A 119,357-nucleotide genomic window follows, 5' to 3' on the forward strand; every position below is an offset into this window, starting at 1 on the left:
CCTCTAACATTTTATATAAGGCACCACAACAAAAATACTGCAGAAGTATTAAAGTGGAGGTCCTTAGAGAAGAGAGCTGATGCTAAGCCATGTTTCTCTCTTGGAAGGTAAGGAGCAATTTTAAACACTTGCTTTAAAATGAGTGCACAGCAAACACAAACAAGCAGAACCAAACAGATAATCTGGAAATAATTATTCCATGAAACTTTTATGTGCTTTTTGCAGTGTACAATTCAAAAGACAAAATCTGTACTTAATAAGAAATATAGCTTCATCTCACAGCACTGCCATGTAAACCTTGCTTTTATGTCTGTGCACATTGCTATTTTATAATGTCATTGTTGTGAATGCTGCAGGTCTGTATTGTAATAACTGCATGACTACAACCTCCCTCTGTCAATGACAAAGCAGATAATGAAAGTGAAGGTTTTACCTTCTAGAGCCTGCATGTTTTTATTTCCCATGTAAAGCTTCTTCTGTATGTTACTACAGATGTTTATTCTTATACAAAAGTAATTTTATGAAGCAGATATATATGAATGGTAAGGCCTCCAAAGACTGGGATTTGAAGAATAAGCACTAAAATGTCTGTAACAACATTTTTAATTGCCTTTCCCACATGGCAGGACTGTTCTTTATAAATGAGAAATAACACCACTGTGAGATATTCTTACAATTATAGTTACTTAAGTAAAGGAGACAGAAGATACAGAGCTAAAATGCTAGAAGTAATGGTACTGGTTAATTTAAAAGAATAGCTAATTTTAGTTAAATTTACAAAGCAATTTTCAATGAAAAACAGTTTTCAATTGGTTCATTATGCAAAGGAGGAGGTGTCTCAATTTCCCATAATAACACAGGATATGTGTCCTAGGCACAAGAATTAACATATTTGGTATAATTATTTTTTGTCCACTGCCAAGCTGAAACTGCAGAATTATTCTGCAGTCCTAATTAAAATGAAATTCAATAAAAATTCATGGGATTGACTATATTGTTCCCAATACAAAACAACTGGATTACTAACAAATAAATGTTTAAAATATTTATTAAATGATAATATAATAGAGGCCAAATTCTAGGAGGTTTTTTTTTTTACAACAACCAGAAAAATAAATATTGCATGCCAGTTTATCATGCTTAGTTAGTGTAATGTTGATGGATGAATTTGTAGCAGCAGTGCCAGCACTACCCAACTGGTTTTGCAGGGGAGTGTTGCTGTTGCATCCTTCTGATGACACGCTATCCCTGCATTAATGTTGCATTAATGTTGCTCATTATCATAGCTTTTCTTGGAGGGAGAAAACAGGGATAATAATAGAATAAGAATAATGTAAAACGTCATTTCTTTGGCTAGTAGAAGTACCTAGGACAGAAAAAAGGGAGGCATCAGAGCTACTCATTCCCTTGGTGACCCCCAGCACAGTGAGAGGACCAGCAGGAGGCAGGTCCAGCCATCACTGCCCGGGCAGAGCAGCCTGGAAGCACCACTGCAAAGGCAACTTCTGCCTCCTCTGACCACCACAGGGGAAAGTGCAGCTCTGCCACACAGTCATGGCCATACATCTACTCACAGTCACCGGCTTTAGCCTGCAGGCCTAAGGACAGAAGGCATATGCCAGCCACTGCAATGAATTCAGGCATCTGCTCTACAAACATTTAAGCCAAGTGATGGATTTAGAACAGATCCGACAGATAGCAAAGATATTTCATAGTTGTTTCATAAGCAAAAAATCAGTAGCTGGAAGATACAGCAAGACCTAAATTGGAAAAGTCTCTACTGTGAGCTCAAGCACTGTATGTGTGGGGAGGGCTTTGCTGGCCAGACCCCAGGAACAGGCTGGCCAGCCTCTAGCTGGGGGCATAGAGGGAACTACGTATTTCTGGGGCCAGAGGGATTTTGGAATGACTGCATGTACTGGGAAGAGGAGGGGGCCATAAGAGAGGGAAGAATGGGTGACTGCAGTGACATAGACCCTCTGCAGGAAATGGCTCCTCATGACTGCTGAAGGGACAATCTGAAAAATCAGTTTTCATGATCAAGGACCTTTGGATAGAGTAACTAGTGCATCTTCCTTCTCACTCCTTCTGAGACAATTATGTGCTTGATGAGGCACTGAGAAACTTTAAAAGGAAGGCTTGACAGCAACTCCCCTTTGCCAAATCCAATGCCAATATCCCTGACTGGGGCATGGATTTATGCTCAGAAAAAAGGTTTGCTCAAGCAGGATGGAAAGAAGGTCACATAGAAGCTGTGAATGACAGATGAACTCTTTACACAACAACAGGATAATGAATTTAGGATAGTGATAACTCCTGGATAACTCCAATTAGGAATAAACATGCTACAATCCTTCGGTCCAGTATTAAATCCTTACATTCCTAAAAAGGGAAAAGTTGAAGTTGTGCCTCCTGAAGTTTTTTATGCGATGGCTTAGGCAAACACCCGTCGTCTTGGTTTCTGTGGATACCATTTTTAGGCTACTAAATAACACCATGGAGTACATATGCAAAATTCAGAGCTGTGCTTCTCAGCGGGAAGCCTGCCCTTAGGTAACTTAATAGATTTAGTCATTAATTGCTCTGAGCTTCCCTATCTGTTGAATGCAGTAAGCAGGAGCACTTTAACCCCTATGAAAGAGGTTACATGCATACGTACGTTCTGGGCAGTAAGGCTGTAACTCCAAGGCGTGTCGAGAACACTTACAAGTGCTCTGAACGTGCACCCAACCTTGTGACTGGTTTTGCTGTTAGAGCTGACTGGAAAACCCAGGAAGGCACCTGAAGAAATGGAAACCGCTGGTTAAATGCACCGGGGTGTTTTTTGGTGTGGGCTATTTTGGCGATAACGTGTTTTGTCTCCAGCAGCCTCCCCAAAGCCCGGAGCGTCCCGGGTGTCGGCCCCGCCCGGCCCTTCAGGGCCGCTCGCGCCCCCGCCGGTCAGTGCGGGCGGGGCTGCGTTGCGCCTGCGCGCGGGGGCGAGGCGGGGCGGCGCGCACGGGATCCGCCGGGGCCCGCCCGCCGTGTCCCGCCGCTTCCCGTCGTGTCCCGCCGCGTCCCGCCGCGTCCCGCCGCAGCCCCGCGCGGTGAGTGCCCTCGGGCAGGGCCGGGCCGAGCCGAGGCTGTCCGTCCGCCCGCCCGGGGCGGGAGTGCGGCCGGCATCCCGGGTAGTGCTCCGTTGGCATGGGCGGGCGCGGTGGACGGGGCGGGACGGGACGGGACTGGTTCCCCCGGCGGCGCTGGGCAGGGGTGTTCTCTGCTCTCGGACGCTTGGGACCGGGGCTGTCCCGGCTGGGGGAGATGCATGTCCCCTCGAAGGGTTTCCCCCGCCGCCCGGCTCACGGTGTCCGTTTCTGCCCCGCCTAGACCATGTCCAAATCCCTGAAGAAGATCGTGGAGGAGAGCAGGGAGAAGAACCAGCCCGAGGTGGACATGTGCGACCGCGGCATCTCCAGCATGCTGGATGTGCCCGGCCTGTGTAGGTACCGGCGGCGGCGGGCGGGCGCAGCGCGGAAACTTCCTTATTTGTCCCGGGCGAGCGGGGCCGGCCCTGGGCGTGGGGGGTCCGGGCCACCCCGCCCCGGCCCGGGCGCCGAGTCCGAGACTCTCCGGTGTGGGGGGGTGGCCTTTGGGCACGGGGGGCTTGGGGAGCGATCCGTGGGCCGAGCGGAACGCCCCGCACCAGGCTGCCGGCAGCACCGCCGGAGCCGTGCGTGTGTGTGTGTGTGTGCAGGGGAGTCCCGAAGCGGGGCTCAGCGTTCCCTGTCACACTGCTGGCATTCTGGCACTTGGGTGATGGGGAGACTTTCCTTCTTCTCCGTCCTGCTACCGAAACAAATCACCAGCCAAGCAGCATCTCCACTGGGTTTTGATAGGGATAGGGTGACATCAGCCTGCAACTACAGGCGACTGGTCTCTGAAGGAGAGGGCAGTAATACTGTATCACAGGTACAGCAACATCATGCTTTGGATATTACACGATTGCACATGCTTGCTGAACCATGGCAGGGTATGGTGCATTTGCTGTAGTTAAATTCACAGTAAATACAGCCTGCCAATAGCAACATGCTGTTATGGTTCTGGAGAACACATAGAGCAAGTTAGGTATCTGCCTTTTTAAAGTGCACATGATGATGTTATGACATAGCCAGTACTCAGGGAGTTAAAGTCGTGACTGTCTGTAGTATACCACAGCCTGAAATTTTTCTGAATGCAAAATCCAATGAAGGGGAAAAAAGCAAAATGTCAACCAACCAATGTACTTAAAACTCTTGATTGTATCCTGATTTAGCTCTTTACTGTGTTTGTTAAACTTGAGAGCAGCCGGGAGCAAATGTACATAACTCTTCTCACAAGATAGATATGAGCTCAGGAAAAGGTATAGCTCACTACCAACTTGCCATTAAATGCAGAGTTGGGAGCACATCAAGGTGTCTTCAATCACATCAGTAAAGGATGAAGTCTTGAGCACAGTTTTGCAGAACTAGGTTCTGTAGTTAAGTCTTCATTCTATACTAGTGCTTTCCTGCTTCTGGGTGGTGCATGGGACTTTGGGAAGATGGTGTTGTAAGGACCGTGAATGGGAACTCACATTATAGAGAAAGTTTCTCTGCATTTCTATAAGATGAGCAGTTGTTTAAGACAAAGTGGTGTTTAGCTCACATTAATTACAGATCAGTTTTGAGAACTATACTTAGATCTGTCAGGTATATGGAACAGCAGTAGAGTACTGTTGTTTTGTTAAGTAGACTTTGTGCCTGCTGTCAACACTAGACACATAATTAACTAACTAGCTTTGATCTTTCAAGCTTGGAAAAAGGATAATGTTGAAGCACATTGATAATACTAAAAAAAGGAGGCTTTTCTTGCACAGACACTCTTTGGAGTTTGTTGCTTAGGCAGGGCCAGGGACCAAGGTGGGGCACTGTGGTCCCCAGATGCTCCCTGATACCAGGTTGCTAATTAGGCATCTGAAATGTCTTTGGGGGAGCTCCCTACATGAAGTATAGACTTGTGGTACCCTCGTTAGACTGCATCAGAGGAGTCTGTGAAGATACTCTTGGTGCATGTTGTGTGACTTGATCTAACATGGGGATCTGGGGCCTTCTTCAGTTTGAGATGAAACTTAGGGAAGGGAGAAATGATGACTTTTTTCTGTTAAATTAATTGCTTTTTCAGCTATTATGTTCACTGACAGAACACATAAGTTGGTTTGTGCTTTTTATTTTTACCATGGAGGTATTTGCCTTCTGGAGAGGGAATACCACTCAGCAAGTAAAAAGTAATGAATAGGTATTACTTCTGAATTTTTAGTAAAGGGTTGAGGAAGTGTTAAAAACTTGTGTTCAAACCCCTGATGGTCTCTTCTAATGTAGATTGGATGTTTTGGTTTTCTTTGGCTCTCAGAACAGGCATGTAAGCTAAAGGAGACTGACCTGGTACCTTTCCTTCTCTGTGTGTTGCATGCCTCTCCAGGGCAGTGTTAAAGCTTGCCTTTTCAGCTCTTTTAACTTTTTCCTTCCATAAAGTAAAGATCTCTGTTTAAAGCAATCACCATTATTCATGCTCAGTGACTCTTCTTGACAGCATTTTGTCTTCAAGGAGGGCCACTAGTAGGTGTTAAGAGTTAAGGTAACTTTAGATTATGATTGAAAGGAACATTTTTGGCTATCTGGGTATTGTAGGTTGGAAGGTGTGCCTAAGTTACTGCGTTTGGTAGCTCCTGATCAGCATTTTGTCTCATGTAGTTATTTAGTGGTTGTGAATGCCCCTACCAGTACCCCTTAAAGGTAAACTGCTCCTTCTAGTCCTAAATCTTCAAGGAAAGGACCAAGCCTCGTCTCACTGCACGTTTGAGTGCTTGCTGCAGAGTGGTTGACAAGCTTGTATTTAACCTTTCTTAACTTAATTCACATAGGGTTAATAGAGGCACAAGGATTTGGAAGCAGCATGTAGCATCTCTTCAGTGTGCCAGTCCTTTACCTTAAGTGTCACTCTGTTCTTGTCATGTGTGCTTAGGAAAAAACAACCACAAAAAAGTAAGTGATAGAGAAAGCTGGTATTATGTGGGGGCAAAGAAGAGCAAAGGAAATATATGCCTTGTCTTGGATACAATTCTCTTCTTGCTTCTCTTTTCAGTATAGTGAATGGCTTCCTGCAGTACAGGGCAGTCACTCATACTCTCTTTTGCATTCCACCCTCTGCAGTAGCTATGGGAGAGACAAAGCAGACAAAACTTGTTTCTGTTAAATACCAGTGTCTCTTTCCAATTAAGAATGAAATACTTCTATCTGGAAGAAGCTTGGCAACCTTTACATCTCTTCCCACTTTCATGTTTAGTAAAGAAAAAGTATGGTTACCAGCTTATATACAACATGGCGTTCAGATTCATGAAAAAAGGTTAAGAGGTCCCTGAAGCACTTCTAACTCATTAATTAATGTCAGGAGTTCATTAATGTCATTAGAAGTAGAGTTCTATTTTTAGCATATTCTTCGAATCCGGGCACTTCCATGTTTTCTCCTAATGACTTAAAATACAAACTAGAATTATGTTACACACCTTCAGAGCATCTGAATTTTTGATGCTTTCAGAACTGTTATATGAGAACCCTTTTTCAGACATGTTCTGTAGAAAAGAGATTTCATTTGAGACAAAAAATACCCCTTGATCTAAGTATTCTGTGCTTTAGGTTGTCATGCAAATACCATGTGACACAGTTTCAAGTGTTAAAGGCTTTTGTTTTATCATTTTGCTGGAATAATAAAAAGAGTTACACTATTTGTGTACACATCTCTACTATAGTTGTGCATCCTCTATACATAAATAGTGTAAAAAAGGTCTTGTCCCATGGAAGTGTTCTATTGTGTTGGTTTGGGTGTTTTGCCTTCATATTGTGAAGTAAATAGATTATATTTGTTTATAAAGCACCCACTATGGACAGGTCATGGTAGAGAGAATTAATAGACATCCTGTAGGCTGAGCAAACAGGTTCAACCAACTCCAGTGAGAAGGGAGTAATGTTCCCTTTCCCCTAGCCTAGCAAAGGATAGGGGAAAGGGAACAAAGTCCTATTTATTGATAGGACTTTGAACAGCCATCAACAACTATGATTGTTCTTAGAGCATGGAGCAGTCTCATTTATGTGTCTTTTAAGCAGTTGATATGGAGGAGGAGGGACAAGTAAAGGAATTATTTTGCCCAAATAACTTGCGACATCTGCTCTGTTGTCAGGGAAGGAATATTGGATGCAATCCTATTTATGTGTTAATTTGTTCTCATTATCATTCCATCTGTAAGCTATTCATATTTTGCGTAAAGTACATAGTTGTGTGACTAGAATTCTTTATCAGAAAGTTTGTGTTGATAAAATTGTTCATTCCTAAAATAATGAAAGCACAGAAGATGGAGAGGCAGGCTGCTGGTAACAATACTGTAATGCTCATCCTGCATTAATTTCCTCCAGTGGGACAGGCAGTGTCTTATCTAGGCTCAGCAAAGTCACTGGGGTCTTCCTGTTTTGTGTGTGTGGGTTTTATTTTCCTATTTTTTTTTACTTTGGTTTGGTTAGGTTGGTCATTTAGGGGTTTTTTGGGTTGGGGTTTTTTTTGTGTGTTTTTTTGTTTTGGCTTTTTTTTTTCTGTTGATGGGCAGGACTTTTATTTGTTTTATATTTTCCTTAATAGTTAGGTTGAGTATTGTCATCCAGGTATTTTATGTGAAGCTAGCTTTCAGTGCAGGGTAGCAGTTTATGAAGAGATTTGATAATAGTGCCAAAATGGAAGAACCTAAGTATTCTTCCCTTAACTCACTCTTTTTTCAGTAATAGTGGAACTAGGACCATAATGAGAATTTGTGATTACTGTGCAAGTAAATAGCTCTGGCAATAGGTATTATCCCCCTAGAGAAAATAGGTATTATTCTGTGTGAATATCTGGTGCATTCATGAAACCCCAGTAACTAATTACCTGTATGCTAATGACTATAATGTTACAAGGTAGTGTCCAGAAGCTCCTGCAGTGGCATCATTGGAGCAATTTCCAGTGGGAATCTCAGTGCTCTTCCATTCTCAGGAGACTGGTACATGGGTTGAGTCATTTGGCCTGTTGTATGTTGTGCTTACCTGAACTGTGTGCATCCAAATCAAAACTGCCCCTCAGCCCCCCTTTAGCCTTCTAGATGTTACTTGGAGATGTTAATCAGTAAAGATAGATGTCTTCCTTGCCAAACTTGATAGTTTAGTTGTCCTACAGAATGACTTTATGTATAGGATGAGGTAAATCTCAGGTGTTCCCTCAACACAGTCCTTTTCACGGGAGTAGGCATGTGGCAGTGGAAGGAGAGCATGTTATTTCCAGGGGCTGGTTGTTTGACTCAGGTCTGTTTAATGTAAGTGAGCAAATTTTTCTCTGTGTAAGGAGTGAGCAAGTACTGCTCTCTTATCTTTGTTCTTTTTCTTAAAATGCTTCTATACTTGCCTCTGAACTGGTAGTAGCTTTGCACCTTTCAAGACTGAAGAATCTCTTTGTCTTGATATGTCTAAAATGCTGCTGGAAGTAGTCCAGAGTACAGACACCTGAACTTTTGCTCTTTTCAAAATAGTATTGGAGTGTAGCCTTTCTTGTTCCTGTGGGGATTGTCAACCTGCCATTGCCGGTCAAAGATGCCATGGGACTTTTTGTCATTCATCAGGATTGACTGAGATAGTGGAGTTTCAGACAAGGTGTCTAGGCTTCAGTCAAATTTGGACAGTAAAATACAGATTCAAATGTCTTTTGCCTAGGGATTTCGGCCTTGAAATTTTCAACATGGACTTTGTTCTGTTCTGTATAGATGTGAGAGAAGAAACCTTTCTGAAAATAGTATCAGTTGAAGAACACTATGATGGGACAAAAAAGGAGAGGGAGTAGTGAGAATAATGCTTCTAACCTTGTGTTGCTAAAGGCCAGTGGTGCACATGGCTTGATGGTGTAGTCAGAAGGCTTACCTTTAAATATGCACTTATTGTGGCATTTAAACATCAGGAGTTCAGTGTTCAGACCAAAATCTGCAGCCCCAAACCTTCATTGCCCTTTGGTAAGGATCCATGCTTCCTTTGCACAGACAAGATGACATTGTTTAATTTCTCTGCTTTAAAAGCAAAGTGAAATGGAAGCAACTTTGTACAGTATTAAAAACAGATCTTTTTCCCCCCTTTTTTTAAAAAATAGGCTTTTTTTTTGTTTTGTTTGTTTATGCTGTTGAGTCTAGGTAAAGCCTCAGAGCTCCAGAATTACTTATTTCTGAAGTAAAGTGCAGGAAAAAAAGGGTTTTTTCCGGGAATTGATGATGTCAGATTTTATCTGGCTCTGGTCTAGGTTCAGTTGCCTTGGAACTGAAGACATCAGACTAGAGGACTTTTCATCTCAGTGGCAGAGCTGCTCTTCTGGTGGTTGTGTTCTTATTAGTCAAGCTCGAATATCAAGGGCCCATTAAATGTTGACTTTTACTGATTGTCCCAGTTATTAAAATAGTTATACCAAGAGAAACAAATGTATAAAGCTTACTTGGGCATTTCATTTCACAAGCTTGTGACTATCTTTAGAATCTTCTCTCATTTTGCTGTGTAAATTGCAATCTTATATTTGTTTATATGGATAAGCACTCAGTAGTGTTAAACAGTTGCTTATGCTTCAGGTGCCTATTGTTTTAATGACAGAGCTCTTTGTGGAGGCTGCTGCTCTCTTCTGCCCTTTAGTGATGATTTTCCTACAATACTCTTACAGACTTTCCTTAGGCTTCTTTCCCTCTCCTCTTGTTCTGCATAGTGAGGTGGTGCAGACAGTACTTTGAGTGCTCAAATTTTGGGAGAAATTCAGGGTGGATGCACTGTTTATTCTTTTCTCCTTCCTGCCTTTCCTTCCCTTACAACCTGCAATTGCACCGTGAACTGTGGTGATGCTTTATTTTTTTTTTTTTTTCAAACACTGAATTGTCTTAATCTGATGGTGCCTTTGAGTGACTGCTTTTGTTCTGCTAACAGGCTGTATTTGCCTTTGTTAAGTCATGAGCTTTTTCAAGGATTAGCTGAAACAGGTTGCTGTGTCAGTGAGTAAAACTCTCCATGTTGTGTCTGATGCAGTAACAAATGCGAAGTAAAAGTGCAGAGGAGTAGGTGGACTCATCCTTTAGTCTTGAGCTTCTCTTGTATATTTGTGACAATGCACATGAATCAAGTTACTGGAGTGGAAAAAATAACTTTCCTGTTTTATTTTTCAGCTGAAATAGCTACAAGCTCTCAGGTGCTATGTCCATAAACTAACTTCTTTTTCTCTTCATTTGCAGTCACGCTGTCTCACATCACACAGCTGGTTCTGAGTCACAACAAGCTTACAAGTAAGTATGTTCTGGTTTTGGACCTCGTGGCAGGCAGTTGAGTAACACTGAAAAACTGACACTGCTAGTTTGATACAGAGTGCAATGACACTATTAGAGTGGTGCTTCTTGGTTAGTACTTCATTAAAAGGAAAGAGATTGAGGGTGTGACTTAGCAGCCATTTTCAACTTGCCTTTCCAACTTCAGTACAGACCTGAAATGTACAGAACGATCTGTAGTTCTGTCTTGTCACCAGTTCAGCTAGAAATCCATGTCCCATCATGGCTCTGAAATCCTTGTGTTAAGGTGAGTACTTCTGAAATCTTGAACTGTCTCAGAAACAACACAGTTTTCATTTCAGTGAATGGATAATGAATTTGACTGAAGCAAAGCAAATTACGACTCCAGTGCATTACATATATAACCAAACATATATGAGCAAGGCCAACTGAATGTAAGCTTCAGGCATGGAAAAAAAAGTAACCTCTTTCTGTCCAAAAATTGGTCATACTGCTCACAGCATCTTCAGGTTGTGGATCCTGCTTCCCACAGTAAAGAAGTTCCTAAGTGAGGTGTTGGTGAATAGCATGTGAAGAACAACATGAATATGAGACTTGGGAGAGGGAGATACCAGACTAACTTTTGCAAGACAAAAGTTTTTGTGAGTTTGGGGTTTTTTTTGTGGTTTATCTACCAGTGTCTTGTGCAAACATTCCTGCTTCTTGTTGTTGAAATTCAAGCAGTGAATTTTGTCTCACCCCTGTTTCTCTGCATCTTCTGGAAAGAAGTGTTGGTCTTGTTGATGTTCTTCTTTTTGTCTGCTCTCTGCATGTGCCAGTGGGTTTCTCTCTAGACCACTCCTCTTTTTGAAACAACTGAAGAGATGGAATGGTGAGGGGAATGGAACCTATAAAGTGTGTGTGTGTTGACAAGAGAGTGTTTGTGCTTTAGGGTGTATCCAAGAAAATCTTTACAAATTGAGACAGGTCTTAAGAAACACAAACAAATTAATAAAACTCAGCCTGTTGAACTCTACGCTACTTGCTGCATGAGCTGTAAGGTAGTAATATGTTATTTAAAACATGTGAATTAATGCAAAAGTGTCACTGCAGTCTCTGAGCATTTGCAGAGGATTAAGCATGAAGAGAATATAAATATCCCTGGATTTTAGTGCATAAGCACTTCTCTGGATGCAGTTTATTGGGTACTAATGTGTAGCTTAAAGGGTTAAAGAGATAAAATTATGGGCACTTAGTGACTGGCTGTGAGAACCATGAATTAGTTGTTCAGGACCCTTCTTTTGGTAGTGTTGTGCCCTCTAGACTGCCATCTTGCTATTTGTTTTTATCCCATTGTAGCTTTCAAAGAAATCTCAATTCAATTACAAATGTGACCTATGTTTCCACCCATCTGGCATATAAATGATGACTGATGGGTAAATTAATGGGCCAGTTAAGGGAGGAAAAATCCAGAGTACATCACTGTTAAACATGAGGCTCTGTTCATGGTTTAGAAGGCCATGAAGTTACAAATAGCTTGAAGCATGGAGAATGATCTTTTGAGAAAGATTATGATGAATTTTCTTTGGGCATATTGCTGTCTGCCATCTGTTGTCAGCCACTGGTGGAGCTGGGCTGTGGGGCCACCCAGCTAGTGACTTTTGTGTGCTCCCTCAGGTACTGCAGGGAGATGGTTGTCCCTGAACTTGAGCTTCTGAAAGCTAGGCAGTTAATTGTACTCAGCCACTGCAGCTTTCTCTGCAGCCTTTGGAAGGTTGCAGACGCCTTGAGATAGCAGTTCATTCTGCACACCTCTAATTCTTGTGATCAGACAGCTCACCCAAGGCTGGGTACCTTAGGGCTGACAGGCAAGGCTTTTCTGCTGCTGATTATTTACTCTGGTATCTGTCTGAATGGCTGCTTACCTGGCACAAGGATGAAATGAATTGGAAATGTTACTTTTTGTAAACCTCATTATTTTTTGTCTGAGATTTGTAAAATTCCTAGAACGTTTGAAATCTGACACTTTCAGATTGCCAGTGAATCAGCTCTTCCACCTGGTGCCTTACAAATTTTAACATAGCCAAAGGATGATCTCAGCTGAGCACACAACTGGCTGGGCAGGTAGCAGGTGTCTGCCTTTCTCTGAGGAAGTGGAGATAGGCTGAAGCTTCTGCATGGGGACTTGAATCATGGTAAACTTGGCTTTCTCACATCTGAGCCTGGGGAGGGCATGTGCTTCAGCATGCCACACTGACAAGCTGAGTAGCCAGCCTGTGTCCTGGCTGAGTCTTAGCTGCAGACCTGACTGGGGGAGGAAAGATACAGTAATAAGAAATGTCCAAGAAGGATGTGTCCAGGTTGCCTTTAACTATTCAAGAAAAATACAGAGTATACCATTTGCTTAAAGCAGTTTTAAGTTTTCAAAATACCAGTTTAAAGATTGCCATGACTGTAAGTTTGTGTTACATTACGTTAAATCTCGCCCTTCAATTAACTGCTTTCTCCTAAAGTAGCAGTCAGATCAGCAGGCTGCAAGTACATGCTTTCTCTCAGCCAAGGGATTCTGTCAGCCTTTCTAATTGCTCTGTTTGGGTTTCTTTCATGGCAAGGTAAGACCACTGCTTGTCCTGAGAAGTAAGTCTGAAACTTACTCTTCTTTCACAAATGGATGTAGACACTTAAATAGACAGCACACATTTTTAAAAGGCTAAATTTCAAGTTCATATTCTCATATTTGACACTGTTGACCTAATCTTTTAAGCTATGTAATTAATTGTCTAAGCAGATTGTTCTTAAAATGCCTAGGAAGCTGATGGCAGTGACACTTGACATGCTACACTAAGGTCATATTAGCATCTTCTACTAGTTTTCTGCCATTTAAATGAGTGTTCTGCTAGCTTTTTTTTTTTTTTTTTGGTGTTTAGAGTAAATATGTCTATCTGAAAGAATAAATAAATGTAAAATGTGGATGTGCATATTTTTATGTAAACATACTTTGTATTTTTGCCAGAAAACTATTAAAACTAAGTAAAGTTTCATCAGCAAGTATGAGGACTGCTGAATTAAATCCATCATACTGCTCAGAATACTTCTGTGGCATGGATTTTAGTAGTATTTCTAGTGTGCCATTTGTACTTCATTTACATGTCTAAAGCATTCATTATCAGAAGTACTCAAGTCCACATTGATTTTTCTGGAGGATATTAGGCTGAATTTTTCTTCCAGTTATCTGGTGCTGTGCTAATGGAGGAGTCTTCAACTGGCTTTTTCTGCTCTAGGTGACTTCTGAAACAGTTGAGTCTGTCCTTTGCTGCTTGATGAGAACTTCTTGTGCTTCAAAATGGGAAGCAAAACTTTCAGGGAAGCTAAATAGCTGTAATTCTGCAGTCTTGTTGAACCAGGTGCTGCATAAGTGACAAAGCTCTGTAGGGTCTCTGACAAGCCAGTAGAAAGCAGAAGGAGAAAGTGAATATTTGCTTTTTCTTAGCATAATGCAGACATAAGGGCCAGTGTCTCTATATGTTATACTGGGAGTTTTTTGTTCCATCATTTAATAATTTTAAAGCCTTCTATCCAGTATACAGCTGAGAAGCAAAATTCAAGATAGTCTTAGCCTGTATAGGTTGTCTGATCCTAACCCAGGTGTCTTTTGAAACCATTGGCTACCACCAGAGTAAATGCAATAGAAGTACTAACAAATGTTTTTTAAATTGGTGGAAATGAGTGGCTGAACCATAGGTATTTGCCCTTCAGTGTGGTGGATTAATTCAGGTAGATGTGACCAAGTTGTTTTTGTTCATGTCACTTGATGCTAGCTGAGGGACATACAGATTGACCTCCTGCTCTATAGGATCATTTATGAATAGTGGTAGGGAATTAGGGTGGCTGTGCTGGAGAGGCAGAGAGGGAGTTTGAGCCGCAGGACATACTGTTGTAGAAACCACATTTGATCAGTTTAGTCAGCCACAAATATTTTTTCTGCAACATCTGTGCAACAGTAGTAATTTTTGTGGGTATTTATGCTTCTGTTTTGGGTATTTCTAGGGCTGCTTCACTCAAGTTCAGGTGGAACGTCACTGAAAGTCTACAGCAATCTTTGCCACTTGCTCATCTGGTGCCTCTGTGCAGGAGGAAAGAGACCTTCAGGTGTTGCTGTAGATCTGCCTGTTCTGCAGGGGCAGCTGTCATGATTCCTGTGACATTGCTGCTCTGTGGTTTATGCTGGGATAGCAGCACCAAGTCATGTGTCAAGGAAATTGTCATAAAAGTTCTTGAAATCAAACTTAGAGCTATTTTGCTCAGAGCCCTTCAGCTAGAGTTCATGTTTTATAATGGCTCTGGGGAACAGGCTGGAATTGCAGAATACTGAGATTCTGGGGGCCCAGGTCAGGGAGAGGAAGGGGTATCCCCAGGCTTGTCTGTTTTTGATCTGGGTCTTGCCCCATATCGTTTCAAGCACAACAATGTGGAGCTCTGGGAGACAGTGTAAAATAGATCATCTGAGTCAGGATGAAGTTTTTTTCAGAGCCTGATGGTAGGGTTTGTCTATCGCATGTCTTGAGGGCTCATGGGGTTTTGGGGTTTTATTTATTCACTTTATTTGTAAATTGTTTGTGCTGGTACAACAAATTGCTGCCTTTGACTGCAATAAAGTACCTTTGCAGGCTGAAGTCAGCAGTTAGTTAGGTTTCACTTTTTGGTTCCCTTGTATCCGACTAGATTTGTAAGTGAGAATTGGAGTAGAACAAGCAACAGAAACAACTCACTTTCATAAAGAATACTAATAGAGCATTAAAATGTCTTATGCCTTGTCTGCTTTTTCCTAGCAGAGCAGGTTTTGTGTACTATTTTGCCATAAAGTATGAAGGGACACTGAACCTTCTGGAATTTTGATAGGTCAGCTAACTCAAGGTATTCTCCAGCCACTTAGAACATATACAGAATTTCACATCCTAGTATAGGATGGGAAATCCTTACTTAGTATGTTGATGAAGTTTTGACAATTGAAATTCATGTATTATGTTGTGAATAGGAGGGGTGTTTGAAGAGGTTTCAGATGCTCAGTTTATCTGTTATCCCAACCAGAAGGGCACAGAGGGGAAGATGTGACTGGAAAGCAGGCTGGAATATTAAAGGTTACTTCAGCATTGGCAGCAGGTGTCATCAGTATGTGTGCAGCTATTTTGCTACCAACCTGTTTTATTTTCATTTATTTTGGGATGTGCAGTAAGACTTTGACTTGTAACTACTATGACAGTTATTTGCGTTAGCTGCCACTGGTGTTTAATTAACGTTGCAATCATTTGGAGAAATCAATTCAGAGATTGTATCTTCTGTGCCGTTGTGTGCTGGTAGCGGGAGTGTTCCCGCTGCCGGTGGAGAACCCCTGCTCTGTGCCTTCTCCAGTAGAGGTCACTGTTTGAGTACATTTAGCACTTTTTTTCCCGGGATGCCGCTTGTGTTCCTGGTAGCTGGCAGCTATTCATCCCGCCTGCTAGATGATGGTGCACAGCAACTTCGTTTTGCTGTTCTCCTCAGTCTCCTTAACCTCAGGTGGTCCTGTGCTCACTGGCTTCACATATTCTTGTGCTGTCTGTAAATGATCTCAGAATTTTCCTGCTATTCATAGCTCGCTCCTGATGGTTTCAGTATCCTTTTGTTCTCGTGCTCTGATTCCTTATCCAGTACTATCAAATGATTAAATAATGAGAGATCGGGAACAACTATTTTTTACTCAAAACTCTTCTGTTACCTTATGTCATGTTCTCTGTCCTCCTCTACCATTCCTCTGATCTGCTGTCCTGTACTGTTCTGTGATCTTTCCACTGCTTCTCCCTTGATTCTCATGTAATCCTTTACTCATCTTTGGTCCCTTCCTTTTTGTGGGGTGATCCATTAGTTTTTTGCTGCTGGTTCCTATTTCCAGACCTGAATTTTGTTTGAGTTCACTTTGTGCTCGTGTCAGAATGGCTGTGTCTCATTGATCATTGTTCTTTTGACAGCCGTGTGGTCACCCTTTATCATCACTGTACATTTTGCCTTCTTTCAGCAGAGCAGTTCAAAACTTTTTTTCCTGTTCACACGACTTATTGCCTCTTTGCTCTGCCATCTCCTAAATTGTTTTTCTCTCTGTGTGTGACCAGCACAGAAGCTTGTCTTTTTGTTGCTGTTAACCCTCTTGACTGTGTCCTTGATCTTTTTTTTTTAACATGCTGCTAAAATCTCTCAGTTTAATTTTTATATTAGGATGTCTCCTTTCTGAGTCACCTCCCTGGCTGTAGTCTATACCTGGATGTATTGGAGGTAGTCCAGAGACAGCAACACTGCATCTGACTGTCCTGAATTCCTTCCCAGTCTAGCTGCTTTGTCTTCTCCAGTCTGCTGAAATGTGTGATGGTGTCTCCCACTGGTATTGTCTGACACTTTGCATCTTGCCTGGTATCAGGTTATTTATATAACAAATTTGCTGACTTCTGGAATGAACCAGATGACCGTGTACTCTTTACTCTTTGTTGCTTCTTGTATTCTCCTCTCCTATGCTTCTGCCTCTGCTTCCTTCTAGTAAGTCATTCCATGCTGTTGTGCTGACACAATACACCAGTGGGGCAGGTAATGTCAGCAAGGTGAGACCAGAGCTGTGTCCAAAGCACAGGACTCGTGCCTGACAGTGTCTATCAGCTGTGTGTGGGAGAGATGCTTTAAGCTAACTGTAAGCCTTTCATTTCTTTGGTCTGTTTTGATTTGGCCTTACTTCCTATTTCTGATGCAGGGATCTCTAATGGGAAATATCTTACTGAATGCAGTACACAGGAGGATGTGAAAAGGAGAAAGGAGATCCCTATACATATGCCTTACTAAATTTGTGACATCTGGATTCTACTCAAATGTGTTGATTAAATACCTTGTTAGCTTTTTCTTTTCTTCCTAAAAAAATCCCAAACCTTTGGTTCCGAGAAAATACAGATGGTAGAGCATTTTAATTTAAAATGTATATAATATCAACTTTTCTTCTTAGAAACTTCGAAGAAATGAAACAGAATAATGTGTGAAAGAGTTTTGTGCTGTAATGGTATAAGGATACATGCAGAAAGTGCCCAATTTATGCATAAATTAAATTGTCAAAATTTGTGCTGAATGGCACCAAAGTCAGTTCTGCACCATAAGTAAAGCAACACTAGACACAAATCACTTGTCTTGAACATAATTCTTCAGATACTTTTGTTGTTCTCTTACTAAAAGACACCTGCAAACATATTAACTCTTTTTTTTTTAATTCTCAATGTTTTCTGACATGTTACTACAAATTACCTGTGTCTTCATTTAAGCCCAGTGGCTTAAAATAGCTCTAATTTTTTTGTGGAAGCCCCATATCATTCTCCGTGTTTATATTCAGGTTGTAATGGGAATGTACTGTAAATCTTCTTCCCACATACAGACTATTTTGCAGCTGACATTTTCAAAGGAAGTGAACATTGCAAAAGTGAACTCACCTCATTAAAGACATTAATTTTATATTACAGAATTTACTGTCTAACAAGCCAAGTAGAATTTTTTGGCTTCTAACATGAAAGGACTTGGACAAGAAGGTAGATTTGGTGTAGCTTGAGGGGAAACTGGATTTAGTTTTGTGTACCTGGTTTTGTACTCTTATTTTTTATGGATTCTTTTTGTTCTTTTAGTAGTCAGGTGCATTGAAGCAAATAACACAGCATTTCCCTTCATGCTCCTCACTCTCTGGCCTTTTAATCTTTTCCATTCCTATGGCATAACCTTTAGGCTGAAATAATTCCCTGATCTTGATGTGATGGCCAATGTAGTAACTGGTTGCCACCAGTAATATCTCCTGTAGCTGGAAATGAAATGTACAGTCAGCTGAAGCCTGGAGTAAGCTAACGGAGAGGCACGGAGGGGACTCTGTGCCATACAGACCTAAGGAGGTGGCTTTAAGTGCTGGGTATGGGGATCTCAAACTAGGAGGGAGCTTAATTCATTCCCAGTTCTGAGAACTGGAGCAAGAAACACATGTGCTGACTCTGCTTTTGAGCAGTGAGCTTTTTTACTGCAGCCTCTTCTGTGAGTGTGTTTAGAGGACAGGCTGGTGTCCCCACTGTGTCAGCACAGCAGTGTGCAGTGCTGAATAGGGGAACAACTCAGTCCATCCAAGCTGCAGTGAGAAATAGTCCTGTGTGTGTTTCTGGAAACATTTCAGTGGTGTAAAAAGTTTGAACTCCAAATACTGGCTAACAAAGCAAACTGAAATAATGAAAAGTTTTTTAGACACACTGAAAGGAGAATTTGGTAAATAAGTACTGCTAGGCACACAGGTAGATGGACACTTCTGAGTAAGAGGCTGAAGTGATCTTCACCTTTGAGGGTAATCTGTAGTAATTGCTCAAGGCATTGTGTGCCGGGCATCTTTGGTTAGTCCCTTTTGTAAATTGCAGAAAACATGTTGAAGAGACTGAAGTAAAGAGAATATTGAAGAAGGGAAAGGTGAACTCCCTGAACGAACTTCGCATGGGTTGATTTGTCTGAAGCCAGCAGCTGCACAGTAGTGTGAAACTCTGAAGAGATCATGCTTAAGCAGTTCAAACACCTGAAAGAGACTCACTGGCATTTAGTGATACCGTTTGCATTTGGTGGAAGCCTAAATCTCAATACTATCAACTAAAGTTCTTTTGTCCTGCAGAAGTTAGTTCCCTTAACCATCTGCAATTGAAATATCAACACACACAGATAATCTGACCTGTAATAAGGGTACATAGCCTGTGTTCTTCTACTTTCTTCATGGTTTTTGTTTTTTTTTTTCTCCTGACTTAAGACACCAAGTATCTTGGCTGAACTGTGCACTTCTCACAAAGCAATTATTGAAGATGAAGATGCTGTGGTTGACCACAGTAATTTGAAAAGCTTGGCTAATACTTTGTTCTCTTGAAAATTCTTTGCAGAAATGAAGTGTGTGTTTATATCCACATTTTTATATATATCCTTATTCACACCATGTGTTACAATGCTAAAAAGCATTGGATTTTTATGAGCTATTTTGGTGTGTTTTCAGTTCTTTGCAGTTAGGTAATGTATTTTCAACATAGTAATCCCTTCCTAACCTCTGCCCCTGGCTTCTAGTATTCCTCTCCAAACTCTGACATCTTAAGCTCTCCTCTCAGAGAAGAGCAGATCTGTCCTTTCTCTTCACTAGATGTCACTTGATTCCCAGTGTTGTCTCTGTCTTTCTTGTGCTGACTGCTCTTCTCCTTCAACTCTGGCTTCTAAATGAATACTGTTTATTGACAAATTGAGCTATAGTATAATTTAAACATGTTCATAAGAACAGTTTAATATCTGAAGTTCTTCTGTGGATAATTGATATAAAAAATCCCTGCTGGTTTCTGGAAAGAGATGAAGATTAAGGAGACAAGTTTGTTTTTAATGTTTTCAGTGTGAGGAAGATTAATATCCATCTTTGGAAGACTGAAGGGAGGGCAAAAGGGGAAACTTGAACTACATAGTGTGTAAATTAAGTACTGTATGCTTCAGTTGGGATCAGGATTCTCTCCAGTTAGCTGCCAAATATGATATCAGCTTGCCTATGAATATTTAAAATAAAAACTGTGGTGTTCTCCCTCTGCTAATTCCTCTTTCATTTTGGTGAAGCTGATTGCTTCTCTTTCTGTATAACAGAACCCTTGTCAAATTAATCTAAACATGACTCTAGCTCTGTGAGCACAGTTATATTGGATGCACAGAATGCATTATATATTTAGTATTCTAAATTCTTCCTCCCCCATGAAATGTTAGTAAAATTTCATGTCTTTATGACCTTTACACTAAGGGATCCTTACTCATGAAAGCTTCCTGTTGATGCTAAGTGGATTAGCAAGTCCACAGAACTGGGTTTATTATATTGTAGAGCCCTCAGGTTTTACTTCAGTCTTAAAAAGTGGGTTCTTGCTCTTGGCAAGAAATCTCTGCTTGGGATCCACAATGGACTGATTGGACTCTGAAAGGTCTGTATTGAGTTCTCTTAACCCTGGATGACTCTTGTCCAGCTTTCCAGGGGAACAGTTTAATGAGAAACTGGCATAGTTGCATAAATCTCTCTTCTGTCAGGTACTGCTATTTTAATAGCTCTTTTGGATAAATATTCCCTTAGAATCTGTAAAAATTTGGAGTACTACTGAACATCATGTTCCTAGGTACTACAAAATTACTTCATTAAGTAAAGAAACATTCTGAAAAAGCTAGGGATTCTGCACCTAATCACATTCTAAGAAGGTGATTGCCAAAGGAATTAATCTTAAAAAAATAACGTTATTTCTCATGCTGTCTGATTAAAAAACATTGACTTCAGTTGGAGGTTTTGCCTCCAAAACTTTAGCCTTTGGATGATATTTATTGAGGAGATTGCAATCCTATTCATGCACAATTTTATGCATAATCAGGTATTACAGATAGCATTTTCTAAGCAGCACTGGGATAATGTTCATTTTGAATATTCAGTGTTAAGGGTTAAATGAACTGAAATGTTTAATGCAGTTTATGTACTGTGTGTTCTTCTCGTGGAGACTTACATTTTTACTAAATAATTTCACTTATTCAGTTGGGTAGTTTATCAACCCTTCTAGTTTTTTTCATGTGAAGTTCCTTATCTAAAATCTTCATTTTAGTTTTGAACTGTAAAGGAAATTTTGATACAGATCTTTTTTACCATGAGTGTCTTCAGAAATGTTTAATTTAGTGTCTTTACTAAACAAACAAAAAAAAGCAGATTTCATCTAGATTTCATCTTTTAGGTAAAAGGAAGTGGAGACTTAAGTTTGCAAGCACCTGAGTTTGTTTACTTTCAAAGTTTTGAGGATTGCTGTTGTTTCCCAGGGCTTCACAGATGTTTAAGAGAAATAATCTTGGTGACCATTTTCAGAAATAATGTCTTTTTGAAGGCTGTGCATTTTCAGGCTGTGTGAAGGGCCCTGCCACCACAGGAGTAATTGTATTGAGATCTGTGTGAATGGTGAAAGAGTTACTGAGTGGAACTAGAGGGAAACTAATGGACTTAGTTTTCTTCTTTTCTGTTTCCTGTGCTCTTCATCCTTTGTTAGAAGTTGGGTATAGAAAAGGAGCTGGATTTGCATGTCAGTTCTAGGTAATGGTGTGAGAACCTCTTGACTTCCTGCTTTATGGGAATGGATTGCATCTGAGCCATGTGATTCCAGGCTGCTGTCTCTGATCTGGATGTTTTTAGTGAGTTTCTCTGCAGGATCCAGATGTCCTGGATGAAAGGTCCTTCTAACCCAGTGCCTACTCTCCAAATGAGGGCAGCATCAGACCTCTAGTAAAGATCATGTCTGGTGTTGGCTTCTGGTTCTCAATGCTGAAAGAGAGTTAAGGCTCAGATCCAGGATACTCTAAGTGTGGAGTTACGTAGTCATTGAATAGTAGCATTTAATCCTTCTTACCTGTATTTTGGAAATAATTTTGTTAACTTTTAAACAGCTGCTGGTTGTATAGGAATAAAATGTAATAATTTGCCTCAAGTAAACTTGATGAGAACTCAATGTTTTAGTGCCTAAAGAATTGCCACTAACTTCAGGGCATAAATGCTTTGAAGTATAACAAGTTGTCAGTCCTTATTTCCAGCAACATGAACAAAGTCCTCTGAATCCTTGTGGGCAGCCTATAGACCCTGTCTTTCACTGTCAACCAACCCTTGAAATCAAGGTGAAGTCTACAGGTGTCATAGTGAATCACTGTATGCAATTTCCAGTATTGAACAAGGGGAAGCTGTTTTTGGTCTTGTGAAGTGAAACTTCAGATGAATGGGGCTTCATGATGTGACTGAAGCTTCGCAGGAGAACGCAAAGGCACTGGGCTGCCAAATTTTCCTAGTGTTTGCTGAGGGGGAGTTGTTAATGACACTGGGCAGCAGATGGTCTCAGGAGAGTTGTTAAGACACTGCAGATCGTACTGTAAACATGTGGGTGAATAGAACCAGGATGCTGACAGTTCACTCTCACAGCTCATCGTGAGAACGAGACTCGAGTGGAATTCAGCATTGCCAGAACATGAGTGTCTCGGGATTTGGCAGTCAGCAGGCTGCCAAATATATCTGGGAAGAGTTTTGCAACAGTGGAATGGTAGTCGGGTATGGTAGTGGAATGGTAGTGGAATGGTTTTAGTAGTGGAATGGTAGTCGGGTCATGTGAAGTTCAAAACAAAGAGCATGCTATGTCTATTCAGCCTTGCTTCACCATCAGTGGTCTTTGGACTTGAAGCTACTGATCCTGTGCAGTTTAGCTACAAGATCAGTACAGGAGTTAAATTCAGTCTTCTGATTTTTGTTGAATACAAGAGAGCATTTATTTATATTTAAATGAATTTGAATTGTTGAACCGGAAAATAAACTGGAATTAAATTACAGGAAAAAGTCCTCTCTTCCCTACCACAAGCCTGGTGTTGACCTACTCTTCTGTTCTTCCTTCTCACAAAATACCTCCAGGCATTCCATCCAAACCAAAAAGTACAGTTGTGGATTGGGGCTTTTCATTTTGATTTAACAGGGTAAGACACAAAAGCATTTCATTTAAATCCTTTGCTAAATATTTAGCCTTTTTTTCATCCTGCTTACCAATGCAGCTTTTAGTATATCTTGAAGAAAACAATGATGTAAAGTATCCTAAGTGTCATTCACAACATGAAATACAGTATGTGGGTATTAAACAGATATATCAGGAGACAGTGTTATGTCTGTATTGGTCTTTCTATTATTAAAGCTTTGACTAAACTAAAACCTGTATTTTCTAGTACTTCTGATACTTAGTCTTCATAAATGTGATATCTGAGAAGATCAGAAACATGATTTGCCTGTCTGTTGCATCTCATCAAAGTCAAATTATGAAGTCTAATTTCTGAAAGGAAAATATTTTAATGCTGGTAATTACTTTTCTGGTGAATTATTGAGGCTGGAAACAGCTGAATGATGCCAATTAAAATCCTCAGTTAACTTCTGTTAGGGAATAATTTAGAATAACAGTAGTAGTGAAATACCCTTTAGTTTGTGAAGGCACATAATTCTTGCTATCATTGAATGACAGATAAGTAAGGACCAGTTGGAAAATACCTCTAAGGGAAGTCTTCTAAATGTTCAGATTTGCCTTAATGACTTTATATAAAGTCTGCTAAAAACCTCCTGCAATGAATATGGCCCTCAACAGTAATATTTATGTAGTGTAATTAGAGTCTTTGTTAGGGATCCCATTATTGTTCACATTGTAATTAGACTTATAATCTAGTAAATGTGACATACTGCAATGTTCCGCTTTGTAAACATTATTGACTCCATTTTAAGACTGAGATTGCCTCATACCAACAAATAAAAAAAAAATCATGGCCTCATAAAAACCTTCTAATTATTTAGATGAGCAGTTTGTGGATTCCTGATGCAAAGTTGAGACTGAACCAAGGTGAATATTGAGCACAGGTGCAAACTTCAGTGCAGGTGACTTGCCAACCTCCTTTACACCTCAGCTGGCTGCTTAAATCTCACTCAGTTTAAGGGGAGAAGAGATGCAAGTCTAAATAGCTTTTAAACCTCATTAGCACAGTCGTTCATATCGTGTTTCTGCTTTATAGTTCATGTTTCTAGGTAGTAACAACCACCTATTGATCTGTTGGTAATCCACTGTAGCCATGTATGTGTATTGATCAGTTAGTTTATCACTCATGGGGGTAACTGAAAATGGGCTTGGCTAAGCAGTTCTTTTAGGGCTGAATTTAATGGGTTTTTTTTTGTAAATTTTTTTGTCTCTTAAATGACCAAGAATTTGGATACTAAATTGTTTAAGCACTATGCAAATTGGGCCATAGTTAAAAATGAGGTATTATTTTATGTTTGCTGTTAAGGACCTTTAGTACAACTGCTGTGTTGGTGTAACTACTTGTATCATTAATGTTTTCTCCACTCAAATCATGTCATGATCCAATTCTCTCAGGCTCTGCTCTTTTGAGACCTCTGTGTGCTGCATGAATTGAGAGGACAGACTGCTACTCTTAGTCTGTAAGAGCACTTGTCCTTCTCTCTCTCTCTCTCTCTCTCTGCAGTGGTCTTTGTTAGTCAAAATATCTTACGGTTCTGGTAGTAATTTTTGAAGAGTACAAAATGAGCGCTCTCAGCAATGAGAACAGGTTCCAGATAAGAAGCTTTTTGGATATAAACTTTGCTTTTATTGGAATAATGGGATGCTTTCTGTGCTGCACAAACAGTGCAAACACCAAGTGCTGGTAAAGCATCTGTAGTCTGGGTAGCTTGCCCTAATTGCAGTCTCTCACTGTGAAAACTTTCCACAGCTGTGCCAGCAAACATCGCAGACCTGAGAAACATTGAAGTGCTCAACTTTTTCAACAACCAGATTGAGGAGCTGCCTACACAGATAAGCAGCCTTCAGAAGCTCAAACACCTGAACCTTGGGTGCGTATCTTAATGCAAAACTTGGCTGTAATAGAGGTGCTATCAAATGTCATCGCAACTGAACCTTTTTATTTTTTGATAGTAAAGTTTGTTATTGAAGGTGGGTTTGAGGCTAACCTGGGAATTACAGCTTCAGAGTGTTCAGTTAATGTCCTGGATAAACAGAAACATAAATGATCAAGCACTTGTTCTGGTATACTCATAATCATTTAAGGCAACTCATATTCATCAAATGCTGTAGTTAAACTGAACAATTACTGACATTTACTTCCGTAGCAACTGCCTCTTAATTCTGTGGTTACTGCGTAAGAATCAAGCTTTATTTCCTGTTTTGATTAAAAAAAGCATCCATGTTAATTTAGGACTTCAATTCCAAATGTTTGAATCTGTGTTTATAGACACTTCAGTTTGTATTTAAACCTGTAAAAGAAGCAGCACGTATTAGGTGTGATGTGCATTTAGTTCTAAGAGCTGGTATTGACTGAATTTGTGCCTGGGGTGTTTATATTAAGTGTTCAGATTCTATATTGTGGTAGAGCTGGTGATACTTTATAATAACTGCAGTTGCAGAGGGCTTTCTTGAATTATTAAGAAAGTAAATGTGAAAGATAAGACCTTCTTAAAATTAAATGGGCATATTAAAGTGTAACTATGGAGGAAAGCAGTGGTAGGCCTAAGCTTTAGCATTATAGGCTTCTCATAGAACGACTGTTTGATTTTTATAAATTCAACTTCTGAACACCTTAAAGTGATCATTTTTTACTCTTCCAAAGACTAGATGATTTTGGTTAAGCTCTGTGTATTCTGCTTTAGATACTTTCATGAAGTGCTGATAATTGAATTGCATCTTGAACTGTTGGAATGCCAGTAGACATTTTAATGATGATCTGTCTTCCCTGGTCTTTTCTTGATCACAGAAGATCTCTAGCTGTCCTTATATCTGTTTCAACCTCTAAATTCGTTTTCAGAGCAAATATTAATTAAGAATCCTGATTCTTTGTATTTTGGGGGCTAGAGCCATATTTTTGGAATGGCAAATAGAAGTGTTGCAGTATATGAAGGAAGAAGTTGTGCACTTCCTATGGATTCAAGCACCAGCCATTTTTAATATAGGTCAAATGCTAGTCTGCATTAATGAAAAAAAATGTCATGCAAAAGACCACTTGGTGTTTGGAACAGCAGACCTTCAGGTCTGTAACCACATTTACCATCTTCATGTATCATGTGGCCTAAAATCTTAAACACTCTTCCATCTTATTCCCCTCCTTACACATGGTCTTCCAGGCACAGGATTTACCACCCAGTCTTAGCTTTGCAAAGTGCATTCTGCTTTGGACATCCTTGGAGTCAGTGACAAGGAAACTTTTTTGCTCTGGTAGGTTTTTCATGAGGCAGCCTAGAAACCCACTTGTCATCTGCAGTGTGTGTGTTAGAGGGCTTCAGAAGAGCCCCTTAGGGGAGAGGGGCTTGAATAAGAGCAGAGATTATTTTTGGGAGGGCTTTGGCATGGAAGGGTCAAGTGGTGTGGAAAGAGAAAAGGTGTACTGCTGCACAGAAAGCTTAAAATGTAACATTTGGAAGGTAGGTGAGGCACAAGCTCAGTGTTTGAACTTCTGCAGGGATGAATAGTGCTGGGCAGCAACTTTGAGCTGGTTCTCTGTCCCTGCCAAAGAATAGATACCATAATGCCTCTTGTCAGTAGGGAGAGCATTCTTTCCCTCTCTCTTCCTTCCTTGTAAAAGGCAAGGCCGTTAGGGCAGCTTGGTAAAAAAAATCCCTTTTCAGGACTGGAAAACAAGCTGCTTTCTTTAGTCCTGTTTTATAGAAAGAACAGTTTTTAAAACAGTGACAATTCTGCAGTAGCAATAGTGGAGAATGCTTTTCTGTGTTGTAATTGCTAATTCTACAGCAGTAATATGAGTTGTATGCCCATAATGGGGCTTCTTACTGGGGATGAGGAGGAAGAAGGATTTTGTCTAGATTTAGCCACAGAGAGCTGATCTGTACAGGTTCTTCTTTTGTTGGGGCTGGCTTATGCAAAAGGGGTAAGGAAAGGTGAGGTTATTTCCTGAGTTTTGGAAAGAAATTATGTATGTGCTTCTGCTGACCTTGTTCACATGCTTATATGGTCTTTCTTATTTTTGGTTGTGCAACTTTGTCAGTACTTTGACTAGATTTTTTATAGTTTCAAGTGTCAGATATTCATACATTCACATAACATCTGCTCTTGACTTCAGTGACTGTTGCTTATCACTTTTGCATCAAAAGAGAATCAAATTCAGAGTATGTTTAGGGACAGCATCTGAAAGGTCATGTTTGTTTCCAGTCTTCACAAAAGAAAAAAATCCTCTTCTTGACTGTAGCTACCTGTACAGGCTTTTTCTGAAGATGCCTCTCTTCTCTGTTCTGCTTTCAAACCTGGGTGACAACTGAAGCAAGATCCATACACACCAATTATACGTTTGCTGTACATGCAGTAGGGACAGTATGAATAAGAAGCTGGTAGGTACTTTTTTTTCTATGGCTGTGATAAACAGCCATACATGGGCAGCTCATACACAGTTAGATTCTGTGAAGATATCTCTGGCCATGTGCCTGCCTTCATTGTTGCTGTGATTGTATCTGGATCACCCTGTTCAAGCCCTTGGAGTCAGAGAAAAGTTACCTTTCTCTGCCTTGTCTGTTTTCAGAGAAATCTCTTCCTTCTGTTACATGTCCTCATGTTGTTCTGTCTGTTACCAGTGGGAATGTCTCTCCTAAACCCTCTGAAGACTGGCTGATTGAGCTGTATTTAGATTAAGCTTTATTAGTCACAGGACTGACATTTTATTTACTTCATGCTCCTTGTGCATCAGTAGTTCTGTAGTGACACAGATTTGCTGTTCTTAGGAAGAGGTTTGAGCAGCACTTATCAATGAACATAAATACTGTGCTCTTGAGGGATTCCCCTTTGTATTTGGTATCATGGTGAAGAACTACATGGCAGAGGGAAAAATGCTCAACATGATGTGCAAAAGGGTAATTTTTAGTTTAGCTAGAAGTCATCTGCCAAGGACCAGCTTTCTCCATGGAATGCTGTTAAAGCTGAGCATGGCGTTGTGACACCTCTCCCTTGTGCTTCATGTTTTGGGTGTGCCTGCTGATTGAGGTAACACACAGGATCCCTTGAGAGTGTATAAGTTTTTAATATATTTCTGGGAATGAGAGGTTATAAAAAGGTCTGCATTGCAAAAGATTTAATATCTTGGAGCATCAAAGCCTTTTCAAAACAGGAGGAAATCTTGGCATATATTAAGTTTTTTAAGAAAAAAAAAAAAGGAAAAAACCAAACAAAACCCTTGTGACCTGTATTATTCCTGTTAGGTGAAGTGAATTCTGATGTCATATTCTTTTTTTCCCTTTACTTACAGCATGAACAGGTTAAACACCTTGCCAAGGGGATTTGGCTCTCTACCAGCCCTAGAAGTTCTTGACTTGACTTACAACAACTTAAATGAAAATTCGCTACCAGGAAACTTCTTCTATCTGAGTAAGAAACTTTTCTAAAAACTCTACAGATCTCGAGGATATGGTGCTTTGCTCTTTGCAGTTGAAATTTATTTGATGCAGACCAAAATACAAATGCAATTTTTTTCCCAATATTTGTTTTTCTTTTAATAAATCTTGAATATTTCTGCATAGCATGGCAATATTTATTACTGATATATGCTGTCATCTGACACCTTTGGACACGAGCAGACTTGCTTAGTAATGGTATGTTAGTTTTCTTCTGAGTAATACTTCCTTGGGTCCCATACTCAATTAAAACGTCATGGAGGGTTGCAAGCCTCAGGGGAGAGTAAACCATTTTGCAATGCAACTGTTGTTTGTTGAGTCTGAAAAAGAATGTATTCTTGATAGTTCATAACTAAAATAGTTTTAACAGCATGTGGGTGTTGAGGTGTCCAGCACATTAAAGCATATGCCAAGTTTACAAAGGTTGGCAGAGGAATGGTAAAGCTAAGCTGACCTTTGCATATGTTAAAAATACATACCCAGAGGGTTGACAGAAAGGTATTGTAATGCATATGTGCAAAAGGGCTGCATTATGGTTGCCTAAGCAACTTGAATTCTGGCACTTTCTGGATTTCAGCGATTCTGCTTTTCCGTGTACTATGCTGAAGTGGCTTCAGGATCAGTGCATTCAGCATCAAAGTGACAGGCAAGGGGAGAGGAGGAGTGCTGCTCTCTGAGGGATGTTGTGATTGTAACCTGGCTCAGGGAAAGCTTTAAGTCAGCATTATTAAAAATGGTCACATTTAGTGAAACGAGAAGAGGAGGAGTGAACTACGTAAGACAAATGGGATCTCCTCTGGTGGGAAGGAGAGGTTTTGCTGATCTGACCACCTTCTCTCCTGCTGCACCTGACAGCTCTTTGTGAGTCTCCATTTTAATTCCTTTTTCCAACTGTCATGTATGCTTGTTTAGTAATAGCAAGCTGCATAGTTGTGTTGGGTCATCTTTTTTTGATTAATTTCATTGAGACTTGGCATGGAAATTACGAATTATACCATTGAAGTCTTCTGTATTTCATTTCAGATCTCTTTCCCAGTGTGGTTTTTATAGAGCTTAATATAGCTGTATATTTGTTGAAAAAATTCAGAAATTTTTTAATGTCTGTTTAGGATGCAAATTGATGTAATAAATAAGAATCAGGGGTAATAAAGAGTAATGACTGTATTCTCATATCTGAGCATTCAGGCTATTTGCCAGAATCTGCCAGAGTCTACTGTTGCAGAAATTGTTAATTGTGCTAGTCCTTTTGAATATAGATGTTTTCCTGAACTCACCAACAATATAATAAGCCAGTAAATCTAAGTTTGACCTGCTTGTTATTATTGTGAGCCCTGGGTATGTCAAAGGCTTTTCACCAAATCAGGGTTATTAATCAAACCTGACTCCTTTTTATTGATTAGACCTCAAATGGTTGGGTTATATGCCACCCTGTTTATATATTGCTATTTAATTTGCAGCCACCCTTCGTGCACTCTATCTAAGTGACAACGATTTTGAAATGCTGCCGCCAGATATTGGGAAGCTCACAAAGTTGCAGATAGTAAGTAATTTATCTAAATTCTTGGAAAATCAATTCACTTTTGTAACACTTGTAGGAATGGAATCCAGTCAGTTTGAGGAGTAGTAGGGTAGGTTTGCAGGAATAGACCACTACACCTGGAACTGTTTCTTGTTTACCAGAAGACACTTGTAAATAAATTGGAAGAATTGAGCATTCAGGAGAAAGTTGGGGGCAGAGGGAGTAGAGCTCTCTTTGGGCTGCTTTATGGTAACCAAAAATCGTTCTGACTGCATTTATATTTGCTCTTAGCTGAGTCTTAGAGACAATGACCTGGTATCACTGCCTAAAGAAATTGGTGAGCTCACCCAGCTTAAGGAACTGCATATCCAGGGAAATCGTCTTACTGTGCTGCCCCCAGAACTGGGTAAGATTATGAATGATCATTTATTTATTTGACTAATAGTGATGATGATGAACTGTATTTCCTCTGAAATGATTATGCTTAAGTCATCTTAAGCTAGTATTTACTTTCCCCTGAGAAAAACTCACTTTTACACTCCTTCACTGCACTCCTGGATATGCAGGAGGAGCCAGAAGATGACATATGTTTTGTTTTGTTATTTTATTACATGTTCCATTTCTCTTGTGTATTAGTACACCTGATTGTCAATTTGTATATAGCACTTTATTTTATATAATGTATCATAAATACTGGGTCAGCAAACCCATTCTTATATTTCACTGGGTTTTGATAACATTGTTTAGATGAGCCAAAATTATATTAAGCAAAAATGACAATAGCATAAGTGGCTTCTTAGTGACTGTGCCTATACAAAGTGGAAGTTTGATCAACTAGAGTGAAATATAGCTAAATGAGAGGATTTTTTTTGTTTTTCAATTTGATAGCTTTTCTTGGGGAGCTGACAGCTCTTTAACTTAAAGCAATGGAGCTGGTTGATGTAATTTGAATTTGTAATACTCTACATTTGAATACTATGAAGTAGGAGTTTTTCTTTGAAACTTAAGTATTAATTTTGCTGAATTTGCAAATAATTTGCATTTTATGTGAGGGGCATGGTTCCTGTTTTCCTCAAGCCAGAAATTTGTTTCTAATCTTAAAATTTAAAAAAATATTTTCATTTGGAATAATGTAGTTGTGTCACTTACCTGGTTTTGAAAGCTTTCGGGGAAGCTTCTTTGTTTCTACTGGTACCTTCCACATAATACTTCCCAAAACTCAGAAGGATAGGGACAGAAATTAGCATGATAAAGTAAAATTACTTGTTTTCATAAGAACTTGCTTTACCCATTGACCCTTTACTTTAATGTGCTTTAATGTACTTTAATGTGACAGTATGCAGTGAATGCTTTTTGTTTTATAGAGCAACGTGCTTTTTTTCTGTGAATTGGGGAAGGTATTTGTTTGACTCCTATTTGTTTGCCCAGTATGGGTTTTTTTGACTTTTTCCCATACCACTAGTGGACTAGTGGATGAAAGTTGCTCTCCTTTCTTCAATTTCAGATGTTGATGTCTTGACACAAGTATACTTTCCATAGGTTTTGGTCAAAGTCATATTTATTTATCAGTTCTTGCAACAGCAACATTCAGAAGCATGTAGTGTCTGTAAATGTACTTTTCTGTAGCTTCCTAAATCATAGCTTTTGGGTTTTTTTCAGAACGTGGAAGATGAATAGTGCACTGAGTCTAACCACCTTCTTTGGCTAATTAAATATTCTAAACATCCTGTTGCCTTACAAGCAAAGCAACAAATCCTCATTAAATGGTTTTACTATCAAAATCCATCTCAAATGGACATGTTTGAAATAAAATCCTCAGTATTTATTTCTGTATTAATCTGCAAAATTCAGGATGGCTAAGGGAAATTTTTTCCTCTAAGCATTTATTTGCATTTTAGAACAATATCACAGTCTGGTAAGAAAAGGACTTGTAATTTTGCCCCAGTTGAGGTTCACTGACACAGGTGAGGTTCACTGACACAGCTAAGTTCTTGTTACCTCTGTTCTTTATTACTCAAAAGGTATTATGTAAATTGTACTCTTCTTTTCATGTATTAATTGATCAATGTTTCATTTTGCAGTCTTACTCAAGATCCTCATTTGTGATCAGTTGCCATAATTTCTGTTGTGATCTATGCCATGGAACCATCTCAAATTTTTAAAATAGATTTTGGCATATATTTCCAGAGAACATTACACTGAAGTCTACATTTGTAATCTGTGCAACTTGCAGGCATATTTACTGTGGAAAACAATGTTCTGCTTGTTTATTAAACATCTGGACACATGTTAGGGTCTGGAACACCAGACTAGAGTTTGGAAGGCTTGTTTGAGATCAGGGAACAGGCCATAGGCAAGAGTGAATCTCTGCAGTCCTGGTTTCCCTTCTGTAAACCAGGACAGTTTAGAGAAGCACCCCTTTGGAGAGGATTTTAAAGTCTGCCAGTGAAACGTGGCATGAGAGGGTTACAACCTTCTGCATGGACTGCTAATGCCATAGTTACCATCTGAGGGAGAATGAACTTTGTCTGCTGTCCGAGTTCTCCCTCCTAAATTTTTAAAATTGAATTATAATGTACTCAGAATATCCAAATACTTCTTGGTGTGCATTTTGGACACAATAAATAGCTTTTCAGTGAGCTAGTCCTGTTTGCGTTAATTGGAGCTGTTCCTGTTCCATTCAAAGTAAACAATCTTTTCTCTCTCATTATCACTTTCATAATTAAAGGTGCTGAAGGCTTTTGACTGGCTTAGTTCAGGCTCTGGTGGACAGCAGTGAGTCACTGGATGTTCATTTACTATGGAGATGGGCACAACTGAATGATGAGAAGGATCTATGTGTTACATTAAACTGTAAAGGTAACGTAAATAAGTGCAGAAGAAGGAATGAAGAATAGGGTATGAAAAAGGCCACAGACAGGCCTCGGGGTCACAGCTTTGGAGTGGAGCTACCAATAAATAACCTCCTACAGTCAGCCTAATGTCACCCAATGTGATTGAGGTGGCACCAGTACAGGGCTGGGGGAGATCATTATTATCCTCCATTGTGTTTAGCAGAGAATTCCTACTGCTAATTTAAGAAAAATATTCCTGCTCAGGAGGAAATGAAAGGACTGAAGGACTGCATTGGTCCCTGGGTGAGGTGCTTTTCTGTAAATACAGTACATGTGAGTGATGAACACAGGAAATGGCCAGGAGTAGGTGGGTGGAATTTGCAGCTTGTTTTTATCATTTGTCTCTCAAAACCCCATTCATGAGAAATGGTGGTGGGCAGTCATATATAAACTTTAAAGAGGCGCTGGCATTTTTTTCCCCAGCATTTAAAAGGTTATGTGCTGCACTGCAAGACAAATAAATCATGATTCACTGCAACAACAGAGCTGCAGTCACTTATATAAATTGCCGAGGAGGCACTAAATCTGTCGCTTTGTGTGTTCTGACCATTTAACAATATGAACGGTTTGGAAAGAAAGTAAACTAGAAACAAGAACCATATAAAATGGTAGATGAAATTAGTCACATCAGAGATGGTGTTTTAAGTTCATTGTTTGTTCATCTGGGTGGACCCCTATGGGCCACATAAAAGATTTTCTCAGGAGAATCAGGAGTGTAAGAGTAGTATATGGTGCAGAGTACTCACCAAGATGTAGCTAAACAACCACCCAGAGAATGGAACTAGCTTATCTGTTTGTTTGCATTTCTGCTATGAAAATAAATGGTATGATTTTTAAAGCCCAGATTCTAACGTTGCCTGGGTGCACTACCCTGCTCCTAACACGTGTGCACACATGTGGTTTGGTCATGTTTGTGCATATGGAAGAACAGTGATTTCTAAGAATACATTCCCAATTACCATCCTCCTTTTGCAAAATTGGATTTGGCATCAACGGCTCATAAGTTGCTGTTCAATGCTGTTCTAGTTTAGCACATTTCCTCAGGTAAAGAGAGACACTATCAAAATTATGTTAGTCCATACCAGAAAAGTAGAAAATTCAAGCCTTGTTAAAAAAAAAATCTTAAAGGCCTAAATAGTCATGTTCCTTTTTAAGGAGCATGAAACATTTTGAAAATTAAATTTGCATATCAGAATAATCAAGTAATTATTTCTAAATTTTTTTGTTTTGAACAGCTAAATTATCTTCTGTGGATAAAGGACTGGCTTTCAATACAAAGTTCAAGGAATTCTGCTAAAAGCCTCAGTATTTCCATTGCAGGAAGACCTTTTAGAATTTAGGCTTTTGAAATTACTCTAGAATTTGTGAATTAATATTATATTACGCAAAGTAGTAGCTGCAGTTGTTTGTTCAAGTAAATATTAATTGAAATAGTCGTTTACTCAGGTAATTATAACAGGCATGTGCAAACATAAGAATCACTTACTTTACAAAAGATATTTCTTTTCCAAATGTTGGAAACTTTCCACTTGTTGATGTAAATGCCAAACTTTTCTTATTTAGTATAAACTGTTACTGCATCCTGCCTGTGTCACAACACAGCACTGCTCACACCTTCAATACAGGTCATTTATTGGTCCATGTTGAAAGCCAGAACACTGGGGCTCTTTGGACAACAGATCTGAGCACTGGAACAGCTAATTGATAAAGATATGTTTCTGATTTTGAAAGTAAGGTAAAGGTGGATAAACAAAATAGTTTGTTTTCTGGGACTGCTGATATAGCAGTTATCAGTCAAGAAACAATAAAAAACATAAAAGTAACAAGATAGGTTATGGAGAGATTATTTATATAGAAAAGCTTCTCTGAAAATCTGTGCATATGCTAATTGTGTTACTCATTTAAGGTTTAAGTAAAAAAAAAAAAAAAACCACCAAAAAAACCCAAAACCAACTATGCCCTATACCCCACCACTTGCTATGTAGATGGAAACCAGGCTGAATGCAAAGTACTTGATGGATGCTGCTGTAATTCTAGCCAAACTTTCCAAGATTCAGATTTGATCTTGCATTAGTTTTTAAAATATGTAAGTTCTACAGTCACTTCTCACATAACTAGAGTGTGGGGGGGTTCTCCTCATCTTGACTGCACTCTGATTATAAGTACCATCAACATAATAGTGATGTTTCTGTCAGCAGATACTTCATCTGTTGTGTCACAGCTGTAGTAGGTAAGAGTACGGTAATTAGAGCCAATCTGAGCAAATGTTACATTTGTTGTTATATTTGGTTCATTTTATGTGTTTCATAGTACTTGAAGGTGGTTTCGCTCTTCTGAGTACTTGGCAACCTGTGTTTGAATGGAAGTTTCAAAGGTGCAGGGCAAAAGCAATACAGTGAGTCTTTTTTGAAGTCATTTTTTTAAATTAACTAGATTTTGGTCTGATAGGGACCCTTCAAAGAGAGAATGCTCTCTTGAATTCCTATGTAATTGAGAATCTCAGGGGAGTTTCTGATGCTAGAAAAAATGTGCAATATATTTCAAAATAAATTGGGATGCTTATTCTCTAAGCCTGTAATACTTCCTGTGCCATTAAAGTGTGTTTGAAGTTAAACTACTCTGGCATCACATTAATTTCCTTTGTTCCAAAAGCCATCTGCTGCGTACTGTGGTTCTTGGGTTTCTTCACTGGGAGCGCTTAGTGGTGACTGTTGGTCTGCCCTTTGGGATCCCAGTCAGCACTGGACATTTGTTACACAGAGCAGTGAAGGAAGTGGTATTTCCAGCACAACATTTCTTTCAAAGAAAGAAATCAGTGAAACTTAGCAGTACTTGTAGGTCTTCTAGTCAATGATCTTGCTCTTGCCTGAGGAATGCGGGGGAAATTAATTTAATCAAGTTGTAAGTAAGAAAGAAATAATTTTTGAATGTATTTTTTAAAATACATTTTGAAAATACATTTTAAAGTAATTTCTTGGGTTTTTGTTAAAGTGCTTGTCCTGCCTTTCCTTTTAGCTACCAAGACAATGGCACCAGCTGGGCTGGTTGCCCTGGTGCCTGAGATCTATGTATGGTGGAGTTCAGTTCTTGAAACAGCCTGATTTGTCATGTGGCAGTACAAGCCATTACCAGAGTGTTGTTAGGTGAGGAGTACCTCATGTGCTGCACTGAATAAGTTCCTGTTTTATGACTTTCATATGTGAATGTTGTTATTATTTACTCTTTCTACTAGTTTTCCTGGTAAGGTCTGCTGGTTGTGTATTGTGATGGTAGAAATTTGCAAGGCTCTCTCCTTGTTCTCAGAGAGTTAACCTCTCCTTCTGCCACCAGAATGTGGAAATGTGAGTTTGCCCAGCTAGGTTAGGGCTATAATCTGTCTGTATTTAATACCTGAAGTGTGGTTTAAGTTGGTAATTCAGCATTTCATCCATCCTCTTCTCTTTCCCAGGCTTCATCTTCAGTCCTGACACATTCTGAAGTGTCAGACTTTCCATTACACTTTGGTATAAAGATTCTGGCTGACCTTTGCATTGATGCTGGAATTTTGTATAAACATCTCTGGACTACATTCACTTTGTTTTAAACTCTCTACTGTGAAACATGCTGGAGGGTAAAATTCTCTTCCCATACAATTTCAATAGCTGTAGCTGAGGCAATAGCAGTTTGCCCTGTAATACTTTGCATTTACATCAAGGGTAAAGAATTCAAGATTTAGTTGGTCTGTTTTCACTTGGTCTATTTAAGCTATGTTCTTACTAAGAGTTGAAGGAAATGGAGTAGCTGCTATGGGATCACAGTATAATCAGACTATTTAACCTATCAAAGTGAAGAGTGAGAGAACACTTGGCTGCTGATCCTCACTCCCTGCATGAGAAGAAAGCACTGGTGGTCTTTCTCCCTTGTAGGTGGGCAGAGGGAGCAGGAGTTTTCTAGAAATAAGTCAGCTTAGTTCAGCTTGGAAGTAAAGAATGTATTTTAACAGTGATGAACCATTAGAACAAGACACAACTGGCAGAGTTTCCAGCTCCTGATGTTTTTCAGACCAGATGTTTTTCTGTTTGAAATGTGTTTGTAAGCACTTCAGTTAATGAACTGACACAGATTTACTGTTGTATGTATTCAGGTCAATGCTGAAGTTGGGGTCTCATCTCCAAACTTGTCATTGGAAATCATCATGTACATCTAAGAAGTTGTAAGAATAACATATGATGTTGTAAAGCCTGTTTTAACTCCCTGAAAGTAATTGTAAAACTGAGGCTGGACTTTGACCTCAGTGTTTGACTTTCAGATTGCTCCCTCAGCCTTTTCTTACGTTGGGGCTTCCTGTCTAACACTCACAGGGGAGATGGCAGGCATTCCCATCTGTGTGGTTAGGAAAGGAGCCAGGGGAAGACTTCCAGCCTGCTTCCGTGGGATGGATGCTCTGGGGTAGCTTATTTATTTGCATGAATCTGATTTCTTGTTATCTGAGACTTGAAACTTTTCCCATATTATGTAGAACCACCACAAATGCTATTTCAGGGTTCTCTGAAGAGCTGGTGACTTGAAGTGATACTGTTAGACCTTCTTCAGTATGAGGTTGTAGGGTTGAGAGGGCAGAAATGTTGCTGGGATTGATCTTTTGGAGGCATTTCAGTCTAGTTTTAGATTTACTAAACTTAGTTGTTCTCTCTTAGTGTACAGGAGCTCATCAATAAGCAAATTAGTATTTTTGACATATGCTGTGGAGATGTAGATTTCTTTACCATACTGAATATTGCCATATCATACAGGAATATTTCTGCCAGTTCCAAAGAGACTGAGTCACACTGCACTTAGGTACAAGAAGACTTTGCTCTTTGTTGTCTTACTGCTCCTTCATAAATACTGTTTAAATCTACTGTCTTCTGTTATTAATCCTTCAAAAGTGCTATGTCTTCAAAGCAGAAGTGATCTTACCTGTTTATAGTAATGGTATGAGTTGCTGGTGCATAACCTTACATGTGCTTAAGATTGGGGTAAAAATCATTGTCTTTTGATAATATTTTGTGGCATAGAAATGAGTTTATATTTTCATTTTTTTGACATAGGTGTTAAAACATCATTCACAGTTAATTGCTTTGGTATCCTTTTCACGACATAATAATCATTATATTTCTTCTACCCCCACACTTTAAACAATCTCTCTCTATTGAGACAAAGCAAATGCCACAAAAGTAATAAAAATTATAAGCCCTGTAGTGTAAAGCAAATCTAAAACAAGCCAGGACAGACATATTTTTACGTACAAGATAAGTTTAAATTTAGTGCAGTGGATTGATCTCTTACTTAGCATTTAATAAAACAGGATTCAAAGGTATTTATATCTAAATAGATTACTAAAACTAATTTTGTTCCTCCTGTTAGATGTATGACAAAGAGTAAGACCTTTGTGTTGTAAAGGGAAAGAACGTTTGAATTGCAGTCTTAAGTGGAATTGCTCAAAGGGATGTGCTACAGCTTGAGGACTCTTCTTGAGGTCAGTGAAGAAGAGTCTAGGCTGGGAGGGGAGTCAGAGTATCAAGAGGGCACAGATATGAAACTCAGCAGTACACAAGCTAAAAATTATATCCATTGATTTTAATGAAGCTCCACTGGGGATGAGTTTAAACCATTACAAGGAAGCGTTGATCTGGCATTTTTCAGCTAGGATCGTGTTTCTTATGCTGAATGCCAATGTTCAGTTCTCAAATGTCAGAGTTGTTTAATTACTTAATTTCACCTTTTAATTTTTGGAAGTATTTAAAGTGTTGCTGGGGGCATTCAAGTGAAAAGGACAAGCCAGGTGTGTGTTCATTCTGTTTCCTTCTGTAAGTATTGAAGTAATGCCTATCTACACTAGTAATACCTTACTGTACCTCCAATATACATCCACTGGGTAAATATTACACACTTTGTATATCATCCATCACAAGAGGATGGGGGGCTTGTAGCTGTATATGTCAGGGGTGCTTGCAGGCTAAGTCTAATGGACAGAAATAGCCTGGCAGGTCTGAAGGCACCCTTGGCTTTGGTGATGGTTAGTATTATTACTGGCTCTGACGCTCTCTGCAAATACCACTGTGGGAGGCAGCATTTGATTTTCTATTCTAAGCTCTTTTCTGACCATTGGAGGCATTCAAGCAAAACATGAATGTTCTCACAAACCACTTTTTATTTCATCAAAACTGCAGGAAAATAAAAAACATTAATGATAATGTTTTAGCTGAAGTGCAGGAAAGTGTAGGTTCCTTCTTATCCTTTAAATATCTCTCAGGATGAGGTGTGCCCCTTGTCACATGAGGTGGCCCTTCTGCCCACCCATGGCTGTAGATGCTCTGAGTTTAGGAAGTGATAAATGGTGGTTTTTGTTAATGGATGACCTAAGTTAGAGCACATTAAAATTAAAAATATGCACACTTTGATTTTGCACTTGAATTCTCAAGAGTTTTGGTGTAGATCTATTTACTATAGCTCCCAGGTGGTAGCTAGCAAAGAGATTTGGGCAGTAGACAGTTTTTTGGTCTGCACAGCTGAGTAGTTGGGCATTAGGAGCAATTTCATTTTGAGGTGGGGTAAACAAAGAAGTTAAATCACAAGGATCCAATCAAACTTAAGGGTTCAAGATCATCTTTAGATACAATGAGTACTGAGACAGAAATAAAAATGCCAAGATCAGGCATTTCTAGGATGACAGAGATGGCTCCTCTTAAAAGGCTTTTGGTCATTCTGTGCAGGTCGTCCACAGCAGTCAGCTGTTAGATCTCTGTTCTTTCCTTTTCCAGATTCTGTTATCTTTTTAGTGTCCACTTACTGATAGCAGCATCGTCCACCTTGCAGTCTTCCTCCTTGGAAATCTATATTTACTCAAGATAGAGTAAAAAAAGTACCCGTTGGACTTAGAAGGTTCTTTAAGCGTGTTAAACCTGGGTTCTGGGATGTATAGTTTTGATGATTTATTAGAATAACTTTAGAAGCACTCAGAAATAATTTAAATATAGCATTTCTGTGCCCTAGCAAAGGGGCTGTGCTGACTAGCCTTGAAGGTGGCCTGTTCCTCCTTGCTTACCAGAGGCATGTGACTGTGATGCCTTTCAGTGGAGCTGATCTCTTTCAGTATGACAAAATAGCAAGAACTTTAAGTCCATAATGAAGAAATACAATTTTAGTGAAATGATTATGCCAAATTACAGAAATGATAAATATTTTTAGTAGGTAGATGTGCATGTAGGACAAAACAGCAGTGACCAATGCAGTCTCCTATCCCAGTATATTTTGTGATTGAATCTTCGATGCTGGAGTGTTACTAGAGGTAATTCTGTATTTTGCTTACTAAAATTATCTGAGGGATTTGATGTGATCTGTGAAGCAGAACAGTATATAAATTTCTGAAAGCCCTGGAGACAGTGTTCTGCTGATGCTGCTGTTAGACAATATGCATGAAGGCACATCTGCCGTGGCTTTTTCCCTGGCTCTGGTGCTGCAGGGGTGGAATAACAGCATTTTCTAACATGGTGTTGCCATAAAAAAATCACCTAGGCAAGGAGGCTTTTGGGATTGGGGGTTAGGGACCCATGTGTGAGGTGTCCAGTTGCTGGGCACTCCTGTGGGGAGCCTGGTGCCAGAGCCATTGCTTCAGGCAAGTGTGATCATCTCTTCCACACTGCTGGATTTGTCTTGTGCGCTGCAGCAGAAGGGTCCATGCAGTGCTCCCTGTGTGTTTGGCTGCCCCAGCACATACTGTTCCTGAGATGTTACTGAAACTTTGGCCTTGTGCTTGGGACTCCTGGCTGTCCTGCAGACATAGTAGAATTAGGTATGTACTCCCTCGATTCGTGGATTTTTTAAGCACAGAAAGGACACCAGGGTATGGTCCCAAGCACTGTATGGTGATGCAGGAGAGACACATTTCCCTTTTGTCTCATTTTTAGTTATGTGGCTTCTTTGTGCTCAAATGGCTTGCCTTGCATCAGGAGGGTTAGACTCCATTTTCTACTTAGTTCTGATGAGGTGGGGCACTCTTCCTGTAACTTCTTATCCTGCTTATTTTTCTGCCTTTTTCTGTCTTTCATTTCCAGATGGAAATTTTGGTATCCAACGGTGAGATTTTTAAAGCTCTGGTTGCCCTGTCCTTCCTGTCTTCTGTAGGGCAGCCCTCTTTCACTCACCTGCAGAGCACCTGGTGCTTGCTATAAGGACAGACAAGTTGTTCCTTTTCTCACTACCACACTTGATTAAATTCTTCACTTAAAATCCCTAGGCTCTCACTCCAGCTCTAGGTGGCCAGTGGGATGGGCTGCCAGGCCAGCTGCTGCTGGCAAGTCTCCCAGAAGGACGTCCTGGGCAGGAAGGGCTGGATTTTGGTGCAGATGCTGAATTTTTTCCTCTGTAATTAGATTAATTGGGGCCTCTGCATCCCACTGAAGGTGAAATGAAATATTTGTACCTGCCTCCAGTGTGTTTTAGGAAAAAAGAGAAGACAGGAAAATAAAGCTATTACATTGGCATGGGGGCCTACAGGTTATTCTGCTTGAGCAGTCTTGGTTTTGCTGTAAGATTCCTTTGGTTGTAGTAGAGTAGTAATTATTACAATTAATTACATTTAGATGGGCCTTGTGGTATTTGAAATGGAAGTGAGCACACTGTACTGTAGGAATGGAAACATGCAGCAGCCTTCCCTGGATGGTAGATTTCTGACACAGCTTGGGACAAGAGGATTCAGCTGAGACCCCAGATATTGAGATTTTGGGCGCATGTGATTTATTCCTTTAAGCAGCATTGAACTTGACCTGTGATGGGGCCAATCTTGCCTCCCCAAATTTAACTGTTTTTTTATAGTATACACAGATTGATCATTTTTCCTTGATGCCCCACCTACAGAGTGCTTGCAGTGTTGGTGGTTTTGGAGAGCAGCATATAGGATTTTTTGCAGGTAATCAAATAGGAAATCCAATTTGCAATTGCAAAGCAAGCCCCTGAGTGATGCATAATGTTCCCAGCAGCCCCGGTCAGAGGGTTAGGGCTAATTGCCACTCTGTCCGGCTTCCCCAGCAGCCTCCGTGTGAGATCTGGGTGGTGAGAGCGCCAGCCCGCACCTTCAGCCAGCACAGATTTAGACACACTGCTTTCCAGCTTATTAGGTCCTCTTTGTCACAGTACTTAATCCTTTTTCCTGATCCTTGTTAGAACAGGGCTGCCGAGTCCCCTAATAAAGCAGGCGAGGCGCACTGAAGCGTGCGGCGCGGGCGGCTGCCGCCTGGCTGACGGCTGTGGGGGCTCAGGCCAGCCTGCCACAGACAGCTGGCAGATGAGCTTGTTAAGGTAACGGTGACTCCTGACTCCGTGATAGGCTGCTATGAGATGCTTGGCATCTTTTCACACTGTATAAAGGCCTGTCTTTAATTGTGTTAACCCCTTTTACAGAGAGGAGTACACCAAGGATTAGCTGTCACGCAGAATGTGGAGCCAAAGTGAGCAGTGAGCACAGGGCTTGAAGCAGCTCCCCTTGCCTTCACTTGCACAGACCCTTTCATTTTGGAAAACTGTGGTGTCAGGTTGATTTCAGATTTCACCAGCAGCTTGGCTCAGTCAGTCTTCAAAACCCTGTAAATATTTTTTGTTTTGTTCCCCATAGTTAAAGATTATTTTAGCTTATTGTGGTTTAGTTATTGTTGATTTACGGGGGAGTGGTAAGCCTCTCTTAATTATAAAATTCATGCCAAAAAAATTAAAAATATGCCACAGATTTCTTAATTTAAAGAACACGAGAAAATATTTCAATGATTAAGCTGTCCTGGAATTCAGCCCTTTGTATCCATAGTCATGAGGAGTTAGAGCGGAGCACGTCCTGTTTTTGGGCTCGGGTGGTAAACTTTTACAAAATGAACAGAAAAGCCCCGAGCAAGCCCATGACAGATCTCTTACATCTTCTGTCAAGAATCGGTAAAACTGCCATGTTACAAGAATGGCCTTGTCTGTCTGCTGTTCTGAGTGTGTGTCACTCTAACCACAGATCAGAGCGGGATCTTGGTGCAGAAAATGTGCTGGGCACTGGGAATGCAAAAAGCCCCTGGAGCAGGGATTGAGGAATGCTGTGCGATGCTAAGCTTCAGCAGAGCAGACTGCTACCAGAGAATCATTCTCCTTTTATTCCTGCAGATCATAGGGGAGATAGTGAATAGATGCATTATCAAGTCACATTTAAAACTAATTTAATAAATAAGTGGGCAGAGTTCAACCCTGCTTTGCAGAGTGTAGCTGCACTGAAACAAATAGAGTGCATCCATCATGGTGGGAACTACTATGTCCTTCTATTTCTCTTATCTGAGACTGAAATATTTGCTGTTATTACAGTTGCACTCTCTGTAACGAATAAAAAGATTTTACATTCACAGCAAGGTATTTCTTTCAAATTTTTCATGTTTCAAATATTTTTCATCTGGTGTTTTGTTTAATCTCTTTCAGGTAATTTGGATTTGACTGGTCAAAAACAAGTCTTCAAAGCAGAGAACAATCCCTGGGTTACCCCTATTGCTGATCAGTTCCAGCTGGGAGTGTCTCACGTTTTTGAATACATTCGTTCTGAAACATATAAATAGTAAGTATTACATTATATAATGTAGCTGTGTTACTTGTTTATTTCCTTATAGTGTATTGGGCAAAGTGTTACCAGCTACACACATCTTTCATAGTACATGCAGTAACCTGCTATTTAGGACAAATATGCAAGCCACGTTTATATTAAGGCATTTTGCCAAGAAGAAGGCAACTGTCATGTAGAGAAGTTAGGAAAGCACAAAGACTGTTTGATACTGTCCTGCATTTTTTGTTTATTTTTAAGAGCTGTTATGTAACATAAGAGATGTAAAAGAACAAGTGTTACAAGCCTTTTTAGAAGTACTAATTTTAAGTATGTTCAGTACAGCTTTAGAGATTGAAATAGATATTTGTTAATGCTTTTGGATGCAGGCTGTTATGTTTTGAGAGATATCCAGACTTGGAACATAGTTTGATTGTGGACTAATTTGTGAAAGTCTACAATCTTAGTAATTCAAATACAGGTATTAGTGTTTTCTTCAACAGTTTTATAAATGTGTGTGCCTGGCTTCTTCATTTTAATGCAAGATTCCATGTGCAAATGCTGACCATTAGTTTAGGAAATAATGCCTTTAATAATTCACTAAATTGTGATATTTAAGTAAAGATCTCCATGTTATTCTTTAGATGGGAAATTATTTTTCAGTGTCTAGCAACAATCTTGATGCTGTCTCCCTAGGAGCAGTGGGTAGTACAACCTGGATTAGAAAGTAAGGTTTTGCATTTTGCCTTTCTTTAAAGACTGTATTTTAATAATTCAGAAGCATTTCTGACAATCTTTTATATGGTTGCTGTCTGAACAAAATTACCAGAGAAGGGTATTCATAAGTGACAGTTGTGGGATTCCAATTAAGTAACTGAGATGCAAATTTTTTGTAGGAACTAAATGACCCAACAATGGCTTTTGTAAGCTATTGCTCTTCATTTACAGAATTTTAAATGAAAAGAAACACAGATGGAAGAGTGGTTGCAAGAATTGCGTGTCTCAGAAGGGTGCTGATATTTATGCTGTGATTCGTGTTCTCAAGACAGATTTATTCATAGATTTAAGTAGGCTGCAACACCCTTCTTGCAGTAGTACTCTGTACTACAGACATGGTGTAGGGAAGCAGCTGCCTGTCTCCTTGGACCACCCCTCCCCACTGTTCATTGTGTACCTGCATCTCAGCTTCTTGATAATGCATTTTTGTTTTGTATTGTCAATTTTATATTTCTCTTTGCTGAGCAGTGTAGTTTAGGGACCCTCATGTTCTTCTCTCAGGGACCACGCTGGGCATCGTGAAGACAGCGAAATTTTAAGGACTAAAGTGCAGTTTTGAGAATTTGACTCATTTGGTTTCTGGGGAGGGGGATGGGGGGAAGCTGTTATTATGTATCTATATTTTTTTTTTTTATTTGAAATTTTTTGGGGTATATTAAACTGCCCTGGCAACCTTCTTGGTGTAATCAAAATTGACAAGAAGCTTCTGTATTTTATCAGTTACCTCAGCTGTTTTTGTTCTAAGTTAGCCAAATTAGGCTTGTTGTCATACTCTTTGCTAGATGTAGCAGTGTCTTATTGGCTAATGGGCCAATTTTGGTTTTGTCCTCAGTAAATAATTGAAACCTGTATTGTTAACAGTGCAAGCAGAATCAGACTGTGGTCATTCACAGGGAGAAAAATCAAAATCAAATAATCTTTCTGTGGCTTATTCATTATTTCTACTTTGATCTTAGAAGTTTATTTCATTAATGTGCCATAGTTTTCAAAGTTTAGTGACAGAAACCAAATGCTTGGAGATAATTAGGTGTCAGTTTTAGATTTTCAGCATATGACCATTTTATATTATATCATAAATAAAAAGTATCAGTATGATTCCTTACAAAACCAGTAGTAGCTTTTTTTGAGTCTTGATTTTCCTTGTTTGCCCTGCTAAAATGAGAGTGCATGGATTTTCCTCCTGAAAAAAGATTGTCCTTTTTATTTCCAGTTTCCTCTAAATATGTGGTTGAGAATTGGGATGCCACGTCCTAAAGACATTCCGCTGTTTTCATTTGGTTTTAGGAGTTAAAACTCAAAAATAGTGGCATGGTCTAGGTAACAGGTCTAGTAGCATTGTTGTGCACAAAAGCAGATAGGCTGTACACACAGAAGAAATTAAACTGTTTTTCCTGGTAGAATTCTGATCTTTTCTTACTAATGACTACATAGCTTCTTTAACTGCCTTTTTCTTTCAGAGCCCTTGAACAGGTACTGTGTCTTTTTCCTATTAAGCAGACACAAGGTTGATATGTGAACTTAGTATTTTTCCCTGTGGGTATCTAAATAAGAAAAGTCAAGTTCTTGAGTTGTCATGTGTTTTATTGCTCATTCTGCCAAAATAAAAAAAAAATCTTCCTGTGTTTGATAGATTGAGACAGATACACTTTTACTGTGAGGCAAAGCAGTACGCTTTTCATTAAATGAATGATTGGAAATGTTGCTGCTTAGCTAACCTCACTTGCAACACTGAGAAGATAGAACATAGATCAGCAGCTGACCATCAGACCAATAAGTTTGTTTTTAGGTACTGGAAGACATAGACTCATAAACCAGAACTGTGCATCTGTGTGGCAGATGAATTTTGAACTCCAGAGACAGAGATTTGTTTCCCTATACTGGTTATTTTTGCTAGTTGATTGGAAATACTGACTTTCCTTTTTTCACAAGTTTCACATTGTCTAGACTGGCTAAGACAGTGAGGGTGTGCTGGTTCATATAGTCTCAAGTGCCAGGTTTCAGAGGCTCCCCAGGTTACATTTTCACTAAGGGGGTTATGCTAATACATTTTATTTTGTGTTTGCAATGGCTAGAACTTTGCTCAGTTGCTCTTAACTTAGCCAGACGTCAGAAACTTATTAGCTCCTGGCAATGCACTCACTTGCAGTCATGTAAATAAACCTTGAGGTTTCTGCTGATGACTGGCATAAGCCATCGCTGCAGTCAGTGTCAGGGACCTCCATTCAGATTCTGTGAGGTTGCACTTTGAAGCAGCTACCAAGTAGATCACAAACCTCTTCTTTTCCTTTGTGAAATGTACTGGCTGTTTCAAGCATATTTAGTGAAAAATTACATCCCATTTTTAGCCTTGTCTTGGGATATTCATGCTCTAGTGATTAATTGATAAGTAGGGATGACACCCATGAGGGATGATTATGTCTAAAGATAAAATGTCATTTGTCTTGCATACTTTTACATTTCCACACTCCTGTTTTACATGGTACTCATGCACCAAGTATAAAACTGGAATTGCACTTTACTTCAGAAGCATATTAACCAGTGAGACCCTCAGATCAGCTTGTCTTACTTTGTAGTTTCTTTCATTTCCTTTAATTTCCTTACCTTTCATGAGAAATGGTGCCCAGTGACTTTTTTCAACCCTAATTTTTCAAGGAAGACTTGTGATGACAAAAAGATGGGCCATATATTGTGCTGGAAAATGTGTGTGGAGGGGCTCTTAATTCTTAACAGGAAATTCAGCAGCTCTTGGCACTTTGCTAGCTTTTGTTGGCTAAAATACGCCCACTGCACATTTCATCTGGTGACAGCATCGTTTGGAAATAGGTCAGTTTGCCAAGTGTGTAATGATTCTTAATCTCTCACTGGTGTGTAACTTTCTGAAACTTTAGTAAGCTGAATTTTGGCTATGATTCTATATATGCTCAGGAGCTGCCATTAAACTTGCCATCTGATGTCATGGTAGTGTTGAAAAGCAGTTGAAGAGCTTGCTTAAACAGTGAAGAATAATGGCAACCTTGTCTCCTCAAAGGCCTTAACTAAATGTTTTATTTTTTATTCATGCCTCTAGTCAACTTTCAGAGTGACCTTTATGTTGTAAGCATATTCTCAGAGGATCTTCTCTGTCTAGGAAACTGACAAAGAGATGATGTATTGTGTGATTTAGTGGTCACAATGTACTTAGATAAGTGCAGACAGACTTAAATGTTTGAAAGAAAACAATGGATTAAGCTCCTATGAAGAATAAAATTCTAGTTCCTTAGGATGTTCCTTAGGATTTAAATAAGATAATTATTGATGTGATTAAGATGAGATAAAACAGATGTGCAGTTGGTGCCAGTGGGTGGGTTTGGTTGCTGGCATTTACAGCAAAGTTAGTCCAGAAAGCTTCTTTTTGGGTGCATTTCTGGCATTATTCATGTGCTCTTATCCATCTTCATGTGGAACTTATTCTTTGCATGTTTCTAACAGAAAGAACAGTAATTTTGATTTTATCACAGCAGAATCTATTGCAGATATCAACAGCTGATAGTGTAATCCCAGCTAAAAGAAAAGAAATTGCTGGGTCCTGTGTGCATTTTTAAACTGCCCTTATACCCCACAATCCCCTTTTAACAGTTTCTCTAATGATTGTTGTTTCCCTGTATGACCTCCATGTTCCAGGGAGGCTGAATTACAATGGAACAGTCACACCATTTTTAAATCTCTAGAAAGCAGATTTTCCCCACAAGACAGTCAATTGAGAGTCAAGAGGCTCAACAAGATGTTTTGTGAAAGGAAGTAAGTTGCACTTTTCACATTTCCATCAGGAAAGGTAGTAGAAGAGCAAGCCATTTTCAGGACTGACACATGAACTCTTAGCGGAGGAAACAGTTTGACAAATGCAGTGCTGAGCATATATTGCTGGGCAGCATTGGAACATAGGCTTCCCTGGGCAGGTTGCTCTGTGCTGAGCATTGTAATTGAAAATCCCATTTCATCAGCAGTGACAGTGTGGAAAAATCCACTCTCGATTCAGCCCTCTGTGTAGAGACAGTCTCCTCAGGTTCTTGGGAATGAGTTCTTGTGCTGAACCCCACTATTATGCAGCAGCTGCTTCCAGGGCAACAGACACAGGTCATGAAGGAACAGATTCCTCTTCTGGATTACATTAAGGAAGAGTATTTCAGAGTTAATTTTTAACAACTCAAGGAGACTGGCAAGATATTCAGAGTAGTGCACTAGAATACAAATAGTATCTTGAAATTACTGGTGATCCTATTCCACAGTTGTCAAGCCTGTTTAACTTAAGCCAGCTGTGTGGTTGATGATGTCCAATGATGTAAAGATGATAATCAGTAAAATCACCTATTTAGGAGTGGAAAAGAGGTCAAACAAGTGAAGAATCCATATGTTGGTTCTCAGGAAGCACGTTGGGAAAGTGGGAATTGGCAGCAGTTGATATGGAGGCATCATCAGATTGAACTGATATGAAAGGAGATAGTCCTAAAATGGTGTTACTTGTGCAGCACAGTCTAGGACCTCCAAGAATCTGATTTTTTTATGCTGGCACAAAAAGCAGGAGTATTTAAATTATGTTTGCTGATGGTGCAAAGCTAGCAGCATAGAAAAGAATCAGCATACCACACAGTAAGAATTAGCAAACAAAGAGGAAGGCTTGGGTATATTAGTTACAGGTGAGCCACCAGTGTGATATGCTGGAGTGAGGGGGAGAGAAAGATAAGCACAGTCCCCAGAGCTTGACTAAAAGAGTGGAAATTTCCCAGTACAGAAAAGGAAATGTTTCGCAGTTGTGGTCATTATGTTCATGAAAGATGAATTCAGGCAGGATATATAATAGAATAATGAAATGAACAAAGCAGTTCAATAATTGAAATAAAATGTGTATCACAATACTACTGATATTAAAATATAAGAATAATAGTAGTGAAAAAAGAGAAGAATAAACCCCAGCAATTGTTGCACAATACAATTGCTCACTACCCACTGACCAAGGCCAAGCCCATTCCTGAGCCATCAGTCCCTCTTTGCCAACTCCCCCAGTTTCTTCACTGGACATGCATGTTCTGTGGTGTAGAATATCCCTTTGGCCAATTTGGTCAGCTGTCCCAGAGGTTTCCCCCCCCTTCCCCAGATTCTTGTGCAGCTCCTCATGTTCAGAGCATGAGATACTGAAAAGTCCTTGGCTCAGTGCAAGCACTACTCAGCAGCAACCAAAACATCAGTGTGTTACCAACATTATTCTCATCCTGCATCCAAAACACTGCACTGTACCAGGTACTAGGGAGAAAATTAACTGTACCCCAGACAAATTCCAGGACAATGGAATAGAAGGCTTCATGCATTGGTTTCTCTTAGGTGCAGCTCTACAAATACTTCTAGAAACAGTATTCTCACTGTTCCTGCAGGGATTGCTCATGTTCATATACTCACAGCATGCACCATTAGTGAGCACTTCTTTCCCCTTCTCATTTGCACTCTGATTGTCCTGGGCCAGTACAAGAATTAAGGTGGTGTTCTATGTCCAACATTCCATTGCTGGAGCTCACTTATTTCAGTGCCTTTTTAGCTTGGCATCTTTACCATTTGACCCCTGGCATGGATGTAACATCTGTGCCAGTGGTAGCTGTGACCTCATTTATTTGAGCATGGTTTCAAAGACTGGGTAGAGGTAGTGGAAAAAAGATGACCTCAGTGATCTGTGTTAGGTGGGAATTTCTGAGATGCCACATCTCCTGTGAAGATGAGCTCATGACAAATTAAGCTTCTCTCAAAGGAGGGCAAGAAGTAAGATCCATCATAGCTGAGAAGTAAACAAGCGTTGATAGTCCTGATTCACACATTTTGATCACGTACCAGTAAAAAAATTTAAATTTACCAATAAAAATCTATTACCAGCCGGATGTGGGGAAATATAAAAATGTCATCTACATTTGGTTCTGTTGTATTGAAGACATGGTACTGTATATTTTATATGAAAATGCTGATTTGTATTCTAACCACAAGTTGTATTTATTGGCTGTATTTTAAAAATTGATAAATATATTAGTACATTATTTCCAACAGAGAAAATAGATGACTCAGAGTTCTGACATCTTTAGACAACATTTACATGCAAGTCTGTAACTCTTCCCCAAAGAAGAGCTAACTGGAGCCCATGTCGAAAGATAAACAATAAAACCACTATGTCTGTATATTTTTGTTTATATATTGCTAAGATGGATATGTAATAAAACCAAAGCTATCAGTGATGTATCTGACAGGTATAGATACTGCACATATAAATATTGGTGTAACTACTGATTCTGCTGTGCCCTTTGATATGAACTTTATATAAAGTTTAGAAAATTATGCAGTAATCCATTTGCCATGTCAAGGATGGTAACCTAGAGTTTATGGCACTGGGGCAGACATCTGGAGCTATGTTAGAAGTGAAATTGGAATGAGACAAATTAAGTGCAGAAGCTGAAACCAAAGCTAGGGAAACAGTAGTAGGGTACATGGTTTGCATAGGGAAACAATGCAAAGTTGCATCAAACTGTAGGGCAAGGCAAGATTAGTAGCTGAGTTAAAAATCAGTGGTAATTATGATAAATCCAAAATGAGTAATAAGTAGAGGTGTACAAAAGAAACTGGAAAGCAGCAGAATCAAGGACCTGCTTGGGGTATAAGCAGGCAAGTGGAGTAAGATGTGCAGCTGCAGGTAAGTGGCACCTTGGGCAGGAAGAATGAGAGAGGAGATTGAAACAAGTTTCTGCAGTGGGAAAGGGCCAGTCCAAAGTGGGATCTATCTCATACCCATTGGAGAGACTGCTTATAACTATCTGATTATGATAAATCTGGGAAACTAAATGGGCCTTTTTCTGAACTGTGATAGATTATAATGACAAGGGAAGGAAAGTCATGTTCTGTTACGCTTCTGTTCAGTGCAAGCTGGGTGATAATTTAGGGAAGATGAGTTATTTCTCAGTCCCTCAAGTAGAAGCCTGACCAACATTTTGTTGTGAGAAATGGTTTTAAGCATCCAAGCCTCTGGGCATGCACCCAGAAGGTTTAGAAGACTTGACTGACAGAGTCTGGGCTCACCCAAGTTCTGTCTTAAATTACTGTGTCAATGAAAGACCCAAAAAGTGACAGAAGTATTGGTATCTTTCCAGCATCAAGGAAGGTGAATAGACAAGTTGGGTTATTATGAACTAGTTTACTCTGAAATTAGTTTTGTGTTAAATAGTGAGGAAGAGACATGGGATTCTACTATTGATGATGTAAAGAAAGTGACTGTAATTTGGATGTCATTAATACTCTTTAAAGTATGACTATGATTTTGAGAGTTTTTTCCTAAAGAAATATTAAATATTATAAATATTGTAAGTTTGGTTAGTCAAGGCAACTCTCTAACCATAGAATTTTATGAGGCATTTAACTTGTACAGCTACACAACATAGTCACTAGAAAATGAGCACTGCATAGTTTCAATAAAACATTAGGAAGAATTATCAACACCCTGATAGGTCTTGGGAGACAATTACCAAAGAGAGTGTTTCTGGTGAGGTCCACAGAGATCTGACCTGGAGTGATTAAATGTTCTCCTCAGGTATTTGGAAGCAAATATACAGTTGTTTTTGATGACCTGCAAGTTGACAAAAGATAACAGTGGAGGTACAGGCTGTCCTGTGTGATTTTGAACTGTGCCTGTACACAGTGTATATTAAAGCAGCTTAAAGAAGAATTGTTTATCTGTGTATTTGTATATCATGTGGTTAGGATTACAGGAGGAGATGAAAACAAGTGGTTACATCTGTCTAGAATGCAGTCAGCACTGAAAAATATTTTAAGAGACATAGCCAAAGTGCACTGTCAGCTCACAGTTCAGTGTTATATATGAAAGGTTTGACTGAATTCAGCTTCAGCCCCAGGTGATGTGGTAAGTAGTAAGTTCTTATTCCCTTACTCACTAATGTGACATCAGCTGGGGCTGATGCTGAATTCATTCTGGTATCAGTAGTTTTAAAGGGATGTTAAAAATGTGTTTAAATACAGACACCTTGATTATTTGAGAGCAGAAGTCAAGCAGATAAGGAAAGGAAAGCAAGGTACAGCTTTAGGGCAAGCTTCCAGAGAAAGTAACCTATTCATTTTTCTTTCACTGAACTCCAGTTACCTCAGGATGTTTTCTGGGAAGTTGTGTTTTTGAGTAAGATCATGTGAAGGTTATTGTATGATCCATGATGGATTTTAAGACACTATGTGTAGTATCCAAAGGTAATGATCTATTGCCTGGTTTTAGACTTTACCAGAACTGCCACAGTTCTAGTAGTGTGCTCTGATGCTTTGACTGCTGTGGGTATGGTGAGTCCATCATCCAATGGATTCAGGGGGTTCTCTCAACTTTTCTGGGGGGTGTTGTTGCTAACCAAAGGCAATATGTTCAATATAGATGCACTTCAGAAATTAAGCTGATACCCTTTGAGGGTAACTCACCTAATCGTGTTTGGGTTTTGATTTTGGTTTTTGGGTTTGTTTGGGTTTTCTGTTGGTTTTTTTTTTTTTTTGGGGTGGGGGGTTGTTCATGTTTTTGTTTTTAGTTTTTTTGTTTTGTTCTGTTTTGGGGTTATTTTGTATGTTGGAGAGGATATTGCAGGGAACAGAATTTGGACTTTATAGTAGGTAAAAAAGAATAGAGCATTTTAAAGGCAATCCTTGAGACAGCAAGAGGACGAAGAATAGATTGGAAGTGTCAGAACAGTACTAATTGAGGCCTAATTCCACTTAATAAGGTGTTTCTGGTAAAATGGTGCAGCTAACAGTAAAGAGTGGTCTCTTAACCCTTTGTACTCTTCAAAATTCAGTTGATTTGCTTTCTTGTTTTCTTCTTCAGATTGGTTCTTTATAACCAAACAAGAAGAGTTACTGCGCACATTTGCTGGTTTTATTTGAGAAATAAATTTAAAAGTGGCGCTTTTATAATCAAGCAGATCTGTCTGCAATTTCTATTCTCTATGCAGTCATATCTGTTTTATTGCATGCTGGTTTTTATTGAACTCCAGTTTCTTCCTTCAGTTTCACATTATTTCAGGGTTTTGTGTGATCTTTAGCAATTTTTTTACCCTTCTGGTGAGGGCTATCAGCTAGATGGAGAGGCATCCCTAATTTTATGATTGCCTTTATCAACCATTTATCCATAGGAAGGCTGAGGTTGGAATTATTCTGGTATAATTTGCTGTAGCCAATTGTAATACAAGCTCTGATAAACTTCTTAAAAGCCATGATTTTATTTTAGCAGGTATCACTGTCATTCCGTTTAAATGCACTTTTACAGCCCCATACACCTAAAACACAGTGTGGAAAATGGTTATGATCAGATTTCATTTTAAATTCTTGTCATTAAAATTAACTTCTTTTTGAGAAGTTTAAGCTGAAAAGCAAGAACTTCTGCTATATATGACACAGGATTTATGTCCTGCATTTCAATGCTTTCCTCTGACCAAACAAGAAATGCCCTACTGTTAAAGCTGGGAGTAGTCAAATTTAGGTCTTGTGTAGGCAACACCTTTTGACTACAGCTCTGGATGTATTTGTTTGTATTTTGTACCCAGCCACTTTAATTATTGAACCCTAAAACTCTGATATACTGAAAGTCAGTATCAAATATGCCAGGAAAAAAATACCCTGTAATTTTTCTTCTATATTACACTTGATTGGAAAAAGAAGTTGTAGTCTAAAGTGAAGTGTGCAGGAGCAAAAACAGTAAATAGGATCACATAGTATACTGACCATTTCACTTGCTCTGGCTTCAAAAAAGCAGTAATAATAAATGCAGGAATATTAGCCCTCTTCATAGTTTTGCCATGTGTTTTAAGAAGCTGTCTCAATGCTGAATATAAACAGTAGCATTTGCTTCACTGAATGTGGAACAGTGATTCCCTAAATCCTTTTGGTTATCTGTAGTAATCTTTGATCAGGTAAGTTTTCAATCTTTTAAAAATACATCTTGCACCAAATTGCTGTCACAGGATGGTAAATATATGCAGAAGTAAATGGAGCAAATCCTATACCCAGTGCTGTAAGTATGGTTCCTCTTGGTAGGAAGAGGATTTGCTTGATCTGTATTCACATGTGTACCCAGATTGCTACCTCTGACCTGCTTCACTGTCAACTTCTGGGGTACTTTCTGCACATTAAATGTTTTGGGAATCATCCAAGGTAAGAGAGGGGGATCCAGAACTCTTCAAAGATGTGTTGCAAGAACCTGCTACCTACAAAGACTCCAAGGAAGGAAGATCACAGTTCTAGAAGAATAGAATTTAGGCATGAATATATGTGTGTCAGTTTTGATTCTTAATGTAAAATGGATGTTGCTTTAAAAAGCTGCAGCTCTTAGAACATGAGTTTTAGTCACCTTTCAACTGGATATAATTCCCAAGCTAAATTCCAAGTGTGAGTTTTGGGTATTGGGGTGTTCTGTCTCCTGCTCATTCCTCCAAAATTCAGATTTACACTGTTGTTGACTTTTAAAAAAGAAAAGGTATGCAAGGAATGACAGTGCTGATCCTGAATATAAATTATATCAAGCAAATTGATGCAAGATAAAATTACCAAATCAACCTTTTTTAGTCTATATTTTATGGAATATCTAAATCTATGTTTGGCAGTAATTTACTCTTGCCCATGAATTTCTGACAGTTTCGATTCTTTGGTCTTATTAATCAAAGTAGTCAGCACCAGAGCAATTTTTATGAGACTCACTAGTCATAAAAAATTTATTATCAGATAAATCAAAGAAACAGCTAGCATCTTAATAGGGTGAACAAAGTGGCATGTAAAAGATCATTTAAGACTACATGCTTTTGACACTTGTGTACTGCATTTAGTGCCTAGAGTCAGATGTGCTGCTTGCATTTTCATTAAAATACTCATGACCATGACACAATTGCTACCTTTAGTATAGGATGTTTCTTCTTCTTTTTTTATATATATATACACATACATACATATATATATATATATCTGTGAGTGAAGCAGTTACAAGAACAAAGAGTCACTTTAGGTTGTCCCTATAGTGAACTGAGCCCCTCAGGGACTAAGACAGTTCACCAAATAACTAAACCATGCTCTCGAGGCCCAGAGGGGAAGGGCTGGGCCTTTGGGCACTGCAGTTGCTGATGCCACGCTCCTGTGTGCTCCAGCTGATGCTGGCTCTTATGTGGCCATGAAGCAGGGGTTTTCAGGGGCTGGTGTGGTGGGAAACTTGTTTTGGCAGTTCTCATCTGAATTACCTCCTTGAACTAGCCAGCACTAGCCCAGAGGCAGCAGTGCAGCCACAGCAGAGGTGGCCCAGCTGAAGCAGGTTTAATCTCCAGGGGCTGGTTACATCAGCCCCTCAGCCATGTGTCCAAAGGGATGAGGAGGAGTGCCTGAGTCTGCTTCATGCACCAATGAAGAGAACACAAGAAAGAACTGAAAAATTAACCCCATCCAACATCAGTAAGCTAATTGGAAGTCTGGATTTTTCTTGTGTTCAGAAAATAGGGGAGAGAGGAAGTTCCAACAGCCTGTGTTTCACATGAATCTGGTGATGCTGAAAATACACAAGTCTCATTAATGGAATTCTTGTAGGTAGCTTTGATATGTTTTGTGTATTAAAAAATAACTGAAAGGAGATTGAATTTATTCTGTGTTAATAACAAGAAAAGATGTTTCTGGATGGCTACCAAGTGATGCAGAACTGTGAACAATACAAAAGAAACCCTACTGTTCCCTATTCCACTCAATGCATGCTTTTCCAGGAGAAACATATTTTATTTCAGTATGTTTTTCTGTGGTTGTGGCCCTAAGTGTGACTGAAAATAAGGCTGCCTGTGGGATGAGCTGCTTACAGAAATGCTCTTGTCTTGAAGCCTTTAATGTTCGCCTCAGTGGTCTGATTCCAGTTAAGTGAGTTACGGCTGGAAATTGTCGCTGTGGGTTGTTCAATTTGCTGTGTATGTGAGGTGTAGGGGAACTAGATACAGCTCTCTTATTTCTCTTCTAGATAGGTACAGCTTTAAAGGTGTGGTGGTTTTAAAACACTAATAATATCCAGTAGTCAGGGCTAACATCTGACTGCAGCTGCACATTTTCTTTCTTTGCTGGCCTACTTACGGTTTCATCTGTGCAAATCTTTCTTGAAGAGTAGAATTTTATCTTCTTTTTTATTCTTGGGACAAATCTATAAGGAGATGTGGAGTTTCTAACCCGTTGTATTTGTCATTAACATGTCAAAATCACAAACCCTCTCTGTGTACTTTTTATGTGGCTGCTACTCAGTAGTATTTGCATCCAAAACAGAAAGGACTAATCTTCTCTGGTCTTGATTTTAAGGCAGACTGGGGTTTGGACTGATCCATGTTTGGGACAGCTTTTTGGTAGAAAATATAAACCACAGTAAAAAGAACTGTTAAATTCAGTGTGTTAAAGGCTGTGGTTTGGACAGTCGCTTAGGAGACTTGCTTGAAATACATGCATGGTATGAGTAGATTTTCCTAAAGTAAATTTGGAAGCATCCATTGGATGAATAGTGGAGTGGGCATTTGAGTTTCAAGTCCTTCTTTAAACTGGAGAGGTATCCAGAAGCTGACAAGGTGTGGGATAGAATCCCATGTTCCATGTCTGTCACAGATCTCATGTGTAAATTTAGTGACTTTTCAAAGTTCTCAAACAAGTTGTTTGAGAACATTCACTTCAGGGCCATAACCTCACAAAAACTCTACCAGTATGCGAAAGTGTACATGGATTTGCAGTGGAGAATTGGCAGGTCAGATGATTGCTAAGAAATCATCAGTCAGTGCAGACCAGTGTTGGAGCACACAGTTCTGTTTGTTCCCTTTGCTGGGAATTCAGTTCACTTCATTCCCAGTGTGAAATCTACCTAGCCAATGCTTTGTTTTCCATAATTTCACCTGGATTTTCTTGAGTGCCATAGACAGGACAAAGGCATTAAGATCTACTCTTCAGCACACAGAGGTCAAACAGAGTTTAGGTCCAAGATCCCACAGCCCCTTCCATGGGACTAACCACTGACAGAAAGAGTCAAGAGCTGCTCTAATATGGAGAACTTGAGGGACAGATGATGGTTTTGTTTTCATGAGGTTGTCTCTTGTACCTTGCATTTTTATTGGAAGCTATTGAGGGTGAATTTTGTTTGGCATATCTCGATACTTTATCTACCTGACCTGATGCATCTGAGGTGGCCTCTGGTGTGATACTTCTGCTGTAACTAGGAGACATGGTTCAAAAACAGTTTTACACACTGGTACATCAAATTATGCTATATTGCCTACAAATTTCTTCACTGAGCTATTTTGCTTTTTTTGTTTGTTTGTTTTTAATTAGTAATATTGACTCCTTTTTTTTCATTTGTTGATTGACTTTAATTTTCAGTTTCACTCTGGGAATTGAAACAAAATAGTTTCTTTCTGCAGGTGAAATTCTTGCAAATTCAGTCTGGCATTTCACAGTTTAGGTTTTGATTAATTTGTTTACTTTTTGCTTCAGTTTTGAGACTATTCTGTATAATGAGATTTTAATCTCTTCCAGATATGTTGATTTTTTCCTGCTTTCCTCTTAAGTACAGTCTTGTTCATATGATGAGATACTACCAACTAGATTGCCTTAGAGATGTGCCTGTGGTCAAAATCTGCCTGCTAATGGTGTATGAAATCCAAGTGATTCACTGCATAGATTCATAGCTTTAGATGGGGCAGATATGTGTTTAAGCATTGCAATAATCTGTACATCCCACATTATTTTATGGAGGAGAGTTTGCAGGTAAAGTTTCTTATCAACCAGCCTGAAACCCACAGATGCATCTTATTAGGCTAGTGACAGTGACCTGAGCAATCATAGATATTTTGACACTTCAATTTGCAAAGATGAACAATGGCCTTTTACATGTTGGTGTTGTGTTGGGATCCCCATTGAGTTATGGCTGTAGTGATGGCTGCTTCTTTTTAAGTATTGCAGTACTTTATAATTTTTTCAATAATATTTTCTTGCCAGCATATAAATGCCAGACATTAATTGAAACTTCATATTCCCTTTGCTTGACAACTCCTGTATTCACTAATTTATACAATTATTCATCAGCTTAGTTCCATTGCTTCATTAAGCATAATGTTTAGTTTTAATACTCTGAAACTTGGTTTGCTAGGGTTTACCTGTGTTCACAGAGTAAGTCATGAGAGTCACTTTCATTATTTCCTCACTGGAGAAGGTATTAGCATTTATATGTAAGAAACTGAGACCCTTGTATCAAGGGGGAACATTAGTAATTCTGATTTCTCTGTATAGGATTGATTTGTGATATTAGATAATAATAGGATGTATTTCACACCAAATCTTCCTCTCCATGTTTTCACAGACAATGGAGTTGGGAATCAGAAAGGCTGCTTTCACTTAAACATTTGTACATTGGCATGGGAATATATACATGAGCACTGAAGGGAGTATGTATTGGAAAAGTAAGGATGGATTAAGATGAGGTGAAACACCTCCTGTGTTTCTGATAGAAAGATAGAGGTATATTTCTGAAAGGTTTATATGTTCATGGTGTATGTGTCTCCACATGCTCAACTGTCCATAAATATTCTCCCACTTTCCTGTATACATTTGGTTTAGTGCTGAAATTGCCTATTGTTCAGTAAATGCATCCATTAATTCAGTTCCAATTCATTCTTTACCAGGAGAAGGATAGATTTAGAAAACAATGGGCATTGAAGTGCAGAAGTCTGTTGACATGAAATTTTAAAAGAATTGTGTTAAAAATAAATTTGTAAAAATAATATAGGTAAAATACTGAGATTATCAAAACTAATCATGGAATGAACTGATACAAAATGTAGATATTGCAGAATCCAAATTACTATATTAATGAGGATCATCATTAATGTAGTAATTCTAGATACACACATACTATAGCCTAAAAATGTATTGTAGGTTTACAACTGACTAGCTGTTTGATGTGGCAGAATGTAGTCTTTGCATATTTATTAAAATTATTCATAACTGGTTTCTGTCTAGATGAACTGCTCTATTCTTACGTCTTGCTTCAATATATTTTCTCACCCATTCTATCATGACATTATATTGGAATTTTTTTTAAATTTTAGAATGATCCATGGGGCATTTTCCAAAACCGCTATCAGCATCTGTTAAAAACATGTATTTGCAGTTTACATTTAAGAATACTTTCAAAAGGTTGAGTAGCAGTACAAATTTTCTATAAATAATTGTTTGCTGTTCTTTTTGAAAAAAAGTTTTATTTAGATGAAAAAGGGATATACATTGAAAAATTAGGGCTTTGCATTAAATTAAATTCTATGGGCTTATCCATTCTCCAGCTTACAACTATAAATTGGTTCTTTTAAAAATAAGTGATGGTGAAACATGTTTATAATGCATTTTTATGGCTTACCCACAGATATCCTAGCAAAGTTACAAAAATCAAATATATACCTATGGAGTGTGTGGTGTCTTACACCTCCCCCAAACTTGTCAGGGCAACAAACTTTTGCTGAAATAAAAGAAGCAGAATGGGGAGGCTTTCTACCAACATGATGTGCAATTAGAGTGACTTTAAGATAGTCACAGTTACCTTTTCTGGTGGCTGGTCTATGAACATTGGCTAATTTGTATACACAAGCCAGACATCTTTTCTTCCAATAGAATTCAAATGAAAAAGTCTGCCTGTAGCAGTATGCAAAGGGGGAAACCTAAGGTGATATATGCTGTGTATCTTACTTTGCCAACCACATTGGTTTTTGGGGTTTTCTTTTAATGTAATTTGTAAAAGGTTTGGCTTTCAGAAAGAAAAATACAGCTTAAAACATTTGCACATTTGCAGTGTGGAATAGTTGTAAGTTGGTTGGGTCTTGTTGTATGAAACTGGAGGAGTCTGATGCTGTAGCTGAAATCTTTTGCTTTATGGTGAATAATTTAGAAATGGGTTACTGTGCTGCCATTTGCATGGTGATGCAGAATTTTTTTTTTTTGTTTGCTCTCGAAAGCAATTAAAATCTAATGAAACTGGGTGCAAACCATGTGATGAACACTTTACATTTGATAAATGTCTTGGTGTTGAATAAAGGAACAGTCCCTTTTTAGGTGTTATTATTTCATGTCTTGCTGAAATGCACTCAAGATTCCTGTTTATAATTAAATATAAGGCAGTTTAAGAAAAAAACAAACAGATCAGTGTAAAACTTAACCTTGACAAATCTGCATGACAAAGAGCTTTGTGACCACTGCTGCCATGACCATGGTTTGCCTGTAGAAGGCCTGAGGTACTGCAACTGCTTTTCTTTCAGAGGAAAGACACAGTCCCAGCTGTGCACTCCCTGTTCCCAAAGTAGTGCAGCATCTTTGTGGTTATCAAAAGATTTTGCAAAGTATCAAAATTGTTTAGACTCCAGGTCATGCAGGAAATACTGTTGCAAGAGTAAAGTCTTCCACATAGGCTTAATTCTGCAAATAAAATGGGGCGAAATGAGAAATGAGGAAAGCCAGAAGGAAGATGATGCAATACATCTGGTTTACCTTATCTCTCTGGGGAGGTTTCTGGCTGAATTTGCTGGCCATTTGCTGTCCTTCATAAGGAGAAATCTAAAAAAATTTCTTTTTTGACCAGCTTATTTATCTACCTCCTGTCTGAGCTCATCCTTACATAAACTAAATAAAATATTTTTCCACACTGATGTTTATTCATTTAGTTCCTGTGCTGAAATGTTTAGGACTGATGTACCAGGTTGGGGGTCTGCCTTCTCTTTTAACTTTTCAGCAGATACTATGAAAGGTCTTTTTCCTTTACACAATGTGTGATACAGTGGTTCAGAACCACTGTAGGAACATAATAAAAATTCACTGTTCAACTTCATTTTCTCTTGGGCAGAACAAAAGCTCTTCTCACAAGTTTACCCTGTGCCTCTTCCCACCTTGTCATAAGGGTTTGTATGCCTAATGTGAAGTATGCCTTCTCTGAAGTGATGTTGTAACAGAAATCAGTGTTCATATGGTGGTTACTGGGAGATTTTGCTGTAGCAAAAGGTGGACAAGAAATATACCTGAAGTGACTGGTGACTGACTTAGAGCTCAGTAGCAGCGAACGTCAAACCATGCACTGATTTGAGAGGTTTGACCTGCCTCAAACTCTGTGCAAGAATGTTTGTCTATGGTTAGCAAAGGGATTTTCTTTGTGTGCAGTCCAACATTTTACACCTTTAGTTGGGTGGCAGTTTGAGAGAAGCATGGTTCTCCAAACAGCCTCTTCCATCTGTTCTGCTAGCACAAATGGTGTAGATAAAAAGATTTTTGGTGAATTTCCGGGAGTTCTGTAATTAGAAGGTGTCTCTTGGATATCCAGCACAAAAAGAGGCAGACTGGCTGGAAGCTACTGAGAGACCAGGATGGATTTGCATTTACAGGTTAATAGCAAGCCAGTGGTATTAATTTCTTCATTAAGTCTCTGCAAGCAGTGACACTTGTTGCTACCTGTGAGTCTCCAGGTGGTGGCAGGCTCATGGTTTACTGTCAGCCCAATTGTTTTGGGGATGAAAGATGGGCCACTTGGAAAGCTTAACCTTTCCTTTCTCCTTCAGAGGGCAAACAGCCCTTTTCCCTCTCAGAACAACATGACATCAATTTTACCAGAGAAGGCTGGAAGTTTTTCAGTCTTGTTTTTTAACCAACATAATGGACAATTTGGGCCAATAACTACCCTTGGTCAGTCCTTCTGTAATAACAGCCAAGGAGATGCTGTCATCAATTTTTGTATATCCTCTGGTTTCCTGTGAACCTACTCTGTTGAGGGGAAATGCTTAATGCTTTTGCTATTGCAATTTCAGAAACTTTTAGAGTCAGTAAAGAGTAACACTAGCTCAAACTTTGGACCTTGTTCCTGAACTGCAATTTAATGTAATTGTTATTTACAGCATTAAGAGTGGTAAACAGCTGCTTGTGCCTGCTGGGTTTTTTTTTGTTTGTTTGTTTGTATTTTTGCTGTTGGTTTGTTGAGTGTCTTGGAGTTTTTTTCCACCTAATGATGCCAACAAAAGTGACCTGGTGTTTTTCCTTTAATTAAAATGGGCCTTTGTGAATTAGTGTGTGAAAATCACGGGATACAGCACTAATTGGAGTTTAGGCAACTGTTCCCCTAACCTTTCACAGTGAAGCTTCTAAATGAAATGTTTCAGTTTAATTTAGTAGCTTGAGAGTTTTTCATAGCTAGATATAAAATAATGACTCTTGACCTTTTTTGGACAAATAATATTGGGTTTTTTTTCTGATAAAACCTTTACAACATAATTCATTTGTGGCTAATCTTACCTGTGGTTTAACTGCTTCAGCTCCCATTTGACAGTAGGCATCCTAAGGACATAGGAAAAGACTTTCTGTGGTAAACATCTGATTCATTGAGCTCAGCAGCCTCCCCCCAGAGGCAGTAGGAGAGATACTGTTCAGGGAGAGCCATGCCCAACCTGACTTTAATGTTTCCAGGGAACGGGCATCTACCACCTCTCAGGATAACCTGTTCCAGCGCTTTACCATCCTCATTGTAAAAAACTCCTTCCTTATGTCTAGTCTGATTCTACCCTCTATTCGTTTAAAACCATTACTCCTTGTCTTATGAGAAGAGATCCTCCTAAGAGGTTGGGTCTCATCTTTCTTATAGGCCACCTTCAAGAACTGAAAGGCTGCAGTATTTTTTCATAGGGTTGGTGCTCCTGCCTGCTGATCACTTTGTTGGCCTTCCTTACAGGTCCATGTCCTTCCTGTACTGAGGATCCTAGAGCTGGATGCAGTGCTCCAGGTGGTGCCTCACCAGAGGCAGAGCAGAGGGGCATAATCACCCCCATTGACCTGCCCACCAAATGCTTGCATCACTGAAAAAATCCAGATCAAGAGTAAAGTCCCTGACAACATTTACAGTTTTCTTACATCTTTAGGCTATGATCATTTATATACTGGAAGTTCACAAATCAGATGTTTGTCAAGGATGTATAGCAATAGCAGAAGCTTTTAACAATGTTAATGGGTTTTAAGTATAAAATTCTAGGTGTCCTAATTGAACTAAGGAAAGTGCTGAAGGTTGCTATTTTTTAGGGAAGCACTCTGCATAGATTTTGAAGTCCAATTAGCAATCTACACTGCAGTAGACTAGATCAAAATCAATATTTCTGCCTGGAATTCACACAGCCTCTTTGAGAGACGAGATTAATATGGTTACTGTTCGACTCTGTGTTCTCAATCAGCTCAGTATGTGCACTTGTCATTCATATTTTGTTTTTAGCTTGTTATTCTGACAGAAGAGTCTCTGAGGAATGAGAGGAGAGCCAGTTTGAAGAGTAAAGCGATGTAACATTTACATATTTTCACACTGTTACGGAAGCCGGCTGTTAGGCTTTGAACATTATTTATTCATTTGATGCTGCTATTTGTTACAGACCTCTGAAATATGTTACTGACAGTAACTAAACCATCCGTCTCACTTTAGGATTTCCACTGATTGCTTATTTTGTTGACTAAGTGGTGGAAAAAGCTCAAAATATGTTAAAACTAAAAAGGCATGGTTCTATTAGGTTTTTCCTAATACCCTGCTCCCATACTGGGTTGCCAGAGAAGGGTTTTTTTTAATGTTGGCACATGCACTGACAAAAACATCATGTTGTAGGTCTTGCAAATCATGCAGATCACTTCAGTTTGTGCTGGTGTGTTCTAAAAACCGTGCAAATGAGCTTTCCATCATGGTTGTTTACCCAGTGGGTGGAAATATAACCATCATATTCAAACGAGTTGAACCAACTGACTCTAAAAGCAATTACTGGCAACATTGATTTTTCCATTAATTGGCTGAACCCTCTGAAACATGAAGTCTCTAAGGACAGCATCTGAAATGTGTTACTGCTTTTATTGCTGTTATGATTATTAGATTTTGGATGCTACCAAAATGTCCTGGACCCTATTCAAAATACAAGACAGTTCCTGATCTTGAGAACTATGGAGTCTGAAAGACAAAATGTCAAGGGAAATAAACACTTCCAAAGTGCTTTATAATTTCATTATTACTTTTGATAACTGTTTAGATGCTTCACAATATTAATGGGATCATATTGAAAATGTTCAGTTGTAATGAGATAATTCTTGCCATAGTATGTCAGAAGAGATCTGGATCAAATCCTGATTGCTCAAAAATTTATTCAATTTCTGGTGGAAGAATTTTCAAGACTTTTCAAGAAAACTTAGTTACCCAAGACCTTACTCACATTATCCAATCTATGTTCTATTTACAGCTTTATACCCCTTCTTTGACTCCCTCTTTGTCATTGCTGTGTTTGTTGTACAGGTCCCATGAATAGAGGTGTTGTATAATTCATTTAATAGCTGTAGATATCTACACCTGCCAGGCCTACTCCTGCTGGGTGTTAATTTTTGCACTTTACTGGATCAGAGCACAGGTGTCTTCATTGGAAAGTAACTCTTCAGAATGACTGTGAATGTTTAAGGACATTTTCAAGTTGTCAGCCATTTTCTTGAACCAAAGGCAGTGGCTGATTTCTGAGAATAGCCAGTAGTGCAGTGGGAAGAACCCAATGTTTCAGTAATCTCTGAAGCAGAGATTTCCTGGATGCTGTTTTTTACCCCATTTCCTACACTCTTGCTTGTTTGGGAGAAGTATCTGCTCTACTGCACAAAAGGTTAAAGCACATTCCCTTCTACTGCTTGGTCCTGACATTGCAATATAAGCAGTTGCTAGCTAAGAATAAAGGGAAAAAATTAAAGGTACATGAGACCATGAATAACAGAGACAAGGTGTATCAGTATTTATATCAGACATTGTTTTTCTTTTTCTTCTACTTGCTCTATTGCTTGCCTAGTGACTGTTCAGTCATACAGTTAATTTGTGTAGAAAATTTTCCTCTGAAAAACTGGGAATGTACATTTTTGATAAGTATGTTTTCTGTAGGCATGACAGCATGATAAAGTGATTAGCAGAGTTGAAGAGAAGATAACAGCAAAGGAGACCGTGTTACAATAAATAAAAATACCCTTGATGATTTTGGAAAATAAAAAAGCATTTCAAATATAAATAGCACTATGTCCTGAACAGGGTAGCCTGCATTTCAGCAGAGCTGAGTGTAAAATACTGACTGAAGGAATACATGGTAGGGAATGACTGCTAAGCACTGGATCTGCACAATGAGCTCTGGAATCACAGATGGTCAGCATATGCCACCACATCACTACAGAGGTCCCTCATGTGACATTGAAGAAGTAATGTACCTGCTGTACTCAGTTCTGTCAGCCCCATTTTAGGGTGTGTATCCAGCTGCAAAAATATGAGAACCAATTAGAAAAAGTCCCGAGCAGGGGAGCAAGCCAAGTCAAAGGTTAAAATAGTTCACTTACAAGGAAAGATGGATGAAGTTGAGGGGTTTTCCCTGAAAAGGAATGTTGAAATATTTTCAAGTCTTTGAAGAAGAAGAAAGAAAAGTGTGAGTGAAAATAAGACAAAAAATGTTCAGATTCTCAAATTTACTTCTTTCATCACTGGAGAACTCTAACAGTAAGTGTTCCTAAAGGAAACATGAAATCTGAATTGCAGGTTCAGTTTGCTTTCAGCTTTCTCAGCAGAGTTCATTGGAAGGTAATAATGTCAATTGTCTTAACCTTTGTCAAGGATTTGTAGTCCTCTTATTTCACCTATCATGTCACTTCATAGCATATGTTTTGCTAGAGGGAGATGTGAACTACACATAAAGACACTACAAGTAGGTTTTCTAATTTTTTTTAAAAAATCTTCTGTCTCAGTCTTGAAGAGTCTTTAACATAGATGAGTAGAGAAGGGAAAGAAGTTCATTTACAAGTAAATTAAAAGTTAAGTTACAAATAATAAATAAAAATAAAAGTTAAGAAATTTTAAAATATTCTCATGTAGCTGAAATCACAACTTTATCAGGAAAGAATGTGAGCATTAAACTCCCAATTTTCTCAGTAAGCAAAAATAGCAATTTGCAGTAGAGAAATGTGACACAGCATACTTTGCCTACTTTATGAGGTTGTTTTCTTCTCTTGTCAAGTTTGGCTTTCAAAAGGTTTTTCCTTTGGGGAATTTTTGGGACCATCAGTGAAGCCTGAAAATTTGCCTTCTGTAATCATCTTTGGAAATTTCAATGTGAAAAGACGAAATAAATAAAGTTTCAGTGTTTTGTTATTCAGCATTAGTTTTGCTTTTTTTTCCCAGAGATGATCACTAGGAAAAGGAAAAAAAAAAACCCTAAAATTGACACATCAAGCATATAACTTTAGGATTGTTGCTCTTGTTGAGGCAATTAAAGTGCATATTATAACAAAAGTAAAAAAAGTATTTTCCTGGAAGAGTGATGTATTGACAATGTATTGACAATTCTTATCTTACTGGAGAGCATAGTAGTGTGTGCTGTGCTTTGCTTGTGATGGGAGCTTTCACAATGCAGGGACAGGAAAAAATATGCAAAAATGCTTCGTTTCAGTTGTGCAGAATGCAGACTTACTTCAAACACAGGCAGGTCTTCTGTTGGAGTAGAATATGTGGGGGAAAATATTCTCAGTGAAACAGGTGTAAAAAGTAAGGGGAAATCTCTTAAGGAGTTAAATGTACTGTCAGACTTGTTTGACTGTGCACAGTAGCCAGGTCAGGAGTGCAGGACACTGCAGTCACAGAATAGTTTCTCAACATGTTCATTTATGATCTCAGGGGAAGATGATTTTATATTTAATTTCTGCCACTCAGTAAATCACGTGTTCTTGTGCCAGTATTCTTTGCTAGTGGGAGGAGGTCAAACACCATAAACTCCATCAGGCAGGGGAAGCTGCCCATCCACAGACCTGTTTAGGTCTTTTGTGAGGTGAGGTCCATCATATTCCAGCTACCTCAGACTTCCTACAGGTACAGAGGGTAGGCAGAGTGTGGGAACTGGGAAATACAGTGATGCCAGATATCATAAACACCGAATATTTCAGCTGTCTGCAACACAGTTTTTATCATGAAGTGGCAGCTATAGTTTCCTTTCTTATCCTTTTAGCATTATTAATTTACAGGACATGCAGCCAGCCATTCAGTGTTTAATACCAGGAATGTTTGGATCCTCAGCATCTCAGACAACTACCTCACTGTTATACAAAAGGTCTTAAAATTGATCAGATTGAGAGACCTGTGTGCTGAAATAAAGTCTTTGATATGGTTATTGAAAGATAGACATAAACTTTTTGTGTGTTGGAAAGCTTCAGTGGTAATTGTTACTCACATTTTATGGTGGCAGAAGAGAGGGGAGTGAGGCAGGAGAAATAACCATTTTGGGGACTGAAGCTGGAGAGGTGACAGATACCACTTCATCAAACATAAGCACAGCTTTAGTAAAGAAGAGCAGCAATATTCACAGCAAAGCCCAGCAGTTCAAAAAGGTATGCCTAGGTATTCTATACATTCTATCTTTTTAGTCTTCTTGTTCACTTATGTGTATGGTACCTGACTTTTTTTATATATAAGCCAAATTTAAAAGAGCTGTTTCAAGATCCACAAACCTGATGATGTTGTATATGCACAACGAAAGCAGATGTGTTACTCTGTATCATTATTGCTTGTGGAGTTATTTTAAAATCTTAGTGTTTTGTTGCCACCTTTCCTCTATTTGCACCTCTTAGATTTTTTGTTTATGAGCAGCAAAAGCAAACTGTCACTATTTGCCATAAATTGAAGCTTTTAATATCTATGTCTGTTCTACAACATTTGTCAGCTTTGAGTATTCTGTCAGTAGAAAATAAAAATAGCAGGAAATCTCAGCAATGGTGACACTGAAAATTTATCTGCTTATGCTCAAAAGGTGTAAAATGCAGGTTTCAGGAATAAGCAATTGTAGTTTTCCTTAAAAAAATGCATTTGCTGTGGCTAACACTAAATTCTACATACATCACCCCCAAAATAAATGACAAAGAATTTGTATGCAGTGTAGTTATCTTCACAAAATACTATTAAACCATCTAAACATAAGAGATAGCCAAATAGATATTGTTTGTCAGACTCTGCTTTGGGTGCATTGTTTGACACAAAGATGAAGTTGTAGAAATGCTCTGAAGAGTAGTTCTACTCAATAACAGAGGTGTTTTATCAGCTTGTAAAACTTGACTGTTGTGTCACAGTGTTTTAAAGTGAAAAGATATTTCAAATGTAAACTTTTTCCAATAGCATTGTTTTATTTAATCTGGAAGTGTGCTTGGTGAAACAGGTATGTACAAAAAATGAAATTAAAAGTTTATATACGCTGTTATATTTTGTTGCTCTTCTTTTTCAGTTTTGCTGAGGAAAATGCTCTTTTGATAATTTTCCTGAGTTTTTCTTTTGTTTAAGGTTTTCTTTATTCAGTAGTATTTTTCTCTCCTTGAGGAAAAAAAAAACCCAGCTAAATCATCAGTTTTAGTGGTTTTATACATTAGTGAAGCCTGCTTAGAGCAACAGTACAAACTGTGAGGTTCAAATGTATTATATTGTGGTAGATTACTTGTTACACAACAGAACTATTTTGGGACACCCCTGACTGGATTTTTACTTGTCCTTAACTGAAGTGTTTTGCTTGCAATGGGACTAGTTCAGTTCTACCATCACAAGTGTGTTATATCTAGCCTGAAATACAGTTTTCCACCTAAAACAATTCCTCCTTCAGCTTGACTTTTCTCTCATTTTATTTGTGAAATGTCAAACCAGGTAGTTATGGTTTTAGTCTTAGAGATAGTCTGGCAAATACTTGTCTCCTGTAGTCTTTCTGTTCAGTAGTGAATGGCTAATGTTTTAATTTGGTTCTTCTTCTCTGGCAGTCCAAAAGCCAGTAGATATCATTTTCCTCTCCAATAAACCATCTTGTTCACAATCCTCCTTAGAAATTGTGAGGCTCATTTTGCCAGAAGATGAATGTGATTAAAAAAATTCTTTCCATTTTAGGAGAGAGTCTACAAAAATTTTATCTGATTAAAAAGTACTGTTACAAGATTGAATTCCTGTCCACTGCAGAAGTAATTTTTGTCTGACAGTGCCTTCAGTCTGCTGTCAGTGTCTTTCAAGAGTAATACAGGAATGTAAAGATGGAGGGGGGAGACTTACCCAGAGAGGGATAAAATTACTCCTCTGGGAAATACTTTTTGTTTGTTTATTTCACAGCAAAGGCTTGAGTCTGTTCTTAAATGAAAGAGGAACACAACCTAGATGGGCCTAGCAAGGACAGCATGACACATAGGACTTGTGTAATTTAAATAAAGGCAAAAAGGTTCTTAATTCTGTCTTTTTGCTTTTGGATTTTGTTGAGCAGAAGTTGTAAATAGGTGCACAGTCATGATAAAAATGATGGTTTTGTCTAGGAGTTTGTTGTGCAGTTGAAGCCTGTAAAACATTTTTTCTCATTCTGTAACTTTCAAAATATTTATTAGTTTAAGATTATGTATACCTGTAAAAGTATCTAAAAGTGACTTGTGTACTCCACATCTAAAAATATGACAAAATCTCCTCAGCCTTGAATCATATTGAAAAAAAAGTGAAAAATTAGTCTATTGAGTGACAAAAAAAAAAATTATTATTTTAGATTAGATGTACAGCAGAAATAGTTGAGGAGTTGCAAACTCAGACCTTACAAGTTTTCAGTGGCATTACCCAGCTAGGAAGGGAAGGCAACTTAAAATAATTACTGTTGGAAAACTTCATGCAGTAAAAAATACAAATCTGCAGAAATAGAACTGAACTCTCCATCCTGGGAAGGAAATGATCAACCATGATGTGTTTAGAGTGCTGTTAAATAGTTAACGGAATGATTCAGTGGAAGAAGAAACTTTACTAAATGTTCCTCATAATCCAGGAATTTAGAGAGATGATATGGGACAGAAGGAAGAATGGAGGTGGCTTTGGTTTTAGCATGTCATTCCTTTCCAGCCTCATTCTGCTGCTGTCTGAAGGCAAAACTGCTTCTTTCCATATTCCCTTCACCATTGTTCCCACAGAAAAGAAATTGAGCTGCATGGACCAGATGGAAATCTGCTCTGTAGTAGCAGTAGTGGTCCATAACACATGCCATCACCTAACCCAGGCACTACATCTGGCTACACCATTACCCTCCAGATGGCAACTTCTGCCTTTGGAAGGAGCTCTATTTTCATCTCCTGGACATTCCTTGGATGCAGCCAGAGTACTTGTTTTCAGGGGAAAATGCATAATAGGTTATTGGAGATTGATCCACCTAAAGCTCTGTGAGCAGAAAACCTCATTATTCAGTGATACAGGCATGGGAGTTCAAAGAAGGTTATGCAGAAGTCACCTGTGGTTGACAGGAGGGCAGAGTGACACATACCAAAGAGAAATGCATTGAGACTTGGGTGGGCACCTCCTGTTATGCCAGCATCTGTTTGGCGTGGGCAGTGCAGCAGTGAATTGCAGAGGGTCACGTACTTGGAATGCCTTTAGCAGAAGAGCAGCTGAGGTGTTGTACTGTGCCGGGAGGTGTCCCAGAAAAGTCACATCCCTGGCTGTGGTGGGTTCAGTGCTGGCCAAGTGCCAGCAGGCTCAAAACTTTAAAAGGGTATAAAGAAAAGTTTATTCACCGAACTAAAAGAATAATAAGTATCAGAATACAACCTTTAGAACACTCCTCCTCGCCCCTACAACCCTTCTTTCCCACTGACAATGTACAGAAACAATACAGTCAGTTTATCATCTCTAGAATAGTCTTTCTTTAGTTCACTTAGGGAGAGGAGTCCCTCTTGTTATTTTGTGGAAACTTCTCCACAAGAAAACATTTCTCTCATTGCTTTTAATTTCCAAATAGCAGCTGCCTGGGAATCTGCAATTGTGAAGTCCCTCCCATCTTTCACAGCTTTCCCACAGCTGCGTTTATGGGTCATGTCAACTTATGGGGTACTATTTTAAGGATGAGCTGTTCAAGAGCAAAGGTTCTCTTTATCCCTCTCTGAGATCATCTTTGTCTCTGGGAACAGAGGCCTTCTTCTACTTTCCTTGGGGGTAAATGGTCTTCATCACTCTTCTCTCTCTCTCTATTCAAACTTCTTATGGGATCACAGCTACTTCAGCATCTACTTGTTTTAGCATGGATGCCTTTGCTCATATCTACAATTTGAACACTTCTTCTCCCCATATTTTCAATGAGTTGCAGGGAAAAAAAGAGTCTGATATATCAATTATATCTTCTCCATAGCCTTACAAGAGGATTTCAGCCCAGGACTTGAGGTATCTCCTCAACCCTCCCACCTGGGACTTGACTTTTTCTTACTGACCTTCGTGTCTCTTGTTGTTCCTCTACATGTCTTCACTCTGTCCTTTTCTCTCACCCAAGGCAGGTTTGAAGGTCTGCAAGTCTTATCTGTGCACTGAAAGAGTTAATATCTTGCCCGGGGCCTGCAGATGGCCCTGTGATCCCTGACGGGCAGTGGCCAAAGCAGGGATGGATGGATGGATCTTCACACCCACGGGGGCTGTGTCAGGATCGGCCGCGTGCCCGGTCTCCTCTCTCCTTGCTGCATTCAGTTCCAGCCACAGGGCCACTTTGTGTGGGCTGCGGGGCCGCCTCCATGTTTTTTTCAGGGGAAGGGCCAGGATCTCAGCAGCCAGGCGAGGACTCAGTGGCCAGTGGCTTCCCCTCCCCCTGCCCAGCGCAAGCTGGGGCCCAACCTCACCCCCACCAGGCCGCGAGGGCCATGGTAGAGCAGGCCTGGCCCAGGCCACATCTCATTACCTGTTCAAGGCCAGAAGAAAGAGAGCTTTTCCTGGGGTTTGTTCATTTTTAACCTGTGTTCATAGAGGCGTGTTCAGCTATCTATTGGTTTCACTCAAAACTAGTCCGTTTTGCCAAGCTCACAGCAGCTCCTCTCAGAAAAAATCACTTAGATGGATGGCTCCAGTGCAAAACCAACACACTGGCACCTTCTTCCCACCAATTTTCCATCTTGGAAGAGCTGGAGGTATAGTTTCCTCCACAGAGGACAGATAAAAGGAGCCCTGTTTTCCTCTGAGAAAGAGTGTCTGCTGGTACCTGTTGGGTTTCTGTGATTTGAATACACGCAGTCGGACATGCCACTTGGGCAAGGTTGCTGACCCATGGTCTGCATAGAGTCTGAGATGCTACAATTGATTCAGGCTCAATTCAGCTTTTGGGGCTGGAAGCTATTTCTAAGACCTCAGCTGCTACAAGGTTCCCTGCCCTTTCTTCAGTGCTGAGGCTCAGAGCAAGGGTGAGCTGCACGGTCACAGGGTCACCTTCCAGCGCACCAGCTGAGACCCTGAGACCTACCAGAGCGCATCTTCACATCCTGAGGCAAAGGTGCTGTACCCCTCCAGTGGGGTCACTTGCCATTCACTGGGTGCCTGGAGGACATGTGCAGACAGCTCCTTCAGGAGCAGCTCCTCAGCTGTAACTCTGCAGCCCAGCATACAGATGGTGACTTGTTTGTCAAGTCGTGCCATTTGTGGAACTTTAGTCTGCACCTTAGATAGCTTAGGGGATCTTCGTCCATCTCATTTTCACATATGGTCAGAATGCATATGGCTTAAGTTTTGAAATACATAGAACTTAAAAAATACTTTCGTTTACCCATGAAATATCTCACCTGCCTTTTGACAGAGTTATAGAAGCTTCAAAGCAACCATATAATGATATGAAATAGTTTTCTTTTAATAACATCTAGTGGTCCCAGTTCTTATTTATGTTTCCTAGATTTGTAACTCCAACAACAGTATTTTTAAAAGTCAGATAAAGTGGTCTCATCTGTTGGTTATATTTTTTGATGCTTCGGAAGATCTGTTTAGTTTTTATGTCGAAAGCCAGGAGGCTGTTTTAGAACCTGATGAAAACATTGAGAAGTAATCATAGAGCAAGGCTTTGGGAAATCACAGGAAGCAGAGTTTTCCTGGTAAATATATTAGATCTGTAGTACAATTTAAGGACAGTACTTTTAAGGAGAATGTGTTTTGCAGAAATAACATTTATCATCAAGTCATTTTTGCAGGTAAGCACCCTTCCTTTGGTGCATTGCACGAACTCCTGGGCGTGTAAATAATATCAGGAGTCTCCCTGGGAGCAGGGCCTAATGTGGAACAAATGCTTCTCTGGTGCTTCTGCTCCCACAGAACTCTCTCTTTGTGCTTCATATAGCAGTCCAAGCTGATTGCTTGAATATTTTTAAGAAAGCTTTTCTCGCTGTCTTCTGTCACCACATCTTTACACACTTCAAATGGTGAGCAATTATTTCTTCCTTTCAGTCCAGCTGTTTCCTAGGCATTGCCAGTTGAAAGGGTTTTCCTGTGCTCATTGGTTCAGTAGCTTTGGTGAATTGGTTCAGTGACAAATGCCTTTCAAAGTTGTCCCTCAGACCCGCAGAATAGTGCTCGGATGTGACAGGTAATCCCAGTGCCTTTGAAACAGGAACTCTCAATATAACTGCATTTTATTATTCACACTTGGACAGTGGTGATCTTTTTTTTACTTTCTTGACAGTCTGTGTGCAAAAGAATATGTGTGTGTGTGTGTAATTTAATGAATGAGTCTGTTGTCCTTTTCACCTCGCTACTTTCTCCCAATCCTAAAAACAAAAAGGAAAAAGAAACAACCTGTTTCTTAGAAGCAATTTTGATTAATGCATTGTTTAAAAATTCTGGCATTAGAAAATAGAAGAAACCTATTTTGGATAACTGAATTTTTCTGGAAGTCCTGCTTTTAAAAGTGGGTTTATATCTTTGCCTGGGTTAAGTGATACACCAAATGCTTTTGATATAATATTTGTGTTTCATCTGAAGGCTGTAAATATTTCTTTTTAGATCTGCCTCGGATAACCCTGTGTCTAGCAGAAATTCTCCCTCTGACTGATACATATCCATCATTCTTCAGAGTATCCATCATTGCTCATTCTGATTCAATAAGAGATTATATCTTATTATCTTTCCAGTGAGTCACCATATTTATGGATTTAACTGGTATTGTCCAGATGTATCATCTTTGATTCAGTGTTTTGGGTACTGTGGGACTTACTCCCCATACATATACTGGAGGTTGCTGTTAGGTGGTGCTGAGCCATCCCAGGGCCCACTTTTATCTATGAGTGGTATCAACAGATAACAATTGAGTTTTTGTTAGTGCAGAGTATATATATTCAGGTTTTTTGAAGTGAAATGTTAAGAAAAACTTCTGTTTATCTTGTAATGCTGAAAAGTCTAATCTGATTTGGTAGTTAGGGCTTTTCACATACTTACTTTTTCTCAGAGGGTTGCACACATATTTACTGTTGTTTGGTTATTCAGTGTTATATTGACTCTCAATAAATATTCACTGATTTTTTGTGGATATATCAGCTCTTTTAAGAATTGAAAGGCATGAGACATATTCTGATTGAAACTTCAAGAAGTCTTAATTGTGGTGAATTATGTGACTCTTGATAAGTTTTAGGCTTTTTTTTTTTTTAGGTGATGCTTCATACAGCTTTGCATGTCGTTCAGACATCTGTAAATAATTAGTTAAAAATTGGTTTGGTTTTCTGCTTTTTGTTATTACAGTAAATTACCTTCTAACCTTGTTAAGTCTCCTAAAAAAACCACTGCAAATGAAAACACAGGAAGAATGCAGAACCAGGTGTACTTTTTTAATGATGACAAATACAGGACAGATTTCACAAGGTTAGAGGTCAGACAAGACATCTTTTCTTATTTGTGCATTTTCAGAAAATAACTTTAGAAAATAATTGAGAAGATATATTTGCAAATAGAACAGGCAGGTGCTTCTGTGGCAGTAGTAGTTGCCAGAAGGCAGTAAGAGACAGAAGTTAATTACAGAATTTTAACAGTTTATAGATGTTTAAAAGATGCAACCACTAGTCAGAGTAATATTTTTCTATTGCTTATTACAAGTAGGATATGGACAGTTTTAACCTGCATGCCAAGCTCGACCTTTTCATGGCAGTATACAAGTAAATTAATTCTTAGATCATGCTTTTTCCTGAAGCACTTGAAACACATTGTTAGCAATATTTAATAAGGGGAAACTCTTTCATTGCTCAGAGCATGGGCTGGGTTCTGTTTCTAGCTGCTCTGGTGCTTAAAGCATTTTTCTTGGGGCCATCCAATTACAGCAATCTGTTAACCTCTTTGGAGAAGAAAACTGAAATCCATGTCCAGAGAGATGAATGAGATGGACCTGGGGGCAGACAGCTCACCGAATAGGCTTTTGATTAAAAAATTACCTTGTTCTTAAGTACTGATTGGGGAATTTGTGAGAAACAGATGAGAATCTGATATAGAAAAATTCTTGCATTTCCTGCCAGAGAAGATTGTTCATGCAGGCTGCACATGGCCTAAATAACCAGCTTTTAGAAAATCATCTTTGCAGGAGTCAATAATTTCAGTGCATTTTTGAGACACAGTTGCTAGTTTTCCCAACAAATGTTCCTGATAGCTCCTACATGCAGGTAGCAGCCAAGCAAAGAAGTAAAGTAATTCTCATGGAAGAAAAGATCCTTATTTTCAAGCAGCAAAGGCGTAATCCAGATAATTTATTAATTTTTTAGCTTTTCAATGTTTGAAGTCCCTTCACGTAATGCCTTAGGCTTTCCAAATTAAAGGGAGTGAGAACTTAAATGATGAAAAGCATCCGACAGAAATACCCCAAGTCAATTCCAGGAGAATGTTATGGGCACCCAGAGGAGGGGTGACATGCTTAGTGAATTTGCTGGGGTGTTTTGGGGAGGGGGCTGGCTCAGCAGGCAGACGGAGGTGTTACTTTAAAGTTCAGTAGGCAGATGCAATGCAGAGAACATCTCTCCAAACTCTTAGGCACTCACAGTCACTTAAATGGTAGATGTATTTGCACTCCAACATACTTTTGCATGCTTTGTAAATTCAGTCTCAGAGGAACCCTTCCAGTGCCAAATCCTCTGACCTGGTGTGGCCTTCTCTGTCCCTTTTTTTCTGAATTTTGATTGGCGAGTTCCTATATCCTGGGCATGTATGACTAATTTTAAAAAGCTGCTTAGTGGCATCACTGTGTGGTAGTGGTGGATCTAATACTCAAGATCACACATGTCCAGTGGGGTCAGAGCTCATTTGATCTGTGTCTTGCAAAGTTGCTGACTTCCTGAATAGAGACTGGTAAACCTGAGTTCTCCATTTTTATTATAGTATCCAAGCCACACCATTATGTCCCTTCCTTAAATCTGGAGTTGGTTTTAAACTTCCCAAAACTAGTTTTTTCCATTCTGGTGGGATTTCTGCAGATCCCATCAAGTTACCAATCAGTCATTCCCAGGAAGGAGTGAGAGCAGGTGTGGGGAAGAGTTGTTACCTATGTGCTGTTTCACTTGCAGATCCCAGTGGTCGTCTTGGCCATTCAGCTGCTGCTGTTTGCTGTGCTGCTTGGTGTGACTAGTCTGCTGTGTCACCCTTCTGATTCTGAAACATACTGACTGGCTGGCTTGGCAGGTTTCTTTGTACTGCCTTTGTATCCCTGGATAAAATGTCTTGCAAATGCAATGGCTCCTTCTCCTCTGTCTTGTTGATTTTCAGTAGGTGTGAGGCTGTAGTGCTTGTTGTCAAGATTTTTAAAGGGGTTTTCAGCCTTCCTGAGAGGGAGTTGAAGTTGGTAGCTTGTGGAGTTATTCTCTGTCAAAGAAATCATGATTGTCAGAACAGAAAGTGTTCCTTCACAGGTAAGTAAAAAAAAAAATAGAGAAGTCCTTATTAATACACATACCTGTAAAATATCCATTACCTTTTTTCAGTTCTTTTCTGCTGTGTAAAGGAAGGACCTTCAAGGTTGTCTTTCATTTGTCTATTTTTGCTCTTGTGTTTCATTTGTCTATTTTTGCTCTGTCCACCTGAATCTTGTATCCTGTTAATTAAATGTAAACCTTCTTGCAGTCATTTCAGCGGGTTTTAATCTACTCTGCTGGTGTCTTTGTGTACTGTTTGTGTTCCCAGTGTGACTACAAGGAGGTAACATTTCTGAGTCATTTGTGGACTTGTTTGCTTATCACGCTAGCTGGTCCACCCACTGAATTTTTGACTAAAGTATTGACAGTGGTCTCAAAGGCAGGATCTTTTACCCTGGAATGTTAGAAAAGGGTAAAGGGTATATCTTGTAATTTCCTAACTTCTAAAAGTAAAATAGAGAGATTGTCCACTGATGTAAGGGGTCCATCCTGCTGTTCCACTTACACCTAGCAAGCCCCATGGTATGTAAAACATCATGCTTACTGCCTGGCTTTTGTCTGTTCTTGAGAAGAAAGTCTGATAGCCAGCATGCCAGAAACTGTTGGAGCTGGCTTTAATGAGCATGAATAACAGTAAAGATACAGCAGCATACGGCTCAGCAGTCCTGTGCAGCTGAAACTCATAGCTCTGCTTCTTCACTGCTTCTGTTGTCTGTGCTGCCTTGGCTGGGAAATCACTTCTTCCCTTTCTGTGCAGACCTGCAGCTAAGGAATGACTCATCCCTTTCTTGCATTGACATTGACCTCAGCAGTTACTCCTTTTCTGTGTGAGAGCAAATGAGAGGAGAATCAAGCCTGCAATCCCAAAAAGAAGAATTGCTTAAATTCAATCTCATGAATAAGTACTAAATCCTAATTTCATACTATTTCTGGCCTTCAGATGGAGACAGCAATATATTAGGAATTAAATAATAGTTTTGAAGCAGGATTGAAAATGCAGCATCTGAAATTGCTCCCTTATGACCTTTTCTGTGTAACTGCCCCCAGTGACAGGTCCCCAGCAAGGAGACCAGGCTTGATGTTGACTGCTTCTGCCATACAGCATTCTGGTTTTTTGCTTTCTTCTAAAACAGATTAGTAAGATAAGTTCTTACTAAGAGATTATGTGCGCTGAATGGTGACATACATTTCTGTTGAGTTACTGTAATGCTGCCTTGTTTTACAACTCAATAGTTGCATTTTAGGTGACACTAGCACTTGTGCCCTAAAGCTTGTTGTTAGGTTATAAGTCCCTAGTAAAAGTCTGATATGCTGAGGTCCAGGTTCCTGAGCTGGAATGTTAGCATGGTTTGGTCAGGTATTAATGTCTTCCTCTCAGAGAAGACAGGTTTGATATAGGCAGTGTCATTTCAGTGAAGTCATGTTCAAAACTCAGACACATGCAGTGTTAGTGCCTGGTCTTTGACACTTTGGAAGAAAATGTTTTCATACTAGTAATTCTGAGTAGGGAAAGATAAGATCCTTGAGAAACAGCTTCCAGATTCTGAGGTAAACTTTCTACTGTCCAAAAGTTAATACATTCAAAATTAGAAATTATTTGTTAGTTATACATCCTGTGTCTGTTATTAAGGTACGTAATAGTTATTGTCTGAATTCCCTTTGAACTAATAGCAATGCTTTTCACAGCAAGAATATTAAAACTTATTGGCTTAACTAGGAAAAAAATTGAAGTTTAGTTTTACCAGGTTAGATTGTAATAGTGAAGCATTTTTTGAAAAAACTGAAAAAGAAGGATCAAACCTTTCTCAGCTGCCCCCTCCACTCAAACACTTTCTGTCTCTAAGAGGAAGATGCTGTAGGGGCTCTGTAAGAAATTACTTAATGCTAATAGCTGACCTGTTGTTTCTTGGGTGTTTTGTTTTTTAGCAGGTCTTCTTGATCAAGCTATGTGTATCTAAACATTTATTTAGGAGAGAATGAAAAGCAGCTTGTTTTTATGGTAATGAGATGTCCCATGTTTTCTTTACATTTGCAGTTTGTCAATGTTCAGGTCAATACCTTACCTGCCTTAACCAGTCTCAATACCTTAACCACTGTCTCCTGCTTGCCAGGGCCAAAGACCAGCTGGAGTGAGACATTTGCCAAAAATTGCAGCCCAGTGGTAGGAAAGGATTTGAAAAAAAAACTAGATCATGAAGTTAAAATCTTTAATAATGGTAGGTAAGACAAGTAAAGCTGTGTGCAGTGAAGGATCAGGGATGTGTCATTCCAACATCCCAGACTGAAGGACTTCGCAGGCATCTCCTTGTCTCTCACTGCAGCAGCTCCTGGTAGAACTGTCTGATTTGAGTGCAGTTTTGCAAAGTTCCATTCCCTCCTGAGCAGTGTTGCAGTAAGTGGGTCCTGAGGAAAGCTGTGCATTGATCTGACAGGGATGTTGGAAGATCATTACTGCTGAGCAAGCCAGGGCCTTGTAAACCTGTCACGTTAACGCAGCAGTGCCTGTAACAAGCTGTGTTCATACGCTCTGGTAGAAAGGGAAAAGCACTTCCTCTCCCAGATGTGAGGTGTTCAGTCAACCTGTCCTTGTGCTCTCTGCTTTATGGACTGTAAGAACTTTGACATTGTTGTCTGGTTTATATTTATTTGTGTGCCATTTGAACTGCAGGCTCTAGTAGTCACAGATCAACAGCCCAAAGATAACAATGTATATCAATGTATAACAATGTATTTAGGGGTAAATAAAATTAGTAAAGTGATCTGCTGGGAAAGGATCAGCAGCATCAGATTGAGGATGCCCAGCTCAGAGTCATTTCTACCTCTCACAGCAAGGATAAGTGAACAGGGTACTGGGCAACCCCTGGACAGCTGCTGAAGAAGCAACTCTGTGCTTGTCCCTCGTAAGAGAACATCTGTCCCTGAGACATGTGTAGATAGTCTCAGAGAGTATTAGATGCCTTGCTCTTCTCACAGAGTAATTTAGCCTGTAAAAGAGATTCACACACTTGTTTTTACTAAGCTGCTCATGAGGTAGGAATGTGCTGGAGTGGGGTTTCATTGAATTTTGTTTGTTTCAGGAGGTTTTTTATTAAAAAAAAAAAAAAAAAAAGAATGAAACAGCAGGTGTGAAGAGTTGCAATTTTAAAGTCTCACACCAAATCATTCAACTGTATTCCCTGCCAGAATTTATCTAAAAACAAAGGGGATGATTTGTCTGAGGTGGGTCTGGATGTGAGATTCTAGGTAAGAGTAGGTGACATAGAGAAATGTTTCATAAGAGATAATTGTTAAAGTATGTTCATAGATGAAAAAAAGGTAAAGAAGGTGGTGGTAACCTGTTCAGACTATTTTTCAGCCTTTTAGTTTTGGTTAGTATACATGTGGCTTGGTGTGAGTTTTTTTAAAGCATAATTCTATGCTTCCAAAGGCCAGTGTAAGGAGGATGGGCAGCAGTGGAGGTTTGAGTGGATCCTGTGGTGATAGGAGTGCTGGAGATGGATGGTCAGTGCTGGATAAAAGCCTTCTTTATTTTCCAGTTGACTGGCAGCTAGAACTAAACACCTGATACCACATGGTGCTGGAACAACACCATTGGCAGATTGCTCAGGTAAAATGGCACTGATATACCTAAGGAAACTTCTCTGAGAAAAATTTTAAATAATCAGCTTTACTCCTCATTTTTAGATACAGAATAATCAATTAGGCTTAGAGGGTTTAAGTCTAGAATCCAAAGGAGAAATTAACCCTCTTTGATGCAAAGGACTGGAGTTTTACCAGTAGTTTGAATTGAAGCTGGGAATTCCTTGCTGCTGATCTGCTGGGATGAAAGTATGCCTTGACTGCAGAGAAACAGTGGCATTCTCATCTCCCCTACTCCATCACATGATGGGTAGCCTTAGCCCTCTTGTTTAGCCACTTATTTGGGGTTTTATGCTTATCTATGAACAAGAAATAGTGCATACAATTTTATACATAAATCCTGAGTGAGACTACTGTTGGATTTGTGAGGTTTAGCCCACTGTGGACAGCTCAGCTGAGCCATTGAGGGCAGTGAATGACTGTTCTCAACTGAGAAAATTTTACAGTAGGTCACTCTTCCTTCCATCTCAGTGAAAAGTTGTGAGACCTGGCAATTTTGTTCAACACAGAAAATAACTAGAAGCTTCAAGCCAGTCAACAGGACTCTGATTCCTTTCTCAGGAGCAGCAGAAGTGTGAATATATTAACCCATGGTGTTCTAATGGAACACCAGCATCTTACCTACCTTGATGATGTAAAAGCAGCCTTGTGTTAGATTCAGTCCCCCCTCAGTTAAAAAAAAAGGGGGGATGGGGGAGGAGATAAAAGAGGTACTTGGGCACTTGAAAACAAGTACTGATTTGTAGCCCTGCAGATGCTTGATATAATATCAGTTATTATGAAAGTACATGGACTTGGTATGAAAGTCCTCCAAAAATATATTGGATAATTTATATATAGATTAAGAGATAAATACTGTTTTAAAGCTAGAGCTTGTGAGCATCTATGTTTTACATATTGTTGCAATGAAATGTGAAACACTTGTTCCTGGGTTTTAAGCTGGTCATCTGCATGAATTGCACTGCTGCTGTTAATATTTCTCAACATGGACAGGTAGATGCTCTTGGAAAAACCAGAACAAATTCTTGAGTTGCCAATATTGTCACAAAGTGTCCCTGCAGAGTGAAGTTGTTTGACAAAATGTTTCCCTGGTGATTTGGCTGCAGATGAAAATGTCTTCTGCAATAAAATTCTGTGCTCAGGTCTCAGTTCTCTGTGCTCGTCAATCAGCAAATGACATATCAAGGATTTTTCTGCTGGATTAGTTAATATGGTGGGGAAAATATCTGAAGCATTGATACTCCTATTTTTATACATAGGGATTTTTTCACCCTTAAATATGCATTGTTTTTAAATATATATTTTTTGTTGTCTAGAGCTTCCTTTAGTAATCAGTAGTGCTGCAATAGAACTAATATAAAACTATCTTTTATGTACTTAGATTTTCTTGCCTGGAGATAATGCCTACTCTCTGAAAATCACTGTCAATCATAGGGAAGAGAGAGCTGGAGGAAGAGTGGAGAGATGTACATTTAGTGACAGCATTTCTACCCTCAGTGCACTGTCCTTTGTGGATTAATATATTCATGTTTTGCCAATAAATGGCATTTTGTAGAATTTTTGTGGCCCTGTGTGTTGTAAACACAGTTTTGCTGGGGATAATCATGTTCCACATCTGCTGATACTTTCATAAGGTATCATTAATGGCTTTAGAAAGTTCAATTACGTGGCTGCAAAGAAATAAATCACCTTATAGTTTAATTACCTCTAATATAACAGCAGCAAATATCTCCTGGGAAGCTGCCTCCTGTGTTACTAAATGACTGTCAATGATGAAGTTGCTTTCCTTAAAGGATGATCTGTTAGGGAGATTGTTTCACAGTGTTTTATGCTACATCTGTTTTATGCTGCCACTACTAAATTTTATAAAGGAATTTAAAATATGACAGATGTCAGTAATAACTTTTATTTCATGCCTGCTTTTTAAAGAAAGAAATGGAACTTACTGCAGTTCCCATAAAGATTTATAAGAAATGTTTCATAGAAAATCGTTTTTAAATACTTTCAAAATTTTTTTGAATGATTATATGGGATCCAGGAAAATATCTTAAAACACATTTTAGTAGATTCCCTCTGTGCAGTGTGTGCCCATCTGCTGTGAAAAATATTAAGAAGGGACCTTCATTTTCCTACTTAATGTCTCAAAACAGAGTTACTCCTCTTCAGATCCAACCACCAGAGAGGCAAAAAGGGAGCACAGATGGAAAGATGAGTATCCTATATAAAATAAGAAGTGATAAAAGGATAAGAAACAAGGAAAGAAAAGGAAAGAAGAAAGCATAAGAGTGGTACAGGAGGAAGACCAGAAGGAAGATGCAGGCTGATGAGCTGGAAACAGAAAAGAAATGGGAAGAACCAAAATCATGAACAGGGAACATATATGAGAAGGATTGGCTGTTTAGGCAAAGGGAAGAGAGAGGAGGAAGTGAAATAGCAGAAACATTGAGCATTTGGTATTCAGAAATCAAGGACATAGATGATCAAAGGATAGGCTATAAGACAATATTTTCTGCCTTTTCCTCCCATCACCGGTCAGCAGCTGGGGGAGAGGTATGAAGGACAAATGTCAAAAGCACAACCAACTTGAGTTTTCTTGCTTGTCCTTTTCTTAGGACTCTGGTTTTCCTTTTTGTCATTTTGGTTCACCATGTTTACTTGGGGTCAGCTGCACTTCCTGAAATACCAGTAAATTGCTAAACTCGGTGTTTTGAATTACTTAAATCATGTGATTTTAGGATCATAGCTTGAACTAAGAGGCTTTAAAATTATTCTGATCCATTTTGAATCATCTCTTCCTCTTGCCTCTAGAAAAGTGCAGGTTTCAGTACATCCCCTCCCCTGTTTTAATCCAGTAACCAGCAAATGCTCTGACTTGATAGCTCAAGTGTATAAGGGTGTGCAGCAATCAGTGTAAATACAATGATGGTGCATAATCTCAAGCATCTTCCTGTCCCTGGGGTGGTGAGTTGGCTCCAGAAGAGCTCCCAGAATTTAGGCACTGACCAAGATTCATGACTGTGTGCAGGGATGCGAATCCCATAGCTGTTCTGTGGCCCATCCTTTTATTTGCTGCTAACAAAGGTTAGGTAGAGCAGGAAGATAAAAGAGCAAGGCTTTTTAAAGAGTGATAAAGCCCTGGAACATTTTGTCTCTCTAGATCAGAGTGGACCAGGGAATTTACTCTGCCCTTTTCTTTGGGCAATTTCTTTACAGCAGGGTTGCATGCTTGTTAACACTTTACAGGGTAATAGGTAGGTTGTTAACTAATGGCTGTTTTCAGCCTCTAAGTTGTAGGCCATAACAACAAGAATACATTCTATTTCAAAGGGGGGTTTTTTTAAGTGAAAAAAAGAGGTTTTTTGCTGAATTCAGGAGGTGGGAGTTAGGTAGCACTTAATGTATTGAACGCAGTGAGGGAAAATTTGAGCATAAGGTACAGAGACATGTAGGTTGGATTTGGATGAGCACATTTGTGTGTGGAAAATTATATACTGTCTCAACGAAAATTACTTTTTCCTTCTGAAAGAAAATGTTTTCTTCCATGCACTGAGAGAAGTTACAGTTCTCCCATTGTAGCATGTATAGCTTTTCCCCCCATACACATAAACAGAAGTACTATCAAACTAATTTTTGCAAAAAGAATATAATTCCTTCAAGGAAGTTTCTTTCTTTCTTTCTTTCTTCAAAATGTTTTTATTTTCTGTGTTGATTATTTTATCTTAAAGCTGTGAACTCCTGGCCTGTTCTTCATTGTTCTGGAAGGAATAAAAAGTACACCATAGATACATTCCCCCTCTTCCTAAAAATAATTTCCAAGTTAGAAAAAAAGATGTACAGAAAGGCTCTGAGAATATCTGATTGAAAGTTGCCACTGCTGAAATAACATCTTAAGAGTATAGTAAAAGAAGAAGAACAGAATCAAATTAAATTAAACCTTCTTGATTCTCTGAGACCAGAATTAACGTAAGTACAGAATGAGTGTAAAGCGAGGAATAATAACATATGACCTGGAAGAAATGCAGGTCAAAGTAAAGTCCTGCTCTTTTGTCCTTGCCTCCCTGTTTTTATTTTGGCTATCTACAGGTGATCTTCAATGCCTTTACTTAGCAGGGATAGCTTTTAAAAGGCAAAGCTCTCACGTCAACCAGGGTTTTCAAGAGAATGTCCACACTCTGCCTCCAGTGATAGACAACATGTTTGGGTTTGATTTTTGCTCTTTTACCTAGTCTGGAGTAAGACCTCATTTGGGGCAACTGTGATGGTTTGTGACACGGAGCAGTGGAACTGTGTCAGAGATGTGAGGACATCAGCAGGGAGTAAAACTCTGTTTTTAAAAATATTGTACAGGGAAAAGAGGAGATTCTTCAAACATCTGAGATGAATGAGTGCAGAGTGAGCCCCGAGCTGGCTCGTGCTGTTTGCAGGATGCTGGGTGTTGCCATAGAGACCAAGATAGGGGGAACAGAGGACTTTAGAAGAGAATATCAGCTGGGGCTTTAGTAATGCTAACTTAGCATGTGATGTCTACCAAAGAACCCTGCTGGGGAGCCGGACACTAATGTGGTATCAGAGCAGGAGAGCATCAAGGTCACCTGGCATCTGCTAAGAACAACTGAAGTCACGTCTTGGACATGTGAGAACATGGTGGAAATAAACTCAACTTGCCTTCACATATGCAGGTTATTTCCAAGTTATCTATAGGTACGTTTCCTGACAGGGTAATTGCTTCTGGTTCCTCTCCCATTCCTGAAAATATAGAAATATTTGGTTTGCTTCTAACAGTGACCGCTGTGGAGATAACTGCCAAATCCTTAGTGTCTTGAGATCACCACCCACACATCCCGGAGGCTACATAGGCTCTCCTGCTCTGGCTGCCTAATTCTCTTGGCAAATAAAAAAAAAAATTAGACTGACCTTTTCCTTGTGCTTTGGCAGTCACATTGTGCTCTCTGTAGTTTTTTCTGTTGATTCAGAGAAAATGTGGAGTTGACGTTGTGGTCAGTTTGTGTTAGTGGAACAGATTTAGGAAGGTGTGCTACCTGCACCATTGTCTTCCCCACGGTCCTGCGTCTGAGCTCTTGGTCTTCAAAGACAGGTATTGAGTGACTCATAGGCAGCTGGCTGGACCTAGCATTCATCCCCTAAGACTGAGGAGCCACTCACTCTTCATGGAGCTGCCCATTTCTCCCAAAGCTGTTTGGGCTAACTGTTGTGTGTGGAGCTGAGTGCCTTCTCTCTTCAAGCAGATAGATTTAGCTATATGGTGGCTATACAGTAAGTCACTATCCAAGATTTGCACTAAAAAACTCATTCTTGCTTTAATACAAGTTACTGTCTTCTACTAAATGAATGAAGCCCATCAAGTGGGTACAGTACTAAAGATGTCAAGTAAATTAATCATGTGCTGGAAGGAGAGTCAGGACAGAGTTTGTCTCTACAGCATGGAATCAGAATCTGGACAAGACTAAGAACTGACCAAAATATATGACTTCTCTGATACAAAGTAAATAGCATTTTTTAAATTAATGTCCTTGGCATTGGCTGTGTTAATACTTCCCTTTTGCAACATTTATTTTTTCATTAATGGAGCTAATGTGACTGAGAGATGGATGTGAAGAAGTGCCAAGCACCATGTATGTTTAAACGGGGAATGGTCTGCTGCAGTCTGCTCATGCTGACTGTGCTTGTTCTTGAAGTAATGGTACTAAATATCATAGAATAAGGAGAACAGCATCTGGGGGGGTATGCTCCTTGCATCAGTCAAGAGCCCCCTGTACCTTAAGAGCTTCATGAATTCAGATGGTCTGCATGCTCTTCTATTCCTTCATTCCCTCCATGCTCCCTTTCTTCACTGAAATAAACGTTGACTGCATGTTTCCTGCAATATACCAGCTTTGTCTTCTTTTGCCAGGCCCAGTTGCTTTTCCATACCTGAAGCTTTGTGTGTCACTTAGCTGTCTTTTGACCTTATAGCTCTTCCATCTTTCCCCTGGCTTGGTCTTTTTTCCTCTCCCTGAGGCAATTTTTTTCTGGGCCTCAGTGTTCCTAAACTGTACTGCAAGTCCTTTAAGGAAAGGGAGGAAATGGGGGTTCGGCTTTGCCAGACTCATGAACTTTGGCAAAGGAGGTGGCAGCCATTCCGTGGCTCTTTGGTCTATAGGCCATTACTCCCAGAGCTGGATGGCTGAAACAGCTGCATATCTAACCACTGCAAGAGGTCAGAAATCCTGTGCATAAATGTACCTTTTCCCTCTCATTTTCTTGCTTTCATCAAAGTTAATATAATGTTCTCCATTGCCTAGAATATTCCATGAAACATTGGAATTTATCAAATAATCTAGCATCCTGGAATTATCTTCTAATAGATAAAAGTATGGAGAAATGCCACTTGACCAGCAATCATAATACCCAGGGATGAAAGCTACCCTGCTGTACAAATAGGTCAACAGTCCTTAAGCACAGGTTTTTTTCTGGGCTAAATCAGTTGTCTTACAAAGCTTTTTCTGCAGACTTGTCTTATAAGTCTTTGGCAAGAAATCAGGCTGCCCATTATTTTGTGTGTCTCTGTCCCTTTGTTCTCACTCCTCACCACTCTTTATGTCAGCATTGCACAGGATTGTGGGCTTTGAGTGACAATGAAGTTTTCTCCACAGCATATATGCACATCCCACTACTGTGCAGTTACACCTTCCAGTTCCCACCATCTGACTTGTGAGGGGAGTTTTGAGTTAAAAAATGGATTTATGCATTTTCTTCCCTTTTCCTTTTTCCCTCTGCCTTGGGTTTCCCATGCCTTCATCATGTTAAATCTGGCAATCTAAGACCTGCATAGATGCACTAATTTGCTGACCTGGCAGAAAGCATGCACCCCAAAACAGCAATATTTTTAGAGCAGGATAACTACAGTGCTGGGAAGTGGTCTGAGCAAATGGTACCCTGAGCATTAGATTAGGAAAAGAAGTGAAGTTTGTATACTTTTGTCTTTGGTTACTGAGGTTTAGTTGTTAATTTTGAATTTGCAGTGTGGTATTGCATTTGTGACTTTAGTTCTGCTTTGGTTGGGTTTTTTTATTTGATTTTTTAATGAAAGGATATATGTGCTTTTTGTTAGAAAACTAATAAAACAGAACATGGAAATTTTCTTGAATAGAAAGAAATATGAGTGGTTCTTGAATTTGTTTCTTTTAAGATTCAGTGTAAAATATGTCAGAAGGACTTGTAGTTCAGAGGGCGACATGAAACATAAAAAAATATTTGAGTGTATTACTATTTAACTTTTGAATTAAGCGTTTTTCATTAATCCAAAAATACATTATATATCTTTCAGTTTGGAGTTCAATCTCGATCCAGTTTACTTGCTGTGATAAAGCCTGCAGTCCATTGAAGCCCAGAGAGATTCATAGAGAGCAGTTGTTCACCATAGTATCATTTCTCAAAGATAAATTATGCAGCAGTAAAGACAAGTTCATAAACTTTATTGTATTGCTTTAGTAGCAGTGCTTTAGGTTCTACTGGGAAGGCAAATTCAACACTAAGGCCTTCCCTGAGGTTTATTAAACTGTCCTAGGAGCTGGCAGTGTTATTTTTTTTCCTTTTTTGAACATTTTTCTAAGCTCAGTAGTGAGAGAGGGAAGAAGAGGATAGTCTTTTTTTTGTTGTTGTTCTTCGGTTAATCCTTCTGACTTTCTGCTTCCACTAGTATGGAGAAGAATCATACTGTGAGAAGATGATGATACTCTCTTTACTTGATTGACTCAAACACATGCAGCTTTTTATAGGCTCACCATTTTTCTTCAATAGCATTCATCTTTGTCATGGTTTAAAAATTATCTAGAAATAGTAGTTACAGTTCTTGAAATTATGTGCAGGTATGAGCAATATGTACCATCCACATTTTCCATATGTCAGGACAGTGTTCTAGTTTTATGGGTATAGTAAAAAATTATAAGAAGTAAACAGTCAGTTGAGTGGAACTTAATAAATACTGAAAAAAATCAGGATCAAAGTAGTTTACATTAGTATTCAAAAGAATTTTAGGAGAAAATATTTTTCAATCCCTTATGTAATCCTGAAATACTAGGTCTTTCTGGCTGTTACAAGCCGTAGAAATGCAATGTTGGAACCAGATTATTTGTGTATGTTTATCTTTGATTAATTTTTTCTTAAGAATTTCAGGAGATATTTAAGCAGCTCTCATTTTTGCTGTTTAAATCTGAGGGTTTTTTTAAGTAGAATGTAGGAATATTGAACTATTGCTGATCTAGCTGATGTTGGAGTCTTTTCAGAGACATAGTTCAAACTATAACTTAGAAAGATTTAAAGAAGGGTAAGAGGGAGAGTTTATGCCTTCACTGGTTATGCAGGTATATCTTTTACAGCACAAGTGCATTTTTCATGTAAAATCCAAGGCACAGATTTATTCTTTCTTTTGAGCACAGTATCTGTGGGTGATTTGAGATCCAGGGAACTGCCGAGCTACATTGTGGTAAATTCAGCTTTGTCCCTGTGAAGGTGTTACGGGGGGAAGCAAACAAAAGCTACTTCTGTAGTAAAAGTCTCATTTTGGTAGTAAGACATAGCCAAGCAAAGAGCTGCTACCTAGTCTTGGAGTAATTTTTTAACTTCTGCTGCCTTTAGATAAATCCTAGGAGGTGAACATGAGGAAATTAAGAGCAATCTCAAGAATACAGGGACAGTCATGGTGAAAGGATCCAGATGTTACCTCTCTATGGGAGCAACAGTGTGGATCTTGAACCTATGAATCCCTTTTCTGAATTCTGTTCTCCAGAGCATGTGCTAATCAATGGGGAAGCTGTCTGGAAACACCATTAGAAAGCAGCCTGTCCACTGTGCAGTTGTTCAATTGAGGATGCATCTTTTCTATATCCAAAAACATCTGTTGGTCACCTTGGAACAGTGAGCAGTGAGCTGAAGGTAGCTGGGTGCTTCAGTGGAAATGTAGCTCTGATGAGTGCTGGAAAATACATTACCTGAGATGAGACTAAGGGAAGCAAGCCATCTTCTGCGTATGCTCTCACTTTGGCACCAAGCAGCTTTCTGACTTTTAGGGACCCAAATGTTTAATCTACATGAGCACTTCTCTATTGATGCTGCTCATTTTGATTGTCAAAATAGACCAGAAAAAAGCAGGTGAAAACATGGTGCCAAATTCTCCCAGGCCTGAGTATCTGCATACAACTGTTGTGTCTAGGCAAAGTTGGTATTTATAATGGCTCTGGAATGGTGAAGAAATGAGGCATGCTGTGAGGGAGAAGATGTTTTAGGCCTTAAAGAGGGATTGATTTGTGGTTATTATCGCTGCCTTTGATCTGCCAACAGGGATCTGAAACTAATCCACCAGAGCAGCACAAGTCTGATGTATAAAGCCAGATGGAGATGCCAGAATAGGTTATGCCTGCTGTCTTTGACACTGCCTTATCGTGAAGTGATAAAACAGGTAGTACAAAGAAAAGCAGGCAAAGGATGGGAGTGTGTGCACTGCAGGAATGCTGCCAGTGGTGTGAAGTGACTGTCAGTTCTTAAAGTCACTGCAGGATCAATTAGCCATTTTCAGCATTACCCTGTCCCGCTGAGAGGCTGAGGCATGCAATCGCACAGAGCACTTGGTTGCCATACACCATCTCTGGGTGCTTCCATGCTAAACTGAGGGAGTAGAAAATGCAGAGTCCCTGTATTTCAAAAGTAATCCCACAAGTACATATGGCCATAGAAATAGAAAACAGTGTTTGCATAAGGACTTCTATTTCATACCCATAGCTTTTACTTTTACCCATACTTTTACCCCAGCTATGGAGTGTATCAAAGTGAATCCCATTCTAAGATGTGCTGTAAGCAGTGAATATGATCTAGCTGCTGAGATGTTGGTGGGATTTTATCAATTCTGGTTGCATTTTGTTTAGAAAATGGAGCGGTTTAGGGCTTAGTATAGCTATTAATTCTCTATAGATCTCATCATCATCTGAGTCAGCTAACTCATTGCATAAGAAGAGCTTTATATAGATGTTGGATCAATTGACAGTAAATTGTCAATAAATGTGTCTCCTAGACACTGCAATTGACAGGCTAATGAAGTGCATCCTCAGTAACAGAGAGCTGTTGACAAATCTTTTGTCACTTTGCTTTTCCCACTCCTGCATTTCTCATAAATCTGCTCCATATCATAAGCTGAATGCTGGGATTAGAATCACAGAATCACAAAGAGATTGGAGATTTGAGCCAACCATGAGCACAGCAGTGCTAGTCTACCACTAAACCATGCCACTAAGCACCACATCTACATGTATTTTGAATACTTCCAGAGGTGGTGATTCCACCACTTCCCTGGGCAGTCAGTTCCAATGCTTAACCACTGTTTCAGTGAAGAAATTTCTGCTAATCTCTTATCTTTCACAAGTAAGGGGGTGCCTGTTTGCTACCTTGTGTGGGTAGGGTGGGATTTGGAAAACTGTTGGTTGAGAAACCAGAAAGAAAGAACAAAGGACCATGTTTGCCCTGCAATGTATTCTCCAGCATGTTTCAAAAAGATGCAAAGTAGGTGATCTGCAGTTTGTCCACCAAGACTGCAGAATTGTGTTGGGCTCCCTGTTGTTACACTCTTTGTGCCTTTGTTGTTGCTGTGGCACTTGGACTGATTCAGTGCAAGTGTTTTCAACTGCCTGTTCCTTTTCTTCTTGCCCAGAAGGTGGAATCACTGGTTTATTTTACATCATGCTTGAAGGTTCCTGTGGGTGCCTTTTGCAAATATCTGATGAGTAAACTAGTTCTTGTCCTTTTCAGTAAAGTTCCATGTTTTTTCCTTTAACTCATGAGCATTCGTAAGCACCAGCAATTTAGGATAAGTGCTGCCTACCTACAGAAGAAGGATGTTGAGCAAAACCAGATCAGTATGCATAATCCCTCCTTCCTTGCAAAAGAAACTATTTTGGTCAATCTGTGCATTCAAAAGTCACAGAGTGACTCATTGGCCTTAGCTATTACTAGCACTTGATGAGAAAGCATAATTTTCACTCCCCTGTTCATAGCCAGCCTAGATGTTGTTCATAGCTTGTTGTACGTAGTTTAGGGTTTGTGAGCCACACTGCAACTGCAGTTTGCCTTTTAGCTTGCATGGATAATTGACCTTAAAGGCCAAACCTTGAACCCAATGAAATCAGAAGCAAAACTTGTATTGATTTTGTTGAAATCAAAATCAGGCTGATGCTGTATTGCCATTTCATTTTGACAAACACTGGGGGAGAAGAAAGCCTTTCTTCTTTATGTTTTTCACACTGTGGGCCCTGAAAGACATTGAAAGTAACTTAGGAAGTTGTGTGGATTGGATGACATCAGAACTTAACTGTTGTCAGCGTTACTGCTCTTTTCCAGCAGGTTGGTCAGCTTCTTGCTTTGCAAGAGGGAAGGCAGCCAGTGTAAAAATCTGCCATAAATTAGGGATTCTTCAAAGGGTGAGGATTCACATAGTAAGTGAGACTTCTTATCTCACCCACTTCATCTAGCACTATGGAACACAAGTCTTGGAAAAACACTGCTGTCAAGAAGGCATGACTATATCACAGTTTGTTTCTGGTTGATGAAGGGAAGCCCAACCCTTTGCTCAAGGTGTTAATGACATGAAAAAATACTTTGTGATTTTCCTGTTGTTTTAGAACCGCCTCCAACTGTGGGCAAGTTTGTTTTACAGAACAGAGCTTTAAGAAAGAGGACAAACTAAAAAAGAAATGGTAAACATTCAAGCAAATGTTACTGTCTTGTGTTACTCAGGAGCTGGTTCAGTTTGCTGATTGCTCAGTTTCAGTGTGGTCTGAGTAATGAAGAGCTGACTAGTGAGCCTAATTTGGAGTAATTCCCTGAGTACTTTGAAGCATAGCAAAGCCAGAAAAACTCTAATGAAAAATAATGGAAAGGTAGCTGGGGGCTTAACTTATGATCTCTGCTCATTACAGTAAGCGACATTTTCATTGCAGTGTTGCCATAAAGATTATTGGCTGCCACATAGCATAGGTCCCTCCTGAAAAGATTCTGGAACAGCTTTGTTGGCACAGTAAAAGACATGGAAAATCACCAAAGATTTGCTTAAAACCCAGTGATTGTTTGCTAATTATTAAGGTTATGATGCTTTGTTCAAAACTGGCTGGAAAATTAGGTGAATTGTCTGTATCATTTTATTGTGTGGTTTCTGAGTGACCATCTTTGGTCTTCCACAGTAAAGTCATATAACTGGAAAACCATTGTATCGATACGTTTTGTTTCCATACAGAACATCTCAGTCTTTGGCTTTTAATATTTCAGCATTTTAACATAAAATGGCAATGATTTTGAAATTGGATTTGAATCACCTTTTTCCTTTGCATGTGTGTTGATTTCTCTGAGTACAACTTACCAGGTGTCTGTAAGATTGACATAATTGGTATATTTGTGCCCACGTTGGCCAGGGAGTAGGTGAAAAGGCTGTGTTTGGGAGCTGGAAAGACCTGCATTGACCTGTTAAAGCATGTTCACTGTCCAAGAACAGCTTTTCTACAAAGTGTATCCATCATGAATTAAACAAAGCCAATTTGTATAGCCAAGTGAAATCAGAACGTCTGAGATGTAGCACTTTGTACATGATCCTTTGTGTAAAAAAGAGACATTTTCTTTGCAGTGTTACCATAAAGTGAAGTGAGTTTCCTCTATTCTTCACCTTCTTCCTGGTAGTGGTTTGAGCAGCTAAATCCAGTGTCCTGGAGGAACCAAGTAAAGTCCTTCACTGATGGCAGTGAGTAACTGCTCCATATCCCTGTTCTCTTGTCCTGTCAGTAGCAAGGCTACCCACAGTCTCAGAAGACGTTTATACACACAGCCAGACGTGGGAAGATCAGCGTGATGGGAGGACAGGTGGACACATAAACACAGAGAAGACAATCAACAGCCAGGCTGTATTCCTCAATACCTTTCCCTGCAGTGCTCAGGGAAAACCCTGTGTCAGGGATCCCTCTGATACCTGGCTCCCCAATCTTGATGTTTCAAATATCAAGCCCCCAGACCCAGTCTCATCAGCCTACATCCCCAGAGTCTTTCTGGAGGCTGGTTCTGGAGTCCCTTGGTCACTCCAGTATATGGGAATCAGTCCATCCTGTTGACCAGCAGATCTGTCTTGAACTTGAACATGCTGATGGGACATGTATGCATGCTGCCAGAACAGAGGGCACAGTCCCACAAAAAACAGCTAGAAACAGGGTTTAGGGAGGACAAAGTCAAGGTGATTTGGCACAGAATTCTGCCAGTCAAACGTTCTGACCTCCTCCTGCCAGCACACTGTTGACCTCATTTATTCCCTGCCTCATCCTCTCTCTTTTTCCCTGCGCTTGTTCTCTTCTGTCATCCTTGGTCACTCACTTCCACTCTATTGCTCTGTCCTTATAAGAACTCATAAGTCCTGTATAATCCTTAAGTACTCTTGTTCAGTCCCAAAACTCTGTCTAAGCATCCCACAGTAAATCCTTTGCTCCCTTTACACAGTGATCTGCAGAGCTCACACAGCCTGCCAGAGTTTCTTGTGTTGGGTCACACAAATGGATTGTGTGACAGGACTGGGACTTCCTCCTTCCCCTTTGAGGGTTTCAGAGGTGGTGACTCAGAGGGGTCAGTTTGGTTGAATTCCCCACCTTGTCACTGTCCCTTGTCACTGTTCAATTCTTATGTTTATTTTAAGGAGCTGTTGGAGAGCTGGCCCTGCAGGCAGTTGGGATGGCAGAGCCAGACACCCTGGGAGAGGTGTGTGAGCCAGCCCAGCAGAGCAGGGCAGCTGATTAAACCCTGTGTGTGGGAGTTGCAGTCTCCTGAATGTTCTCCATGCTACTGCCAGTGAAACTGGCCATCCTGTGTGCAGCAGAGCAGGCTCAGATTAACTCCGACACTTCAATTTTGCTTAAAAAAAAGAAAAAGAGACTCTCTGTATCAGTATTTCCCCAGTGTCCCTTCTATACATTTTATTGGTGCACTTTGCCTAGTTACTGGAAAAGAAATACATACCTGCTGGTCATATAATAACTTAAAGAAAGTTCCTTAGCTTTCACTTAGCTATTTTTTGCCCTCTGTTTTCCTTTTTTTAAATGTTAATTAGGTACACAGCAAAATGCATGTAATAAATCAATAATAAAGCTTATGTAAGGGCATTTATCTGAGCAGCAGTGTAGCATTCAGAAAGGAAAGTGAGCACTGTTTTACTGAAGCCCAAAGGACTCCACGCAGACAACAACATTAAAATAACATAAGAATGAAGAATGCTGTGCTCAGCTGTCTCCAGGAGGTTGTCTGTGCTGCGTGCCAGTATGTTTTCTGTGTTTGCTGCCTGTCCAGGGTTAGTTTGAGATCAGGCAAATGGCCTTGAATGTTGTCCCAACAACGTGGCTTGGGGAAATAGAGCAACTGTTGATTTATCTAACTCATGCTCACAAATTACAAATACATAAAGATAAGGGCTGGGATGATACAGATCACTTCAGTAAACTGGACACACTTCTTTCTCACTTGAGTTGTCTTTTTCCTTCTTAGTGGTGCATTTATATCTGCAGCTACCTGAGCTGGCATCTGCTAAAGAAGCTGAGCATGCCCATGCAGTTTCTGTGGCTCCTGATTGCTTCTGATGAATTAGATGAATTGTTCTAGTAGATACCTCAGCCCTCTGAGTTTAAACTGATGCCTCTATCTGGTGCAAAACTGTTTTTTCTGGTCCTGAGTAGGAAAGCACTATTTCATCTGTGAAAACAAGTAGGAAAATATTTCACTTCAGTTCATGGCAGTTCTTACCCTTACGAACTTCAGTTCCTGGCCTATGCTGTTTTTTCATGCCTGGAATGAATTCAGGTTTGCACATGTGGGCTGAGCAACTCATTGCTCCATTCAAAATGGAGCATGAGAAAGGAGATCAGGCCTCCTGAATGTGCTTGAAGATCTGAGTCCCAGGGGAGAAACTGTGCATAATTGAAGTAGCCTGGTAGGACTGTCCACATGCAGAAGCAAATTGTTCTCTCCCTCATGCTCTCAGGCTGCTGTTTCATTACACTGGCCTAGTTGGGGGTTGTTTTATCAGCATAATAGATTCCCTAGATGAAATCTTAATTCCTGTTTGTCTCTGTTTTGAAAGAAATAAGAATAAGCATGCCCTGTCCTTTGTGTCTTTGTGACAGTTCCATGGAGGCCCACCTTGTGTGTCTCTCTGGATTTGTAGCATGGCTGAAGATTTTCAGTGCTGGGGTCCCTGGGTATCGAGATAGGTCTTTCAGAAATTAGATGTTAGTGTACCTTGTGCTTTCAAAATTGTGTCTGCCAAAAGCCATGCTTCTTGTAAGATCTTTCAGGTTGGGTATGCAAAGCCATTAGCCAGCTTTGCAAATCATGGCCTCTACACTTTCCTTTAAAAGAAATCTTTTTTCTTTTGCTAGGCTTCTATGAGCTTCCAGCTGTGCTTCACTAACAAGCCTCACATTTAGAGTACTTGCTTCAAAAGGCTGCTAGCCTCAGAGAATATAAGGAGAAGACTCTCTTTTATTACTGTGTATTAATTAAAGAAATACTTAACACCAACTTGGAATTCCTTTATGGGAAAAAAAGACATTAGTCCCCCATAACATGCAAGATGGTGAGTTCAAAGAAGCAAGGATTAAATTAACCATTTTAAGAGCAAATGTGTCTGGCAGAATTAAAATTATGCATCTGTTGCCAGCCCAATAGTAGAGCAAGTGTTTGTAAATCATAGTTACCTCAGCTCAAATCTCCCCTCACTGACACATCAGGTCTGAGCTAAGGCCAGAGGTTCCTCTGGTCAGGGTCTGTCTCTGACAGTAACCTGTACGAATAGAGGGTGGGAAATGTGGCACATAGAGGCTGAGCCTTTCTTTTCTTGAGGTATACAGAGCAGCAAATAGACTGGTTTAGAGGGGTCCAGCAGAAAGGAGCCCTGTGGAAAACTGAATAGTGAAGTAGCCAGTGAAAGACACGTGGGATTTATTTTGGAGGGTGCACATTCTACGCAGATGCTGAAACAGTGAGCTCCAGAAAGTTTTGGCAGAGTGCTTTTTTTTGCTTGTTGAGATTTGGAGTGTTTTTAGGCAGGAATTCTGAGTAAGTCAACTTTGGACTGCGTGACTCAGCAGAGTCTCTAATGTAAGATAGCTAACAGCTTGTGAGAGTGCAGAGTGGGAACATAGAGGGAGTGGTTGGGTGGACTCCATCTAGCATTTTAAAATAGCTAAAGATGAGTGTCTGCATGTCAGCTAGCTACCCACTGTCCTCTGTAGCTGGTGAAAATCTTTAACAGAGCAGTGCAGCTAAGCATCTCACAGCAGACGCTTGTACTTGATCACCCAAAAAGCTCTTTACTCCACTGGCTTCATTAGCCAGATCTCTACTGACTGGGAGACATGGGCTTGAATCCTTAGTTTTCCACCTGTGCTGAATCTTCTTCTTCTTACCTAATCTGTGCTCCAAAAACTGAAACTAGCTAAGAAAAAGAAAGAGCTAATCCAAGATGGGAAGAGATAATCAGTTCCCCTAACGAATGCCTGTGGGGTGAAGACCAAAAAAAGCATTTGAGAATATTAGGGATTTCTGGTGTTGCAGAAAGTCTCTTTAAAAGGTGAAATGCAGGACTTAAGGCGAATTAGGAAGAACAGTGACAGGCAAAGTCTGCAGGAGCTTTGGGTTATGAAGGTAATTGATGGAGGTGGAAGGAACAGAAAAATAACACAGGTTGTTACACTTGGGGGTGCCTTAGGGCTGGGCTCTGGCGTGTATAGATTTGGGGAAGTCTGAAGCATTAAGCATCCCAGAGAGGCAGTGGGCTGTAGAGGAAGGCACACTGTTCACAGACCTAAAAATAGTGGAGCAGTTTCACAGCACATTGAGAGCTGCAGGTTCAGTGGCCCAGAGGCTCTTGCAGCACGTGGCACTGCCAGCACCTGCCCCCTTCATCCAGTCAGTGCTGCCTCCATCATGGAGCAGGAGAGAGTTGCACAGACAGGGACAGGCCAGAACTGAGCAGTTCTGTAGAAACTTGCAAGAGCTTCAGATTATAGACATTGCTGCCATCTGCTCTCAGAGCACTTGAAAACAAAGGGCAAAAAATTAGCTGAATAAAATGAATCACTCATGTCTGGTTTTCCTTATAGGAATCCTAAAGCTGCAGTTTGCCATTCAGGTGTAAGGAAAACAGGCACTGGTTTCACTCACCCATGAGGTGTTCCTCTTCACTGAGATCATCTGAGTTACATCACAAAGACTAAAAACCTTACTGGTGAACTACCAATATATGATACTTGTATAGTAATTCTAACCTCCACTGTTTTCTCTCACTGGTACATTACTGACCAGTTAAATCCCAACATCTGTCCCTTTCCTGGGAGAGAGAATATGTGGTTTGAGGGGATGACATGTTCGCAGCTCCCACATAGAAAAGGTCGGTCCCAGTCACTCAGAGGGGACACCAGAGCAACAATTAGCTGTGCAAAAACTGATGTGGCAAAAGCACCTTGCTCTAAGTGCCTATGAACTGTAACTAATGCAGGGTAGCAGGATGTGTCAGTCATGCAAGAACTTTCAGCTTTGGGTTTGTAGTGATACCACCACTGATTCAGCCTTTCCCTTCTCCTTCTTCATCAGCTGGGACTTAGGATTGATCTGTTGAGGTCACTGTGAATATACACTTTGAGGCTTGGTCTGAGTACTAAATATCTGCCTGACCCTGAGCTTCACCTTTTGAAAAATCAAGCAGAGCTGGAATGTTTCACATTTGTTTCCCTGATTACAGTACATAGCTGGAGGTAGCATCTCTCCAGGACCATATTTAACAGTGTTTTCCTTTTTATACTGCATACTCACCTTGGAGATCTGTTACAGACATAAAGTGAAATCAGTGTGTTTCTTATGGCTCAGTCTTGAAATCCTCTTTCAAAGTGGTTAAACTCAAAAAAATCGATGTGTGCATCAAACACTTTGCAATAGTTCCCTAGCTTACACAAGTTCTCTAGCCCTTAGCTAGTGAGCATTTTGTTGTAAAAGAGAGAAAAAATGGAGGTAGTTGTGCTGAATTTGTTTTTCAAAGTGACTCTTTTGACCTTTATGAATTAAGGAATTTTAACTATGGCTCTGCTTTTAAGTTCAGAGATTTTAATAGCAAGACTATATGCTTTCAAGTTACAAGGTTCCATGCCTGATCTTATGCTGTAAATTGCAACATTTAGCAATTTGTGGTTTAATTTAGAAGGATCACCTGCTTTCCGAAATGCTTAAGTAATGTGGCAAGCCGTGGTTATTGATTCTCTCTGAATTTATTACAAGAAAGCTGTATTTACTCTCACCTCTTGGGAATGCCTCTCCTGAACTGCATGCTTGCTAGTGACAGCTTGGACCCCTGATACATAACCGGAGACCTTGCCTAATATCCTTGCAACTACTTTAGGGAATTTTTATTAAGTAAAAGCATCATTAAAGTAGACAGAATGATGAAGTTTAATGAGCATCTTTCTCACTTGATGTTGTTTGTTTTGCTGCTGCAGCAGCCAGGCTGCTGTCGTTTCTTACTTCCAGTGGGGCAGGTGGAGAATTCAGGAAGATTTTGTTCATGTTTACATCTGCATACCAAGAAACATTTTTTTCATGAAAGATATTTTAAAAATATATACAAGGAAAGAAAGCTTTCAGAGTCTCTGTCTGAGGGCTTTCTGCATCTTCAGCTTTGTATGTAATCTCCCCTTTAATTTTTATGTAATGAGAAGTCTGCCTAGAATACCATAGCTGCTAATTCTACAGAGGTTCTGCAGTTTGTGGGCTGTGGTTATAGTAACCAGCTCCTGACTGTTAGCAAACTGCAAACATCACAAATATTTGTTTGCACTCCAGATTTTGTCCTTCAGCAGAGGTTTTAGCCTTGAAGCTGTGTGTAGTGTCCTGCTCAGAGCTGTACCAGCGCTGTGAACAGATGAAGTTTCAAAATAGCTAGTGGGAAGGCACTGCCATGAATGTGTTATCAGCACTTATCTCACAAATCTGCCTTGAAACCGTAGCCACAATCTGCATCAAAATTCTTTTGTGTGTTTATGGAGACAATCTGCCTTGGCTAAGGGTCTGGTCATGCAAACAGCTATGTCAAGGTGCCATCCTCTAGCACATCACCATCCATCAGCTGAGCAGCAGAACTGTCTGTGGGCACATCTTGAGCTGACCTCCGCTGCCCAGGATGATGTGCAAGTGTCTCTGCCTAACACATCTGACTCTGCATTCATGCAGAACAAGAGCATCCACCTAGTTTGTACAGCTTGGCTACAGCTGTTTCTGGGTCTTTCTAGCAAGTACTGAAATTATTAAAGACTTCATGCAAACTTCACATCTTTGAAAACCAAAGGGTTATAGGTTCTTGTGGAAGTCAGATAATTGCTTCTCTGTGCAGATAAGCTCCATTAGTGGATTTATTTTGCTTTTTTTTTCCCCTGCAGCTTTTTTTCCCCTGGGAGATATAAAACTGGTGTTTGTTATTGTACCAGGAGTTCATTGAGAATTTTGAATTCTCTTTTCCCTAGTGTAACAGAAGGCAAATTCTGTCCCAGAGGCATTATCACAGTCATTATTGTATTTAAATATTGCTGTGACGCCATATGTCTCCTCATATCTGATGTGTGCAGACAGGAGAGACCCTGTGTGTGAAGGCTTGTGCCATCTAAATACGTCTGATCCTTGCTCTTTGACTAGCAGACTCCATGAAATATTGTAAAGCACTCATCTTCAGTTGTGATAGCCATGTGCATTGAAACTCCTCTCATTTTGCCAAGGAAACTGATTTGATTTTCTTATTTCAAACCCATTAATTACTTTGCTAGATGAAACTTTGGTGCTCATGCTGATAGAAGTGGTTGGACATGAAAACAGATTAAAAGAATGTGAAAATGCTGTAGATGCCTTCAACTCATGTACATCTATTACTACTAATATAGTATTTGCATGGGACAAAGGGAGTTGCTGGGGCACCAATAGCACTGAATATTGTAAGGAGCAGATATCAAAAAAAAAAATCAAAATTATCTGGGGTCAATTGGTATTTTTACTGCTTAATGCATGCTGTGGCTTCTGGACCTCTTTTCGTAGTCAAAAGGCATTGCCCAAGCAGACTTTACCAGAACTCTGAACTTCATTCAAAATTGTCAGTGTTCAGGTTTTCTGCATTTCAAAAGCATGTGTGTAGTCAGTAGAATTCCCACCACACCCTTTTTCTTCTGAGGTCTTACAGTCCTCATGCTTGAACATTTGCTCTGAGAAAGGAGGAAATGAGAGGCAGAATGAATGCCAGAAGGAACACTTGAGAGGGAAACTTACATAAAGTTTCCAAAGCAAAAAGGGGGAGCCTAAACCAACTTGAGCAAAAGGAGGGTATGTAATGCTTGACAACCATTTAAGCTGTCTCAGTCCTGTTTGGGTTGGCACTAGCAGAGCAAAGGAGCTGTTGGGCAGCAGGCTGTGGAACACAGGACAGTGATAAGGACTTCTGTTCCTATCCACAAAGGATTTTTGTGTTTAGGTGCAGTGAATCACTGGATTTTCTGTTAATCTGTGCCTAAAGTCCCAAATAGGAACTTAAAAGCCAAAAACCAGCTTGAAGGTTAATTTTGTATTTACCTAACCAGTGCTGTCTTCTGAGAGTTACAAAACTACTGCTTAAAGTGGTTCAAATGCTGCACTGCATATCATTCAGAAGAGGATACTACTTGTTCCCTGACTTCTTCTATCCTGGGTCAATTTCTGATGGCACAACCTCCTTGAATTTCACTTCTGTGCTCTTCTGCTGTGATAGCTTTTCATAATGCTGAACCTTCTCCTTCCATAGACTGCCTCTCTCAACTCACTTAACACCTTCCAAAACAGGAGTTATTTAGGATGTATATTTGATTAATACACATACTGTGTACTTGGATAAAATACTGCCTTGTGCTGCTGGAGCTCTGTCTCCTCAGAAAATAAAAGTATGTGCATTGTAGCTAATATGAAGCATGTAGTTATTGCAGAGGGTCAGGGCTCTCTGCTTTCATCAGGAAATGCCACCTGATCCCTTGTTGACGGTAGGTAATGGCACGCATAAAATTTCAGTAAGGTGAAGTAATGTCATAGTTTACAGTTGTATTTTCCTTGAGCAAGGCTGCTTGGCTACAGTACACCTTGACAGCAGCCTGCTTAGCAGTAAGATGTAAAACTTCAGCTGTTGAGAAGGTGAAAGCAAGCACTGCCTCTTCACCCCGCCTTACAAGAAGCTTAAATCCCATTTCAGAGTCCAGGAATGCCAGGGTTGAAGTATTTTCCAGATACGGGCACATAAAGCTCAAATCAGGTGGTAACTTTTTGTCTTCTGACATAGAATTAGAATAATAAATAGAATAGAGTCACAGAATCACAAAGGTTGGAAAAGGCCTCCAAGATCACATGTAACTGTGACTTGGGAGAGCAAGCATCATCACTCCGAACATCCCCCCTTCCTTCTTCTCCCAGCTTTCTATGATGAGCAGGATGTGGTATGGTCTGGGATATGCCTTGAGTCAGTTGGGGTCATCTGTCCTGGCTTCATCATTATTTGTGCACTCCTAGCCCCCTGATTGGTGGGGTGAGGAGCAGAAAAGGCCGTGGTTCTGTGCAAGCCCTGCTCGGCAATAACTTAAATATCCCTGCATTATCAACACTGTTTTCAGTGCAAATCCAAACCACAGCCCCATACCAGCCACTATGAAGAAAATTACTCCAACCAAAACCCACAAAGTGCATCTTCAAAAAGCACTTTACGTCAATAAGGGAAGTTAAGTTTGAGCTCTATTTATTTTGGGTAGGTTTTTAATTTATTCTAATCAGGATTACTCATAAATTATCTATTAATTACTATGTGATATTTAGCAAGATCCTTTCAGCCATGTAGTCCATTTAGCTTCACAGTGAATGCGAGCCATCTTAATTGTAGGATACTTTGTCAACATTTAATCAGTGGTACTTACTAATGTGGCATTGATGTGTTGGTATCTGTCCCAGTGCTATCAATCATGTGTGAGCAGCAGAGGCAGCTGTGACACCATTGCTCTCTGTCACATTATCAAGCCCCTGGGTTTTCTGGTTAGGGATGATGCTCACTTTGCTCTAAGCAGGCACTCTATCTCTCCAGTTCAACCCAATTTTTGTCATTGTCTACTTGAATACACATCCTTGCAGCCTTCCGAGCCTTAATCCCATAACTGCAGAATAAAGGTTGCTAGTTTCTGAGGCAAAACTGATTGCTCCTTCACTGCTCCAAAAGCCTGCTCTTCCCTGATGTTACTCCCCTGAAAAGTCACAAAAACCAAAATGTTAATGACTGCAGCTTGAGAGCTAATAGAAAATTCAGTGTGTTGAGACAAAATAAAGACCTTTTTTTTTTTCCTAGTAACTAGATGCTTTATTTAATGTGCTCCAGAGTAAAAGTCTGTGCTAATGGTTGTATCACAATTTTTTTTTCTCCTTTCCTTACAGTCTTTATGGCAGACACATGCAGGCGAACCCTGAACCTCCAAAGAAAAACAATGACAAGTCAAAGAAGATCAGCCGTAAACCTCTGGCAGCCAAGAACAAATAAGTGCCTGGCTTCTGCCTCTGTTTTACATCTGTTGCATTGGTTTTGCTTGTGCCTACAATATTTCTACACATCCCTTATTATATATAAGAAAGCGGGGATTAGAAATAAATGCTATTTACTATGTGTAATGCTTTAGAAGATACTGCTAGAGGGAAACAAAATTACATATGCTCCTAACTATGGTCACATTTATGTAGCCATTTAATATATCACAGTCTAACATATTTTAGCTTTTCTATTTATATGTATATTAATGTCCTCTCTTCACATATGTCACATCCTGTTAATACAGGGAAGTTTGCACTTATATTATACGATATTAAATTTCATAGGATATTCCAAGTGATTTTAATAAAGCTCTTCATTTGTATTATTGTTTAGTTTCTTCAGTAGGACTTCTGAATAGGAAATTCCTTGAGGAATGTATGTGTCCAGTTTCCTGTAATATGGTGATTTCTTCTGTAGGAATGTGGTAGCCTTTTATCTGATGCAAGTTAGTTAAAGTGCAAAGCATTCTGTTTGAGCAACATTTTAATCAGGTTTTTTTTTCTGGTTTTATGGTGCCATGGACTGCTCTTTTTGCCTTGAAGGTTATTTTGAAATCAAGGAGTAGGGGAGGGGAGAGAGGAAAAAAAAATTGTCTTTGTAGAGAGCTGCCAATTGCCAGACTCAGTTTGGGGAAGAGAACTTTGTCATTTGAAGAAACTGGTTCTTCTGCCAATTTTTCAAGTGATTTTTTTTCTTTAGGCAGAAAACCCAAATAATGTGTTTAATCTCTGCTTAAAGTGCTTATATTGAAGAGCTATTCCAAATGGCTTTTGAAAATGCCACAGGTTCTATATTTATCTATACAAAGCTGGCACCACAACCAAGCTCAGAAGCTGCAAACAGTTTAACAGCTCAAATAGATTCAGGTTCTACCAATGGAGAAGAAAAGCCTAAAATCTGCAGACAGTGTTTCCCAGACAATTTTATTCTTAGGAGAGCAAAAGCCAACAAGAGAACTCAAGGTGCAAGAACAGATATTCATACCTGGATCACTTGTGTCAAGACCTTCCTGCCCTTGATTTCCAATTTAATGAATTTCATACCCAAGCCACCCATTGCTGAGTGTCGGCTGCCATCCCATCCGGCCAGCAAGCTGGGAAGCTTGCCCAGACTGCTGAGACAGGCCTGTTGGTTCAGGGGGAAAAGAAAAGGTTTTAAATATCTCATGCTACAAGTGATGCCTTCTGCAAAAGCCAATCTGAAGTTTCTGTTACCAGCACCAGTCTCTCGAGTGCATTTAGGATTGCCCCAGCATTTAGGTAACATGATTGCCTTAGTCTGGGTATAAATGTATTGACATATATTTTGCAACAGATTTTTTTCAAATTGGCAAGCAGAGCTAGGAAGTTGGCATCAAGCTTTAGACACACTTTAAGTGGTCTTCAGTACTTCAGAAGAATAAGGCAGTCTTGGTAGGCAGATGGAGAACAGTAAAAATGGTAGACTTGTCAGGAACAGTCAATTCTCTCTGTTGCAAGCTCTGCAGAGGATTTTCCAGACCTCTTAAGTGATCTGCCTGGGGAACAGGTCCAACTGAAAGAGGCCCATGAAGGTGCTAGGTTGGATGCATGTTAAGAATTCACAGCAAAAACCATGCCCCATCTGGAATGCACACAATTAAATGTGGTGTAGGGATTAACACGTGAGAAGGCCTTCTGACAATAGTAATCATGCTACAAAAAGTCCTGAAGAAATGTCAATGAAATGTCAGAAGATCCCCAAACTACTATTGCAAATTGGTTTTGGAACAAAATAAATAGCAAGGACACATCTACCAGGAAGGAGTGAAGAGACTATGGATCCTTCCCTGGAACTGAATGCTACCCCAGCCCTGGAAGAGGGCACTTCCTCAGGGTTGCACCATGGCTCTCCTGACAGATGCCAGACACCTGCTTTGAGACTTGGAGACATTTTGCATGCAGTCATTTCCAGCTGAAGTGGATTCACCAGTCTTCCAAAATCTCCCTGGGTACACACAGACATGGCTTTCTGTGAGTGGGGTGGCAATACAGCTTTCCTTTGGTTTGAACAGAAATCCAGCCAGAGCTGAAGGTTCAGGTGGTGTCTGAGACTGTGTTCCATCACCCACTCTGTCCTGGGGTTTAGGCAAAAAGAAGTTGCTACAGGGCTGCAAGTGTTTCAAAACATGGGGTAGTGTCTCTAATGTAAAATTCAAAGCTTGTTGGGGAAGGCCTGATGATGTTATTGGTGGGAAGCTACAGCACTGCTTTAAAATAAGCTTATGGTTTTCAAGCATTAGTCAGACTTTCATTAACTGCAGGTGCAAATTTTGAAAGTGTCATGCAAGCTCTCCTCTGCAGGATTGCAAAGTATTGATTGGACCATTCTTGTGTGCTCATAGCAAAAAAATCCACCCAACCTTCCCACTTCTTCCCTCATGAAGGAGGAAGAAACACAGTTTTGACAAGCAAAAGCAGGAATGAAGGGTCTGGGGAAGAGTAAGTGAAAGGCATAAAGATGAGAAGGATAAAAGAAATCCTAGAGGGAGAAGTACTATACTGAAGATGGTGGCAGATTGGGGGGGGAAGAAGTTTCTTGAAAAGAAAGATGAAAAAATAAGATAATGATCTGAGAAGATGATGAAAACCTGAAATGCATAAAGCTTTACAAACAGAAAACAAAATGGGTTGTAAAGGAATGCTCTTCAGAGGTGCAGGGCAGAATAAAAGACAAGGGAAAGAAAAGCAAACTATCTGGGATGTAATGTGCTGAGGTTTTAGTGTTTCTAAAAATGTGCCAGCTTCTTAAAGCAAACTACACAACAGTTTTCATGTGAGTATGATGATTTTATGTATCTGTTCTCTAAGGTCATTCCTTTTTTAATATTTAAAACAATGCTCTATTTTACTGGGTCACATTCATTTCCCCATTGTACTCAAGGAAAGGAGTTGCTGTATCTTATTGTAGTGAACCACTTAATGAACAATGCAGCTCATTATGATCCCCATGGTCATTTCTCCAGAGGATCCATCAAACTGAGGCCCCTTCCAGTGAGTCCTTGGTTGCTGCATCTAGGTGAGCACCTGTGCTGTGCCAGATCTGGAGAAGCTGCTCTTTGCTCCACTGATCAGTACTGTTTCACTGGCTGAATTGAAAAGGAGACCCCTGATCTCAAGTTGCCTTGAAGAGGGCGTCTTTGCCATCCATTCATTAATTCATCCATTCATTCATTCAAGGTCACTTGTTCAGGTTGCCTCTTTGGGCCACCCTCTCATACAGCCAAGAGCATGTTCCTTCAAGGGGAGAAAATTATTCCTGTGAAGAGAAAATTTGCTCCCTGTACCTGGGAGCTCTTTGAAAGCAGTTATGCTGGTAATTCTGTTTTGATTTTGCATACGGTGAACTGGCAAGAGTATGGCAAGGTTTTTGTGTACTATACACCCTGACAGGGGAAACCTGTTAAACCCGACATGCTGTGCCTGTGCAAAGAGTGGCCTGGGGAACTAATGTTCCTTGCTAAGGGTAGAGCAAAACGAAACCAGAAAACTTGCTCGTGCAGGCACCATCCACAATTTTCTTGTACTTAACGGTGTCAACCCTCTATTGCCTCCTGCAGTCCTCTTGATGGACAGGTAACACTTATATAAAAAAATCTCAGTTCTGAGAAAATGAGCTCTGCTCTTGGTCTCTTTCTTACTTAAAGAATATGTGAGGAACAGCAACTGAGATTTTAAAATTTCACCTTTTTGTGATTGCTAGTCTAGGAATAAGTTTCCTATGGAGTCACTGGTGTTCAAGCACCTTTATTTTGGTTTTAGTCAAGTCTTTCATGTTAAGGAAATGGCAGTGGCATCTGCTTATCAATTAACTTCCATCCTTATAGCTGGCAATTCTCAGCTGCAGGATGGGGGTTTCTCCTGAACTAGCAGTTTGTTCCAAGGCATGATCCGAGCTGGTGCAGCCCTCACCTCTCCTCTCTCTAGCACTGCCTGTACTCCCCATCCTCTTCCTCTGGGCTCTCCCCACCATCACTCCATGGGGCTGGATCCTGGGCTTCTGGAGGAGCTGGTGAGAAAAAAATTTTCCTGTTCTTCCTGACCCTCTGCTCCCAGGCAGCAGAGTGAGGTCAGGAGGTACTTCCAGCTCCAGCAGTGCTTGGGTGTTCCACACTGGCTGATGGCTTGGGGCTGGTGGGAAAGCTGGGAGGCCAAGTCTGTGCCATCCCCACGCTTGCTGAGCAGCAGGAGCTCCAGAGACGGGGAATATTTCCAGTTTGTAGCGGGTGGTAACTGTTAATATCCTCATGACAACCGGGAGGAGTGAGATTGTCATCGGTTATATTAGTTGTTAATTTTGTAAATATTAACAATTTCTAGGATTATGGCACAGGATGTGAGCTGTCAACTTGCTTTATTTTCCTCCTACTCCTTCTTGTAATGACACATCTCTTATACTCTCAGATTCATGCCATGTGCTGGTTACCTTGCAATGACACCAGGGCTGGCAGGTGTTCTGGGATGAAACCGTGATAACCTCCCAAAAGTTAGACTTTCTTTCCCTCCTGGGTACTTTGTTTCCTCTTACCTAAGGGGAAGTAATTTGCCTGAAAAGAGCAGTGATTTATAAATCTCTGTGGTTGGTTTCCACCCAGTGCTGCTGCCAAAGATGCTGCCATTGGCACAGCTGAGCTCCTGCTTCCCCTTCCAGCTCACCTGTGAGTGCCTCAGGCAGGCACTGCCACTCCAGTCCCTCCCAGAGCAGGAGCTGAGTTAGAGCTCACAAGGAACAGTATCCCTGCTGTGAGAAAGCCCCGAAAAGTGACATTTTTACAATGTGTCTCAAGAGCAAAATTTTACTCATATTTTTAGATCAAGAAGCACGGCAATTGCGCGAGTAGCAGTCGCAGGAGTCACCCCTGCAGCTTGATGGACGTGTTCAGAGGCAGCTTTAGCAGCAAGGTGCAGCTGGGAGCAAAGCACTGGGGAAGGTGGCTTTTCCAGGGCGCTCGCTCCTCACCTTGGCTCCCTTGCTGCTGGCTGGAGCCTCTCTGCTGCTCTGCCCCGCTCCCGTGCTGCTGGCAGCCCTGAACGTACAGCCAGTGCTCAGCCAAGCAGAGATGAGCCCCAGGCTGAATGTACATTCACAATCTTCCTGATATCCCATTTATTCAAGGTAATGTTTCAAATGGCCTGGTCCTGCGGCATCCCCCGACACAGGCAGGAGTGGGGAGCGTGGCTGTTTCCAGCTGGGTGCTGGCAGGGAGACAAGCTGGCAGGGAGACAAGCTGCTCCTCCAGCCTGGGGTGGTCCATGCCTGCAGAGGTGCCTTGCAAGCACCGGACTGAGCACCCTCACTGTTCAGTAATCGTCAAAATGGGGCACCCTCTCCCAGGGCAGCCATCCTGCAGGTCCCCAGGCAGGCAGTCTTGTCCTCTACCCGAGCCTGGGCGATGCTCCTCGTGGTTTTGCTAATCTTTGCTTTGCCAGCGTGGAAATTGCGGGCTGCTGGCAGTGCAGTTCCCAGCGACAGGAAGCTACTGCCAGGGAGAGCCTGAGGAACAAAGACACCTCCTGCCCTGGGGATGGCCCCTGCCATCTTTGTGTGAAACCCAGCACTCCCGGGAGCCCCACCGGGCTCTCTCAGCAGCGCTCCCCAGGAGCTGAGTGCTGCAGACAGAGTCCTGGTTGGGTAGGAAGGGGCTCCGCACGGCAGATCCTCGGCAAGGGGCAGCCACAGGGGAGCAGAGCCAAAGAGCTTGTCTGAGGCAAAACTGCTGAAGAGGGGCAACACTGTGGAGCCTGGGGTCTGGATGGCTCAGACTCTATGTAGGAGAGTGGATTTTAATATAGGGTCTGAGTGGATTTTAATATAGTAGATTTTAATATAGGGTCTGAGCAATCCAGACCCTATATAGGAGAGTGGATTTTAATACTGGATGTTGTTTGCCCTCCAGTTGTGTGGTTTAAGGATGTTACAGCAGGGCATGGAGAACAGGTGATCTTGTCAACTGCCCCCTCACAGCAGTGGGGTTTAGAAACCAAATTGTTGGTGGCCTGGTCTGAACATCCTCAGGTGCTTCTTTGCTCTCATATCGATTCAGATACTTTGTTTTAGGGAGCACTCAAACATGCCTGGCACATGTGTTTTTCCAACATCACACAGAAATGAGCCTCTGTGTTTGGAATGGAAGAGAGCACTGATTTGGAGGAATGCAGTGCATGGGTGGTTCCTGGGATATGATCTTAGCAATTTCCATCCAGACTGTACGACAGAACTTTCCTGTTTTCATTTCTGGTCAGCTTAGGCTACTCAAAAGATTTCTGCTCTGCTAGTTTATACCAAGAGACTCATTAAACACCTTGTGGATCAGACGTTCAATACTAATCCGCTCTGAGGGCAAACACAAAAATCAAAGCTTTGATTTCAATCCCGGTGCCTTGCAGATACCGTGCGCGCCCGGGGTCCAGCTTCCAGCGCCTCGGAGCTGCCCGTGCAGCCTGGGAGGATGCCCGGAGCACCTGGGGATGCACTGGGAGGGTGCCCGGAGCACCTGGGGATGCACTTTCCGCCTGTGCCAACAGTGGGGGCAAGAATACAGCCGGAGAGGAGAGGGAGGGAGCGCCGGAGCGCATCTAAACCCTGGCCTGAAATCCTTTTCATTCCCCGCGTTGCTGGTACAAAAACATGCCGAGAGAGTTCACAGTGAGCACGACCGTCACCCTCAGGCTTGGCATGGTGTCCCCAGGGAGGCTGCTGGTATTTCCTTTCCCCTCACTTTGCTTTTACATCATTTTACTCCGCCAATTAAGCAACCAAATAATTCAGAGGCAGCCATGTGGCACCGAGTGCTGTAGCTGTGGCTAAAAATAACCCCAAAGCCTCGGGGAAAACTGCTCCAAGGGCTGTGCACCAAGCCGAGCCCCTCCGTGGTGTGTGTGAGGGGATGACAGCCGGGCTGGCCCAGTTTGGGGGGCAGCCCGACCCCCCCAGCTGGCCTGGCCGTGGCTGGGTTTGAGGCAGGGATGCTCCTCTGCAGCTCTGCCTGGGGGAGCCCCCGGCTGCTGGGGCACTGCAGGGAGGTGCACGGGGCCCCAGGCTCAGAGGGATCCTGACCAGGAGCCTGGGGCCTCCTTCTCTATCCCGGGGCATGCACTGGCTTGGAAGTGAGCTCATGATCTGTTGTCTGGGTTTTGGACCTGTGGCTGATGGCTTTGCAAACCAGGCAACATGGACTAAAACTTACCATTCCTTATTTTAGAAAGAAAACAGAAACACTCAAGTAATAAATATTGAAAAATGCTCTCTCCGAAGTCCTTGAAATTACAAACCCCGTGGGTTTGGGAGAAAAATGGAATCTCTTTGGAGTAAATAAGAAACCAGGGAAGGCCAGGCCACCTGGTGTAGCTCCACAGCTAGACCCATGCTCCTGCCAGGTACAGGCAGTTAATAAAAATAGAACAGGGCATCCAGTTTTGCATAGAAGTTTTCTGTTCTTGTAAACCAAATGAAATTAATCATTACGTTTATCTACAGGGTGTTCTATAAAATCAATAAGCACTGCATAGCAGTCAAAATATGACAAGGCACTTAAACTTTGCCAAATCAATCCAATTAATTATATCTTCGTTAGAAAACAGTCATTTTTATAGAGTCAGTTGGCTCTTCAAGGACCATAATACAAGCTTGATATAAGCTCATTGATTTTTACTTTATGATTTCCAGTTGAAAGCAAATAGAGATCACTCGCTTTATAAAACTGTGAAAAAGTGTGTGTATTTAACATACCCATATTATTTATAAGCAGCAGCTAATGTTTAAGTGCCTCTCGTACGCCTTGATAAAAGTGGTTCATGATTCAGCCCTCTCAGATGTTCAGAGGATGTTCTTCTACATTATTGCCATCGTCATTTGTCTTTCCCCTCTGACATGTGCAGTTTTTTATGCAGGAAAACTCTGGAGATGAGGCTCATCAGCAAGGAGGAGAGCAGCCTGAATACCTATGAGGTGTCCCTGCAAACAAACACTGCTGGACATCCCAGCCTGGCTCTGCCATCTTTTTTTACAGCAGCCTGGGAGCTTACAAGGCAGAAATGGGACCAGAGGACCCTGGGGAAAGCAAGAGTGAAGGTACAGGTTGATAAACACACTCGGCATGTATGACAGCATTAGAGGAAGGGAAAGCTTAGCAGGTGATAAGGACTTTTCAGGGTGACAAGTAGAGGGAGAAAGGTTTGGTTTGGAGCAGGGATTGCAAGGGCAGCAAGAAGAACCCTGGGATTCATTGGGTGAATTCATTCATTCATTTCCTCTGGAAAATGAAAGGTTAGAGGCAAATACTGCAAAAATAAATGCACACCAGGCATTGGGCATTGAACCCAACTCCTCAGTGCAGGAAGGTGCTGCTCCAAGGTCCTCAGGACCTGCACGTGGGTCTCCTTGGTGAGTCAGTGCAACATTTTTCCTAGAAATAGTCCTTACCAGAGAAGCCACATTGGTAAGTGCAAAACAATCCCCCAATAATGGCAAATACTTGGATTTTGCTGTTTTATTGTCATTAATAAGAGATTCATGATAAAAGTCTGAATCTATGAGGAAAGGATGAGTCAAACTTCTTAAACTGCTTCTATCCCACCAATGCCCAGATCCTCCCAAAACTAAGGAGAGTGTCCAGAGAATGAGGATCTGGGCTTTTGAAGGAAAAGATGAAAAGTGAAGACTGAGTTTTGTTTTCTTTCCAAAGCGTGATTCTGGTTTTCAGTTAGAATGCATCAGATACAGATGAAAACAGAAAATAAAGTTGCATTTCTGCAGTAGTTATTTGCAGTTCCGTTGTGCACTACTCCTACTTCCTGAGATGCCCTGCCTAGCCAAGGTGATGCCAGCACTGGGGTGTCACTGGCACATGTGAGAGGTTGCCACCATCACCAGCAGACAAGGAGGGGGTGCAGGGGCCCCGGAGCCAGGCACAGGGCTGTGTCTGCAAGGTCAGCCTCTGCCATGGCAAGTGAGATTCAAAGCCAGCAAGCAGGGCTGCTGCCCTCCCCAGGGTGCAGGCACCTGGGCTTGCCAGAGGGAGAGAGGACTCGGGGCAGGAGCCACTTGTGGTGTATCACAAGACAAAAAGGTCTTCACACCCCTGTGAGCACGAGTCTTCAGGGAGGTGCAGTGTAACAACCAGAGAGGAAAGCTGGTCTCAGTCTTAAACTCCTCCTTTCCCCCTTCCCATGGGTTTTGGACACTGGAAGAAATAAAACAGGGTGAATAACTGGATGAGTCTCACGCCAATTTTTTGATGGTTTTGAAATGAGTGAGGTTAACGGGAGTTCCTCAAGCCAGCAACAGGGGAAGGGAGGAAAAAGCTGTGGCAGGAGGAGTTAATTAGCAGATGGCACCAGGGGAGCCCAGCCCAAGCCAGAAGAGCTGCTACAGCGCCCACTCCCTCTCACAAATGCAGAGACTCTCCTGGGATGGACAGTTCAGTCTTGGCCAGGATTAAGGGGAAGCACACAAAATGGAGGATTCAGTGGCACCCACCATCCTGGGGCTCCTTCCCTGCATTCAGCTGTTCAGTCTTGGCCAGGATTAAGGGGAAGCACACAAAATGGAGGATTCAGTGGCACCCACCATCCTGGGGCTCCTTCCCTGCATTCAGCTGGGCCCCTGGTGATGAATGAAAGGACAGAGCTGTAATTAGGCTCAGGACAAGCAAAGGAGGGGCTAGATGCAGTGGGGGATGGCAGTGAGAGGAGATGGGGCCAAGCCCTCTCCAAACATGCCCACCTGTGCAAAGCCTGTCCAGTGGCCCAGCCCTGCTCCAAGACCCAGCATTCCCAGGACAGCAGCAAGAGGAGACTGCCCCTGCAAACACCGCCCTGAGAAATCCCTTAGAAGAGTGAGTGACAGTAATTGGGAGTAATCACAGCAACATAGACATGGAGACAGCTTTTTAGTAATTCACCTCTTCCTATGGAACAATATCAATAATCCCCCTCTTAAGTGATGGTTAGGGCCTGCCTCATCATTTTTTTTGCATTTTGTCTTAAACGAGTTGTAAACTGAGATAATCAGTTCCTGTGGGATTTTTAAGAAGGCCACTTATCTATTACACATTTCAAATCAGCTGGTTTCCTACCATCTCTTTGTTTAATGCCATTTTTTTATTGTTGACCCTATAGAAGAAAATTAATGTCCTTTTCCACTGACCTGCTCTCCTGGTTACAGATGCCATGGCAGACATTTCCTACCAGAAAGGAAAATAAAATTAGGCCCAAATTCTAAACATTTTCACAGAGATCACAGCTCCTGTCTTCAAGGTTTTGCAGTGTCTCAGTTTGCTGGAACACAACGTGACACTGCGGGAGACAGAAGAAGATGTCAGCAGCCACTGCAGCAGCTCACTCTGCTAATAAGGGTTACCCAGAATTTAGGTTGAAGTGTGTCTGATGGCATCATGCAAGACCATTGTCCAGGTAACAGCCATCAGGCCTAATTTGGGTGCAAAACTGCTGATGAAACCCAAAGCACATTTGCTCTGCCTCATGCCTTAGCTTTTTTAGCTGATAGGACTTCCTACCTTCCTCCTTCTCACTCCATAAGTTGTCTGGTGGCTGTTCCAGGAGGACAGAAGATATGTTTGTAACCTGTAGCACCAGTGGTCAAAAAATTCAAGGGTGATTGAGTAGACAATGCTCATGTTCTGTTCAGAGTAAGTCTGACTCAGTCAGTATTTTCCATTTCAGCTTTTCTGCCAGCAAGAAGGCTCTTCTGCCTTCAAGGCTGAACTCACCACACTGCTGAGAGACCTGAAGAAGTGGCTGCTCCTCAGCCTGGCTTAGGAGTCAGGTGATACCACCCCAAAAAATAATGGGTTTACTTAACCCAGGGCAAAGGCTCAAACTTCTGAAGGCAGGGATGAAGGTGGACTGATGGGACTTGCAAGGTACTATGAAGAGAAATAAACTTTCAGGGCCAGGACAGGGAGTGTGGTGCCCTGTGCAGGGGCAGAGGGACAGCCTGCTCTGCCTGCCATTGCCTCTGCCAGGACTGGGCACTGAGGGCTCCTCAGATGAACTCCTCTGTATCCAAGCTCTGTGGAAAAAAGCAGTATTTCCACATTTCTGAAAGCCAGGGCTCTTATGTGAGTGTCTGGAAAGGTCTGCTAGCATGACAGTGGCAATCCTCTGCCCTTATTTCACAGAGCTTGTCCCTCATGATTCCAAAAGCCTGGCAGACTTCTTGTGAACTTTCCTTCTGGGCAAAGTATGTAAAACTGCTTCTGTAGTACAAAATGCTTTAATCTGAGATTTGGTATTCTGGTATGGGTCTGGTATTCTTCTTTCCATCAGTCACAAAGCCCCTTTCAGGCAGCCTGGGGAGTGACCTCCCCTTCATGTCCATGCAGATGGGCTGTAGGAAATGCAAACAAGTTGTAAGCAAACTCAGCTGTGACCTGCCCCTACATTCCTGGGGTTACTAGCAGGGTGCACACAGTGATGGAGCTGGGCTGGGTGGGTGCAGTTCAGAAACAATGCGAGTGATTTTTCAGAGCAGAGGTTAGCACATAAACCAGGGAGCAGAGGTCAGAGCAGCACGATTAGAACATTTGAGGCAAGGAAGGTTTGGGTCTGGATTTGTTCAGTTCTCTGCAGCTTGGCCTTTCTAAAATGTTTTGGGAGGAAAATGACAAACACATCATGCATGATGATTTTTACCATATGGAGGATCTTAGTTCTCTCCTGGCTGTTGGGCACTGAAGTGTCAGCACTCAGCTCCAGAAGAAATTCTTAACAACTTTTTTATACTGGTAACAAACAGGCTTTCCTTCTGCAGCCAAACCCTATCAGCAGAGAGCCCTCTACCTGGCAGGTCTTGGTCTCACTTCTTCCCCCTCTTCCCTTTTTGAATTGGCCACAAGACCTGGATGACAGTGAAGAATCTCTGAATGGGATTAAGCACAAAGCAGTGCTCTGTTTCTGGATCTTTCCTCCTAAACAGAAAGTCTACATCCATTCCTGATGTTAAAGGAAAAATCTGCCCCTCTGTAGAGTACAGAAACTTGGCTCTAAACAGAAATTTAGGCACCATCTCTAAAAACAATCTAGCCTATTCATATAATGGATTAAAAAGAGAATTTTCTGTCTAGCATGCTCAGATAACTTTGTATCATGCTGGAAATAGCTCCCAGATAGCAAAGCTCACTCATCATGCAAACTCCTTCTGTACCAGTATGTAATCCTTTTAATTATCCACTGCAGAATGACTTGTCTGCCATCACTCAAACCCGTTCAACTCCACCAGTATGTGTGTAATAGCACTTTCTTGGGCAGACTTCAAAAATCCCACCAGTGCCTAGCTAGATTTCTGTATTTATGGGACCTATGAGCACAGGCAGGTGGCTCTGATTAAACCATGACAAAGCTGGGGGCTGGGTCTCCCCTAATCAGTCCTAAAATACAGTTTTTACAGTTGTCCCACTCCCTGCACAGTTTTGGCATCCTGACAGTAATTCAAACATATTCTGGAATTTATTCTGCTAATTTCTGGAAGAAAAATGACAAAGCCTTTTTTACGAGCAAGCTATCAAAAGCAACTTCTTTGATTACTAAGTAAGGCAAGAAACTGAATCAGCTCTGTTTCCTTGCAGCACTTTTGGTATTCTGTTGGTGTTTCTAAGATTTCTCATCCCCTGACACACTAAGACATTCATCTTCAGTTTCAGTCAAAACCCACAGGTTTGCAGAAAAGTCAAAAATTTGTCCTCATCTACTGCCTGTGATGCAGTCAAATGTTTCAACCCAGCAGCTCCAGAATATCCCATCCCTTTTGCAGTGCTTGCTCAAGTATGTCCACTTCTCCCCAGCTCTGTGCCCCTCTCATGGTGTTTCTCAGCCAAGGGCTGTGTTTGAAGAGGGCTTCACTGAGCATTTGCAGCATTGCAAACACCATCAGCCTTCGAGGTGCTCTGTCAAGAGGCTGCTAAACAACAGCACAGCAGGAAAAAAGTGGGAGCAAAATATCAGCATGACAGACCAACCTCACAGAAACACATCAACACAAACAGGAGTGGGGACAGAGTATCAGGTTAAACACAGCTACAGGATAGTGCCAATGGAGGAAACACAGAGAGAAATACATTTTTCAGAGGGGGAAAAAAGAAAAAGGAAGAGGCATTATAATTCTCTGCAAAATTCTGAAGTTGGATATACCTTCTAGCTGTTGATTGTTTTTTCCCAAGCTGCTGAACAGAATAATTCTCATGGAAAATACAGCAAGGATGTGAAGAAAACATATTAGGAAATCAGAATACATTAGTCAATCTAAATCACTGAGCTTAAAAAACTACTGGATACAAACAACATCAGTAGCACAATCTGCACATGCATGCTCGAGGAGCAGATCCTTGGGGTGCAGGGAGAGGGCATGGGAAGGCAGGGAGGCATTTTGGGGTACAGCAGCATGCAGAAGCTCTTGCTTCTGGTGCCATCCCTGCTCTGAGCACTGCAGCACAAACCTGCCAGCCAGCAGCTGCCTCCCACCTGGGTGACAGCATCCCCCTGGCCTGGTGAGCTCCTGCCTGTGCGCTTCGCTTCTGCCTTGGGAAGGAAAAAGCCAAACCTGCCTCCTGTGGGGGAGCAGGCCCCTTGCACAGGAATGAGCTTGCTCACTTCTATAATCCCCGTGGCTGCAGAAGACCTGAATTAAAAGGATTTTTCAGTCTACTTGCCCAAGGACTTCCAGCAATCAGTACTTACTGCATCCAAATCACACTCCCAAGCAACCCACATTCAGCCCAAGTATCCTTTTGGGGCATTGGTTGCATGCAGACACATTTATATTTCTGTATTTATGCATTTCTGTCACATACTCAGAGCTGCCCAGGCTGCTCTCATGTGGCACAAGTCCGGTCTCTTTGCCTGAGCTTGGCCCTGGCAGGAAGAAGAAAATCAACCCCATCCTGCCGTGGTCCCAGAGTGCTCTTTTGGTGACAAAACTGCAGTTCCAGTGAGCTTCTTATCTAATAGAAACAAATACCACTCCTAGGCACTGAACTCTTCATACCTGGCTCTGACAGGTTTGTGACTGTATCTTGGACTGACTCTGATCTGGACTGACAAGCACACTTTTTAGCTGTAAAAGATCATCCATTTCATTCATACAAAAAGTATAGCACCTGAGTAAGAAATATATTGTGTATTCCTGACAACTGGACAGAAAAGCAGGCATTGATAACTCCAAAATCCCCCAGGTAATTAAATATTATTTCAGAGCTGTTTGAACAGCAGATGTCCTGTATTAACAACATCAATTAGAAGCCAGTTCTGTGTCACTGGCCTGGACGCTGCCAGCAGCTGGAGCTCTGTGATTTGGCTTAACTGTAGCTGGGCAGAAGACTAAAGCAATTCAGATAAGATGGTGAGATGGCTGGAGTAAAAGGGGTGATGGTGCTGTCTGACACTGCATCCAGCACCATTGCTGGAGGAGACTACTTTGATTTGAAAAATTATTTTCCAGTCAAGCATCCCAAAATCTTGAGCAGTGATTGGGGTAAGAAGCAGTGGCGCAGACATGGTCTTCCCATTGTCTCTTTTCATGTGACAAACAGACAGCTCTGCCTGGCACTATGGTAGCCAAAAATCCTGTTTGCAGGGGGCAAAGGAGGTGCCTGTTTCCTTTCTCCTACAACAGTTAGGAAATCCTGTGTCAAACAGAAGAAAATCCTGTGTCAAACAAAACAAAACAAAACAAAACAAAACAAAACAAAACAAAACAAAACAAAACAAAACAAAACAAAACAATTGCCCTTCCTTTCAGAAAAAGGTGGTTGCTGATTGTTTTTAGAATGTGAATCTGCTCACCTTTGGAGTGTGATTCTGCAAGACCCTGTGGCCAGAGAGATGTTGGATGTTTCCAGGCTGCAGACTCAAGGCTGCTTTAATGGCCTCAAGCTGCTTGATGTATTAGCAGCTGAACTGTTTTTTTGGTGGGTCCCACACACTACTGAGCACTCTGCTTTCCTGGCACAAGTGGGCAGCCTCATCCTTCTCAATTTTGTGAGCCATGAGAGCCTCAAAACAGCATTCTCTTTAACGGGGAGCAGTCAAGGAGAACTATGCTAATTATCTGGGTAGAGGATCCTTTAGGTCTTTGCCAGTTTTTATCAAAGCATAAAAAGCAATTATTAAAATTAATGCAATTTACCATGTGTTCTACTTCTAGCAAAGCTATTTTTGGCAAGGGTTTCCATCTGTCCCATTCAGCAAGATCAGCCACAGACTTTTGCTCTGTATTCCACTTCTCAGAGTTCTCATGTGGAGCTTGGCAAACACGAGCCTTTCTGCAGGGGGGAGCACCTCCACTGCAGCACCCAGTTTACCTGAGAGCTGCCATCACCAGGCAATTGTGTCCTCATCAGGACAAATACTTATACTTCTTTCTCTGTTGCTCTCTGCTGGCACTGTGGATGCCCCTTGGTGAGGAAATGCTGCACCCTCTGCCCTGAGTAGGTGGCTAGTGGGAAATGATGTGGGCTAAGTGACAAATTTGCCTGCAGGTTTTCACATAACAGCTTTTATCTGTATTTTTCACAGTTCTACAGCCTGCCTTAAAGCAATTAGAAATTAGTTCATTTACATTCTTATACAGCTGAAGGCAAAACAGCACAAGGAGAATGAATTTGTAGGGAATAAGGACCTGACTCCAGGATAGTGCCCATGGGCCCATTGACATTCAAAGTCAAAAGCCAGGCACAAACACCTGGATAAACAGGAACACAGCAGGTGGGATTGTCCAGAGTGGAGGCACATGAATCTTCCAAGTGACTTGAGTTCTGGGGATGGTTTTACACTTGCCATCCTCTCACAGTCCTCTGGCAGCAGCATCCTCTGCACTGAGATCTCACCTCTGTACAAGTGAAAGAGAACCCTGCAAAGGAAACAGCAAGGGCAGCTCAGTTTATCCTTTGTGCCCCTCATCTGAGGTTGCACAGGTGAAGGAAACTGCGCAGATGAAGGAGAGTATTCTAACATGACATGCTGGAATCACAGAGGTGAGGCAGTTTATTTTGACTGGAAAATAGAAAGCCAAGCAGTATTTTGATTTGTGAATACCCCAAAAGGAAGGGAAGCCCAGATGTGATGCTGTCACTGAGATACCCACTTGCTGGCTTCAGACTAGCTATTTATTAACACTC

At 40.5% G+C, this 119,357-nt stretch overlaps 1 protein-coding gene across 3 annotated transcripts; it reads left to right on the forward strand.

The window, feature by feature from the left end:
* The first annotated feature begins 3,003 nt into the window (after window positions 1–3,003).
* Window positions 3,004–103,529, forward strand: RSU1 (Ras suppressor protein 1). 3 transcript variants are annotated; one of them, XM_030237605.2, is made up of 9 exons: window positions 3,004–3,086; window positions 3,367–3,478; window positions 10,322–10,372; window positions 24,698–24,818; window positions 28,229–28,347; window positions 29,831–29,913; window positions 30,184–30,298; window positions 43,248–43,380; window positions 103,057–103,529. In XM_030237605.2, exons 2-9 carry the CDS (start codon window positions 3,370–3,372, stop codon window positions 103,157–103,159), a joined length of 834 nt encoding a protein of 277 aa, XP_030093465.1. In that variant the 5' UTR covers window positions 3,004–3,086; window positions 3,367–3,369; the 3' UTR covers window positions 103,160–103,529. The 3 variants fall into 3 exon arrangements, with proteins under 3 accessions (XP_030093465.1, XP_050827327.1, XP_030093467.1); XM_030237607.2 differs by having other exon boundaries at window positions 3,053–3,167; XM_050971370.1 differs by lacking the exon at window positions 103,057–103,529 and having other exon boundaries at window positions 43,248–43,381.
* The last annotated feature ends 15,828 nt before the right edge of the window (window positions 103,530–119,357 follow it).

The sequence above is a fragment of the Serinus canaria genome, chromosome 2 (assembly GCF_022539315.1).
Source record: "Serinus canaria isolate serCan28SL12 chromosome 2, serCan2020, whole genome shotgun sequence".
Taxonomy (NCBI): Eukaryota; Metazoa; Chordata; class Aves; order Passeriformes; family Fringillidae; genus Serinus; species Serinus canaria.

What these genes read in the sequence shown, in the direction of transcription:
- RSU1 (XM_030237605.2), top strand. Translation starts at nt 3,370, where the DNA reads ATGTCCAAATCCCTGAAGAAGATCGTGGAGGAGAGCAGGGAGAAGAAC. An exon ending in AGGAAACTTCTTCTATCTGA is followed by an intron (nt 28,348 to 29,830) that starts GTAAGAAACTTT and finishes TTTAATTTGCAG; the next exon opens with CCACCCTTCGTGCACTCTAT. An exon ending in TGTGCTGCCCCCAGAACTGG is followed by an intron (nt 30,299 to 43,247) that starts GTAAGATTATGA and finishes AATCTCTTTCAG; the next exon opens with GTAATTTGGATTTGACTGGT.